This window comes from Pezoporus wallicus, unplaced genomic scaffold (assembly GCF_028554395.1).
Source record: "Pezoporus wallicus isolate ANWC-B61680 ecotype Strahan unplaced genomic scaffold, APGP_CSIRO_Pwel_v1 scaffold_2584, whole genome shotgun sequence".
Lineage (NCBI taxonomy): Eukaryota > Metazoa > Chordata > Aves > Psittaciformes > Psittacidae > Pezoporus > Pezoporus wallicus.
In genome coordinates, this window is record NW_026642851.1 from 10,997,369 (window position 1) to 11,140,963 (window position 143,595).

General features: G+C 41.4%; 3 protein-coding genes and 1 long non-coding RNA gene across 11 annotated transcripts; 3 read left to right on the forward strand and 1 right to left on the reverse strand.

Annotated features, from left to right (window-relative positions):
• Positions 1–13,709: 13,709 nt before the first annotated feature.
• On the forward strand, positions 13,710–14,795 carry LOC130611724 (uncharacterized). Its single transcript, XR_008975291.1, has 2 exons — positions 13,710–14,617; positions 14,763–14,795. It is a non-coding gene; the product is annotated as an uncharacterized LOC130611724 (long non-coding RNA).
• Positions 14,796–41,868: 27,073 nt separating this feature from the next.
• LOC130611733 (microtubule nucleation factor SSNA1-like) lies at positions 41,869–44,657 on the reverse strand. 4 transcript variants are annotated; one of them, XM_057432791.1, is made up of 3 exons: positions 44,388–44,504; positions 43,193–43,639; positions 41,869–42,112 (listed from the first exon to the last, which is right to left on the reverse strand). In XM_057432791.1, the coding sequence occupies exons 1-2, from the start codon at positions 44,443–44,445 to the stop codon at positions 43,236–43,238; spliced, it is 462 nt and encodes a 153-aa protein (XP_057288774.1). In that variant the 5' UTR covers positions 44,446–44,504; the 3' UTR covers positions 41,869–42,112; positions 43,193–43,235. The 4 variants fall into 4 exon arrangements, with proteins under 4 accessions (XP_057288774.1, XP_057288775.1, XP_057288773.1 ...); XM_057432792.1 differs by lacking the exons at positions 41,869–42,112; positions 44,388–44,504 and adding an exon at positions 44,572–44,657 and having other exon boundaries at positions 43,047–43,639; XM_057432790.1 differs by lacking the exon at positions 41,869–42,112 and having other exon boundaries at positions 43,047–43,639.
• Positions 44,658–44,747: 90 nt separating this feature from the next.
• Positions 44,748–102,982, forward strand: WAC (WW domain containing adaptor with coiled-coil). Of its 5 annotated transcripts, none has more exons than XM_057432795.1 (14): positions 44,748–44,880; positions 45,679–45,715; positions 47,151–47,346; positions 70,111–70,217; positions 70,731–70,846; positions 71,276–71,388; positions 72,857–73,165; positions 83,824–84,069; positions 86,038–86,160; positions 87,316–87,464; positions 92,308–92,426; positions 97,248–97,434; positions 100,642–100,769; positions 102,849–102,982. In XM_057432795.1, the coding sequence occupies exons 1-14, from the start codon at positions 44,864–44,866 to the stop codon at positions 102,916–102,918; spliced, it is 1,917 nt and encodes a 638-aa protein (XP_057288778.1). In that variant the 5' UTR covers positions 44,748–44,863; the 3' UTR covers positions 102,919–102,982. The 5 variants fall into 5 exon arrangements, with proteins under 5 accessions (XP_057288778.1, XP_057288781.1, XP_057288777.1 ...); XM_057432794.1 differs by lacking the exon at positions 44,748–44,880 and adding an exon at positions 44,916–45,541; XM_057432798.1 differs by lacking the exons at positions 44,748–44,880; positions 86,038–86,160 and adding an exon at positions 44,915–45,541.
• A 30,932-nt stretch (positions 102,983–133,914) lies between these two features.
• On the forward strand, positions 133,915–138,754 carry BAMBI (BMP and activin membrane bound inhibitor). The gene is made up of 3 exons (XM_057432734.1): positions 133,915–134,165; positions 137,199–137,489; positions 137,949–138,754. Exons 1-3 carry the CDS (start codon positions 134,090–134,092, stop codon positions 138,365–138,367), a joined length of 786 nt encoding a protein of 261 aa, XP_057288717.1. The 5' UTR covers positions 133,915–134,089; the 3' UTR covers positions 138,368–138,754.
• The last annotated feature ends 4,841 nt before the right edge of the window (positions 138,755–143,595 follow it).

The following is a 143,595-nucleotide window of genomic DNA, read 5'->3' on the forward strand; positions in this document are numbered from 1 at the left end:
AGCATGCTGCCAGTGCTAGTCAGAGTCAGAAATATTATGTACTTTCATGTTTATATTCTAAATGTTAGGAGTGTGGTTTAAGTAGTTAACTTCCCAACCACTGCTCTGCTATGAAGCTCTGCATAAATAAAAAAAAAAGTCAGAAGAGATTTAAGCCAGGGGGAGAGGGGATTTCAAGTTACACACTTGGTTCTGCCTCCATGCTGGTCCTAGACAAATTGGTCTTAAAGCAGTAATTAAGCAAAATTATTATTTCAAAATGGTTACAGATAGCATTTATCTAAAGTAGAAATATCCGTAAGACTTCACAGAAATATAATCACATTTTATATGCAAACAACATGCAAGTTCTGGTACAAAGCATTAGGTGTAAGCTTTCTCCCATTGTACTTAATGGGTCCACTTTGAAAAACCTTTTAAGCACTTATGATTTCATGCTTGCAGTAAAGATTCTCATTTCTTTGCTTCATGGTAGCTAATCACTCTGCTTTGCAAAGTCAGCAATAACCATAAAACCATTACTAGCTGTATGCATTTCCACTCAGCAAATGTCTCTTTCAACACTCCACCTGGCACTGTGCATTGCCTGCTCCTTGTATAAACTGGAAACACTTCATGTCTCCTCTTGACAATAAACTGCAGGAGCACAAATGGTGCAGCAGACCACAGAATGCAGGCAGGGAACAGAAACACGGCAGCCCCATTACATGCGTGGCAAGCACCCAACAGAAAGCCAAAACACAGTTGAAAACATCAATATGGACCTAGTCTTTCTATGTTTGTATGTCACCTTCTCTTCTGCACCTGCAAAATACTACATTCACATCTCCAGTTTCATAGTTCTATAGCACAGTTTGTAGTTCAAGTTTATTGATTGCTTCAATGATTAAATACTGATGTCATTGAAGACGTATACAATGAAATCATTTCAGGAGCTTTTGGTTGCAGGCTGTTTACATCACTGGCTATACTTCACACAGTTTAAGAACTAAGTAAGCTTGTATTTTTGTTCTTTGAAACTAGCGAAACCCTGTCAAGGTTATTTAGGTTTTGTTTTCTTCTATTAAAATATTAGATACTTCAAGGGGCTACTCTGGATTTTAACTTGATCTGTTATTTCACGTATGTAATGTAAGAACAGCAATAGTGAGATCACATTAGCCTTCATGGCTGAATAGAAAAGTGACAAAACCCAAGATATGGGTCACAGTAACAAGATGTGATCCCAAGAGATTAAATATACTTAAACCCTTTCATTATTTGCAACCCATCTTTTCTCCAGAGCTAACAACTGGGAGAATAAGGTTGGTTCTACCCATGATTCATAATGTAGGTTAATAAACCATTTTCAGGACAAAACTAGTCTGCTTAATGCTGTTGCTTGAGAACATATGGAATCTGTTAGCCTTCCAAAGTGGGAGGAAAATTCAAGTTGTTTTCTTTGGTAGCTAAGCATAACAAGCATAGGTATTCAAAAACACCAGTTTTGTGCATCTTCAGACATGTACTAGTTTTGTTTTGTGCTGGTTTTCCTCTAAGTGCAAGGCTGCTAGCTGAAATAAAGACCACGTCAATGTACTGCTATCAATTATCTCCGTCTTCAAAAACTCAGTTGTCAAAGAATTTACCAAATACCTCGTGGTAAAGCTCAAAATGGTTCTGTAAAATATGCAGATGTGGAGTCAGAGCTGTTCTCTGTCTCAATCCTGCCATGCAGTCAGCATGAACTGGGGCAGAGCTAGTGAACTGAACTGTCACAGGATGCTAGGGGTATTGCACTGTAAAGTGCTTGCTCCTTGTCTCCACTTTCGTACTACAGGGGAAAGCACTGTATTGGATATCACTGTGTGATATAAACACCCATGATCCGCTCAAAGGTATAAATGAACTTTGTTAATAGACCTGTCTCTTTTCCTGAATGAAAAAGAAAACAGGGGCAATCAGGATCAAAACTTTTCAAGAGATGGGGTCACTTGAAGGAAGAGTATATACACCACAGGTTGGGGTTAAACTGAATTACCGCAACTATGTGGGAAGCTTTTGTGACTCCCACACATTATTCACGTAGCTCTAGACAGTGAAACTTGCTAATTCACCACAACAATTTTCCAAAATATACTCTAGAAGACAACTAACAGACACTCTGCAAGCAGTAAGACTGGATTTTCTCCCTGCTTTCACTTATTATCATAGCAAGTTCTACAGTAAACCTTAACACAGAAGAATCAGTTTAGAAGGAACATGCTACTGAACTATTTTATGTAGATCCCCTCGCTCCTTTTCATATGCTAGAGATAAATGAAAGGCTCACAGATGCCCACGGACTTGCCACATAAAAAGGGGATATTTGGCACAGAAAAGGAGAACTAAGGCTGGGGTTTCAGTGAAAAAAAACATTACAACATCATAAGAACATTTGGGAGTTGCAGCAGATTCCAACAACGTTTTCGTGAGAAGCACAGTACTCCAAACAGGGCACTCGGGGAAGCACGGGAAGTTGCCACTTACAAAACATACTTGTGACCATTTCCTATCAGGAGTTGGGATGTCCTACGAATGTTAACAAAAATGTAAATAAGCATCCAAAGTAATTGTACATTCATCAGCCTGCTTTATCCATACCTGGTATTGACTTTTATACTATACTCTTAGTAACTTGCAGCTCTGTCTCCTGCCTAACTTAAAATCTAAATTCAAAACGGCATACTACTACACAGAAAACACTTTAAAACAGACAAAAATGCCGTACTAGCTCAGGTCCCAGATCCATCTAACACAATATCCCATGTCTCATAAGGACTGCTAATAGGTGCCTGAAGAAGAGAACAAGAACAGAGTAAACATACCGCAGTCTTTCCTTGATGCACTTTGCCAGTTGACAGCAATCTGCAGCTCTGGGATTTCCTATGTCTTCTCTTAAGTGTACACATAAAAACACATTCACATTTAAGGCCCAAAGCTATTCTGAGTCTGACATAATTTAAATCAACTTTTCACTGTTTCGGTTACCACTTTAATCCTTTCCATTTCAATGAACAAACAGGCACACTTGAAACTGATGAGTCTCATTCATTCATCCCAGTGCTCGAAGAGATTAAATCCCAAAACCTAAATTAACTGCCGTTTTAAAACAGCTTTTAGAAGCTAGATGCAATCACCCATTCTGAATAAAGAAAAAAAAACTCCTTATTCAATCCAAACACTGATATCTAGCAAAATTCGAATGTTAATTCTAAGTGAGATTAAAGATTTGAACATCCACATGAAGTAGAGCAAACAATACTTTCAGTAAGTGAATAAGCTAGCTGTAAAGATCTTTTTGTAAATATAGCCAAGATGTAAACATTCCTCTGCAAGAGGGACCTGAAGGATGATGACAATACCTTATACCAAAATTTTAATTGCTATATTATAAAATGAACACCTACAAAAGACAGGTTTGACAGAAAAAAACATGCCTCGTTACAATGAGGCTCTTGACCTAAGTAAACTTAAAATAAGAACTCTAAACCTCATCCAAAAAACTTAACTGTAAAAAACAAATGCTGAATTCAAATACTGAAGATAATCATGAGGTCTAAAGATGCTAATCACCACTGTCCAGACTACACAGCCTCCTTCAAAACGAAGGACTCTGAAAATCACTGGAAACTACTGCCCCTGAAGTTATTCCAGTCTATTTAGAGCAACTAAAAGGCAAAGATGTGCCAAGCTGTTCGAGAAATCAAGTCAGAAAAAAACCTCTGGAAATGCAGAAAGGTGGTTTGTTATAAATGCGCATTAAATAAAGCAAAGCCCGGGATGCAGAGGTGAAAGCACAGAAGTAGCATGCAAAGGCACCTACTGCTCTTGCAAGCTCTTACATAAAATATCATCATTTACGTTCCTCGCCTCCAACACGCCAAATTAATAGTGCTGTTTATTGCTCAACGCAGACTAAACGCAGGCATTAACGATATCAGCAGGAAGCTGTTTTCAGAGGTGAATTAAGTTATTCTCAGCCAATTCACAGAAACACCTCACGGTACTGATAACCTATAAATTAAAGTTTACAGGTCTCCCGAGTCCGACCGCGTACTCTGATATCATTGACTGCTCCAGTCACATCCATTACTCGCTATTAAAGAGCTCTGCTCACCTCCTCCCGACAGCCCGGCAGGGTTTAAAAGCGAGGCACAGCCGAGAACCATCCGTGACCGAGCTCTCCTCGCCCCGCAACCTCTCCGCACCGAGGTGGATGTCACCGCGGTGCCCGCTGAGCGGGGGGGTGTCTCCGTTCCAGGCCTGCCCCCGCGGGCGAGGGTCGAAACCCCCCTCACGGTTCCGCCGCCGCCGCCCCCTCAGCCCGAGGGCAGCCCCCGCCCGGCGGTACCCACCCGTCGGCGCCTCGCACGTGCCACCCTCCTCACTCACACTCACACACACACACACACACACACACACACACACACACACACACACACCCCTGGGGCCGAGCGCCCACAGCCCACCACCTGCCTCATCACCTCACTCGCCAGCCAGCCCCCTTCCCTCCACACCGCCAGCGCGGTCCCACCGGCACAGCGCAGCCCCATCGCACCTCTCAGAGCCCCCCGCCCTGGCTCTGGTGGAACGTGGAGAGATGAACAGGGCTTGGGGGCTATCAAACGCAGCGGTGGCTTCCCCAGAAGTCTGCAGTCCTACCTGGGTGTGAAATGAAGAGACTTGACTCATTCAGTGAATCTATGCTTAACAGGTTTATTTTTCATATAACAAAACATGCCGAGGATTCTTCCAGTCTTTTCCAAGAAGGGGAATACACTGGTATTATAAATACATATGTTTGCAACAGCAGTGCTGTCTAATGTCCACAGAAACCAACATTTAGTGCAGAGGGCAGTCAGCTTGCAAGAGTGCAGCCCTCGTCTATACCAGGCTGTACTCATACAGTTGTTGGCTAATCTCAGAATACATCTTTACAGGTGGTTTTGGACAGCTTTCATCTTCCCGTACTTTGTGGGGATTTTCTGCATCGTCTTCAAGTAACATTTCGAGAGAAGTGTTTGACAGTGCCAAAAGTTCATTGAGACACATAAGCAGTTCTAAAGGACTATCAGTTTCTTCCAATTTTTCTCTCATTTCTTGGGGCAGGTCATTTATTACTAGGCAAATGTAGCTGTGTAGTATATGACGCAGCTAATCTCGTTTGACCTTCTCTGACATTTGTTCCTATTCAATTTAGAATTGTGGTTTTTTGGCACACTGCAGGATTACATGGTTTTATTATGTTGTCAATCATTTTTGGTTTAGATCAGCAAATCATTAACAATTACTTCCTTTTTACCCATATCTTCAAAGACTTGGGATGTGATCCTTCCTTTTGTGATCCGTCAGCAGCTAAAGCATTCCTGAAAGGAAACTGGTTGAACATATGTGGTTTTTTTTAGGATAAATTATCTCAAAGGCAGTAGAGTGATTACAGTGCCTAGAGGTGCTAGACACCTCAAAATGTAGCCCAGTTTCTGGATGAATACATATTTTTGTGGGCTTCTTTTGAGATCATATTTCAAGTATTTATCTCACTTTCCTTTTAAATAAATCTTTCACAAGATTAAACAAATGCCAAGCCAATAATTTTCTTCTTTTTATGCTGAGTACCACCCAAGGACTTTTTCATATCTTCAGACTTAACCTCATTTGGAAAATTAATAAAAATAAACCAGTTCTGAGTTCTGATACTTTATATGCAAACTTTCATCTGTGTCTGGGCTGTTGTAGCAGAAACTTAAATTCCTCAGGATGAAAGTGCTGACAGACACTAAGCAACAAAACTCCAAAACAAGGCTTCCAGCCAGAAAATTGAATTGCCATTGTACCCATCCACATATTACCCTTATTTTTCCTATTGTAGGGTCTGGCAAGAGTATGTTGAGCCCTACATTGGTTTTGAAAAAGAGCTTATTCTCCACAAACCCAGAACGAAGTAACTCCTGTAAACTGAACACTCCCACGTGGTAGCAAATGAGATGAAACTAAGGAGAGAATGAAGAGCTTTCATGGGTCACTGCTTTTTCTAAACCCAAGGGAGACAACCATATCCAGAAGACATTCTCCAGCATGACTTTGGTTAAGAGCTAAGCATCCCAAAATCATTAAATCAGCTCAAGTCTGAAAATCTAAGAGACAAACTAGCAAAAGATGGCTATGGGTTTAAATTTAGGCAGGTTAAATGCCCTTCTCCCTTTAATTTTCTCCCACGAGTTTCTCTGGTAGAAAAGGGCAGGAAGAAATAAGACACACTAGTCCCCAAAACACTGTAGACTTGACTGGTATTGCTGAGAGAATGCCTTCTGCTTTGCTGACATGGTTGGAAATCTGCAAAAACTGCATCCCATATCACTTTCGGGGAATGCAGCAGTAGAAAGACATCTCGGGTGGTACCACATCTGCGGAGCACTGTGGACGCACAGTATCTTCCTGGTTGCCTCTAAAGATCTAGCTGATCACAAGGTGTTGGCACGTCTCTCTTCGGTTGCTAAGTTGTTGTTACAAGGCAGCTAAAACATATTAAATACTTTCCTAAAATTATTTTTCCATGCAGGCAATTGCTGTATCTGGCACAAAGATGTTACATGATCATTAATGGGAAGTTCAACTGAGCCAGTTTCTCTTCAAAATGTGTCCAGCCCTACAGGACAATCTGAGAATTCCTGTTTAAATATGTTTAGCTGTGCGTGTGCAGAAGCTGCTTTGGTGTGCTTCACCTCCTGGCACTGCTGCTTTTGTCGTGCATACCTGAGATTCTTGCATAATAACAGAGCAATCTCAGGTGTCTTCCACTCTGTTCAGAGCATTGAGCTGTGTTCTCCGGATTTTGGCACGCAGCTTGGATCACGTTACATTTACAAAAGAGTTTACCAGACACTTATTTAGAAAATTTCCTAGCGAATAGCGATTTTTTTTTTAATATATTTGAATGGGTTCCAAAATACTTACACAGCTGCCTCCAGTCAAGTTTTTTATTTCCTTGATTTTAGTCTGATAAGAGTACAATCAATATTATCAGTTTTTTTCTGTCTCAAATTCCAGCATTGTTGGTGCAAGTGAAATAAATAGTTGTAGGCATCTTTTATTTTCCAGAGGCATTGTAAATGCTTGCTAGATTTTTGTGTTACTGTTTCATCTTTATAGAATTCCAGCAGACAGGCTTGTGGCTAGCACAAAGGACCGGCTGAATGGAACTGGAACCAGCAAAAAAATCTGTTTCAGTCATTGCAGACTGAGGACACTGGAAAATATAATGTTTCAGTCATTGCAAATTGAGGATACTGGAAAATGTGTAAAACCAGATTAATTTATTAGAAGCATATTTTTATTTTCTCACTTTTTCCTATTATAATTGCAAAACCCTCTGAAATTTGTTGTTCAGCAAAACTCTGAAATATATCTAGGTACAGTAAATGAGTTATGCAAATGATTTTATTGAAAGAACGTGCACGTTCATGTGTACACAGTATTTGACTGTTCTTCCTATTACAGATGCAACCTGTAATAGAATTCTAGTTTGTTAAAGCAAAGAAGAGCTCTGGAGACTCCATAATTCTGACTGATATGGTAGAAATCTATCATGTTCATGTAGGGCACATGGAGCTTGAATACATTAACATGAATAAATATTAAAATATGTTAAACATTTTTTGTTGTTATTTTCCTGAGGAAATAGGACTTACGATATTTTCAGCTTCATGAGCAATCTGCTTGTGAGTCCTCTTAGCAGTTTCTGATTTTTTTTAGCTGCACTTCATGTGATTTTAACTCTTCTTTCATTACATTTATAAAAATCTAAAAAATACATCAGCTTTTTCCCTTCAACTTGTAAACTTCTGCAGTCTGTAGAGTTCTCGGTATTTTTCTGTGAAGCCACCTTTACGATTTTCTGGTATATGAGAATTTCCCCTCAGGATCCAGCTCTCACAGAATCTTAGACTGGTTTGGTTTGGAAAAGTCCTTCAAGATCATCTGTTTCCAACCCCCCATCATAACGGTACATACATGATGTAGACAGACATCTTCAGGTCTGAGCTTTTTATTCTCCTACATGCTCACTGAGCTTGCCATGGCTGGTTTTGCTGTGCATAAGCTATTTTGAATATTCATAGAGCTTTGATAAATAACAAAGCTCAATTTTGTCCCTTCACCAAATATCTCTTGTTCTTCTTGCTCAGTCTCCGTTTTCCTTACTGCAGACCACACTGACATCCCTTCTGCCATTCAGACCACCGATTTCTCAGTTATGAAGCAGAAACTGAATAAAGTTCATTGAGCAGAAATACAACAATTTGCCTGACAACAATTTACCCGACAACAATTTACCCGTAATATTGACATTTCAAATTTTGTTTTACTTTGAATTCTTTCCTGGATGTCTTACTCATGGCTCATGTTTCCAAACCGTATCTGATAAGCTATTCTGCATCCAATATCATTGATATATATATAGCATTATATATAAACTTGTCTAATTATCAGGCTACAGTCCAATTTGCTGAACCTTGCAATGCATCCATTGATACTATTCCATCCAACTTGAGAAGTTCTGCTGGAGCCTTCTCTGACTTGGAGTGTTCCTGTTCTGGAAAGTTAATTATATTAATTATGAATGCTGTTTCAGGTTTTAATGGTGTCAATTCTCCAGTCCATGTAATTCAACCGTTTTTCATACAATTCCTTGTTGTATAATCAGTGTCAGACAATCCCTTGTTTTTCTTACTAGAATCTCACATGTTAATGATTTATTAATTCTGGCTTGCAGTTAAAACATTTCTATTACTGACATGAAGAATCAAACATCTCTTCAGGGTTTTGCTGCCATCTCCTGATCCTGGGTACACCTAGTGATATATTATTTAATCTTGTTTAATGGTTTGGATTTGCTTAACCAAGGCACCTTCTACCATCAAACTGCACTGAACCAAAAGCAGACATATCCTTCATACTGCTTAATATTAATATTATATGTTAATAGTGTTTGGAGAGGAGAAATACGCGTACAGTTGAAACTAAGAACAAAAAACTGGTGTCTGCAATCCTGAAGAAGAAATTTGCACATGAGCTAAATGCTGATGTTAAAGTTTCTCTTAAAACAACTTCAGGATTTGTGGAAGAACTATGAAAGAATTAAAAACATAATGAGAGTGAAGTTTAGGATGTATCATCCCTAATTAGGCTTCCACTGAATTCTGCTGAACTTCTGGGAGCGTGAACTGTTTGCAGCACAAAACAGTTAAAATGTCACTGCTTGCTTTATCTCTCCTGGCAGTTACAGAAAACTACTGCTATTAGCGAATTTGAATGTGGCTGCAAGCCAAGAATGTGCTGTTTTGTAAGTGTGATCCTGCCTGTGCGTCTTAGTCTTCCACTCACAGACTAAGGAGAACTCTGATGCTGGGAGATCAAAGTCAGAAGCTAGGGAATGAGATCCATCAGTCTCAGATGTGGTTTTGAATGGCAGACAGGAGAAGTTTGAAGAAGAATAGAATTTGGTTCAATAAGCAGCTGTAGCTTCATTTTAGTTTGCCATCTGATTGCCTGCTCTCATTTCCCTACATTTTCTCCCCTAAACCCTGTCTAATCCCCTTTTGCAGCCAGAAGGCAGAGTGCTGAACACCTGTGCAAACCAGAGCTAAGGCAACAAGCACAGCCCGCTGCTCCTTTCCCCTTGGGCAGTGTGCAGCTATAGAGTGGAAAACAGATTGCCCTCCAGTATTATCATAAATTATCGTGTACAGTTTGCACTACAGAGTTTAACCTTTACAAAATGCATTAGAAAAGAGCCAACTGCTGAGGTACAGACACGACACCAAGATTAACACTAAATATACATCTATAATCTCACAAAAGCACAGCACCTAGTAATGAAGAGGGAGATGTGTATTTTTTTTTTCACAATCTGGCATACATTTGTGGCATATTCTGAGTTTAAAATTTCTCTAATAAATCAGTGATATTATGCTGACAGGAAAATGGGGTGGCTGACACTGAGTGCCTTTGGCACACAGTCTGTTCCAAAGGAAAGAGATTTGCTTTGGAGTTAACTTTGCCCTCCCAGTTCACAAATGTTGCTATGTATGTGGCTGCAAATTAGGGAGTATCAGAACTGGGGAGATGGTAGTTCAGAACAGGCAAAAGTTACCAAACCTGTGGGTGTCTCTGTAATTAAACAAAGTTGCAGGAGCCATGACACCCAAACTCTAGCACTTGTGCATTTAGTGAGTAGTAGAGAGGCATCTTTCTAGGCTGAAAAATTAGTGCTTATTACTCATTATCAATCCAGCTGCTATCAGTCATTATTAATCATACTTACTCTGTATCAGATTGTTAAAATAATGTTTACCTGGTTTGCTGAACAAAAACTAAGAACCATGTACTCCTCCAGATATCAAGAAAGACTCCAGAAAATAATATACAGTTTCCTCCAGGACTTAGCAAAAGCAACACCATCCTCTTACACCTAGCAAGGTATGGTCAAGCTTACCCTTAATATCAAGATTGCACCCAGCTGTGTTGCACTTAGTCTTTACCAGGCAGCCACAACAGCGCAAGGTTTACAGCTTCCTAATATGTGCCAGGTGCCTTAGCATCTGTCATTGTCTCTGGATGATTCAAGCACAGGCAAATGCCTTGTGGGAAGTAGTGTGATAGTCTCAGGTTTACTTCTTCCAGAGTACAAGCAGAGGTGCTTTGAGCTCAGGCTGCAGCAAAGCTCACACCCACAAGAAATGGATCATGAGTGTCTTCTGCATAAACCCACTGGCAAACCTATTCTTCCTTCCTGAGTGAAGCGGTTATTTCTCACACTTCCCAGGGCTCCTTCTCTCTGCCTACTTGTGAAAGGTGATTTAGACCCAACAAGATTATGAGCCACTCAAGATCAGCAGAAATAGGGACCATAAGTCTGACCAGAGCTGGTGAATGCCATACTCTTCCTTCCATAGACCCCTCATGTGCCAGCTCTTCAGAAGGCTGAGTTAGGAGCTCTGCTCTTTCTGCAACTGAAAGATTAATACCTTCTTAACATGACTGAGAGAACGGCATGTGACTGCAACTCAGAACTGTCATTTTGTCTCTGAGTGGTGGTCTTTCCAAGTCAACATTTTTACCTCTCTAGAATGGATAAGGCACTGTGATTCTTGGTTTCTATTTTTGGTTAGCTCATCTAGGGCAAATTGTAAGCAGGCTGGCTCTGCTTGCTGCCTGCCAGCACAAGCCAGCCGATCTAGAGCAAAATCTCATTATCTGTCTTTTATTTTCAACTCACTTAAACTCTAGTGCCGTTCAGGTCTGCCAAAAGTGCTCTTCTGTCTCTATAGAGGGATGGTCTTTTCGCCTGGAGAGTACCTTTATTCCCATTTTGCTCTTTTTGTGTGAGTGTACGTGCACGTATAAGGGAGGGGGATGAGAGGGAGGGAACAGCTCCTCTAAGAGACAAACATCCATTTCTCTCCCTAAGCTGGAAACCTATTTAAATCTGCTTGCTGGGAATCAGCCCTTCAGCTGATTCCCAACACATGCACAAGGTAGGGTGAGAAGCTCTGCTGAGTTTTTAAAGAGCCCATACAGCCTATTACACAGGTTTTGACATTTCTGACACAAGATCTAGCTTTCAGCTGTTTGTGCCAGGCTACGCTGATTCAGACTGGAGAAGTCAATACTGATGGTCTGCATCATGTTTTTCTTGACCTGAGAAAATATCAAAGTGTTTAATATTTTCTGAAATTAAATGTAGGAAAGCTATGTTGGTTTTAAATAGGAAAAAAGAAAATCAAACTTTTTATGGAGAAAGTTTGCTTTGAAATTGAGCAAGGAATGCTTTTGTTAGGTACTTTTCACTGCACCCAAGAAAATCTACTCTTATTTGGCCAAATTTTATGGTATTTTAAATCTCAGCACTTGCTACTGCTTAAGGGTAAAGAGCAAGCTGTTGTCCCAGAGCAAGCTTATGCCTCTCACAGTTACAGTCCTGTTGTTCGTGCATCATTCCCACAGTTCAACTAAGGCACTCCAGCCCCTCTCAGCTCCTAGCCTGGGCATGCGCTCTCTATACAAAGCCACTGCACATGCTGCAGCCCGGGATGACATGATGGAAACAGAGTTTCTGAATAATGGTCGTTTCCTGCTGCTGCACACTGAGCCAGAGATAAGCAACGAAGGGAGAGCAGTGACACTTTTCTGTGCTTTCAGTGACCTTTCTGTTGGCATCTAGGCAATGTGAAGGAAGAGGCTGTCTGATTCAGAGCCAGGTCTAAGGCCTTGCTGTGGAGAACCAGCAGGCTGTACTGGAAATAGGAGCATGTGGGATGAAAACCAGGACTTGCAGAGAAGGCAGGTATTCCGGACTGGCAGGTCAGGAATACTGTTTTGAAGCTACCAAAGGAAATGACTACTGACAGAGACTAAGGATCCAGAACAAGGATATTAGGGTTGTAGGCTAAAAGAGTGATGGAGGTGACTATAGGATGGAGGAGACAAACTGCCCAAGAAACTGAGGCACAAGCAAAAGAAACTGATAGAGAAGCTGGGATGGAGAGGGAAGGTGAACTGAGAATGCAGTTCCAGGAAAGGGACTGGCAGTAGAAACCAGCGGAGGTGGCTAGTGCTGGCAAGTGGATGAGGGAGCAGTCTCAAATGGGAGAGAACCAAGCAGAAAAGTCCAGAGGGAGTTCAGTTTACCTAGGCAAGGAGACGTGGAGTGCAGGCTCAGCTGGGAGTTTGAATACGAGGGGTTCTTTTTAATGAATGTTGGTGAATAAAACAAATAAGGCAACAGTTGCAACAAAACAAAAAGCAGCCAAAATGATCATCTTTCCATCAAAGGCCTCTAATTGTACACTCTGAAAAGGCAAGAGGGAGCCCAGGACAGGAGCAGCGGTCAGGCCTGAACACAGGATTCACGCTTGTAGCACTCACTCTCCCGGCTGGCTGCTGCAGCTCCTCTTGGTGATGTCAGACTGCCAGGGACACCGAGCTGTGCCCACTCGACCGGCTCTGGCAGGGATGTACATGGGAACCCACGGGGGAAAGGGTTGCTGGAAGTGGGAGTACCTGGAAGTGGCATTGTGTCACTGGCATGGTGAATTGAAGTCACCTGCTGCATATGCATCTTTTCCAGGGTGGATCCTCTAGATCTTTTAGTGTGATTTTTACTTGCTCTCTGTTTGCCACAACTTGGTGGTCAGGCTGTTGGCTGCATTCTGATGCCAGATATTAGGCAGATGCGTTTTGACTATCTCAGGTAGCGATAAGGCTTTTACTGATTTTAATATACCAATGATAATAATAATGACAAGATTAAATGGTGAAATCCGAATGTATTACAGGCCACAGCACTCATCAAACAAGTAGCAGATTATTATTATTATACTTAGTGCTGCTTTCTTGGATGGACTCTTGTGTTTATTTTGGAAATAGTTCCTGACCTTCCTGCTCTGATCATGACTCTGAGTGCAAAAGCTAGGCTGATCCTCTTACTCTGGATTGTGTTTAACAAAAACTCCAGCTGTCTCCAGGTTTTCTTTGTGCAGAAGGTTGTATGCCACACAGCCTTTGGCGTACCTGACGCCAGTCTTCATTTCTCTCTGCAACTACATGTCAGCCAGGTACTATCAGCATTCAAGAATCTCTTATGTATGGTGTTTTTTAGACACAAACCTTCAGTAAGGCTAGCACAGATTGTTGTGGAAATCACTCTTCTGAAGTCCAGGGGTGGGTTTGTGGCCTGTAGCGCCATGAAAATGACGAGCAGAGTAACAGCTCAGTTGCCACTGATACTCCTTGAGGAAGGATGACTGAAGGTTTTGTCAGTGGATTGGTGTGTCAGATGGTACTGGGGTTACTGTGAGCTGAAGTCAGCAACACTTTTCTCATTCTTTTGACAGTCTTTTTTAACATATTTGGCGGTTGTGGTGGTGTTGATGTTTCATTCCAGCAGGAAATCTGACAAAACACCATTCACGAGACCCTACCAGGGGATGCCAGGGATGGTGTCTGTCCTGCCAGCTCCAGGCATGGGTGTCTGCAGCTCAGGAGAGAGCCAGGAAATGCTGCTGAAGTAGCACCTTTGTCTTCAGTAGCTTTTTGCCATGACACGGGCATCTGCAGCCCTGCAGCATCATACAGATGTGGAGAGGGACAGACAGTGCTTAACACTTCTTTTCCAGTTTCTGTAGCAATTACAGCATTACATTGTCAAACCTGCATATTAAGCTAGATTAAAAGTATCCCTTAATTTCCGTTTGTGATTCTTAAGATCTCTTTTTTTCCTGGTAGTACCTAGTGCTATGTATCATTCTGTATGTTCAAAGCAGTTTCTGCTTCCTGGGCTACAGCTGTTTGAGTGTGTCTCCAAATCAAATTGTAGGTTGTCAAGTCACCACCCAAAATGATGGGTATGAAATTAAAGATTAACACAATAAGAACTCCTCTGCCGGAATTCTCTAGCAGAAGCAGAACAGACCCCATTCCTCCCGGACAACATTCTGCTGTTTTAATTGTGAAGCAATCCTGTTTCTTCATGCAGTCGCCTGTGTCATTCACTGTTCATTTTCCAGTTTCAGCAGCAATGGGAACAAGGGTCTGGCTGGTTTAATCTGCACAAGCGACCACGGTTATCTTTTCTTTTGTTGTCTAATCTTTACATCAGGCTTAGCATAAATCTTAATAAACAATACCATAGTCCCTAGTTTTTCACACCAGTTTCAGCAGCAATGGGAACAAGGGTCTGGCAGACAACAGACACTTTTGGTTCAGAAACTGATTCATCACCCACATCAGGATTGAAAAACAAATATGTGATATTGTAAGTAAAAACTATGTTAAAAGTTAAAATTACAAAATTAGCTTTGCCAAGTTTTAATTACTGACTGTGCAACATTAATATTGTTTGACTGTATTTTTTCCTGAATACAGATTTGTGTATATGCTCTACCTGTTTGTCAGCTCAAGTTCTTTCTCATCCCAGGGGGTGTTGAGAAAAAATTACAGGAGATACTAAAAACAGGCAAGTTAATTCAGACTAGTCCATGCAGGCAGCTGGAATATGCCAGCATTACCATTTCACTCCCATTAAGAATAGGAAAGATTGACAGAAAGGGCTAAAGGACAGTTTTGCAAAGAATCTCCTGGAAGCAGCTATGTTGGGATAAGCATTAAGACTACACGTATGCTGTTTTTTAAGAAAGGTTATAGTCCCTCTGTATAAGGCTTCTGCACCAGTAAAATATTATTTGGGTTTATAAAAAAGGATTTAAAGGTAGACTTAAAGAAAGTCAACTAGACTTTTCTTCAGGTTGGTATTTCATGTGTAATTCTGGAAACACCATATCTAATCTTGCAGCAAATAATGGGGTGGTTTCTATCACTGAACAGACCAGAGGGAGAGGAGAGGTGGAACTATCATCTGGCTCCAGGTTGTTTATGCTGTACTTTGCAGCAGTCACTGTCACTGTGCAGATGGCCTTTAGTATATTCTGCTTAGGGTACTATCTTGGGGAGCTCCTGCTTTTTGCACTGACTGGGTGGGAGCTCAGAACCACTCTCTTCGCTGGGGCACTCACCAGACACAGCATCAGAACTGAAGTGTTACGAAAGACAAATAAAATGCAAAAATATTGAGGGAAAACTTGTGGACCAAGTATGCTGCTTACTAAACCTGTTTTTCTAGACACCAGCAAAGGCTGATGAAGACTCTTCTATAAAAACAAAAACAGCGTGTGTGTGCAATGTAATGTTTTTCCTTTCAGAATCAGGTTGGCAGTGTCTCTTTAATGTACAGCACTATGAACTTAAAAGAAATCTCATTATCAGCCTTCCTAGCCTTAAGCACTTCATCAAGTATTCCATGATTGCTGGCTTGCAGATGCTGCAGTTAAGGTGCTGGGCGGTGGGGTTTTGTTTGTGTTCCCTTAGGCTGTTTTCTTGGTTTTGTATATATATGTGGCTATGTGGTTATGTATATGTTTGTGGCTATAAGTACTTTAACCCTGAGAAAGTAATCATGTAGACATTAACTAGTTGCCATGTGATTTTTCCTTTTCAAATCCTGGAGTCACAAAGCATAACTTTTAATTACCTGATTTTGTTTTGGGAATAGTAGTTTGTTCTTCAGACAGATAACAACATGATCAGAAATATGTATAATTTCTTCTCCAGAATTCTTTATTTCCCCAGGCCAGCTTTTAATAAATAAAGAAACATTTATGCTTGAATCAAAGAGATATGCACCCCTGAGTAAAAGTTCCAGTTCCTCTGTTGTGGTCTCAGCACTGTATATTATCACATACTGTTCACAGAGATCCTCAAGACGGAGATCAAAAACTTATAGTTCATTTCAGTTCATTGTTTAAATTATAAATTAAAGACAGAAAACTTAATTCCAATGTAGTCATATCCAGCTCGCTAGGTAACTTTTTTCTACTCCTTTCCCTACCCCAAAATAGCTGGAACAATAAATACATATATGTTAGTTTAAACTGCATCCAGATAATATTACATGCTCATTTTGTACATTCAGGCATTACAGAGAAGAGTCCTTTTTGCAAACAGTTTTGCAAAATCTAAGTATGTGACTTTAGAGTGACTGTTATTGTGGTGTTTTGGTTAGGTAGCTTTCATCAAAGTAGAATTTAGTAATGATCCATTGGTGTCAAAACCAGTTACAAACTGCTGAGACATAGGATTTTCAGATGGAAGATCCATTGCAGCCAGGATTCACTGGTTGCATTACTTTGGACTTCAAACCTCTTGCTGTTCCATTCCCGTCAGCATGCAGAAAATTACTGCAGAGCACAGGACTGTGTAATAGCTGCACTCCACAGCTGCAGAACCTCCCCTGTGCTGAAGCTTTTGAAATAGCTGAGTGGAGGAGGAGGCTTTTGCAGACTTCTGAAGGTATCCTAATGACTTTTACCCTTTGATGTGCTTGGGTTAACCCAATTCAGTTTCTCAGTACATACAAAATATTGTAAGATTTTCTAATGTCTAGTTTCTTTCGTTTTCCCTTTCCAGTTTCTTTCTTTTTTTATTTAGTTTCTAAAGAATCAAGGCTTAGATACCTGGCTGTTCCAAATAATTCTTGGATTTGTTAGCAAGTTTCAGTCAGGGTTGATACAGGTCTCAAAGGTAAGTTTGAATTTACTCAGAGGTGAGTTCAATTTTGTGAAAGCGGGTGGCTGATAAAGAAATCAAAATTGGCAGCCGCACACCAAAAAGCTACAAAAGCTCAGCTGTTATTAGATGTCAGGGAATCTGTTCTGAGGAGCAATGTCTGTCAGCACCCAAACCATCATAAAAGCTTCCATCAGAGTTTTGCATGGGTGGAAAATGGGGGGAATCACAGTTACACATCCTTGGTGTAGAGAGAGTTGTACTGTGGCCACTTCTTTGTCCAATATGAAAGCAGAAACGGACCAATAAATATGACATGCGTGCCGTCCTTTTTTGTCTTGTGCTGTCCCAGTGTTTGTTCCCCAAGCTGCAACCCCTGAAAGTTCCTTCCTGCCTCCCAACTTTGAATCCTAATGCCAGAATTTTATGGAGATTTGGATTGCAAGTATTTGCCATCCAAATGAGCAATTCAGCTAACCCATGCCTGCTCTCCTAAATATATACTGTAAAAAAGCTATCCTGTGGTCATATGCTATTTGCTATTTTAATTTGATTGCTGTGTCTTTCACACTGCCTCTCATTTGCTTTTCCAGCCCATATTCTTATCAGGAACACATTTGTCCAAATTAGTGCTGCACCCATTCTATGATCATAAATTGCCATTCTCAGTAATTTAATTCTTACCTTAAATTTAAAGTTCTCTGTTTCTCACAAATATTCTAAAGCTTTACATCTTTATAGAAATATAACTCTGGATTGTGAAAAGTGACTTTCGGGGTCCTTAGGACATACTGGTATGGATGTCATAAAACCTGAAAGAATAGTTATAGCGATATTTTGCTGTTAGAAATCGCTACTATTAACAATTCCAGACTGCCAAAGATTATGGATTAATCTGAAGAAAGAGCCACATTCTGGCAGGGTATGCTTGGTGATCACCATGAAAATTACTCTGCTATAAGCTGCTTTAGCGATCAGAGAATAAACTGCTGGGCTCCAAGGGAGAACTGGTAGTCACTTAGTGCGCACTGTGTTTATCCTCCGTTTCTGATTTTGCAAATGATGTGAGAGCAGATCTAGAATGCTGGAAAGTTATTGACTAATACATGGATGACTGTAGAAGTGCTGGTTATCCTGGTCACAGACGTCTGTGGGAAAGACCAACATCTAAAGCCATATAAATGCACTTCAGTAAGTATTTGAATTTTTGAGGCATTAATCAACTCTATCTCCCACCTGTAAAGGAAGAGCAAGAACACCAATAATGGCTGTTTTCAGGTAGAGTCATATTTTTATGGAAGATAAGGGCTGACTGCCAATTTCCCAATGCTCATTTTTTTAAATATGGCTATGACTTGAAATTCCAACCTTTCCATGGCTGAAAATGAGCTTGAACTATACTTTCTGCCACTCTCAAAGCTGTGTAATTCTGAATGCTGTGTCAGTGACCACCTACATTTCCCCAGCAGCAAACAAAACTGCTGGTATCTTATCTTGTGGCACAGGTGTGGTCACTGACTGTGGGTGCAGTGGACTTCTTGTCTCAACTTTTCTCCCTTGTCCCATGGTCTCTGTCTAGAGTGCTCTTGTTTCTTCTCTTTTCTCACCTCTCCCTCTCCAGCCTGTCCTTTCCTTGGGTGACCATTTCTTCTGGATTGCCCCAGATGAGGAGCAGGGTCCAAAGGGGCAAAGGAGAAACTAGCTGAAGAAAACCTTGGTCAGCCCTACACTAGCACAGGCTCTTTGAAACACAAAGCTGTGAAGCTCTATCAAGACCAAACTGGTCTTGCTCAGGTTCATAATTCAGCTGAGCTGAGGTGGATTTCCAGTGTGGTTAAAGCATTCCTGCCAAATTTCATGCTTTTCCTCCAACGTACAGGGCCTTTGGGACTGCCTGAAGAAGAGGCTGCCATTCTTTATAGTGTGAGGCAAACAGGGGAAACAGCACATTTTTTCTTATAGTTGCTGAAGAGCAAAAACATTTTGGCTGAAATTATTATACACACTTAGCCTGAGGCAGTCCTTGATAGACACACGCATGCATCACATGTATCCAGCCTTAGGCAGACACCTGCCATGGAAAATGTGAGTCCTGATGTCTCAAGTCTGACAGTGGCATCAGCAATGGAAAATGTGGTCTAATAGTGGGAATTATCAGGCAGCATTTAACAGGTGAGTTTCCCCAACACCACCCTAAATTATCCCTCCACCAAAAAGCTTTTAAAAGACTCAACAAAATTATTTGTCCTTTGCAGTAATTTTCCTCTTAAAAACCTTGGCATGCACTTGTTCATATAAAATAACGATTAGCGGAAATAGAGGAAGTTAAAATCCCACCCATCCTTTTCTCTCCTGGTTTATTTATTTTCCATGTGAGATTAATGAGTTTCCTGCAACAGGGCTAGATCTGCTTACACATTGTGTGGATAAGTTAATATTTATTTCCTTTTCCAAAGGCAAGCAGACACCTTCACATTCTCTTCTTTTTAAAAGCAGAGATCAGCATACACTATGTCAATTGACCCTAAAATCAACCATCTTAAATTAGGAAATGCTAGTTTTACATTGCCTACTGCTGTTAAGCAGACTGGTAAATCAGGCTGAGCTGTACTGCTGGATGCTGACGGGGAAACTTAATTTAACTGGTTTAATTTATTTTACTAGCAGATACTTTGGAAAGAACACATCTGCTTCTTTAAAGGACTTTCTTTAGTTCAGCGCCTGCCTCGTGTCAGGCTCAACTCCTATGTGCGGTGAAGCTCACGGAGGGTGGTTTCCTATGAATTTCTCTCCCACGCCCGCTTACCCCTCCCAGCTCCTTCCTGCATCCCAGTGCTGTTGCTCCTTCCTGTGGCATCCCTGGGTGCCTGGGGTCTCCTCTGGCAGAGTGGAGGCTCCTGCCCTTGTGCAGCTCCAGTGGCAAGAGCCCCCCCTCCAGTGGACGCTGTTGTCTTTGTCCATTGGGGAGGCCAAGCAGTCATCTCTCCTGTATACAACTACCAGGTTTCACTTCTGAACTTGCTCTGTCACATGTCAGTAAGTGGACAAATGGCAGGTGGCAAGAGGAAGGCTTGGGAGGAGATGTGACAGGCAGATTGTGTGAACGTACACGTTACATTTCCTGGGGAAACCAAGTTAAAAAGGAGCTCCTTCTTGCCAGGGCATTATGTAAAAGAATTCCATATGAGAAGCAGTGTGTGACTTGGTTCAAGAGCCAATGGGTATTTATACTGTTATTTAACCTCTCTTTCTTCCAGGGTCAGCCTCAGTGCATCGCTTGCAGCTCCTTCCTCTCTCTCTGGTCAACTCCCCCTTAATAACCCAAAAGAGAAAAATTTTTTTTTTTCCTTCACCTATGGAAGGAAATTTGCTGTTTTAAAATTGGACATGCAGTATGAAAATGTTACAGCTATCTCAGGCCCCTCAGTTTATAACTCCCTGCTGCTGGAGTGTGAATCGGGGCAGTGCGGCGGCAGTCGGTGGAGCTGTGCCAGTGTAAACGTGGGGAACTGTTCCAACCATGTGTGCAAGCTCCACCAGAGATTTACCTTCTGAAACCAAAGAGCTGAAAGTTCATTCCCATTTCACTTATCTGCCAAGGCTGAAGTTCAGTAATTCATATTTTTACCATAATAAATAATGAAACAGCTATAACAGAGCACAGAAGGCTTTGATGAGGCATTTTATAGCAAGTACAAGAAAAACATTGAATCTTGTGCACATGAACTGGCAGCTACAAGAAGCAGGAATGTCTTGGTTCAAACATGTCTTTACTTAAAAAAAAACTTGCAAGAAAAAGGAACCTGGAGAGTTTCTTTCCTGTTACTTTACACGCAGTACAATAACCCTGGCACTTCAGTAAGGGAGCTGTCATACATACAACTTTCATTGTCTGTGCGCAGTGCCACAGATAATGAGCCTCTGACTCACAGTCAGAGCAACATGTCCCTTATCTGACACTGCAGACTCAACTGGAATGAATTTTTCAAGACACATGCTAACTGCAATTGAGAATTTCAGAGCAAATAACAGGCAGGCAGTGTTACTACTACGTTACCTGAATACCTCATACTTCAGAAGTCTGTGTTTGAAAAGCAGACCTGGTGTTCTGCACAGTATGAGTACTGAATGTTGCATTACAGAGAAGCATCCTGCATGTTCAAAGGGTTGCCTGGATCTCAGCCCTTCCATTCCATTATAGGCAATGGGAGTTCTGGAGCTAGCACTTTGCATCTCTCTTAAAAGGGGCCTCCTCCCTCAGAAACAACAGGCAGGAGGAAATCGGAACAGGAGGACAACTGATTTCCCACTTGCCATTTTTAAAGGAAAATAAAGCATAGATGATTGCACAAGTTCAAAGAGAGGACTGTATAATCTTTCAGAAGTGCCCTGAGGCTCTCGGGAAGGATAAGGTCTGACAGGGCAATAGCTTTATGAAGTCAAGCAGGGACTAAAAAAAGATGAAAGCTCATCATGGCCTCCTTTTCTCTTTTCTGTACTCATCAGTAACACATGGTCGAGAGCTAGTGGAGCAGCTCAAAAATGCTACTGCTGCAAAGGTACAGCTTGGGAGAGGATTTCTCATTGAGAAAGTATGTTTTTTTACGAGAAATACACCATCCAAACTCTGGATATGCAACAGTGATCCATGAAGGAGGTTATAAGTGTTTTTCCTGTAACAAGCCATTTTCATTTTTCATCCTTAATTGCAGTCTTCGTGGACATAAGTTCTCAGGCCCTTTATTTTTCAGATTTGGGAGTTGCAAATGAAGACCAACGTGACCTAGAAACTCCATTTGCTTGTTTTACATCTGGCCTCAGCCTTGGCTTTAGTAACCTGAAAATTTTGATTAACTGTTCTTGACACTGAGTTATGATGGGCTGCAAAGATGTCACATGCTGCAGCACTGCAGATGCAGAGCCCACAGTGAACAGGATGGGGACAGTGAAAAATGAACTGTTATATCAGGGAGTTCTGAACTCTGGCCACCAAAGACCTTATATATTTTTATGGGACTAGCTCCCGTGCCTCTTTTGCTTTGAGATTACACTCCCAGCTAAGTGCCTAACTTGAGGACTACAGACTCTAGCTCCCCTATGTTTCATCTCCTTCTAGTCATGTCACTCTTCAACTTGTACTGACCTAGTTTCAAAAAGAGAGATGGACTTTGTTCCTTTTCCACACAGTTCTGTAGCCTACTAACTTGCATTGAAATCACTGATTTATTTCTTTTCAGCTGAGAAGGGCATTAAAGTGCTCTTATTTCCAGAGCAAGAACCCTGACCTCTAGGCTGTTATGCAAGCAGTAGAAGGTTCTCCCTGGTGTGTTTGGGGCTTTTTGTGATTGTTCTCTTGGGCTGAGGCATCTCAAATTCTCCCAGGGTTTTCTTCAGGCATATGGAGCTTTTTCTTGGACCTCTCCCTCTGAGATTGTCCTGCTTTCCAGATAGCAAGCCTGAGAGTCCTCTCTGCCACCACAAAACAAAACTGAGCAGTTCTGCCTCAACCATAACAAGGCTTTTCTCTGCAACTTTCCTCTGTTATCCTCTACTGCATGCGAAAGCTCAAGGCTGGATGCCTGGTCAGGTGTGACCACTTGGTAGTGCTTCAGGTAGCATCACAAGACTTAGAGACTTTTCTGAAACAGATGGAAACATTCATTTCCCCTGGAAAGTCTCTAGGAAGAAGGACCCAGAGCTGCATCTTGTCTCTAAAAGGAGAAACTTGAATGTACCTTATGGGAATGGAAAGTAATTGTGAACATACTAGCTCCACCTCTGCGTGGGAGTCCTGGCATCAGAAGCTTCCCTGGGTGAATGCTGGAGGTGGGGCTCTTATGCCTTTGTGTCCTTGATCTTTGCAGACAAGCAGGAAATTAATTTCAATTGAGAATTTGTGACAATTTTTGTCCTTTCTAGGGCTGTGACAAAGCATACCAAGATTCACATGGGGAAGATTTTATCTTATGGTCAGTAGGCAAAAGTATTCATAAGGGTATATGATGAGATTCTTACAGTGTGGAGACTTGCAGGCGTGTAGCTGTAAAACATTTGCAAGCAAGAGCTAAAGGCAAATTTTAGTGTGAAATACAAAATTGATTTGGCATTCCCTGTGCCCTCAGGTTTCCCTAGATATGTTCTATACGTGCAGTCCTGGCAGGTCACTGAAGCTGATTTCTGGCAAGTATTCAGCCCCTCGCTCCCTGCTCCCCTGGTGAGGTGCAGATCATGACACCATACCTGCCACTGGTAGAGAGAGCCCCCTCTCTCTGTCCACCTTTGTAATTTCCCTAATGGTCACATTTAACATAAAAAGGTTCTTCATCAGAAGTCAGCCACGTCCTCAAAACACCAAACTTCTCATTTGTAAAAACAGAAATGAAATACTAGTGCAATTTATCTTAAAAAAACCCAAACCACAAAGGCCAAAACAAAACCCCCCAAACAAACAAGGGCTTACACAAAACAGGAGCTAAATGGAACTTAGCTACTATGTGCTCCTGGTGCAATACACAGTTGCAGGCTTTACACACCACTGGACAAAATGTGTTGGGCAGCTTTTGCCAGTGGGAGCCTGCTTCAAATGCTTAGAAACAGAAAGAAATATTTCCCTTTCCTAGCTACTGTAATAGTTTTTCCTGACACAGGGAGCAAAGAGAAAATAAGCTCTGCAAATGTAATGAGCAAATACTGACCACTTCCATTTTGAATTCCTGTTGCCATTTTTCCCAAGTGCTGCTTCCCTTTATTCGTGACTGCTTAGGGGGGCATACAACATGCTTATCATGCTTATCTTAACCAGAAGGGAAATACCAGACAAGAGACTTCCCACCTCAAGGTTCACATCTGCACCAACAGTGCTTTACATTTATTCTGTGGTGGGACAAAGTGAGATCTAACACCGCAAGAAATGAGGTCTTGGCAATGTGGGATGCATTTGGTCCCACGACAAGAAAGTTCTGTGCAACAGCTGGGAGGTATGTGAGGTACCTGGGGAGTACACTCCCTTCTTACTGGGCAGTTTGCTGTGTTACTTGACATACCACATGTTGCTGATCAACACATCAGAAGATCCATCCAGTTTTGCAAGAGAGATAGAGCAGAGGTGGAATTTTGTGGCTTAGCTGCAGAAGTCTGTAAAGGGGGAGTTTCATGCACATGGGATACAACTGGACAGGTCTGTGACAACAGGACAAGGGCATAGGACTGCTTGGCAGTTACCTTGGGAAGAAAATTTATGTCTGTATGTGCTACTGTGGAAAACATGAAATATGAAGGAACAGGTTTCTGTCAAGAGAATGGTGTCTTCCAATTTACATCTCCACCAAGGACAGCAGTGTTCAGTTTTGCATGAGCATGTTCCAAACAGGCTGTGGCACTAAGGAATCAGCAGTGCACCAGAACGTCTTGGAAGCCCCCCTTCCCCCTAGAGCTGTTCTGCCCGTGGGAAGAAGGGCAAACCTGAACCTGCAAGAAGGCAAACATACAAAACCTCAGCAAGCCTTGAGAGCACGTGTAGTGGCTGAACTCACCATCCCATTAGCCAGAGGCTGTGCTGGACAGTCACAGCAAGTCTGGCATATTCTGGGCATCTTGGACTCACATGTGAGTCCAGACTGACAGGGTCTGTGCAGTGGCCGTCTGCCCATGATTTCCTCTTCTCTGGTGTGATCCCCCCGTGGTGCTTGTAGCCAAACCTGCAGTGTAGGCTTTGCTAGTATCTCTGAACATGATGAGCACTGTGTTTATTTCCTGATGATCTGCCCCTGTCCTTGCTGATGGGAAGCTGTAGGTTGTGTTCTTGCAGCCGTTCTCACAGTCGGTGCTGTGTGGCTTCCCACATCAGGGATGGAACTGGGAGATGCTGCTGGTTTGTTAGACCAGCCATGCTGACAGGTCGTTTTCTCTCCTATTCACCCAGATCACTGCATTGCATCCCCTAACTTGGTGTCGATAACAATTTGTAGGTGCCACACGGCTTCTTGAGGAAGCCAGAGAATGCGTTGCTGGGTATGATGCTAAGTTAGCCAAGTTGTTCCTTTTATTTGTTCAGTGTGAGAAATACCAAGTATAAAAAAAATCTTAAATGCAAAAAAATGATGGACCCAGGGAAAAAGAGTCCTGTGAGCAACATACACAAGTCAGGCTGCCTGTAGATTTAAAACCTGATTTGAATCCTGCTCCCTGACTATCATCAATGAGCTGGAGGAATGAAGCAGCAAGTGGCCACAGCAAAGACCAGGTGGTGGAAAGACTTCAGGTGCCTGCACATGCAGGTGGGCATCCATCAGGACTTGTAAAAGCTCCCATGAAGTGGGGACCAATTTTGTGGAGCTGCCATGAGTGATCCTAAAGGCATATGCAGTACTACAGGAACTGTGTTGTAAAATGTGAACATTTAAAATGTGTTTGCTCTGATCCCTGAGCAGCAAAGAAAACTTCAAATCCAGAGGGCCAGAGGAATCCCAGAGAAAGGAATATGCAGAGGAAGTGCCACTGATCTGCCAGGCAGGAGCAGTTTGCACAGATTGCCACTCTGCCCTTGTTTTTGACTCAAAGTCACCAATTGCTTATTATAAACATTGTTAAGTGAAATTAATTCAGGAGCACAGAACTTCATCTGCTTTCAGCTAGAATGTGTAGCATGGGAGGTTTCTGAATTCCTCCCTGGGTTCATTTGCAGGTTTTACCAGTCAATCAATGGTATTTCTGTCACAATATTTCTCTCACTTCCAAATGGGTGGTCACGGGCAAGTTACATCTTTAAGCCATCCTGTGTGTGTTTTAACATGATAAATGAAAAAGTAATAATTTTTACTTTACAGTGCTGAGTTAAGCACACAATTATGGCTGTACAAAAAAAAAAAACGTTGAATTTTATTGTCCCCAAAGTCTGGATTTTTCTTTCTTTCCCCTCTGTGTGTGGTTAACTGCATGGGGTTTTTGATTGCTGTGTGCGCTGAATCACTCTTTGGAGGTGCCAGATCTATCCATCGACTCTAGAGGGAAGCAAAGACAAGCTGGCTTCTAAGTTAGCCCTCTCACTTAGATGCCTGTGAAAAGGCAGGACAAATGCAGGCCCTATTGCAAGCTGTATGCTTCAATCATCCTTTCTGTTTAGAGAACGTAGCAATTCTGCCCTCACTGGAGTGTTCTGAACCAAATGAATTGCACCATAAGGAGGGGTGAAAACTCCAAAAAAGTTTAAGACATGAACATAAGCTCAAGCACAGGTTGCTGTGAAACGTTACACATGCTTATTCATATGTGTGTTCAATGTGTAAAAAAAAGACTGGTCCCACTCTATTTTTCATGCTCTCTTTAGCACTTTCAGAGGGTAAGACCCGTCTCAGTTATTTTAAATGGGAAATCTCAAAAAAATAAAAAAATTAAAAAAAAAAAGAGGGAAAAGAAAGGAAAGGGAAAAGGTGCAAAAGAGGAACGACCTGCAGCTTGTGACAATCCGGTCTCTGAGGGCCTCATTATTTGGAAGCAAGCTAGGGACCACCGTGAGCAGCAGCCGGCGGCGGCGCTGAGTCCCGGCCGCTAGAGCCCCGGCGGGAGGCAGCGGGAAAGGGCGGCGGGAGCATCCGGAGCATCGGGAGATCGGGAACATCGTGCCACCTCCTGGCGGAAAGCCGCTGCGGCTTCCGCGGAGAAGGGAGTCCAGAGGAATGATGGGGCTCTAGGGACAAGCTGTAGCGACGATGTTAGCTCTTATGTCACACCATGGATGCTTGTTTTTTCCTCTACAAAAGGTGTTGGATGCTGAGACTTCCTTTTCGGTGTACATAACTTCTTTCACAAATGTACTGGTTTTCAAAATTAAATGCTGGAGGCAGCACGAACATACTGGAAGTGACAAAAGATATTGTTTAATCTCCTTGCTTGATAGCTGATAAACTGCGAATCAGATTTTACCTTTCTTAGTGGAGTAGAAACGACGGGGATGAAGAAACTCCTAAAAATAACAGAATAGCTAAAGTTTCTGCTTTCTCTCAAGCAAATGTAGCCCTTTGGGAAAGTGCAAGAAATACCATCTGTGTTTCCAAAACTCTTAAGTTAATTTGTTGCAGACATTGCTGTATTTACTGTAAATGGACATATTTTGTGTTGCAAAACAACATGTTGCAATGATGAAAAATAACCTGAACACTCCCATCTAATTAAATCCAAAGGGTTTTCTACCTGGAAAAGCTCCATTTAAAAGACCCGTTTGGTTTGCATCACACATCAAACCTATGTGTTTGTTGGGGCTTTTTTTAAGTTACATGCATACACATATTGACAGCTGTTCAGAGAGGAAGCTGAGAGGGGAAACTCTGAAGAAGTTGTGACTTCTATGACAGATTATCTGTTTCTGGTTATGAGACAAGAAGTGTATTTTATTAATAGCTACCGTCTTGATGAGAGTTTTCTTCAGAATGGGCAACTCTACAGGCTTCCCTGACAATCTGCTCTTTTCACTGTACCTGCCGTTCCTTCCAGTTCATGTTAAAGGCAAAGTAGAATTTAGAAAATAAACTTTTTCATCAGTGTTCAATAGGAATTTAAAAAGATTTCAGAACATAACTCTGAGATAAAGAGAATTTGCTTTAATACAGCGTATCTGACAGGAACCCAGGGCAACACAGTACTTTACTTCAGCTGACAGCAGCTAAGCATCTTTGTTTTAAACTATAGCTGGAATGGAGCCATGAAATACAGATGAAAACCTGGATCTGAATTTCCTCAAAGTTCAATGTGCACTTTGGGTCCATGACAAAGGTAAGTTTGGAACTAGATTTTAATTAAAACTATTTTGATGTGTGGAGGGCCCCAAGTCAAATGTTTACCCTGTGAAACATAAAAAGGGAGGCAGCACATGGGAGGCTGAGACACCGCGATGCTGTGGGTTTGTATTTGACTGCAAAGATTTAGTATGTATGTTTTTTTCTCGTAATGCTTGGTCCTTGGACAACGGAGAGGTCATCCAGATATCAACTGTTCCTGCGGCAGCAAAAATCCCCTTGAAGTTGTTACCTCATTTTTCTCCCAGCTCCAGACAACTGGGTTATGGGAATGCCGAAAATGTGGAGTCGTTTAGGCAAGCAATGATGCAAACACAAAGCAGCAAGCCCCGGAATGCAGTGCTGTGGCAGAGGGGATGACAAAGCCGGGCACTGTCACTGCTGAGACGAGTTTAGTACAAAAAAAATGTTTCTGGAATGCATACGGGATTCCTCATCCCCGGCTCATTGTTCGGGACCTTAGCTCAATACCACTACAGCAAAGATTCCCAATGAGCTGAAACAAAACCAAACATGGATTCACGGGAGTGTTGCCATTCAAGAGCACACATTTCCCAGTTAAATGAAGGTCAGTCATAAATTACATCTCTGATTCCCTCAGGATTTCTCTCTCTTGCTCTGTTTTGGCAGTTTAAGTCCCCTTTGATATCTGAGCAAGGCCTTTCTCTTTGCACATCTGATCTTGATTACGGTTTATGGCAATGGTAATTCTTTACCTCCCCAAGGCAGCAATTTTGAGGAGAGGGAAAGCAAGTATAGCATGATCGTTTAGGAGAGAGGCACACTGCACAGTGTTTTAACCATTTCTCCATTTTACAGCTGAATCTCTTCCCCATGAATCACCCTTGCACACAGCAGCACTAGCACTGAGCAATTCCCATGGGAATGCCCCATGTCCATCAGCGAGATCACTCTGGAGGCCAAAAAAAGCAGGTTGTATATTTGCATATTGAAACACTGAGTTATGAAGGATAAATCTGTGGTTTGGATAGGTTTTTAGAAGCTTTCTGTTTCCAGGTGAACATGGAGAAATCAGGTACCAATAAGCACCAAATTTTTTCTTCTGGCTGCAAAGCACAGCGGCTAGGGCTCATGGGTTGTCCTCCCCACCTCTCTCCCACCTTACAAAATGAAGGGGAATGTTCTTGCTCGGTTTCTGGAATGCAACTTTGTAAAAGGAGGGTAGATTTCCACATGGATCAACTTTGCGCCTGTCAGAATTGCTAATCTGCCAAGCCAAAAATACACTGAGGCTTTGCAATGAGGGAATGGGGTGGGTGAAACTGGGTCCTGCACTGCTTTTCTGTGTATGCAAAAGACAGAGGCAAATGTTCCAGCTGAGAGTATGTTGAGAGCATTTGAGAAAATGTGAAAGTGGTAGAAAACGTTGGATGATCATTTGCTTTTTCCTGTGGGTGGTATGAGGCATTTTGTTACAGGCCATTTTCATGTCAGTTTGTAATATGTAACTTCATTCTTTTATTGCTTTCACTTCACTGGCTTTGTTACACCATGAGCTCCTTGGGTTCATTGAGGCTTTTGATGAAGTTTGCAATGTGGAAGGCTACTAAATATGAATTCTTGAAACTAATCTGCTCCCAAACAAAAAATACTTACAGATTTGGGGAGTGATTTAAAGAAAGATTTAATTGCATTCAAGGCACTACAAATGCCATCCTGTTAGCAAAGACCAGCAATGGGTACAAAGGCAACCACAAACATTGCACTGGAAAGTGCAGGCAGCTGCAACTTGTGGAAGTTTGGTGTTTGATTGTGGTGCCTGGCAGAAACACAACTAGCAGAATTGACAGTGATCTTTCTTTTGTTTGCTTGTATAAGGCATTTTAAAAGCTTAAATATATTTTTAAATATGTCTACATGCATTTTAAATGGGCCTTAACAGAAACTCCCCAGGTACACACACTGTTTTGCAATGAAGATACCAAGGAAATGAGATAAATGAAGGGTACTTATAACATTTTCCCTGGAAGAAAAAAGTTTCCTCACTCCTCATTCATAAGCCTTTCCTAAAAGTAATGCAGAACTTCCACAGTGCAGGAGTGGAACAAAGCTGTGCCGGATTTCACTATTCCAGTGACACGGCAAACTTGCTCGAGGAGTGTTTTATAAGCCAAAATTTCCACTTAGCTACTGGTAAGGAAGGGTCCAAGGTGAGATTTTCCCCTTTCCTTTATTACTTGAATCAAACTTTGAGTATTAACGTGGAATGTACAACTTGTGAAGTACACCACATGAAGGGAAAAAGTGTTTATTGCATATGTCTGTACATTTTCACTGAGGTGCGAAGGTTGAAGAGTTAGCTGGGGACCCAACCTTGAGTAGCAAACACTGCACAAGGAGACCTCTCCTTCACTGTGTCCTTCTCTCATAAATCCAGCTCATTATTCTAACAAGGAGAGCCACATCCCTCTGCTGCATGCCTTGCTGCTTTACAGAAAGGGGAAGTAAATAAAAAGGAACAATGCTGGCTGCTGCTGCAGGAGGGACACAAGGAGGGAGAACAATAGTCCTGACTCCCCTCCCTGCCACCACCCTGTTAGGAGAGAAGCAGCAGGATGGCTTTGTGCACACCCCTGGAGTTATTCCAGATCAAAACTAAAATCAGACGCTGGGCTCATCAGCATCTGCTGAAGGAAAAAGCAAGCAAAATAGAGGGCAGAGGCAAGTTGTTTTCAAGGCTCTAAGAGAGTTGCTAAGGAAAGAAAACAATGGGATACAAGGCTTTGCAATCTGAGTAACCAACACACTATAAACACTGATCCGAGCTCTAATAGCAGGATCAAGCTTTATTATTTATGCCTTTGCACTTTTTTAGAAGTAAAAAGGCAGATTTTAGTTTTTTAAGTTAAAACTTTACAAATTTGTCTCTTAAAAGACGTATTTTGGTTCCTTTTCTTGGTCTGTATTAAAGTCTTCTTGTAAGCATGAAAAATAGAAGATTTTCTGTTATGAAATATTAGATTCTTATTTACTACATGAATTGGGGGTGGCTGAAGGAAACCACAAACTACCATGAGATTTATTATAAAAAATATGAAAGTCAAACTTAGGTGCAGCCCTACTCACTGTTTTATTTTTGTCATGTTCCCTCTTATTGTCCCCTCTGTGATGACTGAAACAAATCATTCAGGTCTAGATTGCATATTATGATACACACAAAGCCTCCTTTATATTGTTTGGACCAAACTAAAATAATTTGTCGAGAATAACTGTGCAATGGTATAAAAATTCATCTTCATTTGCTGAGGATTTAATTATTTCTATTGCAATAAATTATTATTCATGGTAGATACTAAATTTATTTTTTTTTTAATAAAAAACACTTGAAAACTTGGACAACTTGCCAGTTCTTGTGACACTCAGGAAAATTCATCTGGGATGCTCTCAGCAGTTTAGCCTCTCTTTTTCAGTGTCAGTTTTACTGAAATCATCTCCCACCTGCCCTTTAGACAGTGTACTTACTTCTATCATTAGCACCAGTTTGATAAATTCTTTCATTTCTAAATCCCATCGTCAAGTCTCCAGCTAGATGATGTGATATTTTTGGCCTTTCAGACTCCAAAGAAAGCTCTGTTAAGCATTAGAAAACCCTTCTCTTCCATCATCTTCCATTTACCTTTCCTGTACTCATCTCCATGAGTTAAATATATTGTGATGTTAGGAGGTCCCTTAGACCCTCTTCCAGCCCTGAAATTGCTTGTTCCTCTAACATTCCCAGTTCTGGGTAGCATCATGCCAGGCTGATATTTCTTCTGGCAGAAGAGAGGCCATGTAGCAGATGTGCTCTCTCCCAGGAATCGGCAGCCTTCCCTTCCCTTGCCATCCCGCAGGGCTTCCAGCTTCTGCTGGCCTGAAAGCTCCATAGCTCAGTCTCTAAACCATACTTTGCCCCATGACACTGGCAGAGCATGTTTGGGCTGGTTTGGAAGGAGCTTCCCGACACATGCGAGTAAGACTTTGTGACTGGAGAAAGCTGGGTGAAGTTGCCGAGTACAGTAAAAGATTAATTTAAATATTTGTGTAAAGAAAAGTTGTGTGCTACAGCACCTACAACCATGGATTACAAGAATGCCTTTCTTAAAGCCATCATAACTGCCTCTCATTTGATTGAAGTATAACATGGGGTGAAATTTTCTATAGGACTTCAAACATAACCAGCATCTTAACATTCAAAAAGATGTATCAGGCCAAGCACAAAGTGTGACTGTTGTTAAGTCATGGAAAAGATCTAGAATTGTTCATATTTGCATTTTTGGGCCTTTCATGTTTACTAGCTTTTGTATTTCAAAGCTTTTTTGTATTTTCTTTACAAGAAACAGAAACATAAATTAAAAGGGGGAAACAAAGAAAGAAAATGCCTTGATTTCAGGAGCCAGGCCTCTGAAAAATGCACCAAGAATTTTGAATCTTAAAGCCCAGAGCATTAGCAAGCAGAGAACAAGACCCTCTAACTTTCAGTAAGCCTTGTGGTGTAAAACCCTCTTGGGCACTTATTCAATTCTTAGAATTATCTCAAAACTCATTGCAAAATTTTAAGATCAGTTTTGTTACCTTCTTTGCTACCGTACAGGACATAGCACTAGCATGAGAACTTACAGATGCAGAAATTCAACACTTCATGTTACACTGCACAGCTAATCTGGTTGGTTTTAGGAGCTTTGTTCATGCTAATGAGATTATTTTAGCCACAAATTGAATCATAATTTCACAGTTTAACAGAATCCCAATATAGCAGAGGTAGGGCATCAAACAGGTTGGGCAGCAGATGCATCTGCAGAATAAACAACAGAGAAAAGACTCCCAAGTCCTTCTGACTGCCTCACCGCTAGCTTGCCTGGGGTGTTTCTGTAAGGCATGCTTTACCTGCATTCATTTAATCACCCGTGCTGTCCAAGCACCCACATGGCCCCTTGTCCCATGGTCCTTGCAAAACCAACTGGCTCACTCACGGTGGGAATGACTGGCTTGGGAAATGGAGGCTGTGCTGTGCCCTGAACATCCAGGCTCTGAACAGGTACTGCACTTAAAATCTCTCCTGGATGAGATTATCCAGGAAATGTACTGGTAGCCAAACAAATTATTTTTGATGCATCTTTAAAACATTTGTCAATGCTTTCCCACCAAACACCCAAATGCAGAAGTTACTTAAAAATGTTCATGCAAGGTGACATGGAAAGTTTTAATTTAAGTTCACAGAAATCAAATTACACCTTGTTGCATATGGTCATAGCCAACTTCACTAACACCTAAAGCTATAAAATACACAGCAATGTAATCTAAGTCAAAAAGCTCATCTTAATGCCTGAGAACCAAGCTTTGCTCTAGCTACATCAGTGTAATAATACATGGCAGAGTAAAGCAGTAAAAAGGACTTTTAACAAACAGTTACAGACAAATTTCAATATGCACTACCTTATTAAGATCAAATAAAAGAAAAAAAAAAACCAACAAAAAAAACAAAAAAAACCCTCAAAAAACCCAAAACCAACAAACTGGACAGGTCTGAGGGACAACACCAAAAAAAACCCCCCATGTTTTAGGCAAGACTTGCAACCAAGAAACTGCACACAGGAGTGTAACTACTGGAAGAATAATTGCTTCACAATGACAAGCAAACTCAGCATTTCATTGTTTCACCTTCCCCTTCAACAGAACTGGCTTTCCTTGGAGCAAATTATCCCATTTATTATTATTCATACCTTCAAAGAGAAAGAAAGTTCTTCCCCTACTCTGCACAGTAATGATGTAGGAGGGAGTGAATTTAAAAAAAAAAAAAAAAAAAAAAAAGAAAAGAAGCCCTCTCACTGGCAACTCTGCTCAATTCAGACCAAGGGCAGCAATTCTGTCCCTTAGTGCTTTTCCTCCTCTTGGAGGGAGGTCAGTACCAGACACTGCTCTGCCCCAGGTTCCTTCACTACATTATCAGAAGTCTGCCCTTTCTTTTTCATCTTTGTCAGAGATGAAACTATGTGTGCTAATAAAAGAAAACAGTTTGTCTGGTCTGGAGGAGCCAGTTGGTCACCAAGACTTTGCTATCAGCAAATAAAACCAGAAACCTTTACGCAAACCAGCAGGATTTTAGCCGGGGTGAAGCTAACTGAGCTACTGTCCTCTTTCAAAAACTACGTTTGCATTCAGTCACCTCAGGCAACAGGAAAACCAATTGTTGCTAAAAACATTATAGAAGCCCGTGCAGACACTGTTGGTACCCAGAGATTTCACAGCATGCAGACTTTTAATTGCCTCTCCTTTCTCTGCAGACGAAGGCATCTGGAATGTTTCTCTCTAGCACACCTTACTGTGGAATATATTGGTTTTTAAAATAGAGCAGGATTACAAACAAAATTGCTGAATATATACAATGTCTTGACAAAACTTTTTACAAGTAGCCTTACTGTGAGCATACTCCACTCTATCTTAGGACACATTTATCACTTTGCAATATAGGTTGCATTCAGAGCTTTCAAGAACTACACAGCCAACCTCTAACAGCTTCACCAATGAAGTTATTTGAGTTATAGTCTTTTATCAGAACGCAATCATTTCTGGAAGAAACTCATGTCACTCTGCACACAGCCTTAATACTAATTAAATTAGAACATCCCATATAGATCATCTTTATTCGCAGAAGACTATAACAGAGTCAGCATTTGCAAAGACAAGGACATTCTCATTGACAAACATAATACACTTCTGTTCTTTAATCTCTGCAGTGTATCAGGAACATCACATTCCATCCATCACTTCAAGCTACAAGGCTTTTAGGGGGAGTTTTCATAGGATGAAACTCCTCTCAGATCAGGTGTCTGCTGTTTCTCTACCATACAATATTCTTACCTCATCCAACCATAACTTTTCTGGCACTATCAAACTGAATGAAATCTGTTTAACTTTGCAAACATTTTTTTCTAAGTGTGCAAGAACAGGTTTGGACAATATGAAGATACTGAAAGGATCTCTCACCCAGCACATGGAAGAGCAGCAGCTTGGGGTGACTAACAACACTGTGAGCAGTGGTCTAGGAAACGGGGGAAACAAAAGCTGGATAGCAGGAAGAGTAGGATAGGGGTAACAAGTGAGGTTTTTACACTCTAGCAAGCCTGTGGGGACTACTAAAAGCAGAGGGTGCACAACCTAATGGAAGTTGTTAATTATCAGCCCACTTAAATTGCCCACAGTGACATGGTTTAGTGTGTGGTGTCCCTGCCCATGGCAGGGGTTTGGAGCTTGATGATATTAAGGTTGTTTCCAAACTTAACTATTCTATGATTCTGTATGCCATTATAGATAGAGTTCAGATCCTCTACTGTATTAAACCACCAAGGAGCCTTGATGTCTAGAAAAACCCTTAAAAGGTGTTGGTATAAATACCTGTTGGTCTTACATAGACTAGCATCAAAATAATAAAAAGTCTGTTAAAATGTTGATATGCTTTACAGACCAAACAGCAGGTTTGTAAAGACAAGCTATCTGAACAACTTCAGGCTTGTGAAAGGTAATTAGCAACTATAACTAAAAGTTCTTTCTGTTACTCAGACCCATCTCCTACAGTCAGTTCCCAAACACCTGTGTGTAGGGGCTTGGAGAGAGCAGGTCTGGGAAGTGATAGTAGCTGCTCCGAACTGGAATACATTGTTATGAGAGGTGTACCCATGGAGAGCTGACTAACAGTTTTAAACATTATCCTGATGCTGCATATGATGTGAAGTGAGTAACAGCAAAAAAGTATGCAACTAGTCATTTATATCTATTGCTTCACCCAACACACAGGTTGAGGAAGCATAATCCAGTTGGTTTATATCAAACACCAAACAGGACACGAATACCTGGGAAGCAGTCCAAGTCACAGCATTCAGTTGAGACTGAAAAACCAAAGCCTCCATTCTTAGATCTGTCCCTCATTTGAGGCAGTTCACTACCAAGTGTCACTGTTTATCAAGGGAGATGAAGATACTAACATTCTCTGTCAGATACATGGTGATTTGTTCATTGAAAGCACTTGTTTATATAACATATATATACATATTCAGCATTTTAAAACACTTTTAAAAATAAAACCAGAAACGGCATAAGCCCAAATCTTGTTTCAGATAACCTGTTGCAGTACAGGTTTCTTTCTGAGATTCCCAAAGAAAACCCATACATTCAGATGTACAACATGACTCTGTATGGCAGAGTGCCATGGGAGGCCTCAATGAAATACTTCATTAAAAAACAAACAAAAAACAAAGTACATTCCAAATTGAACAAGCAACACTTGTTGCAAACCATTTAAACTACTAACGGGCACCACAAGACTTGCAACTTGACTAAAGGATTAGACAGCTTCTAAGCAGGAACTTTGTGTACTACACAGTGAATACAAACCACTTAAGGGCTTCAGTGGAACTTGGGCCTCTCTCTTTTTCCCCTTGGCCATGGATTTCTGAAGTTGAACAACATGAATCTGAAGCAAAAATAGCTAGGCTTCACAGAAAAGCCCTAAAAGGAACAGGATTTTAAATAAATACCCTTCTTGGAGTCATATCTAATGCTGCATGCCACTAAAAGACAGAACCTTGAGTTTCAAGAACAGAAACAGGTTACGCTTTTCTAGCAAGTTCAGTGACTCCTGAGTGCGCAAAATTTCACAAGTGTGTCCATGTGGTTGACTGCTTTTGGCCAGGCAAATTAACCCTTGCTGAGCCCAGCATTGCAGCAGTTACACTGCTTCTGGATATACCTGAGCTCCTGTACTTTAAAATAACCTGGTTCCAGTCAGGTTATCACATTCCTCGTGACTTACACCATGGAGAGGGTTTTCTTCTTTTCAGCTTGCTTCAGTGCAACAGTGAACTATGACCATTATAACCCTTGGTTTGAATCTCACAACACTACCACGAGCCCAGCTAACAAAGATGCTCCTCTCTCACCACAGATGGGCAGTCTACTAGAACAGCAGCTCCTCTTTTGCCCCACACCCCAAGGGATGAAATACCAATTATCTTTTTGCTAGCAGCAGTTGTTGAGGAAAGACCTTGGGTTCATGAAGCAAATAAAGCAAGCAAACACGCTTACTGTTGCACAGCAAGCAGCACAAATTTCTAGCACGATTTGTTACTGAACAACTGCATAAGCATATGAAGAATTATTGCTAGTTTTTGCTTCCAAACACCTGACAGAATATGATTCAGCCCTGAATACTAACTATATTGAAAAAACTCATCACAGGAGTCTGTCATGCTGATTTTCAACTCAAAGTGTTTTTACTGTACAAGAAAAAAAGAGGCTTTAAAAAAATTAAAGCTTCAGAATATAAAGAGTTCTGCCTCGAATAAAGACAAGCCCAATCAGAATGGGTCTCTAAGCTGAACTGACTTGTTAATAACCCTGTAACAACAAAAATACTACTACAAATAATAATTTCATATGATTCTGAACACAAATAGGGAGATTTGAAAACATTTACTTTTTTTTTTTTACTACGCTCAACTAAATCAACTATATGAAGTGGCTTAAAAAAAAAAAAAGGGTAAGTTACAGATCTGTCATGGACTATGATGGAAATAATTTTTTTAAAGTGTTCTCAATAAACCACATATAAATGGAAAAACCTCAAGAGCTCTCACTGGAGCACGAGAACCTATGCATATGAAACTCAAAAAATAACACCTATGAAGATTTAACTTTAAAATGCTCCATGACCAGTATATTCAATATCATACTTTTAAAAATGTTTAAGTGTTAAAAATTGTTCAGGCTCTTACTTTGTTTTATAGTCTCTTCCTAGCGCTTCTGTCACCTTGAATTAGGCTGGCCACTGCAGGAAGCTGTGTGTCTACCTCTAAAAAAATAATGAGAAAACTCAGCACTGCTATAAAACCCTCAGAGCCAAGTACCCATATTCTATAAAACACAAGTGGTGGTAAGAAAAGAGAGAAGTCATCCTACATAACTTCATATGCCTTAAGTAAGGTGCAAGCAAAACTGAAGCTCTCATCACAGGAAGTGGAATCACGATCAATCCTACCTCCAGAGTGCAGTATGACTTTTCTCAAAAGCCTTTCCCTGAACATGATCTGTGTCTATATGTGCCTATTTTCCACCAATGCATATGAACCCTATTCCAAGCGTAATATTTTCCCATTTACGATGTTCAAATTAAGTATACTTTAAAATATTACCAGCTTTCAATGATGTAACAAGGAACAGGCTTGCTGCAATCAAAATGCAAAGATCTGATGTTATTTTTAATGCCACTGCTAAGATATCCAAGGTTTTACTAAAACTTACTAACTTACCGTAGTGGTTACTGCAGCGTATTGATAGTCAGGTCATGCACAAATAGACAAAATAATAAAATTCTGATTGTTCTACCCCACCAGATCTTGCAAATCTACTTTTGAAAAGACTACAAGTGTTTTATTAGCCCCACTTCTTCTAACATCATGCTACTGTAAAATTACACTACAACACTGAACTACTTTCACACAGATCTTGTAAGATAAAGCTATGAGTGACCAAATAATATATAGCTCTGTTTTCTGCACGTCTGAACCTCTCCGTCATGTTTTATTTACAGCTAACATGCAAGTAAGTTGTAACCTGCACACATCTAGCTTTCACAGCTAGATATTGAATGAAACTTCATCTGAAAACCAACTGAGGAAGACAACAGTCAAGGACCACTCTGGGGCAACTGAAATCAAAGATATTTATAAAGCAGTTAAGGGGCAAAAACCAAAAAACCCTCAAAATATTCCCAGTTCAAAAAAGTCTTTGAACAGTTGCTGGAGAAGCAGATACTGTGCCGGACGCACACCCTATCTCCCCTGTTACACAACAGACACTGACAAAGCAATCAAACTAACCCAAAAGCTAAACTGTCCTTCCTCCAGAGGAAAAAAAAAATATAAAAAGATACAAGTATCTATTTTAAAAAACACATACATCCATCAAAACCAAAGCTAAATGAACACTCTGATTTTAGGAAAGCTTGTCTATCTATCCGTTAAAATAACAACCTACACAAACAAATCAATATTAAAGCATCTATTGATACTTCTCTGTTCACTATTGTAAAGGAAAAGGGGTGGGGAAGAGGAAAAACCCTAGATGAACTGTTTTATTTACTTCTTGCATAAAACCCCAAAAGCCGAGGATCTACTCAAAGGTAATTTTAGCAATCGCCACAGGCTGCATCTCCAAGTTAAGGATAATTTTACCAACTGCCACGAACTACACCTACTAACTCCAATTTCTCTTAACAAGCAAAATCATCCAAGGAGTAAGAGATACTGGTCTTTTGTGCAGGACTCTACACAATGAATTAACTGTAGACATTGGATCCTCCTGCTAACAATCCTCTGGATGTTCTTGTTTCAGAATTAAGAGTACCTTGTTCCAATTTATCTTAATCCACTTAATCCATTTGGAGTGAGACACAGTGATACCACAAGAACTAGATGGAACTGATACTCAATTCTGAAATTGCAATCCAAGACCCAATCATCTGGATTTAGATTACAGCCTGCTTCATTGTCTGAATGGACAGTTCTTTGGCTGTTTGAAGATGTCTGGTGTTCCTAGTCTGAAGGCTTCCTAGTCCAAGGAAACACATCTTTTGCATTTACCAACAAATTCCTGCCCTTCTGCCTAAAACCTTCAAGGCTTCCAAACTTCTAAAATCTCACATGGGGTGCATCTAATACACTGACAAAACTTAAGATACTTTGTAAGGCCCAGGTCATTCACCAATTACGCTTCACAGGAGATCTACCAGGATAAGAAACACTAGTAATGTGTTCTGTGTGAACCTGGCATTACACTTACCCAGCAAACAGGAGGCTCAGATTCCACACCCTCTGGCTGGAACCAGCCACAGCACATCTGAGCATGCGAGTTTGTGCGGCCAGGAAGAAGCAAAAAAAAGCAGACAGAGGAAGCAAAACGTAGGTTGCCTCTGTAGCTTACTTGTCAATGGATGTAAAGGAGAGGTAAAAGTTCACACTTTAGGTGAACCTCAGGTTATTTCTAAAATTTCATTTATTTGGTAGCTGGAACCATAGCTCACATCCCTTAATGCTCGTCTTCCCAAACCAAGATGCCATACCCATACTTCTCTTTAGTCTCCACCCCAGAAATTAGGTCCCACCCTACTCCACTCACCTCCATTCCTGTAAAGGTGATTAGCAGAAACTGCGTGCGGGAGGTACCTGTACTGAACTGAAGGCTAACTGCCTCTGCAGAGACAGTTACAGATTGTGAGCAACTGCTTATACATGGGATTTCACCTTGTGGTTTGTATAATCACCTCTATACAGAAAATTACTTCAACATACCACCCATAAGCAGTTTCTTTGGTAACCACCAAACTGTCATAGGTAACAAACTTAGTTTATTTGGCAAGAGTCAACACTTGGATGTTTTGAAAAATCTGTTGATCACCAGAGTTGTACGTGCTAGGTACGTACGTATTTAACAAGTATTGCTATAGAAGCTGGTAATAACCATCTCTCCTCCAGTTATGTGTTGTTATTTGGAAACAAAGTGGAGGCATCACTATACAAATTCAGGAATTTGAATCCAGTGCTCTAGATACATTTCACTAGAGCTTAGAATCAAGCACAGGTCAGAGTTTCAAGAACTGTCTCCTCACATACCAGACAAGCTACAAGACACGCAACACAGCACTTTAGATCAGGCACTACAGTTAGGTAACCTGAACTTCTGTCATTAAGGCTCCCAGAGTTCAAGCACCCAAATAAATTTCTTGATCTAACACAGAGTGCCATATAAAATCAATATAAAAAAATAAGTCGGGAGTAAGTATGATACTTTATCATACGACTTATTTCAGGCAAACTTTCCCTTGCAGGCTAGCCCTATGGAGCTGCTGTAATCTGCAAATTAGCATTTCTGTTCTAACAATATTGTGTATTAATTTAGTTTGCATGTGTTCTATTCTAAACAAACTGAAGCTGCTTAAGAAAAGCTATTTATGACAAGACTTATACTACCTGAAAAAGGTTTACCACCTCAATAAAAAGACACAGTAAGTTCATTCAGGTTAATACAAAATAGAATGATAAGAGTAACAACTCTGCAGGTGCACTTACAGCACAATAGCTGCCACACTTGGGAGTTCTACAAATAGGGAAACCTCAGACATTTGATATTATTGCTCTCCACTTGTGATCTCAATTTAAACAGAAATTTTACAAATGGGCATCACTAAATGGAATTCTAACAGCATTCCAACTTTTTATTTGAAAGTTGGAAGGCCCTGGTTTGTGTAAAGCTAACAGTTACATTTTTTTCCCTTAGTTTTGTAATGTAAGAAAAAAACCCAAAACAATCCATCTTCAGTATTTCAGTTTTAACATTGTACTAGCTACACTTAGATGTAATATTGATCACAAAGTAGATTTCCTTAAAAACTTACAAGGCTTCTCTTAAAACTCTACTTTTAACAGCCTAAACCAACAAGAAGAGGCATTATTCCTAATCTACAAATATTCTAAAGGCAAACAAACCTGTAATTATTGTCTGAGATTAATAAGACATTAACTGTGCTGTTCTGTATAAATGAGTCTTCTAAATGAGCTTCCTACATCTTTTTTCCACATAGACATTTTCAAGTTCCCTTCCAGATAATAAGAAGCAGCAGTTATATATACATAATTCCTTAAAAAAAAAGTCCCTGCTCTTTAGTTAATGCCTTTTCCTGAGTTTTACTTTTTCGATGTAAATTAGTTACTACTATCAGGCTAAGGGAAGAGAGTATGTCAAGAAACATCCAGTCCAATAAATCACTTCTTTGCTACTAAAAAATATCAACATTTTTGTGTTTCATTTCAATATAGACAAGGTGGTCCTGAATACTGTAGTGCTACAACAACAGCAGAACTTCTGAGATTATTTATCACCTCAGCATTACTCAAGGAAAGCCAGCGGAAACACCATGCAAGTAAATTGCTGATTAACTCATTCACACTAATCCCTGATGTAGCATGCAACTGGAAGAACATAAAATTTGCTCCATACTGTTGGTGAAAAGATATTACTGAAACTATTCATATCTACATACCCCTTGTACTTGCACCTGAGAGACACAGTTATCAAGGAAGGAGGTTAATTGCACTTCTTTCAATTTAGTTCCTTGGTATAGAATGAAGATTTGACTGCAACATGAATAAGCAGGACAAAATACACATGTATGTACACACATACAAACACAGAGAGGTTTAGTAACTACCAGAAATAGAAAACAGGATTATACTGAAATTTCTGCCATGCTGTTGCTCCTCCCTAATCTCTAAACTAGGTTCTATTTTAACCTCATCTGTAAGTGTCTGACAGCTGCAAACTATTTCTAATATAATTTCATTTTTATTTCTCACCATTCCAGGTTATTCACTATTCTCCACAATCTTAGTACATTTGACAGATCAGTATACAGCTAAAGGCCATTAAAAATCAGGTTTCCATAAGTTCTATTATTTGTTTTTAGTGAAGATTATCTTCTTGAGTGTTGCCTCTTACTATTTTGACTGAACCCCAGCATTTTCTTCAGGACTTATAGGCACTATTTAAAGACAGTCACCTTTTCCTTACCCATAAGTAGATTAGTTAATTGGAGTTTACATGGTGTGGCTGCCTGCATTGCTGTCTCCCGCATGACGGAGCAAACCCTGTCTTTCACTACAGTGTGCCTCCTTTCTAAAGGCTTTTGAACACAGCTTTAGAAGATGCAGGAACCATATACAGTCTTAATATGTTCAGCCTCCATACCTTGCATTAATCATGTTTTCTCACCTTACCCTTCCATTAATCCAGGTAATTAAGAGATGATTGCAAACAGAACTTATCTTAATGCATGCATCAGACCAAACTCCAAACCCCTAGAGGAAGGTACCTGATCTACTTGCACCCATCAGTTTTCAAGCAAATGGGAATTCACTGGCAGCCATCCAAAAATGACCAATTAAAAAAAAAAATGGTACTTTTCCCTTTTCTTCAGAACAGCCTCAAAACTGACATATCAAAATCAATAGTATCACATCTGCCTCAACTACCTATTTGCACTAAAGATTTGTAGTGTTTAAATAATTGGTCTTTTTTAACAGCAAAAAGGCAACTTTATTTCATCTATTTTCTAACGCATTTAAAAACAGTAACAAAACATACAGAAAGGTTGGAAGAAAAATCCCTCTCTGTTTATACTGTTGATGTAAAGTTCTGTGGCTAACCACATTTCTCACCTAGCAGAGTTCTAGCACTGTGGAGTCCAAACTTTTGACTGTTTCATGTTACATTGGTTTTCACTTCCGGTGTATGCTTTAAGCTTCCCACCTCTTTCTTCAGGACATTGAGTAAAGTTCTAGAACTATCCAAAATCTTCATGTAAGCAGCTTCAGTTTCAGCAAGAATTGCATCAAGCTCATTCCGTGAAGCTACCTTTTGGGCCAGGTTTTCACATACACACTCCAGCTGTTCACTCAGGATCTGGATTTCATGCTGGAGTCTATTTTTTTCCTCTTCCGCTTGCTGGATTTGTTTGTTCAGTTCTTCTTTTTGCATACACAAGTCTTCAATGCATTTCACTAGCTCATTATTGTAACCCTGAAGAACAGCTCCCTGCTGAGTCATCCTCCCAAAACTCTTCCACTGCTCCCCGAAGTCCCCGCTCTGCAACAGCTTTCTGCACTCTAAAAAGCCAAACCAAAAACCACACAACAAATAAAAAGAAGAAAAATTCTGTAAGACAGTTACCATGAACAATGCTACGCTATCACAGATGGAGGTTAACATGCCACGTATGTCTTCCAGGAAGGGGACCAGACAAAATGGGGTATCTACACCTTTACCGAAAGCTGGTCTCTCCTATGATACCTTAACGGCAATATCAAAATACTTCTGTTTTGTCAAACCTTAATACCATTCTGAACAGAATGATACCTCATACTTCAAAGATTTAGTCAGAGATAACTAAACGACCCTTTCCCCAAAGACGCCTCAGCAGCCACCGCCACCATCCCCATGACCTCTGATGAAGGGGATCTTCCTCGCACACTGAGAGCCAGCCACCGCTTGCCTCAAAAGAGCCGGGGCCACCCGGACCACACCGATCTGCCGCTGGTGCCTCCTCACGAGCACCGAAACGGCAGTTTCCCGCGCCCCGAGGCACGTACGAGCTGCCTGCTCACCGGAGGCAGCTCTTAGCGCCCCTCACCCACCGTTCCCCCGCTCCCTCCCGCGCCTGGGCCCGAACCACTCTACCGCCGGCGTCTCGCTCCCTCAGAGAGCTGCGGCAGCCCGACGACGATTCCGCAAGGTCCGGGAACAGGGCCCCGCCATTACGGATCTGGAGAAGACGGCGCCAGCGCCACAGGGGCCTGGCGGCTGGGCCTGATCCGCCCGGCCACCACCCCAGGGACATTTTAACAACCTCCTCACCGCTAAGCGCTTCCTCGCAGAAGACGAGCAGTACACAAAATGGTTCCTGCCTATACATCAACCGCCTGGGCGGAAAGGGAGGATGAGGTAGGTAAGAGGAGACGTTCCACGTTCTTATCTCACACCCGGACGCCGCTCTCCCCGCCCTCGCTGCTTCTCTCGCAATTCTCCCTATTGCCCCCACCTGCCTGGCGTTCCCGCCCTGCTGGCTCCCACCGAGAAAGCTGGCTCGCCCAAAGTAGCCCTCCTCCCTCTTGGCCAGCCCGTGCAGGAAAGCGGCGGGCGGCGAGGCACGGCCCTGCCGACAGCGCGACCCCAGGCTCCTTCAGCCAATCAGCCGGGCGCGCCCGGCCAACGGCTGCTCCGACCGGCAGTGCCTCGGAGGCGCTGGGTGAGGGGTCACGGAAATACCCGAGCGTTTCCGAATAGAGCGCCACCCTGACGGGAGCGTGAAAACATCTCTACGGAAATAACCGATGTTTTCCGAAGACAGGTAGTGTTCGGGAGAGGACGACGAGGCGGGCCGCCCGGGGGGAGGAGGAGGAGGGAGGGAGGAGAGTTACGGAACGAGACGATGTTTGCCGAACGGAGAGATTGAAGGGCGTTGGGCTCGGCGGAGGTAGCCGATGTTTTCCGAAGGCAGAGTCGCCCGAGAGCAAAGGGGACAGAGGGGACGGAGCGTGTCGGAAAGAGCCGAAAAGAGCCGACGTTAACCGAGCGCGGCGTCGCCCGAGTTTCCCGGATGTAGTTGGAGGAGCAGCAGCGGCGGCGGCGGCGGGCGCAGCGGGGGGAGGAGGCAGCCGCGGCGGCAGCAGCGGCACCGGTGGTGGAGACGACGGCGGCGTTGGAGTCCGTGCTCCCGGAGTGTCTCAGCGCGCGCGGGGCCGAGTTGCTGGCGTCTCCCCTCTTGTTGTGCGCGGAGGAGATGGGCCCGTGAGCGCTGCTCCCAGCCGAGCTGCCTGAGCCGCCCCCTCCCTCCCTTCCCCCTTCCCTGCCCCCGGTCGGCGGCGAGGCGGAGCGCTGCGTCCCCCTCCTCCCCCCTCGGCGCCTGTGGCCCGGCCGCGGCCGTCCCCTCCTGGTCCCCTCACACTCACACACACAGGCCGGGCATTGATGGTAATGTATGCGAGGAAACAGCAGAGACTCAGTGATGGGTAAATCCCTTCTTCCTCCTTCTCTGGCCCCTGGCCCCGCGGGGTCTCCCCCCTCCCCTCCGCCATGTTTGGGCCCCCTTTCCTGGCGGCCGGTAACGGTTGTTCGCTAACGTCTCTTTCTCTCGCTTTCTCTTTAGCTGTCACGACCGCAGGGGGGACTCGCAGCCCTACCAGGTACCTCAAGCGCCGGCCGCTAGGCCCAGGAGGAGGAGCAGGGGAGGAGAAGGGGGGGGGAGCTACTCCAGCGGAGGCTTAGGCCGCCGCTGCAGGCCGCGGTGCCACAGACGCCTCGGTCCCGTCCCTCGACGCCGTTTCGAGCCCGGGGGGAGCAAAAGCGGGGGGCGGTGGCAGCAGCGCGCGGAAGGAACGGGGCTCCGGCGCTTTTCTGAAGCCTGCGGCGCCGGGGCGAGGAGGAGAGGCCTAGTGCGACCGGTGTAGAGCTTGGGCCTAGGAGTAGGAGAGGGTACGGTACGAGGGGCGGGAGAGCGAGCCGGGGTCACTTGCAGTGGAGTGGAGATCCAGGGGGAGGTGAGTGTTTTCCTTTCAAAAACAAAAGGCATCTTGTTCTTCCCCCATCCCCCTTCCCCAAGTCCTTTTTTCTCCCCAAAACTGCTGCTGTGCGTTGTAACCTGAGCAGGGCACGGTTTTAGATCCTGAATAACTGGGCTTGCTAGTAAGGCTTAATTTCTGAAGTTGCCAGCTGCTAGGTATGTTCAGAATCTGTCAAATCCTTAAATTACTGACAATAACCTCAGTTCCTGTGAGATGACTACTGTACTTCTCTGCTGTGTCTACTGAAAAAAAATCCAGCAGGTCTCAGAGTGTGAATGTGAGGAATGCCGTATACTATGATATTGCTTTCCTCAGGGCACAGAATTGAACTGTTTTATTACATTTTGCTTTATTCCTACTACTGTGAAGTGTAATCTGACAGTCCAAGGCAGCTGACAGTGACGGTTTGTGCAAATGTAAACACTTGCCTCTCAGAAACTCACACTGCAAAAATCAAGCTAGTTAAAATGAGGCAAAACGTGTAATTTTGGTAAATACTTCAGAATGAATTGTCACTTTACATGTTGTGTGCCCCCAGAATTCTATTTTTTTTTCTGTTACATCTGCTACAGGGTTGCTAGGACTGAAGAAAATGTCACTGAAGTTCATGGTAGTAGTTAAACCGAATGGCCTTGACTACAGTATAGAGAACATACTCAAAATTTTCACTGATGCAGTGCAGCTTTCTGTTTGTATTCTTGATAGCAGGTAGAGACTTGTGCTTCTCCCAGAACTGCAGAAGTGCTGTGGCCCATGTATTCTGAAAGTCTGTAGTCCAGCAGTGAAAAGCTGAGAAGTAACTTTTTTCTTAATGGCAAGTGTTTATGTAGAATGTAATAGTGGGAAAAAATGGTTTGAGTTCTAATTACAGAACTTGTTGCTTTAATGGAGGTAATTAAAATTACTAAAAAACTAATGCTGATTTTTTTAAATAGAAAATGAAAGTTAACTTTAAACAGGGTTTTGGAAAGATCTAAAATTTAGAAATGACATTTTAACATCAGCTTTGTAACCTCTTATCTAATGTAAATGTCTATTCTCTTGTGATCTATTACAGGCTCTTAAATACTCATCCAAGAGTCACCCCAGTGGTGGTGATCACCGTCATGACAAGATGCGAGACACCACAGACCCTTCACCACCAAATAAAATGTTGCGGCGCTCTGACAGCCCTGAAAACAAATATGGTGACAGCACAGGGCACAGTAAAGCAAAAAGTGTGCATACTCACAGAGTTAGAGAGAGGGATGGTGGTGAGTTATCTTTAATAAACCTTTATTTAACCAATTACTGATTTCTCATAAATAATAAAATTTAGCCATTATCACTTAGGTGATGAGAGTGTTTTGCTGTATCTGCCTTGTAACATTCTTGGAAGGCTCAGTGCAACCGAAGTTCAGATTTTATTGGAAATATTAGGCATTGTAATACCTATTTTTTTTTTATTTTTACAGATACAGTAGTTTCACTTATAACCACAAAGACTAAATAAACTTTTCTCTCCTTATTTTTTTGAATGATATGTCTGAATTTAGGCATACTGCAACATTTAATAACCTGAATTAGTATTCTGTATTTTTCACTAACAATAAATATTGGCTGGTTTAGAGCATTTTTTAATAACTATATTGTGGTGTTATACTGTGTAGTTACATGCTTTATAGACCCTCATAAGAAATGAAAAATAGTTTCTTCATATTTAGTTGTTTTGTAGAACTCGGCAATCAGAAGACAGTAATCAAAGGTAGCACTTACTAGAGCCTTTCTTGGCAGGAGTGTTTGCAGTCAAGGCAGTCTCTTGTGTTTTTACAGGATATTATATAGAGTAGTAATATCATCAGTGTTTTTTAATTGATGTTATTTTCTATCCCCGCTTCCTAGAGAAAGGAAAGTGGGGGGTTTTACATTTAATAAAAAGTGGTAACAGTTGCAGTTTAGAAAATTCCAGTTACTGACTGAATTTGAAGCATGTTTGCCATTTTATAAATACTGTATTTGGTTTTCATATAGAATTTTAAAATTAAGTGTGCAAGGGGAGAACTTAAAGCTTTAAATCAGTGCTTCTTCTCTATAAAGTTAACAGCTTTAATCTACAGATACATTTATGGCAACACAGTTTTTCACTTGTTATAATAGCTAGAATATCTGTAAGTATGGTTTAGGAAATACTAGTTCCAAACTGCAAATGTGTTTATGGGATTGAAGTGTTCTTACAATTCCTGTTTGTTTTTCCTTCTTTGGATTAATACAGAGGCTCTGTAGACCACTGATAATGTCATATAATTGTGTAGGTGGACTATGAAAACATGCATCTTTTATTGGTACACTGATTTTCATTATATGTAGTGATAGGACAAGGGGTAATGGCTTTAAACTGACAGAGGGTAAATTGAGATTAGATAGAAGAAACAAGTTTTTTACTTGTAATGGGCTGTGACCCTGGAACAAGTTGCCCAAGGAAGCTGTGGGTGCCCCATCCCTGGAAGTGTTCAGGGCCAGATTGGATGTGGTCTAGTGGACCATGTCCCTGCCCATGGCAAGGGGGTTGGAACTAGATGTTATTACAGGTTCCTTTCAACCCAAACCTTGCTATGATATCTGATCATACTTGAAAGTATAGTAATCTTAGAATTAAATGTGTGTGCAAGGCTAGTAGGCTGCTATTCTGTGCTACTTTTCAGGACACACAGGTGTCCTGTCATTTCCTGTTCGTAAGTCTAAAGATGCTTGTCCTATATACTCTTGCAATTCTGCTTAGTTTTGCTACAGTCGGGAGAGTATTTGCTTATTTGTGTACTGGAATCGTTTTTAAGATAGGAAAGACATTCTGAAGTTCTCACTGAGCCCAGCTGGATGCAATAGTTGGGGAATGACCTGAAGCATGGATATGTACAATTACAATAAAGGAATATGAATTATGTGGTTTGTAAGTGAAAGGAGCACTGTGCCACTGTACTTTCTTCCTCAGACTGTTAACACAGTGGAAAATTTCATTTATTCTGATCCAAAAGTGGTCCTTTGCACATCATACGTTAATAGACTGGGAGAAGGAAGCAGTCTTCAACAGTCTGAGGAAGATTACTAATTTTTGAAAGATGAACATTTGCAATTTTTAATGGAAAGTGATTTTGTGTGTGTGGTGGTGGTAAGGTTAGTTTGGGCCCCAGTTTCAGCTTTTAAAACATATATTCAAAACAACTAAAGCTGCATCAAGTCCTGTGTATTTTATGTAGTAAACCAAAGCTAAGCAGCCATGAGGAGAAGGATATCTGCATTGTCTTTGATTCACTGAATCTTTCTGGCAATTGAAGGTAGGTGTTAGAATATAGGAGAAATACGGAGTTTGGTAGACATTTCCTTATTGCTAGTATGCAGAAGACATCATAATATACTGTGTTTTCTGTCTACTGACTTACACCAAAGTACTGTTATTGATACAGTGTTCTCTTGGTTTTACGCCTACAGACATACAGTGGAAAAAAAAAGAAAAAAATAAAAATTGTCGTTGTTTTTCACTGTAGTCCTAATATGACTGAAGAGTTATTAATTGGCATTGATACTACTGTAATTTTCTGGCTTGTTTTCTTTTTATACTCTTTTGAGAGAGTTAAAGAGCTAGCATTTGGGTTTGGTTGTTTTGGTTTTTTTTTGTAATTGTTGTGCATTTCATTAGTTTAAAATCAGTGGTGCTTGATTTGGAACTACTGCAAAGGTGCTAGTGCTGTCCTGTGATCTAGCTAGACCTAACAAAGCAAACTTCTTGAAAAATCTCCAGTATTTATTTCACCAAACTGCATTAAAGTCTTAAACAAGCAATCTCTTTTTCTCTCATCCCTTACAAAACAAAACTGAAGAAAAATCTGCAGTATTACTACTGAACGCAAAGCTGAATTAACCTCATCTTTCCTTTTCAAGTCAATGTTTAAAAAGTCTCCTCTGTATATCGCTTAGTGATTTTTTTTCTCTGAAGTGAAATAGGAAGATTACTGGTGTAGCATGCTGATACTTGGGACTCCTTTAGTCATGACTGGCTCACTTTTTTGGGGTAAAGATGACTGGCTAAATGTAATTTAAAGATATAAGTGTACATCTATAAAATGTAAGGGCTATGATTACATTGATTGAAAATTAATAACTCAAAAAATTGTAGAACCTTCCCTTCTGAATACTCTTGGTGCCTGTATAAAGGTGTTTGTTGTTGCAGCTTATTTTTTGTAATACACATGGGAGAATCTTTTGTGTTTGTAGAACTGTAGTCCATGGTAAGAAATTCAATTAAGGTTTTAAAACGTGTTATGGCTAAGCCCTCCATACTGATGCAGTGCAAACAAAGCATTTTTCAAAGTTGCTTACTGCATAGTTTCTGTGGAAAGAGACTACGTACAGAGACAGTTGTTTCTCTGGAGAGAGACTTCCAAGTTTACCTTGGACTAAACACAGAAGAGTACTTGCAAGTTTTTGTCACATCCCTGGTTTGCAAAGAGTACCATATCAAAAAACTGCGGTAACTTTGTTCCTGCTTTCAGGTCCTTGCGCATGAGGATGTTGTCTCTGTATTCAAGTGTTTAAAACATAATGAACAGCTAACCCCCCTCAGTGCATCTTGTGTTTATAGGTCAGCTGCTGTAGGCAAGTGTGGAGTTTGAAGAGATTAGGGGGTCTTACGGGACCAACTCAAGTGTGAAGTTCCTTAACAGTAACAAATAGGGACTTAACGTTAGCATTGTTTATAGGGAATAGAACTATGAAGAGCCTTGGTAGATGTGGAAAACTGTTTCCATTAAAGAAAAAAAGGAAGTTCAAAGGTTTGAGAGCTTTCATGCTAGAGGATGGGCAGACTGAGCACATAGATGTTCCTTGTAGGTCTCTTTACATGCATAAAAGAGGAGATACTGGCATACAGGAGTAAAACCAAAGAGGCCAGATAAGTAGGGTACCTTTGGGAATGCTGTTAAGTGAGATACATATATTACTTAGGAGTAAAAATTGCAAGATGCAACCCTTGGTAAAAAAGGGAAAAGGCTATTTATACTTGAATGTATGGAGTGGAATAACTAAGTAGAACTTTGTGCAAAACTAATCAGTTAAGCCAGGTGTACTCAGTTTTTCTTACTGTGAGGAAAATACAGAGCGTTTTGCTACATTTATGCTTAAGAGACTTTGAAAAGATGTTTGCTTCATGCCATAATCTCCCTGAATTGTTTAAAATAACAAATGGAGAACATAAATTTACGTACCATGGAATCTTTTTCTGGGTTGTGTGCTATGTAGGCTACTTTAATGAAATTTGATTATAACTTGTGATACTTAAATTTCAAAATATAACTAACTTTTGCGAATGTTTCTTTTGCGTTTTTTGCTTGTTTTTTGTAATTGACAAAAATACTGTCGGTGGCCACTGTTACGGACTGTATTGCAGTTCTAAGGTTAAAAATCCTACTGCTGTTAGAGACTGAATGGAATATTTTAAATCATGAGTTCGTAGTTTTATTGGAGTAGCGGTGGGACCTCCTGTCATGTGTCATGAAGTGTTGGCTTGCTTTGTTTCCACTGGTTCTTGACGGAGTTCAGTCCTCCTAGCGAAGGACGACAAACAGCTGGAAACAGAATGCTAGCTTTTCTTTCCTGTCTCAGTGATCCTGGCAGTAGAGGACAAGAGGCTTACTGATGATTAAATTAGCATCATTATTGACCAGTGATCAGAAATAAATGGGATGTGAGGGCAAGTACAAGAGAGCGGAAGCTGCCTGGGCACCAGGCATTGGAAAGAGGAAATTGCAGGGTAGGTGGAAAGAGGGAAGTCTGAGAGTAACGAAGCATAGCAGTGCGTTGAGGAAGAAAGGTCGAGGATGACACTGAAATAGATTTTACATATTTAGTTAATATTAACTGCTGTTGATGTAAAAGTAATTATTCATTACTGTGAAAACAGTTTCCTCACTGTAACTGTATGGTCAAACCTGGGATGAGAGAACTCTCTGATCACAGGTGATAGTAGGCTGTCCATGAAACATGCTTTGAACACCATCCCCCCAACATTGAAGTGTAAAAGAGGTGACTGACTTCCTTGAATGTTGGCTGTGGATTGTTCTAAAGAAGGTGGGATTTAGTTGTGATTTAGTTTTGTTTTGTTTGGGGGGGGGGGGGTGGTGTGTTTTTTTGTTCAAGATAAATACAATTGCTTCCATTAGCATTTATGTCTTAGAAGCTTTTTTCTGGATTTAAACCCCTAGTAGTTTTGGGGTTTAGTATATAAAATACAGATCTATAAATAGGTCCTCTGGAGGTTTCCTATTAAGGCTGATCTGTTCAAGTATTTTAAAAACTCAAAAGCTTAGCTTTTGGATTGTAAGTATGGTAGGTTCAAGTCAGTCTAATAGCTAGACCTGGTAAACATTTTTATGTAAGCTTATGATTTTTAAGTGGGAAAATAATGCCAATATATAAAAGATCTGTTAAATTTGCTTGTCTTTGGCATGTAAGCAAGTCATAAGGGAATGATTTTTACTTAGTGTCACACTTTCTTAACGTACGCTTCTAGCGTCTGAAATGGAATATACAGCCTATTAAATTTGTACTTTTGGGTTGCTTTTCTGAAGCAAAAAGCAACAATGAAATCTGTTTTCTTCTGATGAGCTGCCTGCTGCTAGGCCATAGTAAAGATGGCAGTTTGTAAATTACATAGCTTCTTTTACTGTGATTATTCTCTAATGGTCCCAAATTAAAGGTACTTCCTTAATACTGTCTGGGACATGGCTGCTTTCTAAGAAAAGAAATACAGTTTATTGACAGTTTACATTTGGTTTCCTTGCTGTATCTACCTATTCTATATAAAGTATTGTGTAAGCCAAATACTGTTGAAACTATGCAGAACTTGTAAAAGAAAGCTCTGTGTCTGTTTTGGCTGAGCGGTGACACTGTGATAACTTTGCTGTTGAAAATAGTAATTTAATGGCACCCACCTTCCACTGTTAACTACATTTGTTTATGAAGTCAGGTTTTTATGCAAGTGCATAGGCACTTCCAGGCAAAAACCTCTCAATTACAGAGAAGAAATTGTACTGGCAATGAAAGGCTGTTGTCAGCACTGATGCTTCTAGGCTTATCCTTTGCCAGTAGTTTGTTGTAGTGTAAAAATGAATCCTTTCTGGACTTAAATATAATGCTTGAAAAGAGAGCAGCATTTCGTTACACTGAGTAAGATTGTTGTCCTCTTAATGTTTTCTCTTGAATTTTGAAGGGATCCCCGAACTTTGTTTTCAAACTTGACTTCAGGTGTTCCCTGCTGTAACTTCAGTGTTAGAAGATTGTTTCCTTTCTTGAAGGCCTTTAACAGACTTCCCAGTTTTTAACAATAAAACTACCCTGGAAAACGCATATAAGTTTGTTAGCTGTTCCTTCATTTCAGTAATATTTTGCTAATAGTAAAAGAATGCTGTTTAGTTGTGGGCTTCTTTTGCTTGCTTTACACATTTTGTGCAGTTTTGGGTTTTTGTTGGTTTTTTTTTTTTTGTTAAAATAGTGTGGTTTTCCATGGGAAAGCACTAGCCTAATCATACAGTGTGTTGATGTCTAGATTTTGACATGAATCTGTCCCTTCAGTACATTTGCCTACTAAAAAAATACTAACTGGAGCAATTATGGTTTACCAGATTTTATCCCTGTTCTGAAATGACAGCTTTCTGCTTGCAGTTGTATGCACAGGGAGTAATCTTAGAAATATATCATATGCTAAAACTTTTATTTATTGAAATTTTTGTTGGAAGTGTTGCTTTGTGAAACAGTATTTTGAAATTCATTCTTCTGTCGTAAGTGGAAAGTCTATGGTAATGAATATATAGGGTACAAAATTGCATAATTTTCTGGAGAAAGCTTCTGAATTAGATTGCTGATCCTGTAAATTTTAAACACTTTCTAAATTATTCAGACATCTCTTGAATCAGATATTCACCTGTTTTCCTGCTGCAGAAGTTTTTTCTCAGACCTTCAACAGCAGAAAATAAAAGAAACCCAAAACAAAACCAGATGGTAAAATAGGCTGGAATTCTCCTACACGCACTTTTGAATCCTTCCTTTTACCTCTTGGCAGTATCCAATTTTTCTGCCAACTTTCAAGCTTGTGAAGTGGGATGTGTGTTTTAAGTACTTGCCTACTTATCAGAAGTAGAATCCTGAAGCAGTACTCAAGAATACTGTCCGCTTGGAGAGTCTGCCCTCCAAGTTACTGGAAGGGGAGGTACATTTTTGAGCAGGTGACTGACAAGAGACTCCATTATTCACTGTTTTTATCAGATGGGGTAAGAGATGTCCGGTAAGCTTTTGTGGCCTTGACTAATGTTTCTGTGTATGCAGCATGCAGTTGTTTGAAATGAATGGAAAACAAGAGGCCTAAAGACCTTTGTTGGTTAGGCCCCATGGCACTTTGGGATAATAATTCTGTTCCTTAGCATGACTGCTGTAATGAGAAGAGTTGCAAAGGAGCAGTCTGTCAATGTCAAATAATTTTTTTCTGCCCTAGTTCTAAAATACAACTTACTTTGTTTCTACAGCAGAGGTATGTTAATATCCAAATGTTAATATCCAAATGTTAATATCCAAACAAAACGAAGAAACCAAAGAGACGTAATGCCCTATTATAGGGCTTCATGACATGGGCAAGGATGTCAGAAATATGAACAGTTAGTTTCTAGAGCTGAATTAGCAGTGTCTGAGGGGCAGCAGAAATATTCAGGAGATCTTTTTTCTGTCTGAACTTTTGCCATTCATTTTCTGATACATGTTGACTAACTTCTATGACCTGCTGTTTTGGATAGACATGAAATAGGTGATTCCTAGCCACTGAATAAAATATTCTGAGATCTTTAACTGAGACAACATTGCTTACACGGTATGTTCTATAGATCAAAAATTGGTAACAGATAGATCCCCAAAGCATAACCCTTGTGATCATCAAATGAGCTTGAATGTGTGTAGGTTTGCTCTCGGACCTAAGTAATAATATTTTTTGTCTACACGGAAGAAATTGTAGGATCATTCATACACCATGAGTAATGTGAGACTGAACGGCAAATAATAACAGCTGTTCACTAGTAGAGAGCTAGCCAAGTTATACAGAAGTGAAAATGCTAATTCATTTACAGGGGCATGTGAAAGTACTCCACTGTGTAAAAAGTTACAGGAAAGAGTGCAAGACTTTACTTTTACTGAAAGTAGATACTGTGCAAAGCAGTGGCTCTTAAAACAAGCATGAAATTCATACACAGTTAAAAGCATTCATACAAATATTGAGAGCACTGTTAGCCAGAAAGGATATATGATCAGGGGAATATCAAATAGGACTGATTACCTCCTAGTGCTAATGTGTCAGCTACTGTAGTAGAGTCTCTGTCTTGATTCTCACTGTTTATAAAGTTGCAAGAGCTCAACTTCTCAAAGTTCAGAGAAGATGCAAGAAAAGGACTTCAACTGAAATTTGTGCATTAAGAAAGATTTGAAGAGCTCTTGGTATAGTTACAGAGAAAACAGCAAGGGTTTATTTGATTAATAATTACAGGAAAAACAAGTGGCATACTTAAAAGTTCTTGAATGTAGCAAAGGTGCAAAATCCACTTAATCTAAATATTCAGATAATAGAAATTTAGCATGGTTTTAGGTTGTTGGTAAGAATTGGAGTGACTTATTATGATGATTTTTGAAGGGGTGGAGGTTTTGAAACTGGATGACTAAAGACAACTTTCTAAGGTTTGTTTCATGCAGAAAGTTGAACTTGATGATCAGAGGTCACACTGACAGATAAAACAGTAATATTAGTATTTCTAGTTTAAATATTGTAGATTAGTGGACTTCAGACTGAAAGGTGTTATAATTAACTTTGTTAGTACTCCTGTGATAAACCCGTGTGAGCATGTTTCATATTGCATTGTAGGATTTTCAGTTGCTGTTGTAGGATCAGGTGGCACTATGATTTATTGGCAGTAGAATTCAGTATTCCCAGGTGCCCTGCTGCACTGGTACAATTCTAAGTCTTGCTTGCTTTATGAGTTCTTACTTTTATTTTTAGGAGTAGCTACCTTAAACTTTTTAGGATTGAATATAATCTAGGTGATCTGATCTCTGACATTTCTCACCATCTCAACTGTTCAAAATTTTTCTGCAGTTCAGTACAACTTATACCAGACTTAGAATGTAGAGTGTATTCAAAGATGACTGCACACTTCCACTTTAATGCAGCCTTTTGATGTTTTCTATTGGTCTGTAAATTTACCAGATTGGGTTGTAGTTTGTTGACCACAGCTTCATCTAGGTAAACAGTATCTGTCTTGAGTATCCTGGAATTGCTTTGCTGCTTTAGATTTCCAGAACTTGCAGAATGTAAATGTCCTAAATTTCTTGGTTTCTTTGACAGAACTTGTTACAGAAAGGCTGACATGCTTGTTTCACATGCTTGTTTTAGACTGATTAATAAGGCCTTTCTCTTCCCTGCTCCCCTTTCCCCTACATCCCAGCATACATTTGATTTCAAAGTTAAATTTGTGAATGGGAAAGTTGGAGAGTAACTGGTAGCTTATGTAGATAAGTATGTCTTTTTGTGATAGAGAAATGCTGTACTCCTTAAACTTGTTGTCTGTAGATCATGCTTATACAGGATAATGTGAAGTGAATTTAGAGAATGATGAAACTATAGACCTTGGGGTTTTTCTCCCACTAAAGCATGGGATTACATTTAAAAGCTGCATTAAATTTATCAAATTCTGTTATTTCTGTTTCCACATCTTTTCTTCTTTTTTACTACAGTTAAGGTTTTAGCTTAAGCATACTAAGATTTAAAACATTTAGAATCTTCTGTATTCTGATAAAGAAGTTTTCACTCAAAAAAAATTGTCTTGCAGAACTTGTTGAAGAGTCATGCTATAGGCATAAAGAACTCGTAACATATAAAATAAAGCTTTCCTTTAAATAGTCAACAGTTTTTGACAGGACCACTTTCAAAAAGATAATGAAGTCAAGCTACACAATTAACCAAATGAAACTGTAGTCAGCTTTTGTTTCTTTTTTTTTCTCTTGCCTCCATATGAAGTCTGCTGACCTGTCTGGATATTTTTATTGTAAATGGTTATGACCACTGAGGAAGCAGAGAGGCTAATTGGGCATAGGACGAGGGCTTGACGGTAGTATTCAGTTTCTTGCTATCCATATTTCTTATTCCTTGTCCTTGGCTTTAACTTTGGCTATGAATGTAACAAACAGATCTGAGCTTGTAGACCAAGATGGCTACAGAATGAGATAAGAAGCAGGATAAACTAGGTTACTTCTGCTTATATAAAGATTAAACCAGTTTAAATCATAAATAAGCCAGTATTGAATGGAAATAAGTCATAGATCCTTTTTGCAGGAATTCTAATATTTTTAATAATAATAACGAAACCAGTAATAATAATAGTAAAGCCTGATCATGGCTGATCTAATACAGTTTCTTAGTAGGGAGAAAATATAAAAGAATTTAAAATAAATTTGTAAAATTGCATTTTGCCATTTTAAAAATATTTGTGATATGTTTTTAAAAATGCAGAAAATGCTGTATGTTATGAAGACGCGTTATTTCATGTGTTTATATATTTGGCTAGAAAATGTTAGGTGCAAGTGTTTGATTAGTTCATACCTTCTCTGTTTTTAGGAGGCAGTGGTTGAAGGAGTATGATTTTGTGGCTCAGGAAATTCCTACTGTCAAGTTAGTGCAGGTTGGCAGTTGTGCTAGTGTTTTTTGTTTTGTGGGTACAGTTTATTTGCTAACATGAAATTCCTTCTTACCATTTTCTTACTTCCAGAGAGTTGACATAACTACTCAAAGTGTAAATGAAAATGGCTCATCTGTGCCTCCTCATGGGCAGGTGATTAAAACTCCACATGCAGCTGTGTTTCTGTGGGAAGGAGTAGAGCTTGGAGGCATGCCTCTTTTCACATGTTTATAGAGCTCAGCTACTAGAATGGAAGTTCCCTCCTATTGGGTCCTGAAAGGGGAGTGATGTTGAATTGCTTTGATAAATTAAGAGGGAGAAAATAAATGTGTCCTGCTTGTATATGTTTCTTAATCCCAAATACCATGCATGTTGAATTTGCTACCGCTTGCTTTTTTGCATTGAAGTATATTTCGGAACTGTCACTGTCATTGCTCTGTACAGTTTTGTTTGAGAAGCTGCCTACCAGAAAAAAGCTTGTGAAAAGATAAGCTGTGAAAATGCACATTAATTTCTGCAGAAAAAAAAAGTGCAGTCAGCTAATACTTAAAATGATTTGCTAAAATACACTTTTTAAGTAAAAACTTGAATAATTTCTGACCTGTTCTAGTGGAGTGGGAGCTTCAGGTTTACTCTAACTTTTCGTAAGGACTTGAGAAGATTTTGGTTTTGAGAGCAGTGTTCTTTAATCTGTCTGCTTATTCGAAGAAATCTGAAGAACAGCCTTTTTGTTAAAAGAAAACATAATTTGAAAAAATACCCATAGTAATGACCATGTTACTATTAGACTTAATTAGATTCAAACTAGGTTGTTGTATTAAATTGCTAGTATTGACACTTGCTCACGGAAAAGATCTCAACGTAGTTAAACTTTTCAAAAACCCCTCCTGTTACATCTATTGCTGTAAGAATTTCAGTATCCCTCTAAGATTAATTTTTCTTAAGCTTTTTTTTTAAGAGAAACATTCTGTATTTCACCATATTATCACAGAAATCTGCTATATTTAGGCATGTCGTGCTTTCTGAAAATATTTTTAAGAAGGAATACTTACAGCTCCACCCCAGTTAGATAGATTATTTCCTCTCCCTTGGTTTCCTAGATCTCTTAAATATCATGCTGGTTTACATCCTCCAAAGCAACAGTCTTCCTAAGTGTTTTACTAGATAGATTTGTTTCTGAGCTTGTTAGAGTAACAGTTATAAATTATTCATAACTGTCAGTAGCAAAAATGGGGAAAGGAAATGATGCTCACTCAAACATACCTGTTCACTCCCAAGTGTGGGGGAAAAAAGCAAAGAACACTTCTTTATTAAAGCATATATAAATAATGTACGTTTGTGCATAAACTCTTCTGTACAAATTAGGTAGTGTGCTTTATCTGTTTTTTTCCTGTTGTATTTATTTCACGTAATTAAGTTCTGGATGATGTTCAGGCCAGGTGTCCCCCTGACTAACATCAGTGGGAGTTCAGATCTCTTCTAGTTTGAGAATTTTGCTCATTTAGACAGCTGCCACTGACAGGTGAACAAAGACTTCATTTTCAAATCCACTCATTTCTTTTGAAAGAACACTATTTCTACTTGATTTAATAGAAGAAATAACATGATCCTCCTGAAATTCAAGTAAAGTTCACCTCTTACTGGCAAAACATTGCCTACACTAATGATTGCAGTCTCTGTATAGTTCTTTTGAGGGTGTTTACTTAACTAGTGAAATAAAATGAGACACTTGGGCAACCAGGCAAATCTGCAATAGATTTTCAGTTTGTAAACATAAGCTTAGATTTTGTGGAGAGCCATAGTTTACTCTAATAAGGAAACTCCAGGAAAGACCAGTTGAATTCTAAGAATATTTTTGAAAATTACTTAATGGGGAGGGGGAAGAATTGTCACCTACTGTGCTGTACATACTTGAAAATTTTGTTGCGCAGTATCTTTATTAAGCCAGGCTAATCATCCAGCCTGAAACTAAGGCTGTGAATCAGTCATATTAAAACCACAACACTATATATATATTAATCTGTAGCTCAATCTTTACTTGCTGCACCCCCTCATGCGCTAACCCTGGGCCAGTGTTTGATTTTTTTAATGAAGAACTATGTCGCATAAATGGCTTTCACTACTTTTTATCAGGATGCTATTAGCATCTCATCTTTTCAAAAATGATTCCCAGTTGAGTAAATAAGCATAAAATTAAAATCCTTACATTTATTGCATCTCTATACTGTAATGAATATATATGTGTCATAGTATGTCCTGAACTGAAGGAGTAGTTTGTCTAAGCCTAATCATTTCACAAGCTATCATGTAAAAGTTTATTGAGCAATTGCTGCTTCTAATAATAAATATTTTCAATTTAGCTTGCTCATTTGTGATGAGTTACTAAAAATTTCATGGTCATTGTTACAGTCTTAGAAGAGAAGCAAAGTTCTCTTCAACTTGCAAATATTAGTAGCATTTAAGCAGTGATCTTGTATTGACGTGGAGTTTGGTTCTTGTTAGATATGGTTATTATGTAATTGGAGAATGAATAAGAGTTTCTTGTGCTAGTTTACAAAACAAAACTAGAATTGAACATGCTTAGTAGTCAAATTTGATGTATCTTCAAATTTGAGAGATACTAGTTTTCAGTTAATATTTTTAAGATACATTTAAGAAATGAGATACAGTGTCTTTTTTGCTCTTGCCTGTTTTTTAATATAGTTAGGTATTGATTCTGCTACAGCCTTTTTATTAAGAATGTAAGTATAATAATCATGTCTGTGACTAACCTTTTTGCAGCTTTACTGCAACTTACAACACAACATACTTGTAGAGTTGTTGATTCTGAATGATAATTGAAATGAGGGAAACTTCTAGGATTGGATTAAGGTTGCAAGCGTTTGTCACTGCATAGCCCTACCTATGTTCAGAAAAAGCTGCATCTTCATCTGCCTTAATTTAAACTGGAAGTTAATTTGTAAGTAATACTATATTCACAGAATCCTTAGCTGAAAGTTCTTTGTCCCCAAGAAACTACCCCCAAAACATGAAAATTGAGAGTTACTGAACAACATGCCTTTGTTCTTGTTTAATCTTATTTTTTGCTCAGAGGATTTTGTCAGGGAGATTAAGTTGTCATACCTTGCTTAATTGGTTGGAGCTGCTGAATGGGAGTACTAATTTGGTGCTGTTTGTGCATAGAAAAAAAAAGTAGTAGTCTGAGCTGTGTTCTGGCCACTGTGTTTTGTCCTTTGTAAGCAGAAATTGTTTTGCATGACCTCTGACTTTATACAGACTTCTGTCAGTGATGACCAGTTTATGGTCTATCACTCTTCTATAGTATTACTGTGCTGCTTGCAATCTTAAAACATTGGAATACCCAGTTTTTGGAAAATGTCTGCACTCAAGCAATTTCTGTCTTACCTCACTGATGTGTATGTTGTTAAACATCAATGTGTCTTCCAGTGTATTTGGTTTATGTTCTTTAGGAAGCTCCTTGAATGAAAAGTAAAATTGGCACGCTTTCCCCCGCTAAGGTAAAGGGATTTGTTTATTCAGTTTTAGTAACCTGTAAGCCTCACTTTCAGAAAGCGTTTGAACATGTGCCTAATGGTAATAATTTAAAGATAACATTGTTTAGAAGTGTCTTGAGCTCTCTAGTTTTTCTTGGATTTTGAGAGGAAAAAACTTGTAAAATTGAAACCATCTACTGACATTTAATGTGTATCAGTGATCGTAGAAATAGTGATTCAGGGGATCTGACAAATGAAGTGTTTTGGGTTTGTTTTTTCTTTTTTGCGACGTGCGCTGAATATAGTTTTACACACACAGTTTTCTATTAAAGCAAACAGTTTCTCTCTCTTTATCTGACCTAACCTGAAATCCTGTTCGCACTTTTCTTGCTGTATTTATGTAGTGGAGTTATCTTTTGAGGAGGTATTAGACCAATCTGAGGCATGAAACTGCCAGACAGTCTTCTGCTTAGTCTGAGTTTATCTGGATTGTAGAGTGTTGTTGCCTGAGATAGGATAGTGCATAGCTGCAATGCTGTTAGACTTCCTTTGCCAAACTTGAATCTTCTGTATTACTGTATGTTCATGGGAGAGCTATTCATTTGGTTTCATGCTGTATTGCTGGGGAGGATTTGGAAGGGAGGAAATTTAGTCTATTCTATTACCCATATGCTGTGCTGATCCATTCTGGACTTAAAACATCAGTAGTTTGTGATAAAGGTTATTAGTTTGTGATAAGGATTCTGACTGTCAGTTTAACACTTCTCGTCTGTCATAATTAAAAAGTTATGCTGTGTTAAATATGTTAATGTTTTCTGAGCTAGAGTTGAGAATGAAAGCATAGTTTGGTTTGTTTCTCAGCTACCTGTAGTTTCTTTTTAGAGGAGTGTCCCATTCGGTACAAATGTGACAATGCATTAAGTATTGCAAGATTAAAAAGAAAATGCTTTAGCAGGGAGTTTTTTAGGTAACACATTGAGAGATCTTCTTGGGCCATGATCTAGAGAGGTAGGAATATGACTGTTGCTGAAGTTCGTGGTGGTACTTCTTATTTTTCATGGGTTAAATTGCTTAAGGTGCTCTTTCAAATCAATTGATCTCAAATAATATAGGTACAATAGAGATGTGAAGCAATGCTGAGGAGGTTGCTAGCATTTATTTTTATTTAGGCGACCTGAACCCAAAGGGAGTAAATAGTAAATGTAAACCTGAAGGATTTGTTCTCTACCTATAGTTCTGAATTTCGCCTTAATTTAACTTACAGATTTCAATTTGCTTAAAAGTATCTACTTCAGTAACCTTTGAGACTTACCAGAAATATTTACCAGCTGGTTGGAACTTGCCTTAACTCAGGAGAAACAGGCCAATTCTTTCAAATGGTCTTGCTTACTGATCTTCAGAAATAAACATTTCTATGGGTAATGGTAAAATTACTTGTCCAGTCTTTTGCTTATTTTTGTTTTAATGATTGAGATATCAAGAAATTTGCCAATATACTGATTTTCTTTGAAGAAGAAAGTTGGTGGGGATTTGTCTAGAGTGTGCGTATTTCATCCCTTTAGGCTTTTTTGTAGGATACAACTTGGGAAATTTGAGCATTGGATCTTACAGAAACTCAGTGGATTCAGTAGACCTTGTTCAGTGAACCTGATAGTTTTATAAGTTGAAAAGTGATTTCTCAGAACTACTGGGATGTGGGCTGAAGACAGCCCAAGAATTATGGGAACAATTTTGCTGCAGCTGTAACAGGGAAAGGAGAAAAAAAGAAACGGGATGGTTGGGCAGATAAAAGTTTGTATCTGTTCTTCCAGTGAGGACAACTCAGGCTGTTATGTCCATTCATGCTGATGTACAGCTCTGGGAAAACTGTCTGCCTGTTAGCTGCTGGGCTTTTGAGAGCCCAGAAGTTTGAATTTAATTTGAGCCATTTTATTACTGCCTCTTGCTTTCCTTTTTGATGGGCAGATAACTGGTTTTCTTTCTAGAGCAGTTTGTACTGTTTGCCATAAAATTAAACTTTAATTTTTTAAATAAATTGAGCAAATCTCAAAAATAAAAATGTAAGCAGAAGACAGCAAAATAGCAAAATATTGTTGCATTATGCAATTTGTAAGATAAAATTTGAAGCTAATCGTTTTCATTTTAATAGTACCTTGGCATTCTTTGAGTATTGAATTAATAAAATGATGTGTCCTTGACTTTCACTGGTTTACTGCTCCTGTCTTTTCCTTCTTGAGGTGTCATTTTCTTACTGTGACTTTAGAAGAGAAGTTGTATATGGTTGTTTATCCCTCTCCATGTATGTACAACTCTTGGTCTATTTATACTAACATTTTGGACTAATTTCCATGAAATTTTGTGTGAATGATAACTTCGAGATAAAGATGAAAACTTCTTTATGTTGAGCCAATTATGCTGTGAATCAAACATTACAAAACAGCATCGGCTTTGCTGTCCTGGATACACAATATGATAGGAGAGCAGGGGAGGAAATGAGGCTTTTTTGCTCAATAGAGGTACTTGTTAACGGGTATAAAACATTTATTTTGGTGGGCATAATATGTAATTGGGTGGTTGGGCAGTACAGTGATGAGGTTAGATTTTCTTTTTTTTTAGCAGAACACTGTGTATTCAACTTTGTTATGAATTTCTGGAAAATGTTACTGCTCAGTTGGTGTGTTCTCTGAGGCTGTTGCTCTGCTAGAAAAATTGCAAGTTTTTATTTCAATATAGCGGGCCACATAAAAATGCACTGAAGAAAAACTGTTTTGTCGTATTACTTTTACGTGTGGCAAATAAAAATGGCCATGATAGTCTGGTCAGTTACTGCTGAGACATTGGGTATTGTGTTTTCCGATTATGTTACTCTTTCTTCTCCCATATGTAGAACTTCAGAAATTGTTCTGCCGAAAGATTTGCACTGAAGTAACAAAGATGTTAGTTGGAAGACATGTTAGAGGTTTCAGTTTAGGCTTATCTTAGGTTAAGTTTCTATAATCTTCCATTTAAACAACTCTTAAATAGTTATCACCATGACATTTCAATACCAAAAACTATCTTGCTGTTTCCTCCGTGTTGTGTTTTAAGGCCAACTGGTAACTTGGAACCCTGCAGCTGCTTGCTCACTCCTCCCCTTCTTCTCCACCCCCACCCCACCTCCAAGGGGTGTGGGAGGAGGATTGGAAGAATGTAACTCCCACAGGTTGAGATACGAACAGTCTAGTAATTAAGGTACAATACAAAACTACTACTACTACCACCGATAATAATAATGATTAGGGAAATAACAAGGGGAGAGAATACAACTCCTCACCACCCGCTGACTGATACCCAGCCCGACCTGAGTAGCGATATGGGCCTTCCAGGTAACTCCTCTCAGTTTATATACTGGCCATGATGTGCTGTGGTATGGAATACCCCTTTGGCTAGTTTGGATCAGGTGTCCTGCCTTTGCTTCCTCCTGCCTCTTCTCACTGGTAGAACATGAAACTGAAAAGTCCTTGATTAGGGTAAGCATTACTGAGTAATAACTAAGAAACATCAGTGTTATCAGCGCTGTTCTCAGGCTAAAGTCAAAAACACAGCACTGCACCAGCTACAAAGAAGGAGAAGAATAACTGCTACAGCTGAACTCGGGACGCTCTGTCAACAAATAATTAGTGTATCTCAGTTGGTCAGTATTTGTTCTTTTGAGGAAGTTCAGGTTCTAGTACTGTCTGGTTTACTGAATTTGTTGCGTATTAGCTAAGAGGTGGAATGTGGAGTCAGAAAAGTGTGTATGGAGTTGAAACAGGTGGAATGAACTTCCTTGCTTTTTGTGTACATGGTTTCTGGGCACAGAAAACATGACTCTCCTAGAGCTCTTCCCAAATTCCTTATCTTTCTGGAGGGATTGAATGGGGTGACTGCCTTCAAGTACCAGCTGCAGCACTCATTACTGCTAGGGAGCACTTTTCATGCTTCTGGTCCAGCTGGTAAGCGTTTGTGAACTCACGTTTGTATTATCTGCACTGACACTTTTTATTATGGACTAAGGGAGAGTGAGGATATTAATAAGGTATATGACTGAAAAGGAAACATAAATGTTCTATGTTGGACTGTCTGAAGTTAACTATTGTATGGTGTAACACTAATATGGCAAATACTATAATTTTACTGTTTGTGTCTAGCTTGAATCTTGAGTGTAAGTGGGAGTGTATGAATTTGCTGTCTAGTTTCTCAAGTGTATATTTGAAGAGGGTGAAAAATAGCTTTTTTCTTGTTGTTTACTGGTTGCTAATCTGGGTTGTGGATTTTTGTAGATATATCTGGATTTAGAGTTACCTTTTGAAGATCTGAGTTTGAATTTATAATATTGTATAACGTCATGCACCAAAAAGTTTTATTTAGGCTAAGACACTTGGATGCTGGAGGATGGTGTGGAATGTATTTGACCCTTCTAATCAAGTAGCAAAGAGATCTGGTTTAGCTGGGTACACGTGGATGCTGTAGTTACTTGCTTAGGTGTTGGAAAGGAAAGAGTTTCAGCTTGTTCTTGAAAGACAGCAGGGGAGAAGGGAGAGAAAACAGTTGCTTCATTAGGTCAATCTGATCCTTAGCCAAAACAGAATTTCAACTTTTCTTAATTTTACAGAGTTGAAGTGTTAATGGAGAGATTAATTAAATGTGATGATTACTAGAGAAAGTTGACTATGTTGAAAAATGAATATTCTTCTTTCACCCAGTGTTGTATCTTGTTTTCGAAGTCCAGCGTAGTGTTGAACCCTTGTTGCAATTCAAACTGTCTTGGACTCAGGACTTTGAATCTGGAAACTACTTACAAAAACATTGAAGTGAGTCTTGGTGTGGCAGAATCTCAAATCTGTGGTAGGTATAAAGTCACAGCCTCTTTTTGAATTGGTTCCCAGATTCATGCTTCTTGTGCTTTCTGCTGGTTTTCATTCTTTAGTGAGGAAGATAAAATTTTCATTTGAAAGACTTGAAGATAGTCATGATAATTTAACCTTGTCCTATGACGTGTTCCTCACTAGAGATAGTGTTAGTGAAGGCTTGCTTACATGATTGTACCACTCTATTTTTATAGAATCGTGGTGTCAATGCCCTTCTTGGCCACCTTCCAGTTAGGGGTAGCTCTATACAGATACAGCTGCTTCCAAAATAATGATTAAGCTGAGGAAAGTCATGCACAATGATGATGCAGTAAACATTTCCATGAGGAGTTCTGTAACTGAGTTGGAGGATTTATAACACAGTATGAATTTCCCTGTGGTGCATCAAAGATGTGTATTTGTAATTGCTAAGTCTTAAGGTATGCTAATAAGCATTTTTAAAACAAGTCTTTGTCCCTCTTTCTTGAATAAAGTGGGACTAGTAAGGAATGTCTAACTGTGAAAGGAAACCATGAGAAGTGCCTCAAGGGACAGTAGTGTACTCTCTACCTTATCAGGCCTTTTTCTGGGATATGGACTAATCTTAGTGATCCTGTTCTCATGATCTGTTTTGCCAGACATGCAGCTGGGAGACAGAGCTGATAGCAAGTCACAGCCACATTAGCAATACCTAACCCTGAGTCATTTTAATGGTGAAAGCTAGCCTACAAATCAGAGAAACTCTCTCCTTTTAGAATAGACCTTCACTTGCGGATTGCTCTCTGCATACCATTTTAACTTGGTGGCCTTTTAAAGATCTCCAGCAGCTTCCCCTGACAGCCTGAGCTGGCAGTGCTTGCTTGGCTGGGTTGTCAGAATTCCTAGGTGACTGCTGTGCAAGTATGTCCCACCTTGTACTGAAGGTTTTAGTATGGTTAATTTGGTGATACGGTTTTGATGTTTGCATATGATCTTTAAGCACTTAACTTGTATGAAGTGGCTAAAAATCTTGTTCTCCAGAGGATCATCTGCTTCAGTCTTGGAAGTTTCCCAACAGCAGACGTCAGCTTGGCAGCCCTTTTGTGTGCTCATTCCCTTAGAGTTTGGATATTTATCCAAACATAAAGTGTTATTATGCATAAAATGGAGGTGTGGGGGTGAACCTGCACCTGTAATTACTCTGTGTAATTGTCCTAGACACCACTGGGTATATATTTCTGGTTGGCCCTTGTGAAAGCCTACATGGCTTACCCTGGCAATCCAAGGCAATTGGTATTGCTGGAGCAGCCGTGAGCAGTTTTTATGCAGCTGAGGCGAGCTCAGGTAGGGCAGGATCCCTGACTGAGGTCAAGCCCATGAACATGCAGCCTGGGAATTCTGCTAAGGAGGACTGCAGCTCCTTGTGGAGAGGCCCAGTGTTCCTTATGAAGAAGCTGCTGCATAAGTAGGCGTTTCTACTACTGGGGCCAGCTGTAGGTGGGTGTGACTGCTGCAGCCACTCTGTACTCACTCCTCTGAGGTGCTTTGTGACTCAGCGATGGGGCTGGGAACCAGCACGGCAGGGAAGTGTGAAATAGTGGGGGGATGCTGCTGAGCTGTTAGACTGCGGGGGGGGGGGGGGGTAAAGTCTGCTTAGTGAGGGGTTTGCTTATGGTATGGATAGAATTTGCTTTAAAGAATTTTGTTGACTTAATGCTTGTGGTGTTGGCTGTTATTCATGCTTGTAAAATGCATGGCAGACTTACTGTGGCAGTGTATTTAGACCACTGTGGTATTTAAAAAAACCCAACTGTGTCTTGAGTACTCTTAACAAAGTATAATTTTACTGCATCCGTGGTATGGGTATGCAGTATATTGACTACATCGGTGTTGTGAAGTTTTGAAGTGACTAATAACAAAACTGTTTGGACAGGTCATCTGGTAGATTTTCATCTTGTTTTTTTCCTTTAAAAAGGGAGATGATTTTACCTTACAGAATGAGAAATGAGCTAATATGTGTTCATTAAGCAGGAATACATGAAAAAAAAAAAATGATCTCAGTAGAGTTTGGGAGGGTATAGTAAATAAAGACAAACAACCAAGACTCGTGTGTCTGATTGAGGAGTACAGGCTTGTAGTTATGGTATACTTCTTGCATACATTATGGGAAACTAAATGTGTGGGTTTTTTAAAATATGTATCATAGTCTAAATTCTGGAATTTACTAACATAACATGTAAAGTCATGTCATCTTGTTGTTACTTATTTGTATCACAAGCATGTGATGTGAGTATTGCTTTTGACAAGCTTAAGTTACCCCCATGGTCATTTCATCTGGCTCTGAGCATGCCAGGGTACTTTTGGTGTAGGACTAATTGTCTTGCAGGATGTATTTGAGGACAAGACCCTTTTAGATCCCATCCTCCCCAGATCTTTAAAGAGAATGACATGGCTTTACCCACAGTAGGGTAGGAAGAGGTTCACGGCTACTGATGGTTCAGGTTGCAGTAACTCCTGTGTGTGCAAATCGGCCTTCAGCCTTTGTAGGGTACCAGACAGATCAGTCATGGTATATCTCTTCACTTTTGTGATGGACTGTTTTTCTAACTTGCAGGGTTAGAGGTGCAGAGGAAGAAGTTTGAGCTGGTAGTTTTGCCAACTCTTGTCTAGTCAGAAGGCTCTGTGTTCTCTCTCCCATTCTGCACCGTGCTGTATCATTTAGTAGTCATCTTCTGCATATGTGGCTCTCAGAAGACATTAAAAAAAAATATATATATTCAAAATGTCTTCATTCATTCCCACCTATCAGTCCATTATCAAAGATCCTGTTCTTTGTTGTAGTTGCCTATAAGATACAGTCTTTGCCATCTGCAAAGCACTTTGACTTAACATTTAGATCATTCTATGGTATGTAAAGTTAATGGTATCTAATGTACTATGCCATGGTATTTAGAAAATTCTCAGTAGGCAGAGAGAGTGTTGTATTTGGAATATCTAGGTTTTTCCATGATGAAAAAAATGATTTTTCTTAGTTTGGTGTGATTTATTCAAAATTTAGAAAGAGGAAATCATATGAAGAATAATAGAAGACTTTTTACTTGCTTAGAAATTTTTGAGGAATGAAAGGTCTTAAAAGCAGGAAATTTAAAATGAGGTTGTGAAGGGTTTAATGGATGGCCTTGCTTAATTGTAATTAAACTGTTAAGGCGTACATGGTGATGAGCTTAGGCACAAATGTAATAGGTACTGAGAATTTTCCCTTCTCATTTCCCAGCTGTTCTCTTCTGTTCAAGGATTGTCATGATGTAGGAGGAAAACTGGGTTACCTTGAGAAGCAGTTTTAAGGGAGGCCAGAAGCAGGTGGTGGCCTGGGAAATGCTGCTTTTGGTATTCAGGTGTTGATATCTATGTTGCAGAGACTGAGGTGCAGGAAAATTAATCTACATGCACAAACAGAAATAGGTACCTAGAACCAGTTACAGGTAGTGTCAAAAGGGTTAGGAAAACAGCATTGCTTCAGTGAATGTAAAACCTGATTTTGTGTGTCTAACTCTGTAGGCTGTTGATAAACCTATTTAAACTTTCTGACTTGAGGAGAAAATCTTAATTTCTGAATTGATACTGTAGGACTTCTCCAACCATCAACAAATAAAAAGGCTATCTGTTGATTTGTAGCAGGATGAGGTTTGAAAGTAAGACTTGTGGAGGGACATACTGCATTATTGTAACTAGAAAGGCAAAGTGAGCTTTATGCTGTGTGAAAAAAGGAAATATGCATATGGTCTCCTGAAATACTTCTGCATCTGAACTATGCTGTGTTCCATGTTGTGGGCAACTTGCCTTTTCTACTCCCCTATCCTTTCCCCTTCTATCTCCTTAGAATGCAGTGGCTGATTTCTTTGGAAACATACATGGTGAACGGTGTTTCTTTTTTCCTTTAGGGACCAGTTACTCTCCACAAGAAAATTCACATAACCACAGTGCTCTTCATAGTTCAAATTCACATTCTTCTAATCCCAGCAATAATCCAAGCAAAACTTCTGATGCAGTGAGTATTTGTGATTGATATTCATCCCTGTGTTGCACCATTCGTATATGCTATATTTCCATTATTTTGTCTAAAACAGGCAGCATGTACATTTCCAGCTTTAAGTTTTCCAGGATCAATCTGTATTTTAAACGCTCTGTAAACCCAAGCTGCAGTTTTTCTATGTTGTGTAAAGCTATTCTAATTTAGAATCATTAGAGCTTTGAGGTAGCTGTCTTTAATTTTAAAACACTAGTTTATTTAAGTGAAGTAGATACAGAGAGAAATATTTTCCATGAACTTTGCTGGTAAATCTAGAGAAGACAATATGATTTTGCAGAATGAAGCAGGAGTGGTAGTGGTCACATCTTTACCTACCAAAATAAAGTGGGCATTTAGAGATGTTGTAAATAGAAATCAGTGATATGGGTGTATGTGAGCATGCCATGTAGTTTTTAAAATAGTGAAAGCTTTTAAATTTGTATATTAAAACTTTCCAGTAGTCTTTTATCCAACACCTTTTGTATTTTAAAGGCTTACGATTCTGCGGATGATTGGTCTGAACACATCAGCTCTTCAGGCAAAAAGTACTACTATAACTGCCGAACAGAAGTTTCACAATGGGAAAAACCAAAAGAGTGGCTGGAAAGGTATATGTGTGTGTCTGTTTTCATTGTATACATAACAAATACTCTTAAGATCATTTAAGAGCAGTTGAGCTTATCTAATAGATTACTGCTATAAAAGATTTTGGTCCAAGTCTACTGTGTTCCTACCCTTATCAGAACCTCTGGCACCTATTTTATCCCTTGATGATCTAGAGTGGGAGGGGGTAGTATGGTTGGTTTATTTTTTTGGTGGGGTGGGTGGTTGCTTGTTGTTTTGGTGAGGGGGGTTTCTTTGTTATTGAGCTGAAGTGTTATACTGGGGCTTAAACAAGCACTGGTGAAGGAAGCAGCGGCTGGAATTTGCCTACACCCATCTGTGTAGGCTCTTAGGATAGTTTAATTCATCTCATGTAATTTCACCTGTGCAAAGTGTTGTAAGTTCTTTCTTAACATGTGCTTTCTTTTCTCCAGAGAGCAGAGACAAAAAGAAGCAAGCAAAATGTCAGTTAACAGTTTTCCAAAAGATAGGGATTACAGAAGAGAGGTGATGCAGGCAACAGCTGCCAGTGGGTTTGCCAGTGGAAGTATGTGTCTTTTTTTGCAGTAATATATTCTTCCTTGTTTTCATTACTGTTTCCTTTTCCAAACTTAAAAAAAAAAGGCCTTTCTTTAGCTGTTTTTATCACTTCTTTTATCTAAAAAGGCCAAAGTGGGTAGCACAGACAGCTCTTGCAAATGTTGTTTCTTATCATATCTTTGAGCTTTCACTAGTACACCACTTGCTTAATGCTTTTAGTGGTGGCCCTCTTTTTTGCAGCTTTTACTGTCTAATCTAGTTACCTTTATAGGTAGGTAGTGAAACAACTTGCACAGTTTATGGTATAGTTGGACTGTCATGATCACTGAGACCTGTCAGTGTCATAGTCTGAACTTAAAAATAGAGATGCAGAAGTCTTTTCCAAAACCTTCATTTCACATCTGAAAATAACAAACTAATTTAATGGACTGTGATACATTTCAGAAGCTTTTGTACATTATTAAAAACATATATTTACCATGCCAATACTCTTAACAAAACCTTGCCTAGACTATGAATTTCTGTTATTGGATTTTTTTATTTTTCTTCTCATACCCACCTTTAATCTTTGTCAGTTTCTTTTCTGGGGAAATACTTGTACTGAGATTGTTTCTGTATGCTGCTGTAGTTTGGGTGAATTTGTAGCATAGTTATTAGGATGTTTGCGAAGAAGCCGAAGTATTAATATTTCCCTCCCCCCATCCCTCACCTTTGCTTGGAACTTGACAAGACAGAGACTTATAAAGGGCTGTCTTTCTGTATGCTGAAACGTACTGCATATGCTAAACATACTTCATGCTACAGAAAGCAGAAATGCATATTGCAGTAACTGCTTGTTTTGTAACACGTGAAAATCTAGGATCAATAAAAAGAATCAGTCTGTGTTTGCTTGGTATGTTGCCTGTGTAGCATATTTTAAAGTCTGTAATCATGTGACAAATGCAGATGAGTCACTTATTTAATATATAGTCTTCTTGAATTAATTCAGCTGAAAGGGAATTCTTTGTAGTAGTGCTCAAGTGACTTGAAGTGGAATTCTTTGAAGGCTAGAATTTGAAACTTAAATTATACTCAATATTTAGGATTTTCAATGAACAAAAGAAAAATGGCACAAATTATCTTTTCATGCTAAATGTAAGAGGGAAGTAATAGATTTTGATTTAGGTTTTTTAGGAGACTTCAAAAGTTAACTTGACTGTAACAGTGGTTATAAAGCCTTCCATCAAAACACAGTGTTTAACCGGAACTCTGAATCAAGGAAAGGTCACAGAAAATGCATTTCATCAGCAAGTAGAATCCAGTTTTGCCTTTTTTGATGCTGATCTACTTGGGACTTTCTTTAATCATAAGCAGTTTAATCAGCTCTAGTTGTTGATGTGCAGTAATATTAATAAAAGTCACTGCAGTCTTAGACAAGTTTCTAATTTAATCTTTTTTTTCTTTTTGCAACATTACTTGGGGAATCCTGACAAAAGTGGAGGACAAGCATTCCAGCGACGCCAGTAGTATGCTGCCACAGAATATTTTATCTCAAACAAGCAGACACAATGACAGAGACTACAGACTGCCAAGAGCAGAGACTCACAGTAGTTCTACTCCAGTACAGCATCCCATCAAACCCGTGGTTCATCCAACTGCTACCCCAAGCACTGTTCCTCCTAGTCCATTTTCTCTACAATCTGATCACCAGCCAAAGAAATCCTTTGATGCTAATGGAGCATCTACTTTATCAAAACTGCCTACATCCACATCTTCCATCCCTGCACAGAAAACAGAGAGAAAAGGTATGTATAAGGAAATTCCTTCTGTTATTTAAGATGATGCATTGCATTTGCATTGCTTATTCGAAATGTATTAGTTCTAAACTTCAAAGATTTTTTTTCCCTGTTGATATTTTTGTGCTTAGAGCCAGTTATTGTTTTGATGTGTTTATTTCCCCTTAAGCCACATTTGCTGTATCTTACATGTATTCAGATTAACGCTGCAGTATTTGCTTTTTACTGGTTTATTCAGCAAATTATAATTTCAAATGATGAGACATTTTAGTAGGACACTTTCGTTTTTGTCCTCCCTCAAGTTGTTTTGAACCTTTGACGTTTGAGTTCTTAACATAGATGTAGTTGTGCCATGTGAAAGTCATTTCACATGACCATTATGTTTTATGAACTGTTTAGAATGTCAGGGTTATCAGACTTTTCAATAAATGCAAGTGCAGTTCTTCCAGAAAGCAGCACAGTTTTCCACGTTTGTAACAGCTACTCTTCTTGTAACATACTGGATCTTGAGTTCTAAAGCTGCTGGAAGTTTGTATTCTTTCATAATACATACCAGAAATATGTAGTCATCAAGAGAAGACCAGGACTGTATGTGCATTGTTTGTGACCCTTCAAAAGCCCATATTTTAGTTGGATTTACTTCATTTTTAGGGAAGAAGAGTTTAAGACAGTTGTCAGAACGGAGATGTCTGTTACTAGTGATAGTATGGTATCTTAGTACAGCTGAGTTCTTGGAGTGTAAGAGAATTCTGATTTGGAGGCTTTGGAATGGGGGAAAGTAATTCTTGATAAACTTGTCTGTTTTGGTTTTGGGGTTTGTTTTTTAGGGTTTTTTTTTGCTTTGTGGGTTCTTGGGTTTTTTTTTGGAAGTGGGATTCTTGACCTGTTGAGATTTGCAAGTCTGTCTAGTTACAGAAGAGTAATACAGTGCTAAAACCAAGAAAATACGCTGGTCTGACACTGGTCTTATACTCTGTGTTTGTTTCTCTGCTTTCCAGTTTTCTTTATTAAGGAGGTTCAGCTTTTACCCAGAGATAAGTGTACATGGCCATCCAAAATAGTCAAACAATATTATACATTGACAAATACTAAAATGTAAGAAAATTGTGCATGTAAAGAAACCTTGTATGTTTTTCTTGAGATTGTGTGCATATTTTACATCGCCTTGTACATGAATGTTGACTATAAACTACAGAGAAACAGAAGACTTTCAGCAAGCCTTTTTCTGTTCAGAACAGTAAGGCAAGAAGTATTAATTGATGCATGGTTCTTGTACTGAATACCATAGTCACTTGCTTCTGTTTAGCTTCTACTTTTTGATTGCAGTTTGAGGAGTTTTTAAACACAGCAGTGCAAAACATGCACATCAGATGTTCTCTCCTTTGTTTATCCTCAATTTTCATTACTATCTTCAAGATATACTCAAAAGAAAACTGGTATTACTGAACTCTGTTACGTACTTGATTCCTGTTTAATGTGTGATTAGACTTCAAACTGGATATTCTTTCCTTGTTTTACAACATATGTTTGCTAGTTGTGTCCACTTAAATTGAGCAAACTGCATCTTATTGCAAGTGAAGGAATTTTTCATTGTGACAACTGCTGCAAATGTTGGTAGGGAGTTGTAGTATTTCTTACATATGACATTCATTTGAGAACATACGGTTGGGTTATAAACACATTTTTACACCCTGTGTGAAAATGATAACACAGGGTGGTCTTGATGCTATAAATCTTACTTTGGAATCCATGTTACTGTGGATGGTTCCATATTAAATAATCACTTAATTTCTGTATTCATATGTAGGAATGGGTTAAATGGATAGATTCCCTGTAATACACTTCATTGATGTGTTTCATGCCACTTCATTGTGAGCAAATGTGATACCGAGCTTCATACAGGGTAGATTACAGGAAGCTAGTAAGTAATTGAAGACTCAGAATAGGGGAATGTGAGGCTTAAAATATTCCAGAAAATGTGAGTTTTCACTTGAATTTGACTCTCAGAGAACCAGAAAAATCCAGTGCAGCTTGTATCATAGAGATCATTCAAAGAGTATATTCAGTTGTGTTGGCTTTCTTTTTTTGTGAATGCTGGACTTTCTTTTTTTTAATTTGTAAAGAAATTCGACCAGTAAAATTTCTGTAGCATTTTACGTATCTAAATTTGAAAGAGGGAAACAAGCAGTGCTGTATACTGGGCTGGTTCAGTTTGCTTCTGTTACTCATTCGCCAGAGGTGACTGTGAACCTGTAGTACCATAGGCTCACAGTTTTTCAAGTATTTGTTTGCAGCTGTAATACAGAATGAAAAAGAAAAAAAAAAACCACATTGTGGGACATTTGGTTCAAACAGTTTTCTAAAGGAATCTTTATAGAATTGGAAAATAGTTTGAGAAGGGTTTTTTTTGCCATAGTAAAGCAAACGGCCTTTTTTTTTTTTCCTGTTCACTAGCTGTGACATCCCTCTCACTTTATGAAAAGATGTAAAGCTGTGGTTTTTGCTTATAGTTTGGTGCAGATGACTGATACATGCAGTAGTCCTTGCCTAAATGAGTTCTTGCTTTTTGTCAATGTATTGCTGGCAGCCTTAATGCCAGCATGTATTTACCACTGTTTTAATAATTCTGTTGTTAGTGTGTATTTTTTAATGTAGTAATAGTTATGAACTACAAACCAACAACAACAAAAAAACATAAAAAACAACAACAGTTTTTTCAGCTCAATCTCTTTTGCTGCAGGAGTATGTTGTAGTCCCACAAGGAGATTGAATAAAATCCCTGGCTGAACTATAGCTCAGCTGTTAGCAGTAGTCCTCTGCCCTCAATGGCTGGCAGTAGTGGAGAGTTCCTGGGGAACTATTTGACCTCTACTCTTTGGTTTGAATGTTCCAGTCAGAATCTGCTGCTTCTGTTTGTGCTCCCTGTGAGTGCTTTATGCAGGTAAAGTGTGGGGTTGCTTTTTCTACTTTTGGCTGCTTTATCTGTAGGGCACATCACATTTTCCTATTTCAAATTCAGTTACTGAAAGAAATGTTGTATTGTCCTAACTGTCTGTAGGATACTTCTCACATATTTCCTCCCAAGTCCCATCAGGCAGGAGTTCTTTCGCTAGTACACCAGTATTCTAAAGCAAGCTGGCCGGTGCAGTTCTGGGTGGGTTGTGACCCCAATGCTGACACAGTTGGTCAGTGACAGCTGAGCTTCTTCGTCATCTGTTTCTCACCCTTGTGGTTTTCTTGTAACACTTGCTAGTCTTTTGCAGTCAGTTATTAACATTGTTCTTTGTATAGTTGCATCTTCTTTGGCAGAGTTTTGCAATTTTAAGTATATTACTCAAGTCATACAGCGGTTAGAAAAACCAGTGCTAGTGATGCTGTTAGAGCTTTCTTCCAGTACTTCATACTTATTTGCTCAGCATTGCTGTTACATTTATTTTGGCAGCAGAGAAAAAAATGAAAATTTAGTTTGACTGGAGTAATCCAAATGAGAAAAATATGGATTTTTTTTTTCTTTATTATAGATAAATTTAGCATATTTGAGAGCCCAGTTACTGTTGTTGCCATAGTTTCATTTGGCCAAATATGTTTGCAAAATGCACTGCTTTTAAATATTTATCTGTTTTAGTTTGGCTTAAGGTCCATAGTAGGTCAGAACTGAACTATGTAAAAAAGGTAAATCTGATTGTCACTGCTCAGAGAATTTACTTGGTGACTGTACACTTAAGGTACTTAGGCACAGATTAATGTGTTGAGATTCTTAACAGTAAGGCAGTTCAGTTAGCTGTTGTAGGTAGTGGTTGTTTAATCAGCATAGCTAGCAGAGTTGAAGGTTATGGGGCAATAAGGCATTGAATTTCTGAAAATTTTGTAATGCAGTTTTCCTCCCACAGAGAGCACCCAGTGAGAGTACACATGCATGACTTGCTAGCAAAGATACAGCTCAAGCTCACAATCCAAGTGATTGAGTAATATATTGTTGATTCTGAAGAACTTTGAATGTGTTGGTTTTGTTTTAGATGGCATGAAAAAATCCATCAGTAGTAATAGCTGTTGGAATACTCAAAGGGTCACACTGATAATTTAGAATAATCCAGTCAACAGTAATGGGTAATTTCTATGTCATTATTCCAACAAAGGTTTTTCTTTTCTAACTCAGCTGTCCGTCTATGTGAAAAAATAAGAGCAGGCTGTATATATAGCAGCATTTTGAAGCTACTCATTGCATAGGGAGTACTAGTATTTTAGTTGTCAGAAGGACTGTGAAGGAAGCTAGTGCACAAAAAATGCATTTCCTCTTTTTGTTCTTCCCCTCTCCCTGCCTTCTCTGTCACGCTGACATATCCAAAGAATTCGGCACACCATGGGTGAGAAGGGAGCAGTAGGAGCAGGTATGGAAAAGACTCCAGCAGGTAGAACAGGGTGACTGAGGCACAAGAGGTGCAGGAGTGTTGGTGTCAACAGCTCATTGTTGAAACAGAGAAGCTGAACAGTCAAAAGACTTGTTTTTTCACCCCTCTGCATTAAACCTAGTCTGAATAACTTCATTTTCACTGTAACATTCTAGGCTGAGAATTGCTGCTCCGAATGATGTTCATTAGTGGACCAGCTTAGATGCAAAGGTTCTTGTCGTAAGGGGCAGAGACTGGTGATGGGAAGATTCAGCAGCACTTTAATACACTGCCTCAAACTCTGAGAAACTAAGCGTTTGCTGCCTTCTACTAGGTTGTAATTGAAGAACATTGTGGCATGACTGCAGAAAATTATCTGTGTTTTTTTTTCTGAAAGGATTACTTGGCCTTATAATTAAAAATTCCACACTGCTAGGAAATACAGAATGTAACATTATTATTGTGACTTAACATGATGTTTCTGAGGCAACCACTAGCCTCCAGTTTGTTTCAGTTCTGATACCTCTTTGCAAAACCTGCAGCGAAGACACATCTTTGTCATAAAGGTTCTGGTCATAGAATACTGACTGATAACTCGGACTTCTTTTTTGTCTGAAAGATGTGATTGCAGGTCATACTCCAGCAGAGCAGGTAATGAATAGAAAGCCCTTTCCTAATCACTGTGGTCTTCAAAAATTATTTTCATTATAAAAAGTTTTTTTCCTGCTCTTTTTTAATGTAAAACCAATTAATAGTTACAGACTCACAGAATCAGAGAATGGGCTAGGGTTGGAAAGGACCTTAAGATCATCCAGTTCCAAACCCCCTCATTAAGTTAATCTCCACGTCTAGTTGTTTTGTTTGCCATCTAATTACTTTTTGGATGTTTTTTTCTTGCTCATTTTTTTTTTCCCCATATGATTAAAGTTGGCAGTCCAGAAACTTGTTTAGTTCTATATTGTAGCTTTATATGTAGCTTGTTGACATGCTTGTCAGGAAATATACAGTATTTGCTTATTGTTACAACAAAGTGAACGGAATTTTTTTAGAAGTTTTCTTAAAAACTCCAGAATTTGAAACTTCAGTGTGCTTAGCTTATGGTGCAAAGTAATTTTCAAAATCACAAAAAATAGTCTAAAAAATAGCAAATTTTCAATTATTTTTTTTTTTGAGGAAAAACTAAAACATAAATTTTAATGAACAAAGTTTTCAGCAGTTCAGAATATCGCAGTGGGCTGTTATGCTTTTGGTTTTAATATAATTTTTAAAAATTATTACAAAAGCTTTCCATGGGACTTTCATGATAATAACTGAAATTTTATGTGAGGTTTAAGAGTCACTTGCATAACATTTGTATGGAAACTGGTGTTGGCAGTGAGGAGGCTGCAGAGTTGCCCTGTAATTTTCATTTTCTTTTTGTAAGATTCCAGTTGTAGGTTCAAAAATCACCCATGCTTGATGCATTAATGGTTCAGATTAGGTTTATGAACGACTGCTGTGTAATCCAAAGCTTTATTTTGTAGTAATACTGTAGCTAGCTTGTTAAGGAACATGAATTTGTGTTGGCAAAGGCGTACAGACCAGTGTGTCGGAGTTATAAAGCTAAAGGACTTAGATTTGTAAATATATGTAACTTTTCTCAGTATACTGTGTTCATTTTGACTGTTTCATGATGGCTGAGGCTTTTAAGAATTTAAGAGGCGTTTAAGAATTACAGGACTGTATAATTCTCAGCTTTTTAATATCCTAGTAAATGTTTTTAGAAACTAGGAAATAGTATTTAAATTTTGAAAAGTAAATTTAATTGTGTGGCAAAACATACAATGAAATAGTCTCTCAAAGCAGATCAGAAAAGGAGAGTTAGGGAAGACAAGGGAATTAGAAGTTTCTATTTCTGTTTGTTGAAAAAGCAGGGGAAATGCTTACATCCTGGTGAGTGAAACTGAGGATTTTTAAGGGACAGCAATTCATCTTGAGTTTTGACTAGTGTTAACTTTAAAGATGAAACTTGCAAGTTCTGTCTAGGGTCATAAATTAAACCAGTTTTAAACATTTGTAATTGTATTATACAAAAAAATGGATGTGTAAATATTTAGAAGCTTTGATTTATAGGCAGTATTTCTTGGATTTATTTCTGTGAAATCCAGTGTCCAGTCTGGGAGCCATGGAGTAAGATAGGGTGTTTTAAATTAAGATGTAATGAAAGTTGTAATTATATAGAACTAATTTGTAGTCTCTGGTTTTTTAACATGTTTGTTTTCATCACAAAGAAGTTTCCCATGTAGAGAAGAAAATACCCATTCAGGCTACTTAATACAAACAAGAAATACTTTTTTATTTCCACAAACATTTTTTACTACTTTTTTTTTTGTCAGAAACAGGTTTATACCCTTTATTTTACTATGAATAATTTAATTTGTGAAGTGCAGTGGTGCTCTTGAGCATTCATTGTACTCTGTATCTCCTATGATGTTAAATAAGAATTAAAATACGATGTACGTACAGATAGTCATGATGGTAGTAGAGTCATGATCATAGAGATGTGTTCAACATTTGGACAGCTGGTTTTGTAATGTTAACCATCTCAAAAGATTGGAATGTTAGCATTAAACACTGTTTTTTTTTCACGTAATTTTCTCTAGGTGTTTAATCTGGGTGATCATACAGAAAATGTGGTATATTTTAACACATACTTAAAATAGAGCAGACTCTCCTGGAAGGCATGTGAAAAACAACAGGGTGCTTCGTTACAGCCAAAACATGGCTTCACTAAGGGGTAATCCTGCCTGACCAATTTGGTGGCCTTCTGTGATGGAGCTAGGGAACTGATGGACAGGGATAGAGCAGTTGATGTCATCTACCTGGACTTGTGCAAAGCATTTGACACTGTCCCACATGACATCCTTGTCTCTAAATTGGAGAGACATCAGTTTGACAGAGGGACCACTTGGTGGGTGAAGAACTGGCTGGATGGCCGCACACAAAGAGTTGTGGTCAATGGCTCAGTATCCAGCTGGAGACCAGTAACGAGTGGTGTCCCTCAGGGATCAGTGTTGGGACTGGTCTTGTTTAACATCTTTGTCAGTGACATGGACAGTGGGATTGAGTGCACCTTCAGCAAGTTTGCCAATGACACCAAGCTGTGTGGTTCGGTTGATATGCTGGAGGGAAGGAATGGCATCCAGAGGGACCTTGACACGCTTGTGAGGTGGGCTGATGCCAACCTTATGAAGTTTAACCATGCCAAGTGCAAGGTCCTACACCTGGGTCGGAGCAATGGGTCAGGCACAGCTACAGGTTGGGCAGAGAAGAGATTCAGAGCAGCCCTGCGGAGAAGGACTTGGGGGTGATGGTCAATGAGAAAATGAACATGAGCTGGCTTCAGTGTGTGCTCGCAGCCCAGAAAGGCAACCGTATCCTGGGCTGCATCCAAAGGAGTGTCACCAGCAGGTCGGAGGAGGTGATCCTGCCCCTCTACTCTGCTCTTGTGAGACCTCACTTGGAGTATTGTGTGCAGTTCTGGGGTCCTCAACATAAAAAGGACATGGAACTGTTGGAACAAGTCCAGAGGAGGGCCACGAGGGTGATGACGGGACTGGAGCACCTCCCGTATGAAGACAGGCTGAGAAAGTTGGGGCTGTTCAGCCTGGAGAAGAGAAGGCTGCATGGAGACCTCATAGCAGCCTTCCAGTATCTGAAGGGAGCCTCTAAGGCTGCTGGGGAGGGACTCTTCATTAGGGACTGTAGCGATAGGACAAGGAGTAATGGGTTAAAACTTAGATGGGGAAGTTTAGATTGGATATAAGGAAGAAATTCTTTACTGTGAGGGTGGTGAGGCACTGGAATGGGTTGCCCAAGGAAGTTGTGAATGCTCCATCCCTGGCTGTGTTCAAGGGCAGGTTGCATGGTTTAGTGTGAGGTGTGCGTGCCCATGCAGGGGGGTTGGAACTAGATGATCTTAAGGTCCTTCCCAACCCTAACTATTCTATGATTCTGTGATTTAGTCTGCAGTAATACAGCTGCAGAATAGTGTCTCCATGTTGTGTAAAAGAAAACTGGACTGTGTTTTGTTACATAATTCAGTTTGTATGTTTATAGCAGGGAAACTTAACCAAGCTGAAGTAGTTTCACAGACCTCTTGGAATTCACTGGTTTTGTATGACATATTTTGATTTCTTTTATTCAAGAAATGAGTAAAAACCCAGAACTGAACTGGTCTTAAGGTTTCTCTTCACTGCATTGTTAGCTTGAGTTTGATTAAGTTCGTTTCCTGTTCAAAGCTGCAGCATGGGTGAAAAATACTTCCAGCTGTTTGGTATGGTGGTGTGGTTTGAAGATCAGGTATTGCTTATGTAAATTAATAATACAGTAGTTAAGTTGCTTCTCTACTTAAGATAACTCAGTCTAACTCCAAAGACAATCCTAACTACATTAAATATGTTTTTAACCGTTTTTAAGCTGGCAGTTGCTTGGGTTTTGGTTTTGTTTTGGTTTTTTTTTCTGCTTTGTTTGTTTTGAAATTAGGGGGCTTTGGTTCTGTTTGGATTTTTTTTTTTTTTTTTTGTGCTAAGATTCTCAAAACTGTAGGCTAGGCGACTTGTATATGTAAGTACTAACATGCTCCATTGTGCCCAGTTCCTTTGCTCTTCTATGCCTCGGCTTTATTCGGACCAAGTTTAAACTTACCGTGTTTGGTATGATAAGATTCTTCTTTGCTTTATGTGTCTTGAGTTGCAGTTGTGTTAAGTTTGCTTTAAAACCCACCGTATGTAATACTTCTGTAACAAAGACCACTACTAATGACATTTTTAAGGGGGAGCTAATACCTAATCATCTGTTCTAGTCACATGTTACTGAAGACCATTTCTTGTCCCTTCGTAAGTTCTTTTCAAGGCTTCTGGCCAGACCACCAAGTTGCTTTATAGCTTGTCCCAAGGAGCTTGTAACTAGATAAAGCTGCATTTTAGAAATTTACCTGATGCATCCTTGCAAGCTGTCAAATTTGAATTCTTCATTGTTTTTCTTTGGTTTAGATTTCTCAGCTACGTGACTAGAAAAGGCTTTTTTACCCAGTATTTGTGACCTGTTATGAGCTGTTACTATTTTAACCGCATGAAAGCTGAAGTCCCCTTTCTTTTCACTGAGATTTCCAATCTCATTTGATTTACATATTGATACTTCCTTGAGTAATTTATTTTATTTTTTTAGGGTTCTTCTCCAAATTAGTCTCAAAAATTGCAGTTGAGACTTTCAGACAACAAACTTTTAGAAATTTTGTAGCATTTTATTCTTACATAGTAAAACAGAACAAGAACTTTTCATTTTTTCTTTACTAAGTTACCCTCTTTTTACCTTATCGCCACTCAAAAGCCGTGAAATATGCCTTTAAAGTAAAAAGACTTTCCCAGCCAGTTATTTTAGCTTTCATTTGGATTTTTGTATCCAGGGTAAGATCTTGGATCTGTATCCATCTTTCCACTCTTCATCCAACCTGTTTGGTGCTGTAGAGCATTTAGTGTTCACTGAATTCAGGGCAGAGGCCTCTGACAGGTTTGTTGGGGAGAGAAGGAGAAGCTAAAATTGAAACACAGTGGTCCAGGCTTCTTGAAGGAAGGATGTTTGAAGTAACTGATGGTACTCCTATAGTAAGTGGAAATACTTTTCAGTGCAGGAATTTCTCACAGTACTGAAATGGAGGAGCAACTTTTATGTTAACTGAAAGTAAAATTTAATTAAATAACTCATTAATTAGAACAAATTGCCATACGGTATAATTGAATTTAAGTACTTAACATTTCTTTAGATAAGAAGTCTTGATATTTGCTAAAATAAAATTAATGAATAAAGGATGTAAGTCTTGCTGCTTCAGGGAAACTGACAGGTTTGAAATTAATTATGGGCAGATACATTTTTAGATGTTTTTCCACTCTGCTGTGGGGATGTTAACAGCTCTTGGTTTATGTTTATAGAATTTTTGTCCCACATTTGTTCTAAATTTGGGGGGACGAATCCAATTTCTTACACTGGCAGTTTTCAGTCCAGTATCTTAAAGTGGAAAATTGTGTGTGTGTTCCTAATAAATGTTAGGTTCAATAGTGTAAATTACACTAGGTACAGAATATCTTCGATTTTTGTTATATTAATGTGGGCTTGGTTTTTTTTTTTCTTGTAACAGTAGTGAAGTATTTGATCTTCTGAATTTAATATGAATATTATACTAGTGAGAAGTTGCCAGCTTATATTGGGGAAAATGAAAATTACTGTCTGTCTTCTGTTCAGAGTCTGCATCTGTGGACAAGTCTGTATCCCATTCTTGCACAACTCCTTCTACATCTTCTGCTTCTGGACTGAATCCAACTTCTGCGCCTGCTTCATCTGCTCCTACAGTTCCTGTCTCACCTGTCCCGCAATCTCCAATTCCTCCGTTACTTCAGGACCCAAATCTCCTTCGACAGCTGCTGCCTGCTCTTCAAGCCACATTGCAGCTTAATAATTCTAGCGTAGATATATCCAAAATCAATGAAGGTAAGGAATCTTTAAAGCTGATGTCAGCCCTTACTTATACACAAGTGTATTACTGGATACTAAACTGTAGTAAATGCAAGCCTTACTTTAAATGAAAAGTGAAAAATGAATCCGTAGATAAATTGGGGATTGTCACTAGTTTTTGTTCTGTTAAACCTTTTTAAATGAGCCCAGTAACATTTAAGGGTATTAAGCCATAAGTGCTGATGTATGGGAGCAGTCTAAGTGAGACTGGTAACTTAATTGCTGTATCAGCATTCATCTGTTGCAGAAAATTTAGTTAGAGCTTTTTGTTCTTTTGTTCCATGCAGTGTTCTTTGTCTCCTGTAGTTTATGCTGCTATTCTAATAATGCTTGTTTGCGAATGCTGAAATTTTTAGGGGTTCTTAAATCTTGTTGCCTATCAACTTTTTTTCTTTAGTACATTTTAGCCTGAGTAAAGGTAGCACATCAGTAAGTTTGCTAGCAAGTTAGATTTTGTGTATGTGATTGGTGTATCCCTTAGATTTTTGTCACATTGGCCTAGTTTTTTACAAGAAAGTTTATAACTAGTTATAGTGCCTTTCATTGCAAGAACAGGCAAGAGCTGATGCATTTGGAATGTAGTTTTATCTAAATGTGTCTGGATGTGGCGGGTTACTGATGAAGAAACTGGCGTGGGATTTTTATGTTTGCTTCTTGGAACTTGTGTACTCTTTGATCACAGATTTAAATAGGAAGCAAAACATTTACATGGAGTGCCCAGAGTTATTAACTTCTTAAAAGTGTAAACCATGAAAGTCGAAGTAGTAAAATCTAACTATTATGTATGTTATGATTATTTGCAAGGAAAAACTGCTATTTGTCTTCCTTTTAATCAGCAAATATTATGTACTTTATTCAGTACTAGTAGGTGAGTAGGTTATTGTTTCTTCCTGTGCAGGGCAAACCTTTTAAAACTGTAGTGCACAAGGTTGGTGTAAAAAAAGTAAGAGTATCATTGGCATAACTGAACAGCAGCTGCATCTGTCTCTGAGTAAGAGCGTTTGGTGTTGTTCTGATGGCTTGAGGGCCTGGCTGGCAGGTCCATGTGAGCAGAGTGACTTTACCTTGGGCAGCAGAAAAGCCCTTGCTGTGCACGTGATGCAGAGTTACTCTGTGTTTGTGCCTGGTGAGTCAGTTTTTTCAGACTTGTGCTTGGGTAGTGTGTGTTCAGGAAGTATCTCACAGAGCCTTTATCTTCTTTTTGAGAAGATTAGTTCAGAAACTGGGTCTCATCAGCTCATACTGGAAGATGGTCCTCCTGTTTAGTGCAGTTTTAAAACGGTTGAAAATTACTGATTTTTTACTGGGGGAAAAGGAGAAGGAGGGTAGCGGTAGAACAAGATGGACAGATAATGATGGGACAGCTGAACCCAGAACAAATAAGTTTGAGTTTGGGTGGGATTTTTTTGCGTTTGTTTCTTTTTTAAGAAGAAACACTTAGTGTCTGGATTTTGAACTTGAAAGGTCTTTTCTTTTTCCTTGAACAGGAAGTCTTCTTCCCTGTCATTCCCCCTCCATCCCTTATAGTGAGTTAATGTGTTACTGCTTTTTTGCCTTTTTAAAATTTATTTACCGTTGCAGTTTAAAATAAAAAACTCCACACGTTCTACTTACTGCAATAACAAATTACACAAATGTTCATCTTTACAAAAATTACTATTGGTCCATAAAGTCAAGCTGAACAGTTAAAGTGCTTTTCTAAAATAATTCTTTTAGTGTACGTCTCAAAGATATAACTACTAAATAAAGGACTTGGTTAGACATGCCAAGCATTTGTGGGTTAAATTCAAGTAATTGAAAAATAGTTCAGGTGGCTTTTTGGTCTCTTGTGGATTGCCGGAACAAAATCGGGAAAAAAAATGAGGCATAATGTGTATTTAGCCAGTTTGAACAGTTTAAAGTGATGTTATAGAATTGTCAGTAAAACAGAATGTTTGTTTTTAGTTCTAACAGCAGCTGTGACACAAGCCTCTCTGCAGTCTATACTCCATAAAATTCTTACTGCTGGACCATCCGCTTTCAATATCACTTCCCTAATTTCTCAAGCTGCACAACTGTCTACGCAAGGTATTCAGTCTTCTTTTCACTTGTGTATAATTGTTGCACTGCATTTTTTAAAGGCCAGTACAGCTGAAACTTGGAAAAGCTGTCCCCTGTTATCTGTGGCCACCTGGTGTGGGAGATGTCAAATGACTTCTTTTTCCAAAGATAGGATAAGAAATTGTTACTTGGGGAGCAGGAATCTGATGTGCCACTAAGTAATTGTGCTTTTCTGTCTCGCCTTTTGGGATTTTTCCTGGCAGTGTTCAAGACCAGTTTGGACGAGGCTTTGGGTGATATGGTTTAGTGTGGGGTGTCCCTGCCCATGCCAGGGGGGTTGGAACGAGATGATCTTAAGGTCCTTTCCAACCCTAACTGTTCTATGATTCTGTGATTTTCTTTATATGTTACCTAACTATGTGAGTAATGTGAAATGTGCGTGAGACCCTCTCAGCTTATTTTGGACCTTAATTAATGTCCAGTATGAACCACAACTTTTCCTTGGTTCAACACCCTACTTGTAATACTGTGCAACTGTGACTCTTGCGGGAGGCCATAAGTTTGTAAAAGAAAGTTTATTCTCTCTGGTGGGGAGTTTTGTGCAGTCTTACGTAAATAGTATTTTTCAGCTTCCATGCAAGATTATTCCTTCAAGTGTCTTCAATAAATTCCAGTTTGTAACATAATAAAGCTAGAAACTTAAACCAAAACAACAAATGCAGTCATGCTATTGAGTAGGTAAGCAGTATTATGCTCATTTTAACCAGTAATTAAAACATGGGCAAGGGATTGTTGGTAGTGACTAGAATGGAGCAGTAGGTTTCTAGATAAACTATTCACGCATTCTTTTGGTTAAATTGGGTTGAACACTCTAAAATAGGAATCACAAATTAAACTAATTTAGGCTTTTCCTGTGTAAAAAAAGTATCTCATAATAGCTTTTTCTCTTCCTCCCTCCCCTCAAGTTTTATAAGGGGAGCATTTGGGGAAAATACAATTCTTAAGTTAGGATTGTTGATGAACATTTGATTGTTCCAATCGTTCACCCCCCAGCAGTCTCAAGGTGAATATGTTTGTGTGTTATGTAATGCAGCATACTCCAAAGTACCAAAAGAAAATCTAATTCACATTTAAGATAGGATATGGCTTTATTATAAAGAATCTTTCTTTTTTTCTTTGCAGCTCAGCCATCTAATCAGTCTCCAATGTCTTTAACGTCTGATGCCTCATCACCAAGATCATATGTATCTCCAAGAATAAGCACCCCTCAGACTAACACTGTTCCACTTAAACCTTTGATGACTACGCCACCGGTATCATCACAGCAGAAGGTAAGCTCCTTTTATGTCATACTGTAGTAAGAAACCATTATAAGTAATAAGTATTGCTGCTATATATCCATGTGCTGGCAGTTATATATAGGATGATATAATACGCATGCTATCTTTCCCAGTATAACCAGAAACAACTGGAAACAACTACTAGGCTGTATTTTTGCCATACGGTTCTAGTATGCAATTTTAGTTCGCTCATCTGTTCTTAAAAATACTGTGCTTGCTTCAGATGCTGTCTGGAAATATTACCAAGAGATCAATATTTTAACATACTTGAATGAAAACAAAAACTCCAAAGGCAACAGCTGATGCAGTACCCTAGACATTAGCCAATAAAAGGTTTTTAGAATGGGAGAGAAATTCTTAGAGAAGTTGACTTGATGCAGTCTCAAATTTGTTTTGGAAATGTTCTAGGTGTTTACAAGCTCAGTAATATTATGTCCCTTTCCCTTCCTGCCCCTTCACCTCTATTCATTCAGAATTACGTAATGGGATCAGTGACAAGGAAACATTAATTGAAACTAACAAATAAGCTCATAAGGTTCTTCCTAAGGATGAAGTAGAAAACATAAAGTAGAAAATGTTGTCTTTTTTTTTTTTTTTTACTCGTGTGTGTGTGTTTGGGGTGATCCCTCTAGCAGGTCACTCTTCAGAGGTAGACTGTCTTCTGTAGAATCTGAGCTCAGTATTTCATATCCTATAAGTGGTGAAATTGAGTAATAAATAGAGTTGAAGCTGAGACAGATTGATTATTTTGTCTGTCCGGCAGATCAGAGATTCTGTTTTGCTGTGCACAGATGGGGAAAATGGATGTAATTAGAGGCACTCAAGATGGTCTTCCCCTTAAAGGTTTTCTTTTTAGTTGAAGGCTTGTGATTTATATTATAGAGTAAGGGTGGTAAGAGATTCTGGGTTCAAGCACCTGTTAGGAAGGAGTATTTTCTTACTAAAGAGGACTGAAGGCAGAGCTGTGGGTTTGCACCCTCTGGTGGAAAGTAACCTTTCATGTTCAAGATAGTTTTGTTGTGATGGGTAGAGCTGCCGGGCATAAGACTCCTGTGCCTTTTAGGTAAGAAACAAAAATTTAGCAGTTACAGTGTTGTTCTGGGTGTGAAAAATAGAGATTCATTAGGGAGTTCCATTTGGACCTCTCCTAGAGGTCTGCTGCTTGCATGCAATGAGAGCCTGTCTGTCTCTTCGTTCAAGTTCCTGTTCTGCACTCCACACACGCATACCAGCACCCCTCTCTGCTTAGCTCAGGCATCTCTCTATAAATTTTCTGCTTGATACCTCTGATATCAGTTTGTTGTGACTGGCAGTAGTATGGTGAACTGTGAAAGCCTCATGTGTGTATTAATCCTGCTAGTTGTCTTTTGTTTCTGACCTTGGAGTGCATCCTGAATCACATCCCATAGCTAGGTGACAAGGAATGAAATTATCAAATAGGTTGATGAGTAGAATCAATAGACTTGAAACAAAGGTGGGAGAAATCTTACTAAGTTTTTTACTGTTAGTAACTGGAAGTTGATTTGTTTTGGTCTCTACAACCCAGAGATCTATTTCCGCTTTGAAAATAAAGTTGTGATTGTCAACTACATTACAATCATGGCAAAAACATTTATCCTTGTTTTACAAACTTAACTGCTTTAGTATTTATCAGCTTGCTACAGATGTCTTCCTACAAGTGTGCAGACAGACTTGAACGCACTGCCTTTCACCCAGTATAAAGGCTGGTGTTATTCCTATGAAGTAGGTGTCATGGTAGTAAGCTGTGCCATAAGAGAAAGCGATGGCAAGCCAAGCCTTTAAGTGGGGCCAGTCTGTCTTGGTAGGCTGACTGTCATTGAATGTATCTTCCCTCAGGTTTTCAGTCGAAGCAAAAAACTTGAGGGCTAAATATGGCTTAGAAAAGAGTTGATCTGAATTTAATGCAGGTCGTAACTGCAGCAATGCTGACACTCCTCAGAAATTAATAAAAAAGCGTATTGATTATTTTTTTGATTTGCCTGATAAGAGAATCTCCACTTACATGCAGGGTTCTGTGATCGCCTGTAGTTAGTGACTTGGCATGCAGGATTTCACCTCCAGCCTTTTCAAAGTAGGGTATTGTATGCTTTATTGATACCTATATAGAAGTTCTTCTGAAAGTGGTGACATCTATATTTTGATGAGCTTACTGTGACACCTTCTGAAATTACTGTATTTTAATCCATCCTTCCTTAAGATTGTACCACAGTGGGGTAAGATTGCACATCTGGTTCATTTTTGAAGCACTTACAGTGTGCTTGCAATCAAAGTGTTAAGTGTAGTAAATTTCTGAGTTACTCATTCTAAACTATAATGCCTTTGCTTCAGAATGCTATTAATCGTGAGGAACTATTGTGCGTTGTTACATGTACTGGCAAGTTTTGTATTCTTATTGCTCTGTCAGGAAGTTAACTCTTACTACACTAGAATATAACCATAAAAGCTTTCTATTTTCTGGGTACATCCAGTATTCACATAATCCAATTCTGTAAAATGCGATTGAGATGAGAATTTAGGTGGTGCTAGCTTGGATGTGAGCATGCCTGGTTTAGTGTTGCTTTGGATATGTCAGTCAGGCTATATTATCCAGTTCTAAGAGTCTGAGGTAAATTATGCATAATCAAGAAGTGGTGCTGTGCCAGAACACAATTGGTCTCGGAGCACAAGGTCATTGACTTATGGTGCTTCTATGCAGCAGGTGTAGACAAAGCTGAACTGGCATCATGCAAGCAGAGCCCGGTGCCAGATACTCGGATACCTGGGCTAACTCTGGGAGCAGTGTAGTACCATTTGCACAGCAGGACCTCTTACTTAGGGTTGCATGAACATGCCTCTAATGTTTCTGAACTGAAGCTGGTATGTCTGTGTAGAGGTGTGCTGTGTGCACACGGCAGCTCAGGTATCACAGGCTTCAGGATCCTAGGCTTCACATTTTGCTGTTCAGCTGTGCCTGTGTTGTGTGGTTAGAAACTGTTCTGAATTTCTGCACTGTAACCGTGTAAAGCACGTTACGCACACCTGTCAAACTTGGTGAGAACATAGCTTGTGGAATTATTTTTATTTAGCCCTTCATATTTTTCGGTTCCTTGTACACTCGCTTAAGGTTTTTGAAACACTTGGAAAACAGGGATTAGTTCAGAGGTTTTGTGGATCATTTATCTTGCAAATCCCAGTTTTTCTTTATAATCTGTGTTTGGTTTTATTTTTACCAGCCAGGGAGCTAGTTAGTTTTCCAGTTTGGATGTGGTATCTGTGATGGACTTTGCTTTTGAAATTGTTTCTTCTGTTTGTACAGCCTCCATAGTTATGCCTGTTAACACGGTGAGCAAAGTTGTCGCATTTAATAGAAAAGTTCATGTCATACGTTTCATAAAGATACTTTGGGTGGTTTTTTTTGCTTTGTGTTTTTTTTTTTCATAAATTAATTTATGAATTACTATTTTGCCCTGCCCCCAACTGTATAATCCTTTAGATTTCAACACAGTAAGTGGTCTTATTTTATTTTCTCTTGCCTTTTTTTTTTTTTTTTTTTTTTTTTTGCTTTTGGGGAAGATTTTAAAAGGTGGCTTTTCCTCTTAGGTTCAAGATTTTTCTGTATATTTAAATAAGCAAAGTTGTGTCTTGAGTTTGCTTTAGCGGATACTGTCTGGCTTGCCTGTTGGGATTTGTTTTACAGGAGTCTTTTTCTGAAAATGAGAGAATTTCTGGAGGTTCAAATGGCCACTGGTTAGTAATCTACACCAGCTTTATGTCAACAAATGCCAGGCAGGGTGCCTGATAATTGTTGTTCTCCTTATGGATCTCTAGAGCCCATTTTGTTTCTCTCCCTCTTTCTTAAAATTAATCACTTGATTTTTCCAGAGTGAGGGATAAATATTGGAGCTGCTTCCTCTTTTGTGTGTACTTAAGAAGGGACAGAGGTAGGCAGATTATGGAGAGCAAAAAGTATCTCTTGAACTCCACTTACAGTAATTTAGACGCTATTATATTCCACACTTTTCATCCTGTTGTAGTTCAAGAATCACGTTAAAAAGACCATATCTTGCTACTGGTGAATCAGTATCTTCAATGTGAATGTGTCCTACCAAAGAAAAAAAAAAAGCTACTGGTGCCTTTTCCCTTGGTGAAAAGGCTACCTTTTATTTTATTAGTCATGCATTAGTTCAGAACTGGCAGAACAGTTGAAAAGGGAGAGTAGCAAACTGGTAAGTATGCTTTAGGTTTTTTTCCTTTTCTGATAGAGATGTTAGAATACAGTTATGACCCAGCATGGTTTAGTGTGAGGTGTTCCTGCCCATGGCAGGGGGGTTGGCAGTACATGATCTGAAGGTCCTTTCCAACCCTAACTGTTCTATGGTTCAGTGATTCTGCTCTTGGCATTATGTAATATGTTTTCAAGCAGGGAGCTTTAAACTTTTTAAGCGAAAATTTTTCTTTGGATAATGACAGTTCTTCTGAGGTTGAAAATGAGCTTAGTGCTTACATGGAAGATATGGTTAAAAATGAAATTGAATTTAACTATTTTACCTAGTAAGTTTGCAATATTTTGACAAGTCAGATGGATCTAAATTTGCTTCTGTTATGTCTGTTAAGGACTCTTTCTGGTTTTGTAAGAAAAGCTATCACAGCTGTGAACTAGAGGAGATGTATTAAAAAAAAACAACCACTGTATGAAGAGTATAAAAATTCTGTCAACAGAAGACCTCATAGCAAAAGCCCCATTGGACTTGTAACTTGTGATTTGCGTTTTCCTTTGGTTCTTACACTTGGTGTTTATTGTGGAGGTAATCTAATGAATTTCTGAACTTTCCAGGTTGCTACTCCAGGTGTTAAACAAGGACCAGCTTCACAGGTAGCACCTCAGCAGCCGGTAATAGCTGACAAGCAGGCAGGTCATGAGCCTGCTTCTCCACGAAGTCTTCAGCGCTCAAGGTATATTGAAATACTTCTTTTTTCCTCTGGATCCAGTGTGTGTTACATTCATTGCAATTTGTGGGTTCTTTGGCGTATTAAACATATGATTTAGATGATGCAGCTAAGTACCTTTGTTAACAGAGCTAATGTGATATCTGCCAGAGCTAATCTGCTGTTGGAGGACCACCATTAGAGTTCCGTTCCCAGAATCAAAACAGAATTCCTATTTCTGCCTGCCGTTCTGGTCAGTTTTGCAAGTGATTCAGTATATTGTGATTTCTGAGTTTAGAGGTTTTGTTACTTTCTATGCAGTTATGAAAAGCATTTTATAAAGCATTAAATGCTTTAACTCTGATTTACTCCATGTCCTGGGTTCATGGAGACACTGTGATGTTCAGCTTAACAGAAGCGTGTAAACATTTCTAATAAGGGCATTAGACTTTTATAAGGAACAGTGAAGTTTTCGGGAACAGCTCTCAGTCACAGACCTTTTTGTCCTTTACTGATCACCTTTTCCCCATAGGAAATCTTGCTAAGGAAGGTAGTCTGATTCTTGGAAATGTTCGGTATAGCCTGGAGTCTGTGTGAAGTGATGCTGGTGGACATTTGACTTGCTGATCCATACTCAACCCTCACTTCAGGTTACAGGGCTTCCTACTCTGTCATAACCATTACCCACATTGAGTTGCCTTAGGGATCCACTGGCCCTCTTGCCATTGCTCCCCATGGCATCAGCATTTTGCTGGAGAAGGGAAGCTGCGTTTGTCCCAGCATCTGTACTGCTGAAGTAGAGGGGTCATGCAGGTACCACATATTTGAGGAAGAGGTAGTGCACAAATAAAGAGTGTGAAGGCCAGTATCAAAGACACTGTGGCCATATTGTTTAGTATCCTGTATCTTTCAAATAGTTACATGTTTGTAACTGTGGCATGTTGTGCATCACTAGTTCATGCATTTCTCTCTCTTTTGGAAGTGTCTTATTTGAAAAAAAATAGAAGATGAGGAAACAGGTGGTTTGGAATAACCTGTGCAACTGATATTTTAGTCTGTTCAGTGTAGTGGAGTTGAATGAAAATGGGCCAGATCAGATGTAGATTTACTTATCTGCAAAAGATTTCCTGAGTCTGGATGGTATTTCTGAATTGATAGAAAACAGGTTACTCCTTTGTAGGTGAAAGCAGTCAGTCGGATGAGGGACTGCTCTTGGGGCTAACTCCCTTTACTTTTTTGTAGAAATGAACAACTTGGTAACCTGAACTATGGACAGAGGGTCCAAATAGAGGCTTTATGAATTAAAGTTGCATTTTTCTACAGCTTATATACAGAGTTAATCACAACTAGATTTCCTTTGCTTTTTCTGTTATTAAAAACTTTAAGTGAATGGAGCTAAAATAAACTTTAACTTGTTTGGGAGGAAGCATTGTCTAAGAAATACATCAATAGCTATTGATAAACTTTAAAGTTGTAAACATTTTGGTCATGTGAATTAGGAAATGAATACAGAGTAGGCAATACAGTAAGTCTTTTTGTAAGAGATGATTGCAAAGACATGCAATGTGTTATGGCTGCTTTAAAATTGAATTAAATGAGTGCTTCCATAATTAATACTTTCATCAGGTTGATAGTTCTCTTTATTTCCAGAAAAGACTGGGGATATTTTTCCTCTACCTTAGAAAATGCTAAACTTCTGGAGGGGGGAGGTGTGTGGGTGTTTTTTGTAGGCTGTAAGATTTTGTAGTTTGTAGTAGTGTATTTCAGAGCCATCCTGCTCTCATACTCTTGTACAGATGGTGTTTGCCTCTCTGGAAGTATTTTGAGGCCTGTGGCATAGTCAATTTTTAACTTACCCAGCAGTTCAGCTTTATTGAACCATTTAAAAAAACCCGTAGGAATAGTTCCTGTCATTGCTGCATTCGTAGCTCCCCCTGCTGCTGACACAGAGGTGCTAGGATATTTTGTGACAGTGCATTTTATTCATAATTAAGATACAGCTTTTTTTTTTTTTTATGAAACCCACAGATTTTATTTTCCTGAAATGTTTCTGATGTGTTAAGAGTGATTTTTACCGATGAAGTAGGAGTCTGAAAAGCCAGGTTGATAAAGAGAGCGGAGGCAAGTCATAGGGGAACTTTGATCCTATTAGAGCTAAGGGGTAAATAAACATTGAAGGTGATGCCTCAGTTCTGCTTAGTTAATATTAATTTAGGCTTTCTCTGCACCATCAGTATGCTGATCCTGCATGAATACATAGAGAATAATTTAGGTTGAAAGGGACTCTTAGTTGTGATCTAGTCCGAGTCCCAGCTCAAAGTAGGACTCAAGGTTTGAATTGCTAAGGGCATTGTTCAGGTGACTTTTTTTTTTAATATCTGTGAGCAGCTTCTTCTGTTTGGCTACCCTTATGCTGAAATGTTTTTTTCCTTCCATGTAATTAAGAGTTTCCTGTGTTGCAGCTGGTGTCTCTCTGTGTTGTCCCGTCACTGTGCTTCTCTGAAAATAACCTGGCTGTCTGCTTGCCCCATAGGTTCTTAAAAAAATAAGAAGATCCTTCAGTGCCCTTCCCTCAGCCTTCTTTTATCCAGGCTGAATAAACTTTTAGCTTCTCCTGATACAGCATATTCTTCAGCCTGATAGTTATCTGTGTGGTCCTCTCCTGGATTCCACTGGTGTAGCAGTTTAATTCTAGTATGGTTTTGGGCTCCCCACTGCACAGTGCTTCAGGTACTGTGGATCTCAAGCTCTGAAGGGAAGAGAGAAAGTGTTTTCTTCAACCACACTCTTGCTAGTACAGCCCAGCATGTGCTTGGCCTGCTTTGCCATGGGGATACATTGCTGACTTGCATTAACTCGTCTGCCAGGATCTTCAGGTCCTTTTGTGCAAAGCTGCTTTCTACCTGCTCAGCCTGTGCTGTTTGCCTTTCTTGAACTTGGCTTCTGTGTGTCCATTCAGGTCCTTAGGAAAGCAGCCTACCTTCTAGCATATTGACAAAATCTAAATGCCTTTTTTTTCTTAATCAGCGAAACGTTTTTACAGTGAAGTGTTTGCTCTTGTAAGTGGTTTTGAAGTAGTTGGGCCAATTAACAAAGAGAACTTGGAGCACAAAACCAAAAACCAAAGAATACTTTCCTTCCCTACTCCTCATTACATCATATATTCCTTTTGAAAGTTCTGCCTGAAATCAAGGGAAAATTATGTATACAGCTCTAATAAAGCTGCCTGCTAAAAAATTTCTGCGTATTTTTTTTAAATATTATAAGGCTTTAAACAAGTTTAGGGATACTGAAAGGAATGGGATTAAAGTCTTTGCTGCAGAGCAGTGTGCTGTACCTAATTTGTTGGCTGTTTGTTTTGAAACCTGCTGTAATATTTTGTAACTGAGTGATGAGGATAAATGGCTCAGCATTGGACTATAAAGATAGTTGCATTATGCTAGGATGTTTTCAGTCCTCAAGGGGGTAGGTTAGGTGTTGAATTAAGATTCCTCTCAAATTTGTTTTTAGTTCGTATTACTTTGTATCACTTGTAGGCAAGTAGTAAGAAAGTTCTAAGAAATAGACTGAAATTATGGCCTGTGTTAAAAAGCTGCTCCCAGTGGAAGAGTGATTGTAAACATAATCTTACAAGTAAATGCTACATACTTAGGTAGTATTACTATTTCTCAGTATATGTAGTGTCAAAGAGCATCTTAACTATGAGGTACCATCACAGGGTACTAGTGATGTTCTTGTCTCCTGTTCAAGATTATTGCTTCCTTTGTCTTCCCTTACATGGGTGGAGAGGGGAGGGCATAATTTTCATCCTGACCTGTCTTTGTTCACATGGATAATCAGTGCTGCTTCTACCCCTTCTTAGCGAGTTAGAAAAATAGAGCCCCTTTCGGGGGGATTGGGGGGGGGAGGGGAGGGGGTGTGATTGGACAAGTGCTGAAAAAAGGAAGTAGGAGCGTAGAGGCCCTGATTTGCAAGGGATGGAAAAGCAGCAAAGGTCATGTGCTGAAACACATGTGCTTCAGTTTCTAAGCTTCCCCACTATGGGTTATATATTCCTCCCAGTGCAAATTCCAGTTTCCTAGAAGATCATATCATCTAGATGGCAGTGTTTACAAGGAGGAGAGAAACCCCCACATTCTTATCCTTTGAAGACAGTGATACACGAAATAGCTCTTTTGATGCTGGGGAAAGTTACTGTGGAGTTTTCTATTGCTGATAGTATAGAAGTTTGAGAACAGCTATGAATTCTTGACATGTAGCAGAATTGTGCAGCTGCAGCTCTGACAGTTGTGTCGGATGTGGTTGGGTGCATGCAGTGTGAAAGTGTGATGTTACTGCTGGTCCTGATATGTGGGTTTCTGGACACAGGGAAAGTAAAATCAAGTATCAGTGATTTTTTGCATATTTTTGGGGAACTTCTGTAGCTTATTTGGCTTAATGCTAGCTGTTCAGTTGTACATCATAGCTTTATTGAGAGAAGTGATAAAGTGAAACGAAAAACCCATACTTCACCAAGAGAGTTTACCATCCAAGTGTAAGTTGGAGGATGAGTATTTGCAAATTAGGAGTACGAGAGTTCTTGTAGATTAGTGAGTCATACAAAGAGATGGGATTCTTAAGAAGGCAACCCCTGTACAAGCAAACAGCCCCTGTTGTATTGTAGCACTCAAACACTTCCCATGCAGGTAGGTTGTTTGTGGAAGACTAGCACAGGTTTGGGCTACCAGAAATACTTACTTGTGGTTTAAATGCTGTATGTGTTTTTGTGGCTGGAAGCAATGAATTTTAAGTGTTTATAAGTTTACATATGTATTTTTAATGCTCACTTTTTTTTTTTAATTCTTCTAGTACTCAGAGAAGCCCATCACCAGGTCCAAATCATACCTCTAGCACCAGTGCATCAAATTCAGCACCTGCACCGCAGAATACATCTGTACGACCCACTTGTTCATTAACACCTACGCTAGCAGCACACTTCAATGAAAACCTTATAAAGCATGTTCAAGGCTGGCCTGCAGACCATGCAGAAAAGCAGGTGGGTGCACTTGTGCTTTGTTCCCTGTGACAGTACAAAATGTGTAGCTTAAAAATCCGGTTTTCTTAGGGAGGTTGCTTTTTCTAGAAATTACAGGTATTCAAAACGCCCCTGATGCTTGGCCTTAGCCAGAAAAGAGAAGAGGGGAAGAGAGATTAGGCCAGACCTGCAGGTATTACATGTGATTTCCATTTAGCAGTTGAGTATTTTTAGTCTTGCCTAAAATACCAGAACTTTTGAAATTCTCTCAGATGAATAGCAGTCCTTGTAACTATTTCTTACTGCCATAGTTCTCTTTAAATTTACAAAGGACATATATTTCAACAGATTTTTTTATAATAATGATATTTCTGTTACATGGAAAATGTTACGGTTAAGTGACAGAGTTAAACTCTTTGAGACTACCCCACAGTCTGAGTCACTGAGTTTTTAGTTCTACGCAGTGAAAAAGGAGCTCTGCCTTGTTTGTTGTACCCAGTTTTTAAGATGATGTAGAGGGCTGAGACTGAATTTGGGCTATTTTTACATAATGGGAAATCCAGTAGAGGTGCCATGCATATTTTATGACTTCACTGCATAAAACCTATCCTGTTGTGGTAATACAGGGAAACTGGATGCATGTCAGCTGCTTGGAATGTATTACTCAAAGGAACCATATTGGTTATTGAGTCTAGTTCAAGTCCTTTCAGAGGCAGCCCTGTCTGACACAGTCAGTGTGGGATATTAATCTTACCTAGCCCAGTTTACTTTGGTCTTTTGAAGAGTGGTTGCATGCTGGTTCAAGCCTACACTGGAGGCTTTTGGGTAGTAACTGCAAGATGACTCTTAGAAGCGTAGTCTAGACTGATACCGTATTTGGACACTGGGGTACTTGTTTTGTTTCTTTTCAATAATTTTTAAACCCAATTTTAAGACATTACCACCTGTACTGGGGCAGATGACTGAGCTATTGCTGTGGGATGTGCATTTAAGGAAATGGTGCAGCACAGCCGCTTCTCTCAATGGCTGTGATCCATAGTTTTGATAGCGTTATTTTTCACTGTGTACTGAATTGGCATATATTTTAATGCAAAAAATACAGTTTTTTACAGTTGATAGCTTATATTTTTGTCCCGCTATCAGTAATAAAGAGATTTTTCTAAAAACCAGCTAACGCTAGGTAGTTGTGTACTCAGTTGGATACTTTCACTTTTGTGCCAAGTGTTACATGCTGTATTGTCCTGTCTGCTCTTTCACATGATTTCACTTGACAGTGTTGTTGATAGTTTTGAATACTAACAGTTGAGGGACTTAAGTCAGATACTTGCTATAAAAGAAAAAGTGAATGAAACTGTAAGAGCAATGCATAGTGAAAAAGGTAAGCTAGATGAAAGCAAAGAGACTGAACCGTGCAGTGCTGTGGTTTCTCCAGTTTTCTAACCAGATTCCTAATTGGAATTAGAGCATAAAAGCATATGCCAGAGTAAACTGAAAAATAAGTAAGGTGATTTGGGACTGGTATATGTAGAAGCAGTCAGACTTGAAACGTGCTGTGCAGAACTTAGTAGCTAAAACAATTCTTGAGCCACTAGCAGTTATCTCTCAATCTTAGCACTTAATATGGAAAACTGGAAAATAATCCAGTAATGTGATTAATTAAAAAAGTATCAACATAACTAAGGAATGTGAGAAACAGAATTGTAGGTAGAGGTGTGCAGGGAGGAAACGCAACATGGTGGCCTACTGGAGACCAAGGTATTCCTGGATGTCGGTACACTCCACGAAAGGAAACTTTTAATGTAGGGAATTAGAACACAGCATGCTTCTTTGAGCTGGACAAATGCCAGAATTGATGAAAACCTGGACTAAATACTGTTATTTTGAGGGAGGAAAGATCGAGTGTACCTGTACTTCAGCAGGTGTTGTGGATTAACCCCAGCAGGCTGCGAAGTAGCTGTTTGCTCACTGTCCCTCCAGTAGGATGGGGGAGAGAATTGCAAGGGCAAAAGTGAGAAAACTCATGGGTAGAGTAAAAGGCAGCTTAATAAGTAAAGGGTGAGGTGGGGAGTGATGCAAAAGTAGTCTGCTTACCTCCAGCCAGTCCCTGAACAGTGGCAACCGCTGGAAAACTGCCCCCCAGTTTTACTGCTGAGAATGCTATTTTATGGTAGGGAATATTGCTTTGGTCAATTGAGGTCAGCTGTCCCAGGCTTGTTCCTTCCCTGCCTTTTGTCTATCCACAACCTGTTTACTGGGGGAGAGGCAGAGAGAGAAAGGGATAAATCCTGATGTTGTGTAAGCACTGCTCAGAAATAGCTAAAATATTGGTGTGTTATCAACACTGTTTTGGTCACAAATCCAAAACATTTCACCACATGGACTGCTAGGAAGAAAATTAACTCCATTCCAGCCAGACCTAGTACAGCAGAGAATAACATTGCTAAACAGTAAGACTACAGGGAAAGCTTTATTTGAAACAGTTTGATCCTATGATTGTATGTTTTTGGCTTGTTTTTTTTCTTTCTGTGTGGCACTTGCAAGAAACACACTTTCCTTATTGCAATGTGATACACAGGACCTCAGAGTAATTATACTAGTCCCTTTGGTGCTGTTGAGAAGTTCTGTGGAATCGTTTACCCAGTTCAGTGACAAGACTTTTAAGAAAAGCACAAGTTTTGGATAGGTCATACCTTCCAAACTTATATTTCTGCTTGTCTCCACCTGACTAAGTGGGGATATTAAAATAATGGAAGAGAACACCTGAAGAGGGCTGCAAAGTTGTGGAGTTTTTCCTGTATAAGGTAGCTGGAAACAAGATAGCATTCAGTTGGGGGTTTTGTCACTAAGGCTTAATTTAGATGGGAAATTTAAATCTGCTGTTGAAATAGTGGATGGAGACTTAAATACCTGAACAAGTTACTCTGGAAGCTTGGAGCTCTGTCATGTACTGTCTTTCAAGATGTTTGGGTAAATGTTTGCTAGGATCAAGAAAATCCACCCCTGCTGTAGCATGGGCCTGGGTTAGACATTTTCTTGGCAGCCAGTTTTGTTCATTTCTGATTCTAAATGGGCTTTTGTAGAGAATTTAATATACTTCTGATCTAATACTCCCTTTTGAAGTTAGAGTGCTTTGCTGTTTCAAGACGCTTATCCAGCAGTTCTGTGGCTACAGCCACTTGTTTCCAATGCATGATTCAAAATCCTAACCTTTATTTGTAACCATTGCAGGCATCAAGATTACGTGAGGAAGCCCATAACATGGGAAGCGTCCATATGTCAGAAATTTGTACTGAATTAAAGAATTTAAGGTCTTTAGTTCGAGTATGTGAAATTCAAGCAACTTTGCGTGAGCAAAGGTAAGTGTGTGCTGTGTATTTATTTTTAAAATGGTAACTTCCAGAGTGGTATTAGATTCCCGTTCTGGCATTGTTTTGCATGAGCTATATTTGCTGATGACTTTGTAAGTATGCTAATACTTGCCAGGTTTGCGGGCTGTCTTCTCTTGGTACATTTTACTTGTTTCTGACACAGATACCTCTTAGTTTTCAGTGAACAGAACCGGATACACATCTTCTGTATGTATTTTCGCATAGTAAATAGTACCTTTCCAGATACATTAGTGCATTATGAAAAACTGAATAACTCCTCCTTGTAAAATATTTGTGCATGATGCACAGATCACATCGGTGCACGTCTGCATAGTTTATACGTCTTAAAGACTACAGTTTGTACGAGGCATTTGGTAGGCCTAAAGCCAAAGCAAGTATGAACGGGTGTGGTGGGTATCACAAACTAAGGGAGAATTAATGTTTTTACTTAGGAGGCATCTGAGAAGATCTTGGGGTTCTTCAGGGAGACAGCTATAGCGAAGTAGACTTCTGCTTCTGAAGTCATTAACAGCAGGTCTCTGTATCACTGAAGCAATACAGACATGTTGAAGACTGTTGTGCAAGGTTGAAACGTTTAGACTTAAAATATATGCTGAAACCTTTCACTAGTAGCTATGATCCTAAATCTACTTTCATATTGTTTCCTTTTTGAATGATGTTATTCCACCTATTAAGTCACACTACAGTTTGAATACAGTGAATATGAATTACTCTTTTAAGCTGCTTTAGTAGTGATGCATGCTGTTCAAATAGCTGTCTTTATCGTAGAAGTCCTTGCTTTTTGGCAGTTAGTAAAACAATCCTTTAGTCAAAAGCAAGTTATAATATATTTGCAAATCTTTTCTAATAAAGAACGAAAAATATCCATTATTTCTGAAAGTCTATTCATATCTTTATTATATAGATTAAAATTTCTATAGTGTATTTAATGAACTGCTTGGTTTCCTACAGGTTTTATTTCCTAAGGTTTCATTTTTGGCTCTGGGTGCATATTTGAGCTGAAATAACTTGTCAAATATCATTGTTCAGGTCACTAAATAGCACCTTGCTTCTTGTATACTGCATATTCTTAAGCTATCAGTGGGTAATGGATATCAGTGGATATTATGAATTTGAGTCTATAACACGTTTCTTTTATTTTTACTGCAATCCCAAATACGTGGAATACATGGCATAAGTAACAAGTTGGTGGGGGGAGGCTTTTGCAAAGGATGGGATTATCAAAGCTGATAGTAGATGCTTTTTCTGCATCAGCTGAAGTTGCTTTAGATGTCACAGATTACTTATATGAAACTTCAACTTTCCTTGAATATTTTCTTAATTCCACATGCCTGCATTACACTTCAGCATCATGAAAAGATGTTTGGTGAGATTCATTAAAAATTATGGGAAATAGTTATGTAAACCAAACATTCATTAATCACAATAACTGTTTATGTCAGTAGAAGGAGGAAAAATGCATAAGGGAATTTCTAAGCCAGGTGTAGTTACAACTTCTTTTCTTAGATGCCTTTCAGTGATTAGGTATTTTGAGATTTGAGCTTCCCATAGCTAGAGACTACCACTACCCACAGAGACAAATACTAGGGAAAATAAAAAGTGTTGCACCTGAAATAAAACTTGCTTCTTTAGAAAATATTTATGAGTGCCTTGGGTTCTTGTACAGTCTGGAAAACTGCATGACACAGGCACAATACCATACTTCAGAATATTCAGTTGCTCACTATATTCTTGCAGTGTCCTGCTTTTTGGGGGAGTTAAATCAAATGAAGAGCAGGCTTAAACATAACTGCATATCAGTCATGATGAAATATAGCAACTTAATTTTCTGAACTAAGATATCAAACACAGCAGGTCTCTGCATCTGCATACAGTGCTTGTAGGTGATTGAACAGATCTGGGAATTTAAAAATATCTGAAATTTATTAATAGAACTAAGGAGCATGGTATCTTTCCTGAAATTATAGAACTATGTATGTAGATACTTAATATCTGTGTATAATGAAATGAAAATGTTTATACTGATCTATTTCTGTTTTCTTGTAGGATACTATTTTTGAGGCAACAAATTAAAGAACTTGAAAAGCTAAAGAATCAGAATTCCTTCATGGTGTGAAAAGTTGTAAACAATTGCACATGATTTTGAGTACAGGAACTATTAAACTGTTGTCCAGTCTTAACACTTTTGAGCTGCATTTGTGTAGACTTTGGACCGTTGAGCTGGGCAGAAAAAAAGTTGACATGGGGAAGGGGACAGGAGGGAGTCAAATTCAGGGGAAAGATACAAGGATGATTTGTAAAACCCTTGAAATGTAGATTTCTTGTAGATGTATTCTTCACGTTGTAAATATGTTTTGTAGAGTGAAGCCATGGGAAGCCATGTGTATCAGAGCTTAGACATCCAAAACTAATCAATGCTGAGGTGGCTAAATACCTAGCCTTTTACATGTAAACCTGTCTGCAAAATTAGCTTTCCTTTTTTTTTTTTCCTTTTTTTTTTCTTTTTTTTTTCTTTTTTTTGTTTTGTTTGTTTGGGGTTTTTTTAGTTAATTTATCATTCAGAAATTTTGCATTTCCTAAAATTCAATGCAAGCGCCAGGCGATCTGTGTCTAAGGCTGCAACAACTTGGGTAATGTACAAAATATCGTGAAACAACTGTTTCCACACTTGCACCGAATCGAGAGCAGTGCTTCTCCATTTCTGTTTTACAGAGAAATGTTTTTCATTTTCTGTGTTCCATTTCCCCGTGAAATCCTAAATCTGATTTTATCAGTTTTTTAATGCTTCTGATTTTCTCTTAAGGCACTGTTGCTATGGCACTTTTTCTATAATCTTTTCATTCCTGTGTACAGTAGCTTAAAATTGCAGTGATTGAGCATAACCCACTTGTTTGTATAAATTATTGAAACATATTTCCATTTGCACCCTGTAAGAATGGACTTATAGTACTGCTGGGCATGTGTGCTGAAAGTACATTACTTGCTCAAATATAAGGAAATAGCCCAATGAACATGTTAACATGGTTGTGGGAGGGGAAAGAGGAAAAAAAAAAGCTAGTCAGATGTGAATTGTATCTGTTGTAATAAACATGTTAAAACAAAGAAACACTGGTTTTCATTTCCTTTGGTCAACACACATTAAAATTTGGTCTGTTTGGGGATTCTTTATTAGAACTGTTCTTGTTGAACATTTTTGTACTTAAATAATTCCTCAAGGAAGGTTTTGTTTAAAACTTGTAAACAGGAAAATGTGTATAAAATATTTAATGAAATATAAAATTCAACAAGAATGATTTAAGACACCTCCCAAACAGTTGTCATATGTTGACTCCTGGTTTACCTGTCTTGATATTATGACATTTCATTTCAAAGGATGTTTGTGTTGTAGCTAACTGTTTAAGTCTGGTGCTGACTGCTGTTCTTAACCATCACAAAACGCTGAATTTGTGTAATTGGAGCAACCCACCGTTTGAAGATGGTGGCAAAGCTCAGCTTTGTATATTGTTTCCTAAAGTATATTAAAAATAAAAAAGAAACTATTGCTACTACAAAATAAACGTGACTTTTTTCTTTGCTTAAAAATAACAGCGTGATGACAGTGCTAGTTCAGCGCTTGCAGAGGTGTATATGTTACAGTAGTCTCTTAAGTAAGAAAAAGATTGTAGACCATGGCTTAAAAAAAAAAGAACTTAATGGTAAAGGTGTTGACATGTGATGCTACATGTTTTTTTACTACACCATACTGCCTTTCAGCACCAGAAATGTTACTTAATTTTTTATTTTGCCTTGTCTCATGTTGAGTGGGCTCAAACTGATCAGTAGAAGCTGAATGCTCTGTCCTAACAAGACACTGCAAATGAAGCAAGTTGAAATAACTAAAAACAACAAATGAAAAATCAGGATAGATTAACTTGTCCTTTTTCCTCAGTTTTTAACCCAGGATGGGCTGTTGTGATTCATATAATTCAAATGTTTGGTTTTGTACATAAAATGTAAATAGAATAATCTGGAATGAATTAATTTTAACAGCCATTGTTTCTTCATTTTTAGACCCAAGGCCAACTGACAGAAGGCTTCCTGAGACTCATATTTGCCTAATGTCCTATTTCTTGTAATGCTTATTGTCTTGAGGTTGCTCAAGCATAGGGAAATGGTATGTGAAATGGGTGGATGGACAGGTGATCTGTCACCAGTGGTTGTCCTTGGTTCTGGTATTTTGATGTTTAGGTACTTGCAGAGACAAAGTTTGCTTCAGTCTTAATAGATAGGATTGCTCTATTTTCTACAGGCTTATTTTGTTTCCTTTTGATTGATCTGTTGCCCTCTGTAACACCTTGTTATCAGTGGGCTTCACAAGTTAATTTTGTTCTGTAAAAACTTACTTTGGGTAATTTTTTTAAACCTCTGGTTTGAATTAATTTCCTTATGTGCTTATCTGCTGCCTGTTACCTTCTTATTCATTGTTTTACAGAAGAGTCATTATTCCAGCCTAAAGAGTACTAGTTTATCATATGAAAAGTACCATAATCTCTGAATGGTCATAGATAATTTGGGAGTAATAAGGATTAACATGCTGCTTTGACCCCTTAAAATACATGTATACATATATATCACACAGAAACACAATCTCTCTTCAGGTGATTTCTTCCCTAACTAATGCAATAAAGGTGGCTACTTCGTCAGCATCAACTGAAGGCTTCTTGGCTTCTGTATCTGCTCACTCCTTCTCCATCCTCCATCCTTCCAAAGCCTGGAGCTGCTGCTAGCTGAGGAGGAACAGCTTGTGAGACTTTCACTAGCATTAAGCAAGTTGGGAAAGATGATTGCAGGCACTGCTTTGAAGCAGACCCTAACCAAATGACAGGGTCTGGGTTAACATCCTTCAAAATGGCTTCACTAGCATACAAATGCAATTTTGGCCTTATTTATGTGGCCTGGAAACCTTCTTCAATGACACAGAAAGATACTCTGGATATTGCTTGGGGGGGAAACCCAGATTTTTCTCTTTCCTATCAAATCTGTCTGAAGATGGACAACAAAGAAATGGGCAGGTGCACTGAGACCTGTTCATAGATTACCATCTTATTATCCACTCTGAAACTGATGCTATCCTTTCAAATGGAGCTGCCATGATTTAATGAAAGGGGCTTCATTGGACCATTCCACACCTGCAAGTCAAATCAAGTGAGTTCTCCCTGGGGACAAATCTTGTTTTCTTCCTAGGCAGGGGTTTGAAAGCTGCTTATTGGAGTTGTGGGTTGTTTTCTGTATTAATTATTTTACACAAGTGGTCTTGTTCCTTTGTCTAGCCTGACTTCGACAGTGGTTTTCTTCTGCAGTTAGTCAACCAAAAGCAACTGAAATCCATATATATGTTGATTTCTTGTTTTCAGTTGTGATACAGTTCTGGATTCCAGTTACACATTGCTCTTTTCAGATGTTTGTCCCTCTGTTTTCTCTCTCTCTGGTCTCCTACAAGAGTTGTTTGGACAGATTCAGTCCTTCATAGCTGTAAGTGCCAGCTCTAGTCTTCTAACCTTCCTGCATGTCTGTGTCATTGCTGCTGTACTGATTCAGCTGGAATTGTTCTAGAAGATGCTCTTTGTTACAGATCTATTTCCCAGCCATTGCTATTTGTTTAGAGGCCCAATCTGAGGGAAAGGACTGATGGAGACTTCCTGCCAATTAGAGCTGCAGCTAACCAAGGGTTTAGAAGTCATGAAGCACTTTTTCCTTCCCAGTAAAGACACTAATCCATCTGATCTAGGACTTTGTAGAGAATGAACTGCCATGTTTTGTCTCCCGTGGGAGCTAGTAACAACTTGACAAGTCTTGTTGCATCATGGACAGGTCCTGCCTGGAGCTGCTGGGTGGTATGCAGCTGTGCTACATGGCTCTGTATACCTGATTGCACACCAGATTTGCAAACACAGCTTGAACAGCCTCATCTTTCCAGCAGTTACTCAACATGTGTGACAGTATTTTGTCACCTTTTGTTAGTCACGCATGCCAGAGAGCATTTGCAAAGAGATGCCATCTACTTCTGAGTGCAGTGCGATGCTTAAAGATTAATTCAGTTACTCCGGTTTTAAACCTCAGAATTTGGGCTAAGTGAAAAGGGTGCATTAATGTAGAGAAGCTCAGAATGGTCGGTGATGCTCATTTTCACTTTTACTGGGTGTTACAAGAAGCTGAGTCAGTTATGGGTAATACCGTCACATCATCTGCATCAGTAGCTAGAACAGTGCAAGTCACTTAAATTGATTCTGTCCCTCTTCTCCCATATTTCTAAAGTTGGCACATGGAGGAGGTCTGTAGAGCGTTGCCTTTCAGAGCTCTAAATAGCCTGAGCAGCTGCTTTCTGCCTGGCTAGGGAGATCTGCTGCCAAGATCTTGTATGCTTCTCTGACCAGAAAAAAAAGAAACATAGAACCATAGAATAGTTAGGGTTGGAAAGGACCTTAAGATCATCTAGTTCCAACCCCCTTGCCATGGGCAGGGACAAATCTGTGATTGAACCTTTTCTCAGTGTAATCGGGGTGCTGTTGGAGTTCCACTGCGGCTCCTGTTCTTCTGCTAGAGGCATCCTCATTAGCAGCAGAAACTGGTGTGCTGGGAAGAGTTATTTGACAAAGTGAACGAAACCTGTGACAGATGGTGCTACAGAAGGTGAATGTGTTGTCATCGAGATGGACCACTTGATGGTGCCAAGGAGCTCTGATGTCTGTGAGCTCCATCCCTATTCCTTTAGCTGCTGCTCTGCATCCTCGGAGTAAAGGCTGTTTCTTCCCCATTTTGAAAGGTTTAATTGAACTTATTGTTGGAGATTCAGTTCCACAGTAAGTCTTCCATCTTTTTTTAAAATGGGAAAGCTATTGCACCACTGACAGCATGTCCCTATCTTCATTTGCTAAATAGAACTGCCCTGCTGCTTGCAATATTGTACCAGTAGAAGCATGGACAACTGAACCTCTTGATACCATTCTCTTTTTAGGATAAAAATTCTGAGAGTTCTTGTTGACCTAGGATGGTACCTGAATTTCCCTTAATAAAAAGAAAAACAAAAATTAATTTGTTAAACATTTTGTTCCTGTGTCCCCTGGCAACACTTCACCTGAACAATTACAGACAGGGGGAGGGGATGCGTGTGTGTGTGTGTGTAGAGTACATATCTGTATAACACAGTAGCAATAGGACAAGATCCTGAAGGACTCATTTTCTTCATAGGTAGTTTCACTGAAAGAATTACTTGGTGAGTGCAAGGCCTCACACAGTCGGAGAGCTTATCTACCACTCGACTCCCTGCAAAAGAAATAACCCCTACTGCTTTCCTGCTCTGACTGATGTGCTTCTGTGAAGTCCTTGCCAACCTTGTAGCAGTTCAGGAGCCAAAGCCCAGCAGAACCACCTCAGTATATGTGTCTGCTGACTTGTCAGGCTGAAGAGACTCACACCAAGGGGGGCCGGGCAAGGGCAGGTCAGAGTAACTTGGGGCAGCAGTAAACTCAAATGGTAAAGACTACCTGCCTTTAAAACTCCAAGGTGCATGTGCAGAAAGAATGGCTCAGGACATGGAGACTACTCCAAGGTGGGCATGTATTTTCTGAGGTTTGAATGCATGTATACTTTCATCTGGAATTTAATCTCTCTGAATGTTTACCTTCTGTGCAGCTGAACAAAATCCTAACCACCAAACTGCTGTATTAACTGCTACCTGAGTTTTAAAGTAGGCATGAGTAAAGACCTAATTGTCAACCATAATCTCCATAACAGATTTAAAACAAAGCACCCATCCCAAAGCAAACAGTTGTCTTTAATATGCTTGGAATACAAATTGAAGACTGTCTCCAAGGAGATGCTATTCCTCTTCATCTACTACTCCCTGCTAAACTAACACTGAGCTGCCATTGTTGCCCTGGATGGTTTCTTTAGTTACCAAACCTCTCACAAGAATGAAGACAAATCAGCTCCACTGTCCTCGTCTGCCATCTGATGAGTTTGGAGCATGTCCTGAACTCCATAGTTGTTCTGTGAGGATTTTTCAGGCTTCCCCGTGGGAGCCATGTGAACAAGCACGTGCCCTCGCTGCGGGTCCTGAGCAGCCTGCCAGCCTGGGATCTCACACAGTTCAGGGGACAGCTGCGGTGCTTGGCAGCCCTCTGCCTGGTGCTGCTACACTGAGAGACATACCTCTTTGCCTGTGCTTTCTCTCTCTTTCTGGACAACCTGCCTTGCTTCTGGAGCAGCTGAAGCTGTGTTTGGTGCCTGCCCAGGGGAGAGCACAGCATCTGAGCTGGTGCAGTGCTGCCTTTGGCTCAGCAGAGACAGACTAGTGCATGGCCTGGTAAAAAGCCTCTGCTTCAGCTGATGCTTCTTTACTGAAGTTTTTAGTGCTGTAATAGGTAAAGAAGCTCCAAGGAACAGGAATCTCTGTGGCAGAGACTTTTTAAACCTCTGTTTTTTTTTTAGCTCCTAGCTAAAGTTCATGACTTTCTCCCTTAATTGTTAATAAATACGTTTGAACTTGTTTCACACCCTATTGCCTAGTTTCAGTACTGATAATCCTTGGCCAATATAAGATTAAGCGGAGTTTATGTGTTAGGTGTAGATTTCTGACTGATTTTTTATATATATGCGTATCTGAAATGGCAGTAGTTGTTCCAATCTACTGGGAATTTGGAATAGTTTGTTGAACAAAAGGCAGCATTTTGGTAGCTGGTTCGTGGGAGTTAGCTGCTTGCTTTTACAATTTCGCATGCCAAATCTTCGTGTCATTGTGAAACTCAGACTGGTGACCTGAGTTTCACAAAAACCTGTCTTCTGCAGTGGAGAATGGGATGATGAACACCATCCTTGAATAGTGCTTAGTAAGAGACTTTGCTTCAGGCATGCATGCTATGGATTGATTATTCAGCATTTTACATTTTTGAAAACAGGTTGCTGTTATGCATTGACGCAAATAGCTGCTACTACTTTTAGTGAAGCTTTTCGTATCACCAGAATAACTTCTGGTGACATCCAGTGTGTCTATGATTTTGTAGAATCTAAAATGAAAGCATTGAGATGTAGAGAGGCTTAAACCTGCTTCAGGCTTGTGCAGTTATACATAGTTTAAATGAGGGCCACCTAAAAGAAACCTGCTGTTAACTTCTTAAACAGTTGTTTAAAAATACATTTTTAATGATGTTCTACTCTTTCATACTGCCTTGTTCAGCTATGGTGGGATTTGGATTTTTGCAAGTTTTCACAAGGGAAATTCTGTTGAACACATTTTTTACAGCAATGGCTTCCCTGGTTGACAAGTAGAAATATTAATATAACCTCATACTTCATGCCTCTTCATAGAAGAGGTTATGAGACTTTCTCTTTAGAGTGGGAGGGATTAATTCACTTATACAGTTATTCAAGAGAGTATTTCTACCTGGGAATCTAAAGTATTTCTAGTGTACTTTTGCAATGACTTGATTTGCTTTTTTTAATGCATCAAGCAACGCATGCATAAATGAGAAATGTCTCAACAAAAGGTGTATCCTAAACCCCCTAAATTCAGAGAAAGCTGTGAGATGCTACAGCTTCCCCAAGGGGAAGAAAAATTAAAAATTAAATTTCCCTGTTTATTTTGTCACACGCTTGAATTCCGCACAGGCTTGAAGTCCTCAGTGAAGTTAGATTCAGTGCCATTAAATACCACTTTTCTGCGTGCTTTTCCATTTTGTGGAATTTTCTGGGATGAGCGACAGGACACTTGTGATTTCCAGGATATAATTTTAACTGAATCTGGTTTTCAATATCGATGCAAAGTTCAGAGATGCATTTGAACTGATGTAGAAGGAGGCTGCAGTGGCTGTAAGAGACCAGTCTGCTCACTTTGTCCATTTTGAACCATCCAGGCCATTTTGTTTGAAATATTACTCTTCCTTTTTGATATTTGAGGCTTGTTTTATTTCTCACCCCCACTTTTATATTTCTTATATCTTTTATATCTTACTATGTCTTGCCATAGCGAATCTTCATCTCCGGTCACAGATTGTGTCATGCAACAGCCTGCACCAGAAGCACCTTGCTGAGATGCTTCAGTGGTGTATTTCTCCCAGGTAGAATTTATCATCCACTCAGTCTTACGATCTTCTTGCTGAAGTTTTGATTGTGATGGTCTCTTCCTCTGCTTAATTTGGTTTCCCTGCTGCTCTTTGCCTCTTTTGCTCAGTGTTTCATAAAACCTCCTGTTGTTGAAGGGCAATTCCCTTATTTCCTGCTCCTGTTAAATCTCTAGCTGAGAGCCCAGTGACAGCATGTTCCTTCACCCCATAGTGACTGTCAGCCCTTGCACCACCAGCGCTTGCAGTCACAAACCTGCCCTTGGTGCTCTGCCCCTGAAACATCCTGGGCAGCACCTGAACTGGGGTTCCTTCAGGCTTGCACCAGATGGAGTGAGCGAGGGATAAGTTTCATCATGCTCTTCTAGCATTCTTCTCCGAGGCAGCAGAAGGTGTTAGCCTGTCTCAAAGCTGGGAACATCATCCTCTCTGTGGTGGGCATCTCCTGGACACCTAGGATATGAAGGCAAAAGGATGCCAGCGCTTTTCTGGGGCATCATGGGGGTTGTTCTGTGGGCTAATGTGCTTAGCTTCTCCTTCTCTTCACCACTCGCACCTTAATTGTATTTCCATAGCATTTCCTGGAAGAGAGCAACAGAGGGTCATTTTGAGGTCAATCGCTTGAACTTCTGTAGTTGTTCACTAGGAACAAGCCCCACCAGCTCTCTCTGGAAAGGCTCCATCTTCTTCCAGTGCTACAGCTGGTTTCTTGTAACCAAAGCCCCAGGGAACCCAAGGTTTCTCCTGATTAAAGCTGGACTGAAGACATAAGGTTGGGTGGAAAACTGAATGTGGTTTTTTGTATGTTTTTGTACTACTTGTACTTCTTACTGTTGCCTGAGCTTCTGTTGTACCCTGTCTGCAAAAGATGTCGTGGTAAACAGGATTTCTTCAAAATTAAAATAGAAAGACTTTTAAAAGTTAGTATTTGGAGTGTGTGTTTCAGGTGTGCCTATTCTGTAGGATTCCCTCTGTGCACAGGGCTTGCAGCACCTGGAGGGGCGATGCTCTGCAGCTGTTGGTGTTCAGCCTCACCTTTCCTCCTCACAGTGCTCATCTAAACCTCCCCCTGGAGACCCTGGCCCCAGCTATACTGTGAAATAATGACAAGCAAAAGCCTGTTAGGAAGGAGCAGGGTTTTGGGTACTCTTGAAGGCTTGTGCTCTTCTCTTTTTCCCCTGTTTGACTCCCTCCTTTCTTAGCCGAGATACACAGAGGTTTTATGTAAAACAGAATAGAAATATCATAGCATTTGCTAAAACAATAGAAGGATCCAGCCACATGGGCTTCATTCTCGCTACTATTGGCTGGAGCGAATTGTGCCATTTTGCATCAACTGCTGATTTCAGCAGGGCTGTTCCTGCAGTGTTGCTCAGCCCTCTGTCTGGTCTGGTCTGGTCTGTCTGGATGATTTTTCTTTCAAGAATTTGATATACGTGGGGACGCGATTGGGAAATTACTGGGGAAAACATTGTTTTCATGTTGGTTGTTTTTACTCTAAGTGTTGACACATTCTGTCCCTCCAAATCTTGGTGATTAAATGAGGGGGGTTTTGACCCTGGAGATGACAAATAAATTCACTTGGTTTGCCAAACTAGCAATAGAGTGTCTTGTGATGAGAAGAATACTGATGAATTTTTTCAGCCTCCCCTACCCTTATTCTCCCTCTCTGCATCCATCCTGATCTCCCAGTTTTGTATGTGACAGAACAGCTTTTGCCCCTTAATCATTAGCCTTACATTTCAATGTACAAGACTGCAGGAGCACAGTGCCTGGGTCTGTGTACCCAGCTCTAAACCCCAGCGAGCCTGGAGGTCACCGTGTCATTTTAAGACTTGACCCTACCTGGAGGGTCAGGGTTTGAACTTGCTTCTGTTTTCACTGCATGGCCTTGAGAGTCTCCAGCATCAAACCCAGAGAAGGGAAACAGCTTGCTTTACCCAAACCACCAAACTGAGATGTTCACCCAGTGCTGCTGTTGATGAAAGAGCAGACCTGAGCAGCTTTGGAACAGCAAGGTCCTCTGGTTCCTGCTCCCTGCTGGTCACGCACCCTTTGGATCTGTTTGCTTTCCTGTAGTGGGGATAAGGCAGAACCCCCACCTTGCCCTTCCAAAACCCCAGAGGACAAAGTAAAGGACAGGAGCTGGTCACCCAGGACTGGCCTGCCCTCCTCCCGAAGAAATGCTGCTTGACTTCCAGCTGACCTTCAGGCTTTTACAAGCTTAAAGAGAGAGAGTTACAGAATTGTTAACAGCTATTTTATTACACTTACAGATTGTGTGAGTCGTGTTTTATTGGAACCCAGCACTTGGCAAGTTCTGCGTTTGGCTGCAAGGGGAAGTTGAAGGGCTGTGGTTACTCTGACACGTTAACCCCTTGCTTCCAGCATCTCCTGCTGTGCTAAGCCAAACTCTTGGGCACAGCTGCAACCTGTTTCATTATGAAGGTGCCATGCTGAAAAACACCGATATGAAGCTAATAGTGTCTGACCATGGGAGGAGATACCATGGGGTTGGAGGTGTTTAGGGACACTTTTTAATCTGATTGCCGTGTACTAATGCCATGGCTTATTGCTCAGCTTTAAGGAGAGGTAATACTGTTTGGGACCTTGCAGAATCAGGTTCCAAAATCACTTTATTCCAAATGGGTTTTGAATAAGAACTCTACTCAGAGCAACACCACTTAACGTAGAAGATTTCTCCTCCCTTTGTCTTCCATAGGCACTATTTTACAATTTTATTTATTTCATGTTTTTGAATTGATGCTTTCAGTGATAATTCACACAATAATGCATTACACAGCAGCAAGAGGCCCATGCCAAAGGTGTTCTGTGGAGTACAAACTGAAGTCTCAGTCGCAGTGCTCAGCCTCTGCTGGGGTCCTGGCCCTTCCTGGAGGTGCTTTTACAGTGCAGCTCTGGTGTGAGAGGGAGCTGCAGACTCAGTGACTCCCAGAAAGACATTTTCACAAGGGGCTTGGATTCACAGAGGAGAAGCAGGTATGTGGGGATTCCTTGTTTCCTGAAAGCACCCACCAAACAGGGCATAAGGTGTGACCGTCATCTTGGTCCTTGCAGTTAGCTTTGTTTTCCTGCATGTTTCTTCTCCTTTAGCACAGCTTGTTGCTCCAAGACACTGGCTCTGCATTTCTGCCTAAGCATCCCTCACTTCTTAGAGGTCTGTGTAGGTTCATTTTAGTTCAGGCCTTTGCAATCTGGGAGGCAGAAAGTTTGGACAAGAGGATGGGAATGCTGATTGCTCATTCTCTTTGCTCTGTTCTCTGGCCTGATTTTGCATCCATCTGTCTTCACAAAGGAAGAGGCCCTGGCAGCTCCCAGAAGAGGTGGGATATTGTAGCCTGTTGCGCTAGTCCCAGTGTATATTGGAGGCAAACCAAAATCTGTTGACCAGCCTAGCTTGGCAGCACAACCAGAATGTTGCAATGAGATGATTAAGAAGTCTAATTGATTGATTTTAATGTGAGAACTGAGTCTTGGCTCCTGTATGTTTGACTTCCCAAATCTGCTTGGACACAGGCTGGTCTCTGCCAAAATACCTCCTTTGTACCACAGACCCATGTCTAGCATTAAGAAAACATTTTCCTGAGTAGGACCTGGGTGGAGATCCTGCCCGGTACTTGTTCGTTCATGGGTCAAATGCAGCAGCAGCTGACAGGGTCGCAAGGGTCTTCTATTGGTTGAGCCAAGATTTGCTCAGTGCTCAATCTGAATAAAACCTCACCTCTACTTGGGAGGAAGAATGCGAATGGTTCTCATGATTCTAGTTGAGAATATGGAAATAGTTGCTTCTGAGTCCCCAGAAGGATTTGGGGCATTTCAGAAACTAGGAAATGGCCCACACTCTGCATGGTCCAGTCTGTAAATTTAGGGAGGAAGCCTAAAGGAAAAGAGTTGAGCAGAACTGGTAATTCCTTTAAATTTAGGGGTTATTTTCAAGTGCTAAGAATACCAAAAGAAGTGGCTCCAGCATGGAGAAGCAAAAGAAAAATCAGCAAAAGCCAACACTGACTGAAATACGGTCTCTTATGTCCCTAGGTAGGAGTGTACAGAAAGTGAAAAATAGCTTTCTGGAAGAACATGGGATGAAACTCATTGCTGAAAAGAACAGCTGTGCATATCTGGTCTGGAGAGCCCACCTCAGTAACATGGCTGGGGAGCAGCTGATGGGAGTACAGCCTGGACAAAGCACGTTGCAGGTTGTCTGAGAGTCCATCCTGTGTGCTACAAGCCAAATGTGGTCACTGGCAGTGTACCTGTCAAACATGGCTTGCCTAGTGATGCCGGTTCTCCCAGACTCCTTCTCGAGCCAATGCAGTCTCCTCCCACGAAAGAATTTGGAGTGCCTTAGCTAGAGAGCTATTCAGGAACATCATCTGGAGTATCCTCTATCTTGCAACAGGGACATAAACATCTTCATTATGGAGAGCTTTTCCAGGTACGTCCCAGTGTGTTGCTGTTGCAGAAAAGCAGCAAATTCAGAGGCATAAACCACCCTCTGGTCTGCAAGATGCACAAAATCGGGCAAATGGGGCCTGAGGTGTACTGTGATGTCTGTATTTGTAGGCTGCAGTTTGGAAAGAGTCTGGGGGAGAACAAGGACAATGATCTCCAGAGCATCACCTGAGAAAAACAGGGGTAGCTTAACCTGGGGGTGCCTAAGGGCAGGAAAGAAAGGAACATGGCATATGCAAATCTTCAAATGTATAGAAAGCTGTTGTGAGAAGAAAAATGCATTCTCTGTTCTTGGCAGGTAGTACAAGGAATAAATGGTAAAGAAGACTTGGGTTACTGTTTATAATAAGATACAGTGTGTAAATTGCTGGGAAGAGCTGCCCTAGAAAGCTGTGAGGTCCCTGTACTGCGTGCCAGTGAAGAGCACACGGGACAAGTATCTGCTGTAGGGAGATATGATCCTGCTCTGGACTAGGAGAATGGCCTTGATAACCTTTTAAGGTCCTTCCTGGCCCTATTTCTCTATGTCTGGGTTTTTTTTTAATCGTCTTTTTTGTTTTCTTTTCCTTTGGTTCTGAAGGTAGAATGTAAGCTGGGATGCTTTATTGCTGGCTGCAGCTCCTTCCTTCATTTCCATCATTTCTAGATGCTTATAAATGAGCTTCCAACATCTGTAGAACATGATGGCTTCAGTTTTGGATGCTGAACAAGTCTTGCACGTTATTTTATGTACTGGAGCAGGATTCCAGAGCGGGATAGGGCAGCACTTCGTATAATTGAATGCTTTCTGAAGATGGATTGGGAAATATGTTTCATTTCTGTTCCTTTCCTCTATTCTTAAGGGGTCAGACAGGATACTCTCTGATGATTTGCACAGAGATATGTCCAGTATTTTCTAACACTTTTGTGTTAAGGGCACTGTTCAAGAGATCTACTGAACTCCTGCAATGTAACACTGCCCACAGTACTGCCTTCTGCTGAGGAAAAACAATCTGTTGAAGCGAGTGTGATTTTTCCAATGGAGATGATTCCATGAGTGTTACAGCTGAACATGCAAATTCACCAGCTCATTCTGGTTGTAGTAGGTGCTGCACAGCTCTTACTAACAACTTGCTCTGCTTCCCACGTCTGCCTCGTTCAGACCTGGTTTGTAACCATCACTCTTTGTAATACAGAAGGGAATTTCTGTGGCAAACGGGAGCTTAGCACCATTGAATTCCCCTGAAGAATCCCAGTCTTCATTGTTAAGGCTGGAAGAAACGAGAAGCTGGTGAACGAGTTATTGTACTTTCTAAATCAGCCATTGGATTGCTCTTGGTAATGGTCCAGTGAAGTTTAATATTGTGATAAGAGCCACAGGGGCTGCTGACAGAATTACATGTTTCACAATTTGTAGTGAATCAACTGCCATTTACTTCACTTCCTTCAGAGTTGGCATGTATATTTCTCTTCAGGATTATCACCAGCACCACAGGTCTTTCAATCAAATAGCACAAGAATTAATAATTTTGGCTGGTTTTTGTACTGGGCATTGGGGATCTTCTGGAAGAAATATGCTTTATAAGCTGAAGGTATCCCCTGACATATTATCTGCCAATCCCCGCTGGTTGGTGGTGGGAAGTCATTGCATACCACCACGTTTTTAAGCAATCTGTGCTGAGGGAGTCTGAGGCAGCTGTGTAGCTTTAAGGATTAAGGTAGGACCCTGGCACAGTTTCCATGTCCGGATTTCTGACAACCCCTTTCAACACAAATGAAGTAAATCTCCGACACAAATGTAGTGTGCAGGACTGCTCCAAATGTGCCAGCAAAGAGGGAAGGAGCTAAGAAAGCCGTGTCATTTGTGCTTTCCTAATTACATCATTGAAATTAGAAAGGAAAAATCTCAGCCACGGTGAGATATTCCTCATCCAAGTGCTCCTGCAGGATGGTCAGGGATAGAGTAGGCCATGGGGAGACTTGCTTTCTGTGCACAGTGAAAAACCATGAGCTGGGCCTGCTGGAAATAGTGATGTGTTTCTGGAGCAAGGTACCAAGTTTTAGGAATGAAAGTATGAGCACTGTTGCATAATTGCCAAGAAGGACGGAGAAGGCATCTTTCAGCAGAGGGAAGGATCCTGTGACAGCACTGTCTTGTGCAGGGGGTGTCTCTGAAGGCTCCTGCTCTCCTGCCAAATGTCGGCTCCTCAGACTTCAGGTGCACCTCATCCTCTGTGCTCTCTCTGCACCCCAGTTCTTCTCAGCACCTCTTCAGTATCAGTTGGGCTTCTTGGCTTGTCAAGTAGCAAACCAGTAGTGAGGACAGTGAGGATAGTTTTTCACATGTGGGTGTTTGGCAGTGCCAGTGCCTGTCCATCAGCATGCCCGCAGCCTTCATTACTGCATTCCTTTTTCCTAGCATGTCACATCTTGTTCCTTCAACATGATGCTGGGGCCAGCTTTTCTCACTGTGGGGTTCATGCTCAAATCCACTTACTGCTTTTCACTCTGGTTGCTCATTTCTCATCCTTTCTCCCTGCCAGACTTGTGGGCTTCTCTCCATTTTGGCCTCTTTCTACTCTACTTTGCCTTGTTCAGCAGCTTAGTACATCTTGCTATTGCTACTTTCTAGTTTTGTTTGTAAATACAGGGGAAAATAGTGTGAGCAGGAGAGGCAAAGGTGAGTTCAGGTTTTCGGGGAGAGAACTGAAAAGCATGTCAGTAGGGATGATCTTGAGATCCTTTGATGCTGGAGTGGTCTGCTGACTCCCCAGGAGTGTCTGGAAGAGGAGGGGGCATGCAATGCTTCAGAGGAAGGCCTACCTGGGCCAATACTGGCATTGTTCTCATCTTTGTAAGTGACCTTTCCTTCTCCTTCTGCCCTATTTCTGTCTCTCTTTCACCCACCTACTGAGCTCCCCTTTTGCTTTAACGGTACAGAAATGTTATCTACTGACTAGAAGGCGACTTTGGGTGTCTGAGTGCCATCTCTGCCACAGTGAGGGAGACAGACAGAGCTGCTGGGCAGATGGGCAGAGAAATCCTGCGCCAGGCTCCTGGGGCTGAATTAAATGGCACCTCCTTCTACTAGAAGTAGAACTCTTTCAGTTGTCATTTGTGTAATGATTTAGCCAATGTTGTTTTAACATGAGGGCTTCAGGAAGGGCAAAGAGAGGGCATCAAATGAAATGGTGTTGGCTGGACACGGCACAGCAGGGAAAACAGCAGCTTACATAGTCCTCCTTACTGTGGCACAGAGCTTGACTCCAGCTTTATTTTTGGGAGCAATTCAGATCAATATAACCTGTATTTATTTAGCAATGCAAGAAATGATAACAACAGGGATACTAATTAGTGCAGATTGTTGTGTTTGATTTTTGTGACGCTAATAGCCAGTCACTAAGTGTTCAGTAGCAGTTTCTGCTAACTGGGTTTCTAATGCCCACCCTTCTGTTACTCCCATGGTTAGAACAAGATGAGTTTAAAATCTGCACCTGAGGGGGGAAGGACATTGTTCTGTGCATTCAGTCTTCCTTCCAGGCTCTCCAAGTGGAGCTAAAGAGGCAGACTTAATACCAGGCTGAATGTGTCTTTAAAGTCATTGATATAGTTTTGTTTCATTAGAATTCTGATAGTGAAGATAAAAGTGAGAACCAGGTTATGATTGGATTGAATGAAACAGGAGGCAATTGGAGATGTGCCACTTGGAGCACATGGTCCTGTCTGCTAGGATAGGAGTGTGTGGCAGACAGAGCTGCTTCAGGCAGAGGCAGCAAGGTGCTGCCATCAGTAACAAAGGCAAAGAAGATAAGCTGGCCAGCATGTTCACAGACTGGTATATTTGCTGAAGGCCATAATTCAGCCTCTTCATTGCTTTTGGTACACTGGAGCTTCATCTTCACAGTGCAGCTCATTTTTGGCTCTCAGGCTGCAACAGAACTGTTTTCACCACCTCCTTTTTATAAATTTGTGTCTATAAACTAAAAGGAGGAATAGTAAGTGAAGGGAAACTTTCCTCCCTAAATGTGTGACAGAAGAGAACACAGAAAAGCAGAAGAGCAGCACTGTGGAGGTGTGACAGAGGAAGGTGATGGCAGCCAGGAGAAGGCAAGCACCAGTCACGTTCCACAACACTGAGAGGTGAAGCTGGAAGCTGTGGGCAAGGCTCGCGGTGGCTTCATGACAACATTGCTGTGGGGCTCTGGGCAGCACTATTCTGCTCCCCACCTCCAGCGTGTTTAAATCTCATGTTTCAGTAGTGCCTTGCAAGACTTTACTGTGGGAGGACCTCACTTTAATGTCCTGCTCTGCTAAATAATATTCTGTATTATAAAGGATTTTCAAAGAACAGTCGCAACTGCTGTCTTATTCTGGGGCTTCTTAATTTAGTTTTTAGTCCTGTGTAACTTTAATCATAGAATAGTTAGGGTTGGAAAAGACCTTAAGATCATCTAGTTCCAACCCCCCTGCATGGGCAGGGACCCCTCACACTAAACCATCTCACCCAAGGCTCTGTCCAACCTGGCCTTGAACACTGCCAGGGATGGAGCATTCACAACCTCCTTGGGCAACCCATTCCAGTGCCTCACCACCCTTACAGTAAAGAACTTCCTCCTTACATCCAATCTAAACTTCCTCTGTGTAAGTTTTAACCCGTTACCCCTTGTCCTATCACTACAGTCTCTAATGAAGAGTCCCTCCCTAGCATCCTTAGAGGCCCCTTTCAGATACTGGAAGGCTGCTATGAGGTCTCCATGCAACCTTCTCTTCTCCAGGCTGAACAGCCCCAGCTTCCTCAGTCTATCTCCATACGGGAGGTGCTCCGGTCCCCTGATCGTCCTCCTGGCCCTCCTCTGGACTTGCTCCAACAGTTCCATGTCCTTTTGATGTTGAGGACCCCAGAACTGCACACAGCACTCCAAGTGAGGTCTCACAAGAGCAGAGTAGAGGGGCAGGATCACCTCCTCCGACCTGCTGGTGACACTCCTTTGGATGCAGCCCAGGATACGGTTGCCTTTCTGGGCTGCAAGCGCACATTGAAGCTGGCTCATGTTCATTTTCTCATCGACCAACACCGCCAAGTCCTTCTCCACAGGGCTGCTCTGAATCTCTTCTCTGCCCAGCCTGTAGCTGTGCCTGGCATTGCTCTGACCCAGGTGTAGGACCTTGCACTTGGCATGGTTAAACTTCATAAGGTTGGCATCAGCCCACCTCACAAGCGTGTCAAGGTCCCTCTGGATGCCATTCCTTCCCTCCATGGTATCAACCGAACCACACAGCTTGGTGTCATCGGCAAACTTGCTGAGGGCGCACTCAATCCCACTGTCCATGGCACCAACAAAGATGTTGAACAAGACCGGTCCCAACACCGATCCCTGAGGGACACCACTCGTTACTGGTCTCCAGCTGGACATTGAGCCACTGACCACAACTCTTTGAGTGTGGCCATCCAGCCAGTTCTTCATCCACCGAGTGGTCCATCCGTCAAACTGATGTCTCTCCAATTTAGAGACAAGGATGTCATGTGGGACAATGTCGAATTCTTTGCACAAGTCCAGGTAGGTGACATCAGCTGCTCTACTCCTGTCCATCAGTTCCATGGAACCATCATAGAAGGCCATGTAGTAGTACAAGAGGTAAACCCCCAAACTAGACACATGAATGTTACCAAACACAAGCAAATATCTAAACACCCTCTGCTACAAACGTTACCCTGTGTAACAAATGCAGATTTCTTGAATTCTCCTTTCCAAGAAGATCTCACCATAGGCAGTGTAGTAGCAAATGCCAATTGGTGTATTGATAAGGAATGGTGAGGAAATGATGCATGCTCTCTACGTTTCTGCCAAGTTCATGCAGATGGAACCCAAACCCCTTTCCTTTCACCTTTGGGATCGCCACTCTCCAATGACTGTACGTGGTATAAAAGCCTTTACGGATACAGTATGAACATACAGATTTATTTAGAGGGACACCCCGCGGCGATGCCCAGTGTGTGGCCACCATGGGCAGGGACATCCCCTGGGCCTCCTGGGCACAGGCGCTGCCTCAGGGCCAGCAGGACAAAGGCCTTTCTCTAAGGGATGCTGGGTGAAGGGGCAGCAGCAGCAGCAGGGCTGCGGTGGGCAGGGCTGCAGGGGCCCCGTCACCCCCGTGTCATAGTGCCGGCACCCGGCCACGCAGCATCACAATGCTCCGGGGCAGTATGAGTCCAGCGCCCTCCCCTGCCCCACTGCCAGAGTGCCCGGCGCTGCCACCAGGACAGAGCTGGCAGGCGGAGGGCATCCGAGAGGCAGTCCTTGGGGCACCGGGGGAATTCTTGGCAGGGGAAAGGGGGTTGATGGGGGCAAACCTTGAAGCTGCACGAAGCTGCAGGAGGTTCTGTGCTGCGGTTCCAGCTCCTGGAGGGGCCACGCTCAAAGCTCATCGGATCTATGGATGGATGGATGGAAATCCTGCCTCAGTCACTGGGGAGCTTGCCGTCCTCATCTGCTGGGCACCAGGGCATTAGGTGAGGGGGGGACTGAGGGAGGGAACACCTGAAGCTGCGAAGCTGCAGGAGGTTCTGTGCTGCGGTTCCAGCTTCTGGAGGGGCCACGCTCAAAGCATCATCGAGGGATCCTGCTTTGGTTGTCAGGAAGCTGGCCATCCTCACCTCCTGGGGAGAGAGTGGCAGTAGCCAGAAGAAAAAGGATGCACAGGCGGCTCAGTGCCCTCCCCCAGTGCTCTGGAGCTCCCACTGCCAAGCACAGGAAGGATTCGTGCTCCGAGGATTCATCAGGCCAATGGCATTTTGCTGTTGTTGGAAGCCCCTGAGACGGCTTCAGGTGGAAGCAGAAAAAGCAGTGCCAGTGTCCCCTTGTCCCCTTAGAGGCGTAACCAGCGTGTGGAGCTGGAGCAGGTCTTGTTCACGTGCTCAGGGAGTAGCCGATCGCCAGCACTGGGGTCAGGAAGGAATTTTCCCCCGGGGCAGATTGGCACCGGTCCCCGGGGGTTTTTTGCCTTCCTCTGAGCACTGAGCATGACCCCTTGTCAGGGCTCCTGGGTCCATTCTGGCTGCGTTATCGCCCGGTGCTCATGCTCCACGAAGGCGGCCCCTCGTGTCCTGCAGCTGGGGGAGGGAAGTGCTTTTTTCCCCCCAGGCTGGACTAGCAAGCGTCCCTGGGGTTTTTTGCCTTCCTCTGCAGCCGAGCACAGCCCCTTCACGGGGCTCCTTTGGGTCATGGTGTCCCGAAGGCAGCTGCTCGTGCTCCACGCAGGTGGCCCTCGTGCCCCGCATCCGGGGGGAGGCAGCCTTCTGGACTCCCAGGGTGGCCCCAGCGTGGCCCCGGGACTCGCTGCTGTCCTCTGGAGTACTGAGCACCAGCCCTCGTCAGCTCTTCCCTGGCCCTTTCTGGCTGGGTTCTTCCTTGCACTGCTCTCGCACCACCACGGCACCGCTCCTGCCCTGGCTTTCCTTTCTCAGGCTGCAAGGGAGGGTTTTTCCAGCTAAACTGAAGGGTCTAAGCTAAACCAGACTAAAATTAACTAAGCTAAACTAAATCAAATCACTTGATTTAGAAATAAATCAAATACTCTTTCTACCCGTAACCATTCTGAGTTGTGTCTTCGAAAGTGGTTTTGGTGCTGAAATTCCCTTGGCATTTCAGGTAAATAAGGTTCTCCTCATTGTACAACTTGTGAGTGCAGGGAAGGGGAGGCAATAAAATGCAATGGAATAGAACAGAAGAGAGTGGAATGGAACTGAACAGAATGCAAAAGAAAGCTCTGCTATGTTATGCATATAGAAACATAGAATAGTTAGGGTTGGAAAGGACCTTAAGATCATCTAGTTCCAACCCCCCTGCATGGGCAGGGACCCCTCACACTAAACCATCTCACCCAAGGCTCTGTCCAACCTGGCCTTGAACACTGCCAGGGATGGAGCATTCGCAACCTCCTTGGGCAACCCATTCCAGTGCCTCACCACCCTTACAGTAAAGAACATCCTCCTTACATCCAATCTAAACTTCCCCTGTGTAAGTTTTAACCCGTTACCCCTTGTCCTATCACTACAGTCTCTAATGAAGGGTCCCTCCCCAGCATCCTTAGAGGCCCCTTTCAGATACTGGAAGGCTGCTATGAGGTCTCCATGCAGCCTTCTCTTCTCCAGGCTGAACAGCCCCAGCTTTCCCAGCCTCTCTTCATACGGGAGGTGCTCCAGTCCCCTGATCGTCCTCGTAGCCCTTCTCTGGGCTTGTTCCAACAGTTCCATGTCCTTTTCATGTTGAGGACACCAGAACTGCACACAATACTCCAAGTGAGGTCTCACAAGAGCAGAGTAGAGGGGCAGGATCACCTCCTTTGACCTGCTGGTCATGCTCCTTTTGATGCAGCCCAGGATACGGTTGGCTTTCTGGGCTGCGAGTGCACACTGAAGCTGGCTCATGTTCATTTTCTCATCGACCAAAACCCCCAAGTCCTTCTCTGCAGGGCTGATCTGAATCTCTTCTCTGCCCAACCTGTAGCTGTGCCTGGGATGACTCCGACTCAGGTGTAGGACCTTGCAGTTGGCATGGTTAAACTTCATAAGGTTGGCATCAGCCCACCTCACAAGTGTGTCAAGGTCCCTCTGGATGCCATTCCTTCCCTCCAGCTTACCAACCGAACCACACAGCTTGGTGTCATTGGCAAACTTGCTGAGGGCGCACTCAATCCCACTGTCCATGTCAGCGACAAAGATGTTGAACCAGACCGGTCCCAACACCAATCCCTGAGGGACACCACTCGTTACTGGTCTCCAGCTGGACATTGAGCCATTGACCACAACTCTTTGCGTGCGGCCATCCAGCCAGTTCTTCATCCACTGAGTGGTCCATCCATCAAATTGATGTCTCTCCAATTTAGAGACAAGGATGTCATGTGGGACAATGTCAAATGCTTTGCACAAGTCCAGGTAAATGACATCAGCTGCTCTACCCCTGTCCATCAGTTCCCTAGCCCCATCTTAGAAGGCCACCAAATTGGTCAGGCAGGATTTCCCCTTAGTGAAGCCATGTTTTGGCTGTCACCAACCACCTTGTTGTTCTTCATGTGCCTTAGCATGCCTTCCAGGAGACCCTGCTCCAAGATTTTGCCAGGCACAGAGGTGAGACTGACTGCTCTGTTGTTCCCTGGGTCATCCGTTTTCTCCTTCTTGAATATGAGGGTTTTATTTTCCCTTTTTCCAGTCATTGGGAACTTCCCCTGACTGCCATGATTTCTCAAAGATGACAGACGGTGGCTTAGCAACTTCATTCACCAGCTCCTTCAGGACCTGCGGATGGATTTCATCAGGTCCCATGGACTTGTGCACGTTCAGGTTCTTAAGATGGTCTCGAACCAGATCCTCTCCTAGCTCCATGTTCTTCTTACACGATACTTCCCCGAGGGTTTTAATACTATCCTACAGACCTGAGTCACTTACTTGTGTTTCATGAGTGTTTCAGGGAAAACCTGCTCAGCCCAGACGGTTTAAACCAAACTGGGATCAAAACACTTTGTTGAGCTTTCGAGAACGTGGAATTAGGCAGCAGTCAGTAAGGTGTTGCATTCAAGTAGTAGTACAAGAGGTAAACCCCCAAACTAGACACATGAATGTTAACAAACACAAGCAAATATCTAAACACCCTCTGCTACAAACGTTACCCTGTGTAACAAACGCAGAAGAGATTTCTTGAATTCTCCTTTCCAAGAAGACCTCACCATAGGCAGTGTAGTAGCAAATGCCAGTTGGTGTATTGATAAGGAATGGTGAGGAAATGCTGCATGCTCTCTACGTTTCTGCCAAGTTCATGCAGATGCATTTCATCAGGTTCCATGGACTTGCACTTGTTCAGGTTCTTAAGATGGTCTCAAACCAGATCCTATGGTACAGTGGGCCTGAGGTCTTCATTCTCACAGTCCCTTCGTCTGCCTTCCAGGACTTGGGTGGTGCAGTCAGAGCCTTTGCCAGTGAAGACCAGGGCAAAGAAGTCATTAAGAACCTCAACCTTCTCCAAATCCAGGGCAGCCACTTCTCCTGACAGCTTCTGGAGAGGGGCCACGTTGTTCCTAGTCTGTCTTTTATTTGCGATGTAACTGCCTTCTTGTTACCTTTCACATCCCTTGCCAAATTTAATTCTAACTGTGCCTCAGCTTTCCTAACCTGGTCCATAGCTTCCCAGACAACATCCCTGTATTCTTCCCAGGCCTCCTGTCCTTGCTTCCACCTTCTATAAGCTTCTTTTTTCCTCAGCAGCTCCTTATCCATCCAAGGAGGTCTCCTGGCCCTCCTGCTGCACTTCCTTCTAGTTGGGATGCACCACTCCTGAACTTGTAGCAGGTGATCCTTGAATATCAACCAACAGTCTTGGGACCCCCCTGCACTCTAGGGCTATATCCCGTGGGACCTTACTAACCTTCCTGAAGGGGCCAAAGTCTTCTCTCTTGTAGTCCAGGGCAGTAATGTCTTGCACTCTTCCCTTCAGTGGTCATGAAAACACAGGCGCCACACTTCTTCCCCCTTCCAAGATTATCAGCTCTCTCAACTCATCTCCTCTGCTCCTCACTGCCCCTTAGCCCTGGACTGTGAGGAATTTGAGTTTCTGTTCCACTTGGTATCACTTTCTGCCAACACTGTTTCTTTCTACCCATCCTTTCCTCTGCTGATCTGCCTCTTATCTCGCAGTGATCCTACAGATAAACAATCCCCTGTGGCCTCTTGAGATATTACTGGCAAGAGCTGTGTATCTCTCTCCTCTGCCTAAGATTATCCTCTCCGTCGGAGGGTGGCAGGGCAGTGCTCAAACCTCTTGATCCTTGGGTGCTTCAGTGCCAGGCTGAGGAAGTCAGGGATGCGTGATCTCTTCTGCAGGGTGGGAGTCCTTCAGGGAGGGCTGGCAGAAATGTGGCTGAGGATGTGACCAACTTCACCCTGCCACCCAGAGATGGTGTGTTTGGGCCTTCGGATGCTGTCTTGCCCGGCATGCAGGGCATTCAGTGCCTCCAGCCTGTTGCATATCTACCAAAACTCACTACAGCTCCTTTTGCCCTGTAATTTGCTCTTTAAACATTTTTTTATGACTCCCAATTACCAGAATTACAAGCTGTCTGTCTGATACAGTTATTGATCCTGTCCTAGAACCAGAGCAGGGAGCCTCCACATTCTCCCTCTGTGGCCTCCTTGGCCAGCCTAACCACACCACCAGATTCTGCTAGAATTTAAGCAGTCCACAGCCTTTATTGGTTCACGGCTCCTCACATCCCCTGTCTCACAAATGCTCTTGCCTCTTCTGTTTTTCATGATAAGGTGAGAATTAAGGTTTTATTCTTATTCCACGTCTGTGCTTCGATCTCCTGCTGACTTCTATTTCAAACAGCAGCTTTTGAGGGCTGAATTATTAAGGTCTTATTAAGATACATATCTATCTTCTTGCAGCTGCTGGTCCTTGCTGTGAGATGTAGCTCTGCCTTTGGTCTTTTCTACTGTGTTTGTAAATACCTCTCAGAACAGGAGCTTGGTGTTACCTGGCAGAGTGCTGCCTACTTAAGTAACTGAAACTCTGGTCTATTATAATGTGTATAGGCTTTCCCGACTTGCATTGACTGCCTTGTCTCTGGCATTTGGTTCTGAAATATGTGCCTCAGAAAACAGAGGTTGAGCAGTAAGTATTGACTAATACTGAGTAATGTATCACTGGAGAGTTTCTCTAAAAGCTCAAAAGCTTTTAGAACTGCCATTATGGAGGGGCTGCTGACAATAGTTCTGTGCAAAAGCAGAGAACCAGCCTCAGGCAGTGTCCAGCGGTGGCATAGCATCACCTGCAGAGTGTCCTGGGTTTTGACTGCTGGGTGTAAGTCCTCCAAGGAACTGACATCTGTGATCATGTCTTGTGGCCAGTCAGTCTTGCATGTGCAAATAGGAGCCTGAGACTCTTCCTCAGAAAGGCAACAGGCTCTTTTATTCAAAAGAGTCTCTGGTTTGACTGGCCAACATTCAATGTGCTATGCCCAGACTATAGCTTTCTGTATTAAATGTAACTTGAACTGTATGTTCTGTCCTGTTACAGTGATGCTGGATACATGGGGGGCTTTGTTCATGTCATGACTCCAGTGCTAGCTCTCCTCTCCAGTGTGCATGCTGTGCTGTGTCAGAATATAACTAACGGTTTCTCATGCTTGGGATCTAATGTGAATTCCTAATATTTGCCATACCTTATCACTAGATGCCTGATAACTCAGATCTGATAGGTGGTGCTTGAGTTTTTAGGCCCAGCTTATGAATTTTGGCATGTAACACCTTTATGTGGATGTTTCACAAGGTGACGGCTGAATCCTGGGTGGTACTCCTGTGTGGCTGGGGCTCGCAGCTGACGTGAGCCCTGGTGTCCCGCCGGGGCCCGCACAGTTCTAGCTATTCTGGCCACGGAGATATCGCTACGCCTGCAGGCAGCCGCATCCTCCCGTTCAAAAAGCAGCTGTACCTTTACCTAGCGCCTTGCAGCCCTGCATGGGCACGGGATAAGTCACCGGGCTGGCTGCCGGAGAGGACTCCGGCACCTCCCTGCTAGGGGCGGCTTTGCCAGTAGAGGGCAAGCGGTGCCCGCGGTGAACCCGGAGCCGCCGGCAGGGGTGCGCGGAAGGGAGCTGCCGCCAGGAGCTGGGCTGCTGCAGCATTACCGGTTCTCCGACCCGCCTCGGCCCGACCGCACCGAGCTAAAGGAGGGTCTGACAATCACCTCCCGGTACTGAACACCACCCCATCCCCCCCCCCCCCCCCCACTGGGGCTGCGGGGGGACTTGAGGAATCAAGAACGAAAGCGCAGTTGTGTCTCCTTTAAAGACCCTGCCAAACGCTGGCGGGAGATCTGCTCTAACGTTAGCAACGGCGCAGGCCAGGCACAGCGTTAGAGGTGCAGAAACACGTGGGCAGGCAGGGTCAGCAGGGACAGCCGCAGGGCAGCCGCAGCTCCTCTCCAGCATCCCTCTCCCAGATCCAAGGAAGCCTGCTCCCCATCTTGCACACAGGGGACGCGCGCAGGAGAGGTGCGGGGGGGCAGAAAGCGGGGTGCACAGAGGAGGGCTGGGGCTGAATTTGTTGCCAGCCACGGGACAGGACATTTGTCCTTGGCTGAGGGATTTGGTGCTCAGTGGGTGACTTTTAGTGCAGAACGAGGATAAATACACCGAAGATGCTGCCAGACACGAGAGTCTTCTTTGGAAAGGAAAATGAGAACTGTGACCCCAAGAGCAGTCACATCTCGAGTGACTCTCCCCGGTGCATCCCCTGCAGCTCTGCTGAGCTGTCGGCACAAGGGACAGACCTGTCCCGGCAGCATCCGTGCTACAGCGGGCGGGCCAGGGCCGGGCTCCCTCCTGCATCCGCGTCTCACTCTGTATTGAATGATGTTAAGCAGGGCTGGAGCTGGCGCCTCGGCCTCATTACCTTCAATTACAATAATTGTTGCCTCTCTCCAGTGTTTTGCATTTTTCCCTGGGGGAATCTCTCCGCTCTTCTTTTCCAGCCTTGCTCCAGCTTCCCCCTATCGATTGGATCGCTCTGGCCCCGGTCCTAGGAGCGATGCCTCCAGGAGGATAAATGCAAATCGTCCTATTGATTGGGAGGAGCAGGAGTGCAGCTCCTTTGGGGGAGGAAGGATTCGTTTTAGATGAAAAAAAGTAAAGTGATGAGCATGGCAGGAAATGCTTCACTTTCTGGGCCCCTTGAAAAGTGTTTCTTTATCATGTCCTCTATCTGTGGGGAATGCAGATTAGTGTCACTGCGATGATGTGTCACATGCGCATGGAGAGGTGGATCCTGCGAAGCAGACGCTAGCCTTGTTTCCTATTTATTTTGTGTGACCAGGTATCACTGATCATCCCTGGAACTCCCCTCCTCCAGTTTGCAAGTAATCGAGTTTCACTGGGGACATGCTAATTGCTGCTGAAAGTGAACAGGCATATAGCGTGCAGGCCTCCATCACCTCTTTGAACTGCCCCAGTTACCGGGATAAAGCTCCCTGGGATTTATTCACCTGCGGGAACCTGCTTGGCAGCTTGTCTGTCATAGGGGAGAGGCTGGGGAAGGAGCCAGGCTTTGGGCTCTGCATACTCTTAGCTCCTGAAATGGCTACTTGGTTCAGTAAACCCATGGCCAGCCACAGAAGTGGGGAGCCAAAGAAATTGCATGGAGTCATATTACGTTCCCTGCCCCCTGGGCTTTATGTTGAGCATAGCTATTCTAGCTTAAGCCTTAATTATTTTTAAAGACAATAATCAACATAAATAAAGGTAATTCAGTAGAATTAACTTGTGTGTATCATATCCAAAATGCTAGCACAATAACTGGAAAGAGAAAGTCGTTTGTTGGCTAGTGTTGAGCAGTAAAGAAAAAAGCCCCAACCCTGCTCTGATTAATACTGCTCCAAAGATGCTTTAAACAATCCCAATCCTTTTAACTTCATATAATTTCCAAATGAGAAATTCCCAGCTGAATCATAATTGCAAGGTGCAAAAAAAGAATGGATATGGTGCATGAACATTGCTTTTGACGCCAATTTGAAATGATGGCAGTGCAGCAGTACCAACCCTTCCTTGCTAGTGAAATTAACATCTTTCATACTGGCTGTACTGGCAAATGCCAGTGTGCACATGCAAACCCAGCAGCATGCAAATCCTCAGCTCCCTGAGGAATGCAGGTTTCCTCAGGACAGGGCTGCTGCGATGCCTTGTCTAGAGAGGTGAATGTAGAATGGATTTCCAAATCCAAGGTTCAAACAAGCAGAGAACACTGCATTAACACGGTTGTTCTTTGGCAGAGGTAGACACAGAAGGGTTACATCCAAATGTTTGGGGGAAGTGATGGTGAGTTGCCAGCATGCCAGGCAAGTTTACAGCAGGGTGAGGAATTCACGATAATGTTCAAACCTGCCAGACGGAGGAATTACTTTTTACTGCAAACCGCTTTTCTAGGGGTAGTTGCTTAAATCAGGCTTTAACTTAGTTTTGCAGGCATGCTGCTGCTGATGGCATATGTACAGAGGCAGGAGCAGTGTGGGGAGGCATTAATGCCAGTTAACATAAAAAAAGAGAAAGGGAACATATTAAAGAAGCAATACAAAAGGAGAAGGCTGATTTTTTTAAGCTGGGTTCCCAGAAAGGAGCTTTTCTCTTGTTCAAAGTTACACTCGGAAAGTGCTGCCAGGTTGACCTCTGTCTTGGCTTGTCTTATTTTCCTCCTGGATCTAAGGAAGACTTAAACCCCTTGTGGCAGTCATCCTCTCATGCCTGTGCTGGGGCTTTCAAGCACAAGAAACTTCTGGAGGAGGTGGTGGATGTGGTTTGGTATTTCATGGGGTGTATTTCACCAGCTGACACTGGGAGGGAGCCTTTTGCATGGCTGCACTGCTCACATGCTCCTGGTGGAAAATAGGAGCATGAATGTGATTGTAAGAGAAAGCAGGTCCTGTGCTGAGCAGCTGCTTGCCTTGTAGGAGAAGTCCTGGTCTGGAGGAGTTCAGGACCTTGGATGCTCATTTGAATTGGTTTTTAAGATTGACTCATCAGTTCCTAAGTCCTCTTGACAGAAACTCGGCACTGCAACTATCAGCTTCTGAAATGAAGTAAGAGAGCCAAACCAGCATTCAAGTGGCCTGCAAAGACTCTTTGGATGGATCTTTTCTTTTGGTTGGCAATTTCATAGAGTCATATAATTGTTTAGGTTGGAAAAGATATTTAACTTCATCTTCTTAAAGACAAAAGTTTTGCATCAAAATTTCATGACACAGTTTAGAGCTGATGTAGAGGGGAATGTGCTTCTGTGAGATGCTTCCCAATGCAGTCCCTTTCCCTGAGGTGCCTGGAGGCTGATTTTGCAACTAAGAAGCCCTTCATTGGTGTTAGTTTCAAAGGGCTTTGCCATATCTGGTGTGAGGGAGTAGCCCTGTGCTCTGTGGGGCTATGTAGTCCCTTCGAGTGGAGTCTCCAGGCTTCTCTGCCATGGCTGCTGGAGACACATCATGTGGCCTTGGGCTCCTGACGCTTTCCTTGATGGTTCCTTGTAGTCATTATCCCACATTCCTTCTGGTTGCAGAACATGTTGTTATTACTGCTTTGTGCTGGGTCTGTCTCCTGTCCCCTTTTTACAGGCCAGTCTGGCCCGGCTTGCTCCTGCCTCTGAAACAAAAGCAAATTAGCACTGCAGAAGCTGAATTATTTTGTTTATGTTATGTCCTCTCAGAAGACCCAACACGATCCTTGTGCAGGCAGCTCCCTGAGCAGAGTACCAGTGAGTAAGGAGACACTGCCAGTCAGTCAGTCAGCAATTCCTGAACCTGGCTTCATGCACAAGTTCCCCAAAAGGTTCTTTAAAGTAGTTACTTTGAGGGAAACTAAGGCTGAAGGTGATCCCTGCTGCCCCTCCATCACTTGTGGTACTTCAAGAACGCCTGTAGTATGCAGAATTAGCAATTTTTTACAGTAAACTGTACCACATAATTCAAACTTGACAACTGTCAATGAAATTTACCGCTCAAAACTGATCTGGAGCACATTGCCTGTCCATGCTCCCTCAGCCAGGATGTTTATAATACTCTGGGAGTCTCTCATGTTACTTAGTGCAGTAATGTGGCTCCACGAATAAAAGCCATTTCCAGTCTGTCAGTATCTCATGTAACAAATGAGATCTGCTAAATGCGCTTGTCACCAGTGGTAAGATCAGAAGAATCAGAATCGCACACGTTGCTGTAATGATTCTAACTTGTCATGAATGATATTTTCATGTGTTTGCAAATGAGTGTCTGATCACCGGTGCCAGAGTGGGAGATATGGCTTGGCTGATCTTGCTGCTTTTGTAATTTCTAAACAGGAACAAGAATTATAAAATTACTTTGTGGTGGAGTGCAAATATGTATAACATAAGTGTAAAGACTGCGGTGCAGCACACGTGTATCTATCTTATACATATGCAAATCGCAAGACTCACAGTAAAACCATTATAAGGTGTGATGGCATCAGCACTAATTAGCTGGAGATCCAGTCTGCTCCTCTCTGCCAAAGTAAGCTGGAGTTATCTCAATCTCAGATTTCATATTTCCTCCTTTCTCTTTCAGGGAAGGAATGTCTGTCACAAGGTATTATGTCCTGAATAGAAAATGTTTTTAAAGACTCACAAAACATCTCAAATTAAAATTCTAACGTAAATTTTGCTATTACCTTACTATCTGCACATCATCCAACAGCTTTAATACTAGCTGTGGACCCAAATATTTAAAGCATTTTGCCCATAAATGGGAAACAGTCAGTGTGTGAGTAGAAATCAAGGCTTATAAACTGTAATGGGAACAGAAAGGAGAAAACTAAATTAGCAAAGAAATTTTAACTATGGGGCACACTGTTTTCAGGACCAAGACATAAAGGAAAACTGTCCAAGGTAAACACGACCCACAGGATGCCGGGTGGTGGGGCATCGCCTCCTGCTTCCCTCCTCGACTGTTCTTCCATAGGAAATGTTGGCAGGAGAACAGTTATCGCGGGGTGACACCGACCCACGGGCCTGCCCTTGTTGCGTGGACGTGACACCAGCGTGGAAAACCCGCGGAGGACCGGGAGCCGCGGTAACCCCTGCGCCGCACGGCGCGCCCCGGGCCGCGGGAGCGCCATGGACCGGAGGGACTGAGACCGCCGCCGCCGCCAGCCTTCAGCAGAGCCGCTGTCAGCTCCCCGGCAGCCCGGGCGGCGGTTCAAAAACCGACGGGGCAGTTCAAAACCCAAACCCGGCTGCAGCGAAACTTGCGGCATCCCCGGTGTCGCAACACTTGTGCATCCCGGTCTGGCCGTAATGTAGGGAGAGGGGAGGCGGGGCAGGACTGGCGGCGGGGACTCGCCGAAGCCCCGGTGGCAGCGCGGGCCCCCGGGCACGGCCGGGGCAGGTTCAGCCTCGTTCCCTTTGGCCGTTCCCCGCGAGCACGGGGTTGTCAGCACTGTTTATTGATTAAACACGTCTCCGCCAAACCTGCAGCCAGAGCCACTACATTTGCTTGTGCAGCTCAACGTTGCTGCCTCCGGAAGGGGGTTATTCCGAGCGACCCCGGCGGAGCTCTCTTGGGAGAGCCCCGAAACTAATGCAGCGGGAGAGGGCGCTCCGTGCCGCCAGCGATCTCTATCTCGGCAGAGCCCCGGGGACCTGCACTTAGTGCCCGTCATTGAATTAAGCGGGGTTAATGGCCCGCCCAGCCGGCCCGCCCGGAGCCGGAGGAGCCGCCGCCGCCGCCGCCCGGGGGCGCCGCGGGCGGGAGCGCACGTCGGGGCCGCGCCCGCCGCCGGTGGGAGGGGGGGAAGGAGTGGCGGCCCTGCCCGCGGCGCAGCCAATGGGGCGGGGCGGGGCAGGGGGCGGGGCGAAGCAGCCCGGCCCGCGGCCGGCGCCGGAGGTATTTACGGGGCGGGAAGCGCCTCCGCCGTGTCAGTGAGGCGGCGCCTGCTGGGTTGGAGGCTGTGCGCCATCGCGCTGGTGCCGCCGCTCCCGGGCGCTGGGGCTCCGCCGCGGCGGAGGAGGGAGGGGAAGGCAGGGAGCCGCGGCTGTCCCTCCTGCACACCGCAGCGGTGGCCGCGCAACGGCTCTGCCCGCGGGCGAGCGGCTCCTCCTCGGTGCTCCAGCGGGGTAGGGGCGGGCGGCGGCTCGACCGTGCCTGCGCTGCGGGCTGTGGCGAGCGGCGCCGCTTCGCGAGGCGGGCGGTCGGGTAAATGGATCGCCATTCCAGCTACATTTTCATCTGGCTACAACTGGAGCTGTGCGCCATGGCCGTCCTGCTCACCAGAGGTGAGGCCGCCATGGGGTGTTTGGCGCCGGAGGGGACCCGGGGGCTACGGGAGCCCGGCGCCTGCGGGGAGCCGCGCCGGGGGAAACGGGACTCCAGAGGAGGCCTGGCGCCAGAAGGGGAGCGGGGCGAGGAGCGGCTACGGGCCCGGGGGAGCCGATCAAGCGGCGGCGGCGGTGTCGTCAGTGCGGAGGGACCGGTGCCGCGGCCGCCCCACGGCGAGGGCGCGGGTCGCGGCGGGGCCTGCGCTGTGTCGGGAGCCCCTCGCGAAGCCGTTGTTGACGGGCGGTGGCGGGGAGCCGCCGGCTCTGCGCCCTCCTGTCCCGTCCAGCCTGGCCGCCCGTGCTGGTCAGTCGGAGAGCGGGGGCTCGCGGTTGTCAAAGCGGGAGCGGAGCCCGGCCGCGGGGAAGCCCTGCCCTGTCACCGCCCGCCGTGGGGCTGGGGCTGGAGCCGGGGTCTGGCCGCCCGGGGAGCGCCTCCGGGCAGAGGCGACCCTCTGGCTGCTTGTAATCCCCGTGCTGCGGGGAGGAGGTTAAGGGACAGGTTAGTGCGGTGATGATGTGCGACGGTATTTATTTATTTTGGAAGGCAGGCTGTAATTAACCCTAAATAACAGCCCTTGCAGCGTGCTGGGGGAGCCGGCTGGCCCCATCAAAGCGGGCAGAACAGGGAGTGACTGAGTGATGTGAAGTCGCAGATACTGAAACTATGTGCCTGATAATGATATAATTAGGGGATCACAGACTTCTGGCTGCTGCTGACTTCAAAAGCTTTAAGAGAAGCCTGCAGTCTCTCCTGTAGCCATCTTGACTAAAAGTAGACATTTTTCTTTAATAGCTACATACAGTAACAAGAAAGAGGAGGGAACAGAAGGGCATTGTTCACTGTTTCAAAATACTAAATACCCTTTCTGGCTTTTTGCATAGCACAGGAAGAAACTATGAATTGACAGAAATACAGTTCTACTACAGTAATACAAAGTCCATTCTGTTTCACCGAGAACGTGGCTTTAATTAAAAAGCAGTTGAATTAACCTGATGACTAGCCTGTCAGATTTTGTTTATAAGATTGTCTTAAGTCAATAAAACGTAGACTTTTAAGCGTGATTGTATAAACACTTAAAATGGAAGTATGTGTGTTGTTTCACTTTCTTCTCGTGCTGTACTGAGACTCAATGAAAGGACTGTCAGCCCTCGTCGTGTTCCCTGTTTGCATCTTATTTTTAACTCATAAAATTAGAAAATGATGAAAAGCTGGAGGTTTTTTGGTTTTTTTTTTGGGGGGGGGGTGTGTGATTTTTTTTTTTTGTTGGTTTTTTTGGTGTGTTTTTTTTCAGAGGCTGGGGGAAGACCTCACATAGAATGCTTAGAAAATGATTGAGTCTTTTTTTCCATAGCATGCTGGATGACAGTGTATGTGAATGCACAAAAAATTAGGTTACTTGGTCTAAAAGCCCAAGGGAATTGAACTGGAGACAGTGAGACACTCCATCATTTGGCTTCTATTAAGTAGAGTTATTAAGGAGCAGCGGGAACTTCAAGGCCTGGAGCCTGCAGTAGCATTTTGGGAAAGTGTTGAGGTAGGCTGGAGAGGGGAAGCTAACTTGGTTGGGATTATTTTAAACGTCTTTTGGAATGCTTTTTAGGTATGGGGTGGTAGGAAGCATCCTGAGAAGCGGTGGCAGCAGGGAAGCCTGTAGACTGATTTTTAAATGCAGACTGTAAAGTAAGACATCCAGCAATTCAGTTGACTCTGAAAGCCTTGGTGCTGCTGTGATTACAAGTACACCAGGCACCTTGGAAGTAGTTTTAAGTTCACTCTTCTAAGGATGGCTCTAAAATCTGGCCTTCTAAACCTTGGATCAGTGGCACATTGAATTGTGTTTGAGTTGCAACTTGCCTAGAAAGAGTAAGTTTTCCCTACAGTGCAGGACATGTATAATTTGTACCAGAGCAGTTTGCAGAGCACAAAATGAAGAGTTTTATGAAGGGAACTTTTTTTATCGTTTCCTTCAGGAATTTTTGAGGTTTCCTGAGAGATTTTTTTTCATAGAGCTGGTAGAGGATTTTCAGTCTGAAGTGTTTCCCCTTTTGACTGCATGTTGGATGGCATGCAAGATTGGGGAGGAATGAGGGGGAGCTTTGAGCCTTGCAATTTCACCCCATCTAGTAACTTTACATTCGGCTTGAGAGACATTGACTATGGTGAGCATAATTATGAACTTGCACTGTTTCAGTTTTAGAATACTGATTAAAAAAGCCTTTTTGTGTGAATAACTACTTTTTTTTTGCTGGAGAAATTACAAATAGTCTCCTAGTTTCATGCAGTAAAAGCCTTCATGACTGGGAGACTTGGATGGTAATGGTTCTAGCTAATAGCTTTATAAGGTGTTAGTTAAACCTTTTAAATTTTGGCACAGTACTGAGAGGTAATAAACAATTCAGCATTTCCGACTTTTTTCTTTTTTTTTCCTTCATTTGTCACACAAATATTTAAACCCAGTATTTTTGTTGTGTATTTACACCCAGTTGAAAATGCATTACCTTTATAAAAATACACTGCTGTTCCTATAGTAATGGTTTAAAACATAGATGTGACTTCCTGTAGGGCTGAAGGGTGTATTGCTTTTAAAATTGGGGTTTGACTTTAAATGCAGTTCGATGCAACTGCTGACAGTGAGTGGAAGTAGTCGTAAAATGGTCTTGTTAGTTATTTACCTTGGAAAAAAAGCCACTATGACCTTCCTCTCCCAGTCCCTTTTTTAGTGAAATAGTCTTGCTTTAATTCAAAAGACTGTGGTACTAGTAATTAAAACAAGTGCCCTAAGGCATTTACAGGGGTTAAGGTTACAGCAGGTAGGCACTGTACAGCTATGAGAAGGAAAGCCATGCTCTCATGGATTTACAGTCTAGAGGAGTATCCCAAAACTGGCACTGAGTTTGATTTTTGTGATGCTTGTGGCTAGTAAGAGTTCCTGGTGAGGTGTCGTTAATGAGCTAAATTCTGACCTTTATTGCACAATTTTTATTTTGTAGGTGAAATCAGATGCTACTGTGATGCTGCACACTGTGTTGCAACTGGCTATATGTGCAAATCTGAGCTTAGTGCCTGCTTCTCCAGACTGCTTGATCCTCAGAATACACATTCCCCACTAACTCATGGCTGCTTGGACTCTATTGCAAGCACAGCTGACATCTGCCAAGCCAAACAAGCACAAAACCACTCTGGCACCACCACCATGTCCACATTGGAATGCTGTCATGAAGATATGTGCAATTACAGAGGACTACATGATGTTTTGTCTCCTTCCAGGAGTGATACTTCAGGTAGGGCAAGGAAGCTTCAGTGAAATCTCTCTTCTGGCTGTTATGCTGGTGGCAGTGAAAACCTTGTATGTCTGCTATTGATTTAGTTGTTGCTGTAAGTAGAGACACCAGAGGGGGGGAGCGGGTGGTTGGATGCTGGGGAGCAGCATTTCAGCTGAATAGCTTTTATTTTTTTTTGCTTGCATTAATGGTAAAGGTCAATGTTGACAACTCGTTATTGATTGCTTCTAAGAAGCAATGGCAGTGGTATTCCTAGTTAAATTGGCTATCAGGATAAGAAATTCCATGTTATAAATAGCCTTAAACTCATCTTTTTTTCTTTTGTAAGAGTATTTTCAGTGGATACTGCAGAGTTTGTAGCTGTTGCTCCTTAAACTTGTCACTGGCATTTAATGGAGTTGCTTATATATAAACTAATTGTGGATTCTGAAATGAGGTTCAACTTTTTTCCCTTTGCAGGACAAGGGAGCAGATATCAACATGACAGCAGCAGGAATCTCATCACCAAGGTGCAGGAATTGACCTCTTCGAAAGAGTTATGGTTCAGGGCAGCAGTAATTGCTGTTCCTATAGCTGGTGGGCTAATCTTGGTGCTCCTTATCATGCTGGCCTTGCGAATGCTCAGGAGTGAAAATAAGAGACTGCAAGATCAACGACAGCAAATGCTCTCCCGTTTGCACTATAGTTTTCATGGACATCATTCAAAAAAAGGGCAGGTGGCAAAACTGGACTTGGAATGCATGGTGCCTGTGACTGGTCATGAGAACTGCTGCATGACCTGTGATAAAATGAGACATTCAGACCTCAGCAATGATAAAATTCTTTCGCTAGTCCACTGGGGAATGTACAGCGGACATGGGAAGCTGGAATTTGTATGACCAATTATTTGTTTTTTAATCTGAGCTAAACTTGCTGTCTAAACTCTTGAAGGCCTTTGGGTTCTGCTGGACAGGAGCACTTTATCTTAAAACAAAAACTTGCATAAATCATCTTTGAGAAAAAAAAGGACCTCTGCAAACAGAATCTTGGATATTTCTTCTGAAGGATTCCAAAAGTTGTCTTATTTGCACAGAGTAAAATACACTCAAATGTATTGTTTGCTTTGAAGTTATGAAAGCAAAAATTAGAAGTTGTAAACACTGTCACCAGGGTTATCTGAACTGTAGGGAGCTGAGAACTGAGTTATTATAATAAACTGTATGCAAGCTCCTATGTTTCCTGACTTAATGTAAAGAATTTTTTAAATATATATATTTTGTCTGAAACTTGCTTGTGATTTTTGTTTTGGAAAACAGTTCCTTTTGGGGTGGTGGTGGGAAACAAATCAAGGTGGTATGCATGGTAATGCTCTGCATAACAATTAGATTCTGAAAAGAGTTTTTTACTCTGTGAGGGGAAATTAAGTGGTTATTCCAGAGCAAAGGTGGCAGCTTTATTTTATACTTCAAGTAGCAGTGAACCCACATCCGCAAGTCTTGGCTATTGCATTTTACTTATAACCTCGGTGAACTCTCCTGTAGTGTTGTGATAACTCTCTCATCCTCTCTGTTAATGAAGAAGCACTTCTCTGTGTGCAAAATGCATCAAAGTGGCTCCTAATTCTTCATAACTTTTTTCCACCCTTCGTTTTAATTCTGTTTTCTGCGGGCTGCTGCTTTTTTTTTTCCATCTTGCTTTTTTTTGGAGCAGGGGAACCCTAAAACTTAAAACCTGTTCTGCTCTGTTTGTGTGTATATATATATATACACATATATATATGGTGTGGTTTTTTTTTTCTAATGATAACCCCTGTGGGCCCAGTGGAAAACATCTACCTTGTTCTTCTATAGCGTAACTCAGTATGACATGCCGCTACTTTTGTGTGGGACTCAAGAATATTTAATCTCTATCTCCTTTATGTTATTCTTGCATAGGCTTTTTTTCCCTGCCAGTATCTGCGCAGTTAGTTGTTTTACTCCTTCAGCTAGCTGGCTTCACTTGATAATATCATTTTTATTTGGTGCCTGGTTGCTAAAAACAAAACCTCTTGATTATCCAGGGAGCTTATTGCATTTATTTTTCTTGCTTTATTAGACTTTGCTGAAGTAATTAAAGTAGACTTGTTTAAAAGGCAGATGCCACATCGTGGTGAAAGAAGAGTTCAAACTGCTGCTGCAGAAGATGGTACTTGGCAAGAGTCTAGTATTCGTCTGTGTTCTAAATAGCTTTAGAAACTGTTTTGTCTCCTGTTTTGTGAAGCTGAGCCCCTACTGCTGTCACCAGTAAAAAGGGGGTGTCACAAATGGGATTACAACATCATTGCAGCAATGCTCTGGTTTCCTGTGCCGCTTTATGATTTGCTGGGATGTAAGCAAGGAGAACCTGCCACTCCAAGTCACAAGTTGCCGTTCCTGAACGCACACATAAACTCTGTGGTAGGCTTGTTGGAGAGAAGCTGGTCACTTGGCTTTGCAAACAGAGGCATGGATACTGCTAACTTACCCCTACAGTTACCACACTCAGCCAGTATCAGTGTTTGAGAGCCTTGGGAAAGCCAAGGTCTCACATGCATATGGTGCACTGTAAAAGTGTGGTTTAGAAGGATTAGTTTCATCTGTGTTCCTCAAGCTGCTGACTCCTATTATCTCATTGAAGTGCCTGGAGAACTGGTTTTAATGCAGAGAACTGTGCTCTCTGATTCCTACCTTTTTCTGCTGCTGAAGTTTTAAGAAATTACGTGGTTGCAACTGCTGTTGGAGTCTGGCCGGTGCTCTTCTGGCTGACCTTTTGAAGCGCTGTTTTCCTATACGTGCTCTGCCCTTCCTTTGCACTGATCTGAAAGTCTAGGGTAGGTTTTAGCTCTGCCAAGTGTATTATATTTGGGAATGACTGGCTGGGGAGATGGTGCTGAAAGGGATAAACCTGAAATACTGTCTGTCAGCTGTAGCTCATCATAGTTACGATGACTAGACAAGTTAGAAGATCTGATGGCTAAACCTTTCAAGTGCTGTCTCCAGAAATCTGAGGGAGCATGTTGTATAGTCATTTAAGCATCCTATGACCTTCACCACTCCTTTGCTGTTGATTTGAATGCATAAGGCCCTATTTATGCTTGCCATTAAAAGGCCAGTAAGAATGGGATGCTCTAATTGGCCCCTTGCTGTGGAGATCTTTTAAAGAAGAAAAGAGATTGTTTGCCTTCCCCTGCAGTTCTGGGAGCAGGGCCACCCGAGTTGCTGGGGACAGCACCCGAATTAGTTGTTGCTGGGGTTGCTCTGCAGTATGTATGGTTTAGGTGTGGTAGCTGATACGGCCTAGAAGTTTCTGGGCTGCCAGTTTTCTAAGGATGAAATCTGGATTTCCAATTTATTTTAAAACTCATATTAAGGAAAGTATGTTGTGAGTTCTGGTGTCTGTCTGGCAGCAGCCATGTGAGCTATGGAATGAGCCCCAAATCTTTTCACTAAAACTACTAATTGTAGAATCCAAGGAGTGTCAGAGTGAGCAGTAGCCATCTGCATAGCTAAATTTCTGTTGTGGCTGCTTATATTGCCTGCTGAGCTTAGCAATACCAGCTTTCCCTTACACTTTTTAGGAAGTTTGTATTCCTGTGACAAGGGGGGACCTTAGTGATGATCCATGGGTCTCCCAGCTGCTGGGTGCTGAACCTGTGTGGAACAAGGCAGCCCTAGACACCCACTGCATGCAACCCAGTGAAGCAGGGAGCCAATGTTAAAAGCTGAAGGGCCTGGGCAGAGGCTGGAGGCCAAAGAGGTGAGACAGTTAAGTGATGGCTATCCTTTTAAAATGCATTTGATTTAGGATTTGTCACTGTGCTATGCACTCTCAGATTTCCCCTGCAGACAATAGCAAACACTCCTTTTTTTGAAACCTCTGCAAGCCCTGAAGCATAAGAAGGACAACCCTCTCTATTTCTAACTGAAACAGTCTCTTGGATTGGAATAAATAAAATCAAACATCCAAGATGTAATTTAGTGTTTCCCGTGCTTCTCTTTCCTTGATTCTTTCCTCAAAACAGTAATGGTTGTGGTTTTCATATGTCTCTGCTTTTCCCTGCTTTGAGAGCCGCTGGGTTGGTATGTCTCCTCTTAACTCCTGCTGAACTGATTCTATTAAAACCCCCTTACTCCACAGGGGGCTTGACCTTTTTCTGAAATACCAAATGCGTCTGCTTTGGAAATCACAAACTTCTCCTCCTCTAAAGAGCTTGTAAATCTGGTTTCAATATTGGGTGATTACAGGCTGTGTAGAGAGCTTGAAAGTAAGCAGCCACTTCTGGTAGCAGAGTGCTGGAGCTGGGCTGCCTGCGATGAGCTGCAACTCTCATTTTTCACCCCAGTGTCTGTCTAGCATAAAGCCACTGATGTCAGCAGATTCACCCTGGATTAGCAGTTGGTGGACAGACAGATGGATGGTTTACCTTCTCTTATCAGCTCCCTGGCATCCAGTTTGTGTTGTACAGCCACTTGCTGTGTTGTAAATTCAGCAATCTCACTGCAGGATGCTGCCCTGAAGAGCAAATACCCAGAAAAGACTGGGGAGAGAGAGCAAGGTTTTTCGTTAGGTTTAATGGAAGTGTTGGCGCCTTCGCTTGCTGCTATTGTGGCCACTACAACAAGGTATGAACAGCGAAAATACATTGCCAGGCTGCTTGTGTGATATGGGATGTATCTGTTAGCTACAGGTCAGTGGGGTTCCAGAGTGAATAAATGAAAGCAGAATTTGGCCTTCCCTTTAAAAAAAGAGGGAGATAAGAAGATTATTTCCCAAGCAAAAGAAGATCTATGGTCAAGAAAAGACCTCCATAATAAGGCACAAGTAGAGTGAATAAAAGAAGATGGTCTCTAAGGGAGGCAAAGTTGTCTGTTTCTTTTTTTCAGCAGTTTTCCCAGGTGGAGATCAATGGAAGCATGTTTGTTTTGCTCCAGTGGCTGGTCACTTTGCTGGTCACTTTGTGAGAAAAAACTCTTCCTTGTCTTGGTTCTAGGAGTTACTTGGGGAAATGGTATTGTGGATCTGTCACTGTATTTTATTTCTGGAAAAAAGTTGTGGGGAGGTGCTGTAAAACTACGGTTATCTCTTGGGAGGGCCCCAGTGTCTCCAGCGTTATGAATTCTGGCTCCCTCTAAATAAACAACCAACCTCCTTTTCTTTGTTTCACCTCTAACCCTTGTCTGCAGCCTTTACAATCCCAGGGGGTGAATCCTGAACTAAAACAAACTGCAAGGGAAGGAAGCCAGGAGGGAGCCACAGTGCCTGCAGATTGACAGAGCCTCCTGCTCTCCAGCCAACCTTGACAAAAGGATTCAATCCTGAACTGACCTTCAGGGGAAAAAGCAAAACAAAAACCACCTCGACTTGAACTTTCAAGGCTAGGAGTTTAGAGCTCGGTTTGATGTCGCCTGCAGGGAGTTAGAAATACCAAACACCTGTCTCGCAAACAAAAATTCTAACAAGTTATCAGGACAGCTGAGCCCCAAATCAAATGGCTTTGAAAAATCTAGGATTTGCTCATCACTGTTTCTGAGTCATCCCTTGCTGCTAAAAGGGCATGAAAACGTGCTCTTGCTTTCCCAGTGTGATTCTCAAGACAAATATATAACATCCAGTCAGGCAAATAGTGAGTTCTGTTGAAACATCAATATTTAGATTCAACTTTTCATGGAGTATTTCTGCCTAGAAGCAGGTTCTGCTATCTTCCCTGTAGGCAGGAGGGAAGAGAACAAGTCAGCCCTGATGTCATAAAAAAGACAGTGAAAAAGGCATTAATTTAGGATGAGACCTTTTTTAAGAAGTTTTACTAAAAAATGGAATGGTAAAGTATTTTTCTCTTTCTAGTTATCACGCTATTCTAATACATCTATGGACATGCAGTTGGGAAAAACTAGTGAAATATATTCTTTCCCTCCCCTTAGCTATCAGCTGCATTTAAAATATACTGACTTGAGACAGCTTAAGAAGGGAAGCCCATCTTCTTTAATTGCTTTTTTACCTATTAGATTAAACTTCTAGGATACTGGAGCAGCAGGGAGATGACTGCTTGCCTTTCTTTAAAGTACATTTCCATTTTTAAAAGGAGGGCAACCAAAAAGAAAGAGGTGAAAGT

Excerpts from the sequence above, each read along its gene's own strand:
- LOC130611733 (XM_057432791.1), bottom strand. The coding sequence starts at position 44,445 with ATGTATAGGCAGGAACCATTTTGTGTACTGCTCGTCTTCTGCGAGGAA. Across the intron at positions 43,640-44,387 it reads CTGCGAGGAAGCGCTTAGCG|AGTGCAGAAAGCTGTTGCAG; the intron begins GTGAGGAGGTTG and ends TTGGCTTTTTAG.
- WAC (XM_057432794.1), top strand. The coding sequence starts at position 45,501 with ATGGTAATGTATGCGAGGAAACAGCAGAGACTCAGTGATGG. Across the intron at positions 47,347-70,110 it reads AGTTAGAGAGAGGGATGGTG|GGACCAGTTACTCTCCACAA; the intron begins GTGAGTTATCTT and ends TTTTTCCTTTAG. Across the intron at positions 97,435-100,641 it reads CAGACCATGCAGAAAAGCAG|GCATCAAGATTACGTGAGGA; the intron begins GTGGGTGCACTT and ends TAACCATTGCAG.
- BAMBI (XM_057432734.1), top strand. The coding sequence starts at position 134,090 with ATGGATCGCCATTCCAGCTACATTTTCATCTGGCTACAACTGGAGCTG. Across the intron at positions 134,166-137,198 it reads GGCCGTCCTGCTCACCAGAG|GTGAAATCAGATGCTACTGT; the intron begins GTGAGGCCGCCA and ends TTTATTTTGTAG. Across the intron at positions 137,490-137,948 it reads TTCCAGGAGTGATACTTCAG|GACAAGGGAGCAGATATCAA; the intron begins GTAGGGCAAGGA and ends TTCCCTTTGCAG.